Consider the following 105,272-nt stretch of genomic DNA (forward strand, 5'->3'; position numbering starts at 1 on the left):
CCTAACAATATTTCATGTATTTATTGAATTAAATTGGATTTGCTGCTTGTGTATTTTTTTTATTCGTTTCTTGTATGCATTAGATTTATTTTAATCCTCTGCGCTAATAAAAATTTATTTATTTATTTATTGTGTGTTATGTTTTGCATAATCTGATACAGATTTGTTTTTATGGCGCTAGACGAAACTCATAAGATGGATGATATTGTGACATCCAACATTAATAAAACAACGAGATGTGCAGAGGAAAGTGTCTCTTTGAGGGTGAAATTTTCATAGACTCAATGAAAAATTTATTAATAAGGGGGAGTGTGACAACATTGCAAACGCTTTCACTGTTTTTTTAATCTTCTTATGTTAATGTTATTTTATTTTTTTTTATTTTTCTACGTGTATCGGTTTTTTTCTCTGTTATCCAGCTTGTGAGTCAGCAAGATATCGTGAAAAGGTCTTCTAGGGGATTTATTGGTGTTTTCTTTTAATTTAAAAATAAATATTTATTGTCATGCAATTTCTTTTAGTTTTTTTTATTTGTTTGAAAAGTTCTTTCATCTTTAAAAAAATAAAATATGTTTCTTTATTTCTTTGAAATAAATTTTTATGGTCAACATTGCATTTTTTACTGTGAATGCTTAACCACTCACGCTTAAATTTTTTTTTGTGGAAATTAAAATTTCTCATTTGAAATTTTATTTAAAATGAGAAAAAAATATTTTAAAAAATAAATTTTAATATTTTTAATTTTTTTTTGCATTTAAAAAAAAATTAAAAATAAAAATTTAATTCATTTTTTTTTTAAATAAAATAAATGAATAAAAAAATAAATTTAATTAACTAATTTATAATTTTTATAAATAAAAATATATTCACTTTGAACAAAAAAATTAAAATACAAAATCTGCAAAATTTAAATTTATGGTTTATAAAGATCATGAAAATTAAAAAAATAGGTGTCAATGAAAAAATTGACTTAATCAAAAATTTCAATTTTAACAAAAAAAAAAATTAATTTAATTTAATAATGTTTTAATTTAATAAAAATTTAATTTAATTATATTTTTTTTAAATTTATAATTTAGTTAAAATGATTTTTTTATAAATTTCATAAATTTATATTTTTTAATTTAAATATTTAAAATTTTATTTAATTAAATTAAATTAATTAAATGATAAAGTTTTATGATTTTTTAAAAATTGCAATAAACATTTTTTTTTATATAAATTTTTTAATATTAAAATTTTAAAGAACTCACGAACATTCAACATGCGAGACAAATAATTTCCCCAAATGTAACCCCTTACACACAATCTTTTATTCAATCAACTAAAACGAATACTATCGTGATCACCATACTAATTCCGCACACACTCAAAATTAATGTTGAACAAATACTAAATCAATTGTTAAAAAAATCCTATATTTTATTCCCTGCGGACAATTTTTTTTGTTATGAAGTGCGTGCCAGAGTGTTTTCCTTCTCTCGTTATTTTTTGTGAATGTATTTTTTTTCTGTGGTTGTTTAAATATCGATGAAAATCACGCATGATACCCTCTCATCTGATTGCGCGCGTGCATTTTGTGGCCGTCGACGACACATGCAAGACAACGAAACAAAAAAAAATCGTCTACCAGAACAAAGACATTTCTTAAATATCGTGAAAAAAATAAGCAAGCACGCGGAATGAATACCAAATGAGTCAGCGAGTGGATTTCAATCCGGAAAAACTATAAATAGCACATTTATGGACAATTGTGATTTAGCGAGAGAGAGAGACAGACAGAGACAAAGTAATCATCATAATAATCAATTGTGTGATTCTCGGAACTAATGGGGGTACTCGTTATGTGTGATGCAACAATATGCGTGATTGAACCATAAATAATGAGACGTGTGTACAAAACATGGGGACAGCGACACAGATATAATTGAATCGATAATTCTCTTTCAAGAGATGTTTTTAATAAAAAAAAACTCCTTTCTTTAAAAGGAAATCGCACAATAGCAATTTTGATTTTTGTATCATGTGTCATGTTGTTGGTTCACCACCATCACATATGTAGGGGAGTGTCCGTACATCGTTCATCAGAATTTTCAACCCTCACATTTTTTTTTATTTTTGCTTCTTTGTTAAATACTCTTACGCATGTAGATGTGTTTGGGGTAAAAGCAATGAAGTTAACCAGATTTTCTTCTTCAGTAAAAAAAAAAATAAATCAACGAAGATAAAAAAAGAGAGTTTTCATATGAATAAATTAATAGTCTTCACAAAAGGAAACTATTGAATGTGTTTCAAGAGGGTTACAATTTTTTTTGTGTGATTCACTTAAGTTTTTTTATGATTTTACTTGCAACTGTGATATAAAAAATAATGTCTCAATAAATAATGGATTGTGGATTTATTTCCATATTGTAGCTTTATTTGATTTGATTTCCGTCGTTTGAGGGAAAGTCACAGATTTTTACAATAAAGTTAAACTGAGCATCGATTTTTATGTAAATTTTATTTTTTTCTTGGTGCTCTTTAAAATTTTTATTTATTTTTTTTTTGATATTTTAAATTTTATCAGTTCTTATGAAATATTTTTAATTAATTTAATTAAATATTTTTTAGATTTTTATTTAAATATTAATTAATTTTTAATAATTTTTTCTTTATTTTAAAAAAATTATTAAGAAGTTTTTTTGATTGATTTAAGAAAAATTAAAAAAGTTTTCTTATTAATTTAATTTTTAAAAATTTTTGCTATATTTTATTTCAGTTCTCAATTTTGTTAGTTAAAAAAATGTTTAAAAAAATAAGCAATAAATTTTTTTAACAATTATTTTTATGAAATATTTTTGATTAATTTATTTAAATATTTTTTAGATTTTTATTTAAATATTAATTTAATTTTTTTTTTCAATTTAAATATTTTTTTTAATAATTTTTTATTTATTTAAAAATTCTTTTGATTGATTTAAGAAAAATTAAAAAAGTTTACTTATTAATTTAATTTTTAAAAATTTTCGCTATATTTTATTTAAAATTTTATATGTGAAAATTATTTTTTATACGAAAAAAAATTTTTTATTTGGTTCATTAATTTTTATGAATTATTTTTATTGAAACACTTAAATATTTGAAATTTTAATTATTTTTTGTTATATTTTTTTTCAATTTTTCCATTGATTAGTTCAATTTAAATTTTTTGTTGACTTTTTCTTCACTCCTTATTATTTTTTTTTAAACCAAGGAAAAAACTCATTATAAAATCGCTCCTAACCAATAAAATTAATTGATAAATAATTGATTGGACCTCTTTTCTCTTCATATTTTTCTTCCTCTTTTTTTTAATTTACATTTTCCACACAAAGCAAACACATTGATTGAATGTTATGCACATTTTAACGAAGGGGTTTTTCCTTTTGCCAAAAGAACACACAGAAAGAAAAAGATAATAACCTTAGGCAATCACTTGTTCAAACACACTGCAGCTCCTATTATTATGATTTTTGTGTTTTTATTATTTTAAATATGTATTTCTATGGACGTACCGGAACAATTATTGCAAAAACTGCTACATTTACTCAATGGTGATGATGATGATGGTTGTTTCAAGTTTTTCTGTACTCCTTTTTAACTCGTTCTTTCTTTGTTTTATTTTTTTTTAGTTGGCGAGAAAATCAATTTTTGCACTATTTATAATATTCTTGATAAAAATTTTCTGATATTTTTTCTCAAACTTTTTCTTTATTCATTAAACATGAAAATTAGTTGAGCATTCATTAGTCAATAAACGATTGATATTGACTTCTCAATTTTTTTTTCGATTTTTTATTTGATTATTTTTATTTCACTGAGGACAGTTTTTTGCCTTTCTTCTATTTGCTGTCCAATTATTATTTTTGCTTTTTCGTATTTTCTTTTATTTTTTTTTTTATTTTTAAACTTTTGAGCAATGGTAAAAAATTTCCAAGATATTTTTATTATTTTAATAATTTTTTTTCTTATAAAATTCACTTCAAAATGATATTTTTGTAAATATTTTCAACTCCGAGCTCACGGAAAATTCGCTTGCCACGTATATCCTTGACTTGTGCTACCAACGACGGTATACAAAACACTAAATTTTCCTTCTTTGCGAAATTCCTGTGAATCCTGTTTGCTTCCATGCGAACGACGACGACGTCGTACACTACGCGGCGTTCCATTGTAGTAAAAAAAGGGAAAAAAGCAAACATATCCTTAATCCCATTTAGAAACGTCGTCTCGTGCACGTTGACTTTCCACGTACATGGCAGATGATGATGGGAAATACAGTTAAAGGGAAGTATAGCACTTTCCACTGCGAGATTTTGATTTCTCTCGCAGATGCGTGCGCATTCTTTTACACAGCGAATTTGCGTTTCGTAGCGTTTTGGACAATTCTCTCTGTTTTTTTTTTCGTTTCGAAACAACAGCAACACGCGAACGAACGTGACTGTAGTGTTGACATTTTAAAAGCCGGTATAAATATTTACTTGGGTTTTATGTCGGTGTCTGTCTGTCGGTGCTTTTCTCTCACTCTCTCTCGCGGATATTTAAAAGTTGAAAATATTTTTTGCAAGTAGCCGTTACTGGAAGTTGTTTTTTTTTTGTTGCGGAAATTTTTATCCAATTACTGGAATGGATGCTTAGAAAAGTTTCAACAATGAAGCTCATAAATAAGATTATGTTGGATAATGTTTGTCTCTAATGTGATATGTTAGACTAATGTTGGTGCGGTCAGGATTTTTTATCGTCAAAGGAGATGTTTTTGCCCACTTGCAAGATTTTGTAAAAAAAAGTAAATAAATAAATGTAAAAAAAATTAAAAAAATGACTTAAAAATTCATCAAAAATAAATTTCTTAAAAAATTGAAGAGCAAATTCCTTAAAAAATTCTTAAATTTTAAGGAAATTCTAATATTCTTTGAAAATAAATGTTCGAGAAAATTCGAAGATTCTCAAAATCTCACTTGAAATCAAAATTCTCCAAATAGAATATTTTAGAGCAATTTTTCTTAAATTTATATTTATTTATATAAAATTTATATTTCTTAATATTTATTTAAAGAGCAAATTTTCCATTTTTTATTTAAATAAAATGATAAAAATTAAGTATTTTTTTCTTTAACAAAAAAATTAATAAATAATTTTTAGACTAATATTTTTAGATGAAAAAGTTATTAAATTTTTATTTTTTTGTTATTTAATTTTTTATTTTTTTAGAGATTTTTTATTTTTTTGTTTCATTTCCGCAAATTTATTTTAACTTAAATATCTGTCGTTAATACCATTTTTACCATTTGCCAAGACAGATATTTAAGTTAAAATAATCTTGCAGAAATGAAACATAAAACGAAAAAAAAGAAATCTCTAAAAAATAAAAAAAAATTATAGAAAAATAAAAAATTAAATGATAAAAAAAATTAAATAATAAAAAAATTAAAAGTTAATAAAATTTAATAATCATCTAAAAATATTTTTTGTTTTATTTTTTTAAGTGATAAATTTTACAAGATTTTACGAGTGTCTAGTTGACCTTTTGATTTCTAAATTGGATTAGACGAATGTTTAGATGAATTTTTCCGTCAAAACAACTTTTTCTTATTTTTTTTTTGTTCCAATTGGTGAAAATAAAAAATAATTCATTAAAACCGTAATTTAAGCGTAAAAATTTCTAATTATTCTCCAGATGAGCATTTTCTAAAAAATCTTCATCCCTCCGCTCTTCATCCAATACTCCAATTAACAAATGCAAATAAGAACTAATCTCCTGAGAGGAAAAAAATATTTTTGTTATTACAAAATTTTAAGCCCTTTTTGATCAATTCCCGTTTTTATGAGACGCAAAAGAAAAAAATACCACCACATCCTCGTCGTTCTTATTTTTATTCGGGAATCCAATTAACTATTTAATTAAAACAGTAAACAATCATAAATAGGACATTGACTTCGGATAAAAGTGCGTTCCCTTCCTTTTCGCTACGTTCGCCCTCCTACCTTAACCTAATCTTCCTTAGTCTCTATTATTGTTATTTTCTATGGAAAAAGGCACTTATTGACGCAATTGAATGTTTTCATCGCTAAATACTTTCGACGTATGGCGCAGAAAGAACATGAAAGTGAAATCAAAGGGAATGCACAAGTGGTGAATCCGCGCGATTATTCCCCTATCTCTCTTTAGCTTGCACGTGTATCGTGTGTGTGTGTATGTGAAAACATAAAAAGAGTAAAAAGCGACGACGACAACGATAAAAATTGCATTGCATTCAAAAAATTAATTAAATTGTTTTTATCCTGATTACGTTTTATTACCGTAACAGAACGAACGATATATTTTCCATTCATAAGAGGTATTTTGTGCTTTTGTACCGTACAAAGAGACATTAAATACCAAATAAATGGAAATAAAATAACCGCATTCTTTATTCCCGAGTTCCCTCATATTTTACCAAGTACCACGAAATATTTTTTTCGGCGTACGTCGGAGTGCAGAAAAAATTGAAAGTTAAGGTATTTATTACATTTTGCTCCATCTCTTCTAATTTCGGGACAAAAAATACCAAAAACATTCAAAAAGTCTACAAGGGTTGCGACCGACGAACAAAAGACTTCAGAAAATTCCCTTATTATCCATGAATGACAGATTTTTTCAAGGATTTTGTAATAAAATACAGTGAAAAGGTATTCATAGGGAGATTTTTCTTTTGTGTGCAATTTTTCCAACTTTCACTTTTTCTTTGTGAATTTTTTTTTTCTTGCATTTTTACGCATTTGTGGTTACCGATTGTGCGTCGTCGTTATTTAGGAAGAAGAAAAATGTTAACAAGGGGAGAAAAGTTGTCCATTTGATACTGAGACGAAAACTTTTGAGGGTCGAATTGTTCAAAAAAAAAATCTTAAACGTTTTGTTATAGTTTAAGTGGGTTTCAACTGCAGGTGTAATAGTGAAGCTATTTATTGCAAAAAAATTATAAATAAAAATATTTAAAACAAATTCTAAAATTAATTTTTTTTCAATATTCTATTTACTCTTTTATTTTGACATTATTTAAAAATTCATTAAAATAAAAAATTTAAGCCCTGATGAGCCAAATTAAATTGAAACATCGGCTACGGTTTTAAATGACACATTTTTTGACAAAATCCTGTTTTTTGAAATAATTTTTTTATAAATCGATAGGAATTCTCATAAAATGTTAAAATGTTTTTATTTTTTTATAAATGGATTAAAAACTATAAAATTTTGATATTCTAATTTTTTTTTTAAGTTTTTATTTTTTTTTCTAAAACATCAAACTAAAAACCATTTTAAACAAAAAAATTAAATTAAAAGGCATTAAAAATATTTTTGTCGGAAATGATCGGTTTATCTTTTTTTTATTAACCAAAATAAACTGTTGAAAAATAAATTATTATAATAAAGAAATTATTATTGAAATTTATTTATTTTCAAATTTATTTTTTTTTTCAAGAAAAATTTTTTTAAAAAAAAAATAAAATATTTTACGCATCTTAAAATTCTAAAAAAAAATCAATAAAAATAATTTTTTGACGGTTTATTTTAAAAATAAAGTTATTTTTTTTAAATTTTAAAATTAAAAAAAATTCTTAACAAAGGTTCGAAATATTCACGAAAATCATAAAAAAAATAATTCAATTCAATTATTTAACTATTTAACACTATACCGTCATTTAAATATGCAAATTATAGTGAAAAGCGAGACATCTGCCCTCTCATAAAACAAGTGCCAAGTCAAAGTGTTAAGATAGCAATGCAACCGGAAATCAAATCCAATCTATTCACCTCCTCATGACACCACGTCGGAAATCAAATTCAATAAATAATAAACTTCATGCTCGTCTTTCGCCTTAACTAAACTTGAATGAAAGCAATAAACCAAGCGCCCTTAAAACAAAATCCCCATCTTTGATTTACTCGCAAACATTTGTTCCGGTTAAAAATAAAATCATTACTTCACTTGATTGCATTCTGATGATCGTAACTTTGGGGATAAAATGCTGGTCCAGTAATTTCATGGTTTTCTTAATTTACGGATTTTGGATTTAGATTTTTGCTCTCTACCTGGGACGAGTTCTGTTAAATGATTAAGAGAAGGGAGGAAAGAGAGTCGGATAAACAAACATCAACGAGGGAGCGTTGCATTAATTGATTCATCATACAAAACGAATGTTATGATTGATTCACAATAATTTCCGTAATAACTTCGGGGAATATATATCTCCACAAAAGTGATACGGTTTCACGTTACAGAAAAGTAAACAAAATCCCAAAAGGATTGATTTTTCCATCACTTACACTTGAATCTACAAACTCGCATTGCAACGCGACATCATGAAAAATCAACAATTTATTTCCATTTCGTGCGGACAAAACGCATTTTTGGTGAAAAAATTCAACAAATGTTCCAAAAATCAGAGAAAAAGGACGCACGTTATTGACTTTTCGTTACAGCATCGTGTAAAAAAAATGTTAAGATGATTGTGTTTCCCTGTTCAGGAAAAATTGTCACGTACAAAAACTTGACAAGAAAGATGCAAACACCCCCATTTTCACATAATTTACACGCGGAACACAGACAATGCAGCTCACGGATCCACACACGATTCTGCAATATTTTTAATGCAAGCGGAAAAAATGTGTTCCTACGAATAAAATAAATGAATGAAAGGAAAAGTCTGCCAGTTGCAATAAAATATTTCATATAATTTCCTGTTTATCTGGCATTGCGAGTGGAATGGAGCAACGGCATAGTGTTAATATGTGAAGTTACGCCATTGTCTGCGTTTTTCAATACGAAAATAAAAAAAAATCGGAACAGGAACAATAAGAAGTAATAAATTTAATGGAAAAAGGAGAAAAAAGGAGGAATTTTTCGTATTTCCCAATTGTATCGAAAAATTTTCACACACAAAAAAATTTATTAATGAAAATGTTTCTTTTGAAATTGTTCCAATTTTAATTTATTTCTGCAGAAAAGTGTTAAATTCTTATAAAATTATTATTTAAAAAAAATCAGTGACCGAAAAAAATGAAAAAAAATGTGACTCATCATAAAAAAGAAGATTAAAAAAATCAACATCACGTTCCTTATCACTTCTAGTCATCAATGCAAACGAATGCAAGTTTCTGTCAGAACAAAACGGAGATAGACGTTAAATTATTTGAATCAACATTTATTTTTCGCAGATGACTGCCCTGATTCACTGATAAAAAAAAAGTGTGAGTCGAGACAAAAAGTGATGTCCCCCCTTTGTTTGCCAAAAATTGTTGTGTGAAAAATGGGAAATCTATGTACTTATTTTCCCGTAACAAGCGCATCCCCCACATTTTTACATGTAGTACTTGTCACATAATTTATAAACGTTTGAAAAATGACAAAAAGAGAAGACTTTCATAATTTTATTTATTTTTTGTTTAAACAATTTACAAATGTTCAGCGTTCAGCTCAATGACTAAGCAAGAAAATTTTATTGATGATGCTGGGATGGAAGACAAGACAAGACATGCATCGCCCCTTTTTTGCTCCGTTGTTTGCAAATCTAGTTATGCATACAAGGAGACAAGATGCGTAAAAATGATGTTAATTTTCCACGCTTCATTTCCCTGCATCCCCAAAGAAAATGTCTTGCTTTTGCCCCAAATCGACAATCATTTACTATTTTTACGGTATTTATCCCTCTATTTCTTACATGATGTAGTGGCAACGACATCGCAAGACATGTAAGGGGAGGTTTTTATATTAGAGAGAAGAAACATTAAATTTAGCGTCGTGTGTATCAATATTGTTGCATGGAGGACGCAATTAGAGCACAATGATGATGATGATGATTTTTTGGACAAACAAGACAATGGAAGCGATTAAGCATAAAAATTGCTCAGAATGACTCAGATGAAATTTTGGAGTTTCTTAATGAAGGTATGATTTGATGCGTCATTTAATGCAGTTTGTTTGTCAAATATTTTTTTATTTTTTTTTAAAAATTTATTTAAACAATTTATTATTATTTTTTTTTTTAATTTGAAAAATAATTTTTTTCTTATAAAATTTGCCCACAACAATGATTTTCGTTAAAGAAAAAATTTTTTTTTCATAATTTAGAAATTTTTGTAAACTCTTTGTCAAATGAAAATAATTTTTTAAAGCAAATTTTCGTCAAAAAAAATTATTTTTTTTTGAAATTTATTTTTACAATTTTCTTCACTAATAAAAAATTATTGAACAGTTTTATATTTATTTTTTTTTTTTTCAAAATATGAAAAATAATTTCAAAAAATTTGTCAATAATTTCCGTTAAAGAAATTTTTTTTCATAATTTTGAAAAAAAAAAATTAATCTCTTTGTCAAATGCATTGATATGAAAAATTTATTTTTTTTTTTAATTTCAGAAAAGTGGCCTTCATTTGACAAAAAATGTTAAAATTTGGAGCGGTTTGGAGTTTTTCAAAAGTATTGTCAAGGTTTTGAAAAATATTGTAAATAAATAACTACAAGAAAGTACCTTGACAACGCACCTATTACACGCACCAAGCACACGCTGCTTCAGAATCTACAATGATTTCGCAAACCTTGTCGATTTCAATGGACTTCAGAAAAGAATTGAAATTAAGAACGAATTGAAAAGCATTGTTAGACTTAAGTACAAATGAGAAAAGATGAAGTTTTTTTGTGGTCCCAGGCATTTTCTTCCAAATATTTCATTTAATAAAATAATCCTTTATTAGACCAATAAATGAAAAATAAATAAGATAATGGGAAGGAGGGCATTTTTTGACAAATTGAGACAAAATAAATTAATTTCTGTAGAATTCCTGAAATTTTTTTTTTAAAATTGGAAAATTCTGATACCTTTTCATATGATGCTTTTTTACTGATTCGCCATTTAATACTAAAATCTTTTTATTTTATACAAAAGTAACACATTAACTGCAAATCCAGAAAAAAATCGTCTTAAATTTATATCCTGCTAATTTAAAAGAACAAAAGAACTCCACATCCCTCGAAAGAAATCCATTTTGAAACATTTTCCACACCACATTTCGCCTCCCCCAGTACTTTATTTCATAAAACCGAAGACAATTGTCGTCCACCGCACCGTATAATTGCATTTCTTTTGCATTAGACGCTCTCCTAATGATTAGAGAAACCGAGAAAAGAGAGTGGGTGGACAACATGGACAACAAATGAGTTAGGGGACTAATTTAAGAAAATTACATCACATTTTTTTCTTTCTCTTTGTCGTTTTGCACGACATTCACACATGTGTTGTTGTCAGACGGAAGACGGTGACAATGAAAAACACAGAGAAGAAGGCAATATGTTCACTGTCTCGATTTTATTACACTTTATTCAATTAGTGGAAAAGTGCATGTAGTTAGCAAAGTCATTTATGGCGCATGCAGAGTGCTACAGTGTGATAATTCAATATTGATAGGCAACAATTTATTATCAAAATGCTTTTGGGAGTAACGTTGTTAATGACGGTGACTGCCTTCGGTAATGACAATCGTGAGTTATGACGGTTTTTGTCGCAGTTTCTTGTAAAAAAAGAAAATTTAATTAAAAATCGTTAGTTTTAAAGCAAAGTTTGAAGGTGTTTAAAATGAAAAAAAATGTCATTCACCTTTGGAAGAAGTAACCCTTAGGGTGGCTGGGCACAGAAGGGTTCAACAATGCGATTTTTGTCTCAGACGACAGAGAAATATTAATTAAACACAAAATTTATGGACATTTTCTATTCTATTGTTCCGACTTCCTTTTTTGTTTATCATTTTTTTTTTGTTGTATTTTTATTCATGACTCATGATTATTTTTTCTCGTTATTGTACCATTTCACCTCAAACTGTCTCGTTACTGTACATTTGTGTTTTTTTTTCTGGTATACGATAACACGGACTGAACGCATTTTGTGACCACATTCCACACATTTTCCGTTACTTTATTTTCAATTTGAACAGCAAGATGCAAATGTTAACAAAACAAAAAAAACGTAATTTTTTGTCTCGGTACTGAGTTTGATTTTAAATGAATTTGGAAGAAGATACTAAAGCGTATTTTATTTGTAAATAGGACCATTTTTTTATTATAAACTTTTTAAAAAAGAATTAAATTAAATATGTTTAAGCAAAATTAAAAAAAAACAACTTAAAGTCAAGCATATAAGGAAGTCAAAAAATTTTGAATTTTTTAACATTAAAAAATTAAATGTGAAATATTTTTAAGTTTAAAGCAAAATTAATTTAGTTTTGATTTTCAACTAATGTTAGTTCTAAATCTTTTTCTAATGAAAATTTTTAAAAAAATATTTTTTTTTCAAAATTCTTAAATTTTTACAATTTTTCAAAATTCTTAAATTTATTTAAATTCTTAAATTTTCTATTTTTTTTTTCAAAATTTTTACAATTTTTCAAATTCTTAAATTTTTACAATTTTTCGAAATTCTTAGATTCTTTTTAAATTCTTAATTTTTTTTTAAATTTTTCAAAATTCTTATATTTTTAAAAAATGTTCAAAATTATAAAATTTTAATTAGAAAATTTTGTTTAAAAAAAATTGAAAAGTTTAACTTTTAAATTTTAATATTTAATCTTTTGAATAAAATAAAAATTTAAAATATATTTTTATAAATCATAACTTTTGCTTTATAATCACCAAATTTTTATGTTAAAATTATAAAGTTGGAAAAAAATAATTTTTCTCTAATTTAATTATTTGCCTAGTTAAAAAAATAAAAATTATAATATAATTAAATGTTATAAAAAATAAAATCAAAAATAACTAGCTCTTTTTTAAATTTTTAATAATATTTTTAGTCTTATTCCTTAATTTTTAAATATCGACTGACTATAAAATCCACTTTGGAGCCATTTCTCTCAAAACAAACGCACTTGTTATATTTGCATTCAAATGGGAAAATTGTTTATGTCATGAGAATTCGTTTGGCTTTTGTTCATTTTCTCTCTTTTTATCTCTATATTCATGTTCCTGTACTTGCATTACGTTTTCATATCTCGGTACAACAATAATTGTTATCCAACTCGTAGAAATGTAACAAGGTAGAAAATTAATGAAAAATATACAAAACAAAATACACTTTGATAGTCGACAGATTGGAAAAAGGGTTGAGACTGTGTGCATTCCATATGAAAATATTGTGCGAAGCATGTAAACTTTGCCAAAGAAGGAAAATATTGCCTTCGGAAATTTTGTGGTAGATGAAGAAAAATATTAATAAACAGATGTCCCGTGGGACATTTCTCTCTGCTGGTAATTAAAAAAGTCATAATTTAAGAGGAAATTGAACCCAGCTGGTACAACTTTTTTTTCTTGCAATTCAGCAAAAATACTTAGAGAAGGTCTTCTAATGAAGTAATTTCGTAAAAAAAATCAAATTAGTAAAAAAAATAATTATTTCCACCACTGTTAAAAATTTACCTCTCTTTCGCAGATTTTTATTTGTACAATTACTCAACACACTTCACACTCATTCCATGGCCGTACATCAGCGATTGTGTGAATTTGTCTTTAAACACTTCATTATAATGCATTTTTGGTATCTTCCACAATACAAAAAAAAAATAAAATTCGAAAAAAGAGAGTTTTTGATGTGAAACGAGTACTACTCATGCCACGGTTAACCACACGTCTGTTTTATTTGCCATCGAGCTGTGAACATTTAAACAACGTTCGCAAAAAAAAGATTTAAAACTTTTTAAATACACAAAGACATCCAAAGAGGAAATTAAGAGTGTTTGAATAGTGATTTTAAATTTAAATTGCAGACACTTCAGAGAACATTTTGCGTCAGAACAATGAAAGTCGTTGCTCTTCTCGTCATTTTCGTCTTTGTTTGCTTAACCGTTGGAGACTCGTACATCATTAACACGCCAATTTCGGAGCGAAAGAGTAATTTTTATTTTTTTCTTCAATTAAAAGATAATTTTAAAAAAATTTTTAGGTCATCCCGGAATGTGTTACGATGAGGAACTTGACCTTTTCTACGCCAACGGAACAATGAACCAACGTCCCGGATTGTGTGAAATCGCAAGATGCTTGCCGGACCTCAGTATGCAGATCAAAGGTTGCATGGATCCATCTGGACCGATTTTCTGTGAAAAAATTCCCGCAAATTACTTGTTGCCATACCCAAGTTGTTGCGCACGGATCAAGTGTATGTGATGACAAAGTGTCTTCTTAGAAAAAAATATTTTTTTTATCGGATTTACTAGACTTTTAAGTGAATAAACAAGAGTATTATTGTGTTTTTTGTAACTTTTTTCTAATGTTATACAATAAATTATTTGATTATGACGTGATTGTTTGTGAATATTTGTCAACAAACTACGCTTTATGGAGCCATGAGTGACTATTTAATTAGCAATTCGTGACAAAAAAAATGTTTGAGAGTGAAATTTGCGCCAACGCAAGTGACGTTTTTCGAGATATTTCTTCGTTTGTTACAAAATTAACCGGTCTTTAACACCTAAAATGCAATAAAATTCACATTTAGTCGCGACCGAATGAATTTACAAACAATTACTGTTGTAAAATTAACAGTTGTTCACAATTCAATTATCTATTGTCACTTTTACTTTCTTTCGTTTAACGGTGCTTGAAATTATTTTTTAATGCGATTTTATTATAAAAAATTTTTGTAAAAATTTAAAAAAAAATATTTTTTACATATTACGGTTTTTTTGTAACGAATGAAAAAAAAATGTGCAAATTAAGAAATTGGCGTAGGATGCAAAAAATGACACAATCTGATACAAAAATGGGATTTACACACGATTTTGCTAATCGATTCGCATTCCATCGTGTTTATCGAGAAAAAAATGATGAACAATATTCGATGAGTAACGAACTCATTTATGCATTTCAATTTCAAGTGTATACCATTCACTGGGAATTCCAAGTATTTTGCAGGTGATTTTTGCCTCAGTTTTTGCAAAATAAAATAATTTTTTTTTTTTTGAAAAAATTTAAAGAAATAATAATAATAAAATAAAAATAAACAACTTCGAAGAAGTAATACCGGATCATCGTGTAATGGTTTCTTGATTAAACCGCTTCGTAATGTTTTTGTTTACATTTTTTGTTGCCCAGCGGTCGTTGCCAAGAACTTTACTGATTAGAATTTTAAACGATTTTGAATTAATAAACGTGTTTCCGTTATTCTTATCAGCGGAAGATTAATTGCTCAACTTTTGTAAATAAGAGTTCAATGTCAGTTGATGTAAAATCACTCTTGTTTTTCGTGATTTTTGTAAGTTAATGTATTCCAATGGTTCAATGGAAAAATTTATCATGATACGTTTTACATTATTTATTTTTTAATTTATTGTCAACAAAAATCAATGAGTTTTAAATTCAAATTTAAATTGTTTCAGGTTTTTATAAAAATATTTACAATTTAGTTAAAATTTTTTTTATTTAAAAAAAATAATATTTAATGAAAATTTTCTTAAAAAAGTAATTCTTAAACAAAATTTCCAATAAATATTTTTTAAATTACTCTTTGGGAAACTTCCGAAATTTTATTGTTCATTTTTTTCTGAAATTTTATGAAGTTCTTATATAAAATATAAAAAAAATAATTTAGGTATAAGGTAAAAGTTAATTTAAAAATTTATAAAAATTATTTTTTCTCTGTAAAAATTTTTAAATTATTTTTTTTTTAAATTCACACAATAGAAATTTGTATATTTTTTTTTTAATTTAAAAAATTTTTGAAAAATTTTTTATATTAATTCTAAATTAAATTACCAATAAGAGAAACTAAATTAAATTTAAAATTAATTATTTAATTAATAAAAAATTATAATACGCTAAAAAAAATTTTGATATGAAAATAAAAATAGTTTTACATAAGAATATGATGACAAACATTTTTTGAGAAAAATTGACAAAATTGATTTTTTGACGAATAAAAACCTGATAATAAAAAATATTAATTAAGATAAAATTTAGAATAAATAAATAAAAAAAATATAAATATTATTAAATATTAAAAACTAATAAAATATAAAAAAAATATTAATTCCAACCTTTAATTCTTTAATTTTAACTTAAATTTCATATTCTTTAAAAAATTAAAAAAATATATTATTTAAAAATATTTTCTAACCTATTTTAATAATTTTCCTTTGTACATAAAAATTTCAAATATTTTCTCTTCCACACATTTCACATCCTTCTACCTACTTTTTTTCATTTATTTAAATACATCCATCACTCACTCACAATCAGCAACAAATCACGGTCAATAATACCAAATAAACATCTGTCTCAATTTTCATTTCAAAACACATAAAATCTGAATATCTAAATAAAAAACAACAAATATTTTTATAATATAAAGAAATTCCTCAAATGCCACCAGCTAACTCTTCTTTTTTTCAAGTTTTTTGATAAAAATCTGAAAAAAGTTATAAAATTAATTGGTGACAATAAAAAGAAATATTTTTGCCAAAACTTTTTTTTTTTGCACAAACAAACATAAAAAAAATATTTTTTTTCTGCGTCGTCACCAAACATCTGCCAAATAAATTACTTCTAACAGGATCTAAAAATTTTAATCAGTTATCACGTTTATTTTTTGTGTTTCGAGCATTTTGTTTTTAATGTCATTTAAATACAAAATAGAATTTTATTGTGGGCCAACAATCTGATATCACACGGTATCATCAGTGTTTTGTGTTAATGTCTGTGGAGTAGATCTGTAGTAGTATAGTGAAAAAAACAACAATTTTTTTTATGAATTTTAATTTGATTTGATTTTTTATTTTGTCTTGTTTATCTTTTTTTAAAAATATGTATAAATATATTAATAATATTATAATAATAACGATTTGCGTCATTCTTGACTCTAAAAATTATTTATACAAAAATAGTAATACGGCATATATAATATAATATTAAATTATAACAAAATCATTGATTCAATGTACATTTTTTCAATCACTTCTGTATCTGTTACAGATACGTCCGAATTGATATAAATTTTTGTGTTTGTGTCTTACGAGCTAAATTAGGTGCTAAAAGGATGATTTTTGTTTTGTACTAGATAACTAGGCGTTAAAAGCTACATTTTTTAAATAATTTAACATTTTTTGTGTGAGTGTGTGATTGAAGGTGAGCTTAAATACATGGGTGGCTTGCAAATTATGTCATAATAATAATATAGTAGCGTATTAATGATAAAAATGAATCGACAATCACAATAAAATAATAATAAAATAATGATAATAATAATAAACGATGAATGAAGCAGGAATTTATCACAATAATCACATAAGGCATTAACCTCGATAATATTTAGTCTACATTTTGCACGTTGGATGGGCAAATGTGTGTTTATATTGTGTTTTCGTAAATTCCTTCGTCATCGACAATGGGGGCACACTTAACGGTTTCGCAGCAGAAGGGGTATGGTTTGTTGAGGTCACCGGGTACAACTTCGCAACCAGGTCCGGCAGCTACGAGGCCACAACCGTGCAACACCATGGAAAAGTCCTTGAAGCAGAAGATGCGTTCGCATTGACCGGGACGATTGTTTTCCGTGCCAACCTTGTACAGTGCGCCGACTTGTTCGTCATAGCAGGCATTTGGGTTGGAGGGGTGTTGGGATGGTGGGAAAATTGCGGTGTAACCTTGAACTTGAGCCAAACAGCTGACGATGGCGATGATGACAATAACTTGCTTGGATTCCATTGTTGTTGTTGTTGTTGATTTATGGTTTGTTTTGATTTTGAACAAAATGTTTGTTTTGTTAATTAGAATTTTTCACACGTTTTTTTTTCAGAAAGTTCTGACTTTTTTTCACAAGGTGAGATTTTTTCTTCACTTTTTTTTAAGTATTTGTTTGTTTTATAAATTTGCTTTCTTTGTAGCTTTTTATTTTTATTTTCTTGAGAAAATATTTTATTTTTTAAATATTTTTGCAAGGCAACTTGTTTACTCTTCAATAACTGAGCTGAAACTGTTCTTATAAAACTCCGGTTACACGTTATTTATTTATACCTGAGGCTCTTCTTTCTTCGTCGCCATTCTCGCATTCGTCGTGTGTGCATCCATCCGTACGCGACAACGGCAACGACGACGATCACCGATGATCGAGCCGAACATAATTCAGTGATTACGTATGAAACGCCTGAAAAAGCTGATAAATAAAAACGGCCGATGCCTTTGCTGGTTTTTGTTTTGATTTTATTTTTTTCGGATATTTTTTTTACCATCTTCTTCTCATATCATATAAATTTTAATGAGATGTTTGTTTGTAAAAACGGTCAAAAACAGCACAGGGACACCTTTAAAAAAAATTATTATTTTATTTCTCTGTTTTTTTTTAACCAATTTTTCCGTCGTCGTCGTTTTGTATGGATACACACGTACCGCAGTTTGGTGTCAGGTTGTCGCCTGAATTAATGAAATTAATATATTTTGGATGCGAATGTACGTCATCAAGATTCTACATACGTCATCCCACATATTGTGAAGCGCGGGACGAAAAATATGCGATTTAAGAATATTTTTATCGGCTGTGTGTGTGTGTGTGTTGGTCATGGTCGTTCCTACTACCTAGGTAGGTAGATGGCGATAAGAATTGTGTCGCCTGCCGTATATTTTTATATAATTTAGTAGAAAGACGTCAACAATCCGGTGTGTGCTTTTAATATTGAAGAAGAAATTTTTTGAATTTTAATGTTTAGTTTTTTTTATTGTTTATCTGTTTGAAAAGAAAAACGCAAAATAAGAACAAAAATAAATAAATCACCAATTTTATGAGGATATTTAAATGTAGATTTTGTTTTGATGATGCAAATGTTATCAATTTTTTTTTTTTTTTTTGGGAAAAATGTAAACAATTTTTTATGAATGCTAGGTAGTAAATTCCATGCGGTTTAAATAATTTTTTTATTATTTTTTTTTGCATTTATTTAATTTTTAAGGCTTTTCGGGCTATTTTTAGATCATTATTCGTTGAAATTGTGATTTTTGTAAACAAAAACATTAAAATTCTGTTCATTCATGGATTTGCATTCAAAAAGAGGTTTCTTGTTTGTACTGACGTTAAATTCTTCTGTCTACTGGAGCATACAAAGAAATATTTTTCAAAACAAAAATTTTATTTTAAAGAATGTTTTGATGGAATTTTTTAATATTTTGGAATTTTTTTGTATTTTAGTGATTTTTATTAAAAATTTTTACAAAAAAAAAATTATAAAAAAATTAAAAAATTTAAAAAATAATTAATTAGTTAAAATATTAATTAATTATAATTATTATTTAATAATTTATTGTTTAAAATTAAAAATATTAAGGAAAACAATTTCTCGGAAAGAAATCCCAACAAGAGTTGAAGTAGTTGTTAAGCTAGAGCACCTAAAAATTCATTTCATGTTGTAAGTTAATTGTTATCATAAATAAAGTTAAATAATGTCATGTAATTTAAAAACAATTTTTAAAAAATAATTTAAAAAAACCATTTTAAAGTAATAATTTTAAAAAATAAAATAAATTAAAATTTTTTTTAAATTAAAAAAATTAAATTAAATTATTTTAAAGATTTTTTAAAATAATTTTATAATATGTTATTCAATAATATTATTTATTATATTTTTTAATTATTTTATTGTGATAAAATTAATTATTAATTGATCAATAAATTAATTAATAGATCAAATTTTATTACATTAATTATTTATTAAAATTTTATTAAATTATTAAAAATTAGAATTTAACTATATTTTTTACTTTTTCATGATTTTTAAAAATTTCCAGGAAAAAAAAATTAGTAGAAATCATTCGAGAGATCATAGTTTATTTTTAAATTTTATTTACAAAAAAATAATGGGGACTCTTTTTTGATGAATCAAAACAACGTTGTCGTAATGGTGAACTCATTTCGTTCATATTTTTCTCATAATTTTTATTCGAAAAATCGCATAATATTGCAACTATCACCTCTTTGTCACCTAAAAATATGTAAAATTTACGCTAATCTCATTTTTGCACACCCAGCAAAACGCCTTTGATAACTATGCACGACATTTGTCGGCATTTTCCCTGTCATCTAATACAAACATTATCTTTAAGACGATGATAAATGTCAAAACACTCTTTTTCATCTAAGCCGCCTTCGCGAAAATAAACACTTACATCAAAAGAAATTTTTTATTTTTATTATTTTATTAAAAAAAAAAAAAGTAAACAAGCGTGCATTTCTATGAGCCCGATCAGTAGCTATTGTCTTGCGATGATGATGCTTTGCCTTTTGAGCGGCAAATTTTCTTAAAGATTTAGTCACATTTTTTTTTGCTTGTTTGTTGTTTTCTTATCTCTCCGAAAATGATGTTGTTTTTGATGTTTTTTTTTCGGTGGTTTTCGTCGTTATAACGTCATAAAAATATATATGCCACACACATTCGTGCTAAAATTGGCGCCGATCGGATTTATTATTAATTAAATCAGTCGCTGGAATGCAGAAAAAACGATTTGTTTTTGCCGTAAATCGCCATGCAGCAGGCAAAAGAAAATAAAAACAAAAACAAAGTTACGATATATGCAAATTATCACACGAAAAAAAAGAGACACAGAAGATGTTGATGATGATGTTTATTTAAAATTGATAAAAAAAAATTAAAGAAGCACCTGGATGGCGGTCATATGTGTGCTCATTTTTTTTTTTCGCGTATTTTTTATTTTGATGAAAAAAAAGATACAAGCAAAACAAATGTCTTTAATTTTTGGAGCGCAACACGGGAATATAAACGGTGTTTGCGATAAAAAAAAATATTTATAAGCGTGTTATTAAAAGTTTGCAACCAGGATATGCTCTAGACAATTGGGAGACACCGCAGAACGTTAGAAAGAACGAAAAACCAGTCGTTTCCATTTAAAGACTTATTTTTTTGGGTTTGGCATTGTTACGACTTATAAGGAAAACTAGAACCGGAACATTTAAAAAAATTCCACAAAATAATTTTGAAATATTTTTTTCAAAAAAAATTTGATAAAGGAATAAATATAAACGACACACCTCTCGCGCGATATCGCAAAACGTTAAAAAAAACAACTTTGTCATCTTTACTTTCTTCCGTCACCTATCTAAAAATATCTAGAAAAACCTGCTTTATGCGATTTACGTCACACAAACACAAATTCGGCCTCTTATCACAAAAATTAAAAAAAAAATTGTTTTGCCGAGCCACCTGCTCTATTAAAATAATAGTATCATCGAAAAAATATCAACAACTTTAATTTATGCAAAGAATTTTCATAATTCTCACACAAAAATAACATTTCGACGTCAATCGTCCTCATTATCATTCTATCTAGCATGATATCCGCTTAGACAAATATTTTAGGCGCCGATTTTTTTTTGTGTTGTTTTTAAAAAATTGAAAAATTGCCATAAAAATTCAATTTTTGTCGGATTGATCTGGACTCGACCACGTTTTTGATTGAAATGGATCAAAATACAAAAAAAAAACAAGTAGCTCGAAACGTGATGTGAGTCACACACACACAATGAACGAGAAAGAAAACAACCTTAAAAGGCGAGGAATGTCATGAATTTTCCGTCTGCCTACGCTACTCGCGAAATAGTAAATATATTAATTGCTTTATGAATGAAATGGAGGTCATTTACCGGTTGATGATGTTGGTGCGCGGTATGTCAACGCGTCGTCTTGCTCGTCGTCGTGAACATGACCAAATAAGTTGACTGAAAAAAAAAATTCAAACAGAAAAAATACCGGCTAATTTACATGATTTATGACTCAATCAATCTTAAAGACTTTTTTTTATTATATTAAAAATATTTTTTTTTTTATAAAAAAGGTGAGATGTGAAAAAGTTTTATTTTTAGCACAGAAATTGCATGTGGTTTATTTTTAGCTCGTGACAATTATCGGCGTCGTCAAAGCAAAGCATGTAATGTGCGCGAGATAAAAAAAAGAAATCCCGTAATAATAAGCGGCTTATTGAATTTTATTTGTGGTGATTTATTGTTTTATGTGCAAATTTAAATCTTTTTATTGTTATTGCCACAAATTCCTATGAAATCGTAAAAAATATCAAAATCACACAAAATTCCACATTTTTTTTAGTCTAACAACCAATCCCCGAAAAAAAATATTTTTTTTTCGCATTTCAAATAAAAAACAAAGATTGATTTGTCGATTTGTGCAAAAATGTTCTTGTTTCCCGAAATGACTCTCATAATTCATAACCCACTCCCAAACGACGGACGACGACGGCGCCAGATCAATTCTTAATAGATCATCAATAATTTTTTTTTATTTGCGTGTGTTATTTTCTTATTTATTGCCATAATTAATACTTTCGCGTGACAAATCACGTCATTCCCCCCGAAAAAAAAAATGCAATGACATCATGACTTTGCACGAAAGATAAATCTTGCATGCAGTTGACACGTTTTTTCATGAGGTAATTGCTCCGCTTAAATGTTTGTCGCCGTTCAGTGCGAACGAGGTGCAAGAAAAAATACCAAAATACGTAAACAAAAAATCCTCTTATTCTGCATTTCTTTTCTTTTTCTCATTTGTTTATCGCAAAAGAACGCAACTTACGTAAACTTCTTGTTTTTTTTTCTTCTGTGGACGAAGAAGAACCGGAACTTGATCGAAATTATTGTCTGCACATGGCTATTTTTAGAACACATTCTTTCGCACATGTGTTTTTCCACTCATACGTGTAACACCCAAAAAAATGTGCTTTTATGACGTCCATAAAATGCGAGATTTTTTTTAGGCGGTTAACTGGTTCCAACTAAATTTTTTTTTATGGTAGATAATAACAACTGGTTTCAACTGAAATTTGATGTTAATTTTTATGTATGCATCATCATGCAAATTAAGAGCAATAAAAATCTATTTATAGCTGAAAAAAGGAATTTTTTCAGACAAAAACAAAGCAATTTGAGGAGCTTTAATCCGAGTTCCCAGAAATTCGACCTACCTCAATGACTTGACGACGAAAAATTTGCTCTTCTCTCCTCAAGTACTCGTGATTTTTTGCTCTCCGCTCCAAGTCTATAAGTCAACAATTTCAAGTCAAACCACTTATCAATATCATTGAATGTACTCGTAAAAGTCAAATACGAAAAAAAAAGTTAATCTCAGTTAGAGTTTGGTTGTCTTATAGTCATCACACGAGCTTATCTCTTCATTTTTTGTGAAATTAACAAATTTTGTGAACAAAAATGTTTTCTACAAAATTTATGATTTTTGTGGTTTTTGCGGTAATTTCCATGGTTTATGGAGATATTCTTCGCATTCAACCGTCAAAGTCAACAAATCCTGCGTATCCTAATCATTGCTTCGATAAAGCGTCAAATTCTTATTATCAGCCACGAGCGCAGTACTATGATCGCGCGGGAAAATGCCAAAAACTCTTCTGTCATTCCGATTATTCGATGGAAGTTCATGGGTAAGTGATTTTTTATTTTATTAGGGTATGGAAGGGTCTCTAAAGAGTCATATTGTACTTCATACTGTGAAATCGTAAGCTTTCTCAGTAAACGCCGAAGAATGGGTCTTAGCTTTTTACCTGTCATCCCAAGCAGGCGCCCTCTGCCAGAAGGTTACAAAAGGTTTCTAAAAGATCAAAGTAAATTCTAAGCACGATTGGAGTCAGAAAAGTTTTTCATGATTTCGAGTCTGACCTTACGCTTATCAGCCAAATACGCTAACCACTGAACTAAGCTAACCAGTTTTTCATTAAAAAATTTGATTGTTCTCGTATTTCTTTTAGATGTGGTGCAGCAGATGTCGCTGGTTGTAAGAAGCTTCCACATGATTTGAAAAAGGAATATCCAGAGTGCTGTCCTAAGTTTGATTGCAATGGAAAAATTGTGACGCCTGCTTATTCTTAGAAATGTTCTGAAAAGAAATACATTTTGATGCTTTTACTTGAAATTTGAGTAAAATAAAGTTTTGAAAAAACTGCTGACAAAAACAAGGCAATTTTCGTTCGATGTTTATTTGTTTGAAAAGCGTTAATTCGAGTTCCCAATGCTATAATGAGTATAATTTTGTCATATCTTACTCTTCTTAAGTAATCGTGATTTTTGTCATTCAAACGACTTACAGTAGCGATCATAAGTTTTTGTTGCAAAAAACTTTTTTTCATACAAAATCATCCAAATTTGGCTCCAATGCAAAATATTTCAGTTTTTACGGTAATTTTTTCGCATTTACGTTTTTGTTAAGCTACCATACAAATTTCCTTATGCTACAGAAAAGATCCTATTTTAGATGTAGCATAACAAGAACATTTTTATGCAAAATTGAAAAAAAATTTTACCAAATAAAGATAAAATAAAAAAAAAGTTTCATTGGAGCCAACTTTTGATGGTTTTGTATGAAAAAAAAACCTTTTGCAAAAAACTCATGATCGCTACTGTATCAATATAATCAGATTTAACTTTATAAAAGACAATTAAGAAAAAAATTAATATCAGTTGGAGTTTGGTTGTCATTTAGTCATCACACGAGTTTATCTCTTAATTTTTTTGTGAAATACCTAACTAAATTTTGTGAACAAAAATGTTTTCATTAAAATTGACGATTTTTATGATTTTTGCGGCAATTTCCATGGTTTATGGAGCTCTTCTTCAACATCCACCATCAAAGTCAACAAATCCAGAGTATCCTAATCACTGCTACGATAAAGGTTCAAATTCCTATTATCTCCCTAGAGCTGAGGGTTACAATCGTAAAGGATTCTGCCAAAGAGTTGTCTGTAAAGCTGATTATACAATGGAATTTCAATCGTAAGTGATCGTTCTATCATAAACAAATTCTATTGTTTTGTTTTTCTTTTAGATGTGGTGTAGTAGGAACAATTTCTGGTTGTAAGCTCGAATCTGATTTAACAAAGGAATATCCAGAGTGCTGTCCTAAAAATAAATGTAACTTTCAGTAACTGTAACGCCTTCTTATTCTCAATGACTTACTGGAAATAAATACTCTTTGATGCTTTTACTTGAAATTTGAGTAAAATAAAGTAAACAAAAATTTGCAGACATTTTCGATGTTTATATGGGTCAAGAGCGTTAATACAAGTTCCCAAGGACCTGAACAAAATAATATTGCTGTATCTTGTTCTTTTCTTAAGCAATCGTGATTTTTGTCATTAAAACGACTTACAGTAGCGATCATAAGATTTTTTTGCAAAAGGCTTTTTGCATACAAATCCATCAAAATTGAGCTTTAATGAAATAATTGTATTTTTTTAATATTTCAAAACGAATTTTAGATTTTAAATGAACTAATGAATAATTTTTGATTGAAAACACGTTGCCTAAATTTTGGGGTTAGAATCAATGACACAAAAGATGAAACGTCAAAAAACGCAAATCTGATTTTATGTCAGGAAATTTGCGTTTCAATGCGTTTATCAAAAATGTTTGTCTCATTAACCGTTAGTTTTTTAAAGGATCTTCATATTCACATTGCTGTATAATATAATTTCTACTTCTTGATTAATTTATCACGGTGATTCCTTCCAAGGAAGTATATTTCTTACACATCATAGGAAGTAAGTTATCATAACATCCGCGGTAGTTTATGTAATTTTTATTAAATTCATTGATCATTAGTCGACAATTTTCTCTCTCATCATGAAGTTATTTAAGCTAAAAATTTTTCTGCTAAATATTTTTCTCATTTTTGCAGAAAACGATGAAAGTTTTGGTTCAATCTCACTTTTTGATAAATATTGCAATTATTTTATCGTTAAAAATGAAGGAAATTCAATGATGTTCTCCAGAAACAGTCGCAGTGGAAAATCTTTTCTCGATAGCTTTATGTGAGTCATCAACTTTTCAATGACAAAAAATGTCAATATTTTATTTTCAGCAATACTGGTGCGGAATGCGAGAAAAATTTGCAAAACATCTGTACCAATAAGAATGAGACTGCTTTTGATCGATGGATGTTTGAATGTCAAGCAATAATAAAAATTGAAGAAGACTCAAATAATCAGGAATCTGAACAAATTGATACTTTTGATCAAAAACAAGAATCTTCTACTTCTAATACTTTATCAATTTCAACTCCCAATTCTACCAACGATAATTCTTTCAGAGCAAAAATTCTTCAAAATGTTAATGACAAGAGCGACAAAGAAAAAGGTGCCAAAAAATACCTCAATATTTATATCATCGTAGGATGTTTGGCTATCTTTATCGCCTTCGGCATGTGTTTGTGCTACAGGAAAAGGAAACTCACCGAATCAAGAGCAATGTCAATCACTCATGAAAATTTTCAACCAATGAATTTAGAGGAAAAACCAGAAGTAACAGAAGTTGTTGTAGAAGAGCCAACTATTTCAGAATCTATCACAGCCATGACTGAAGCTGAAAAAAGTCCTGAAAATATTGAAACCGAAGTAAAGGTAGAAATTTCAAAAGAAGTTTCATCATCTTCAGATGAATCAAACATCCGAGAATCCGTGGAATTTACATCGGAAGAAAATGACGAAACATCAGAGGAGTTAGATGAACATGAAAAGCAAATGTGTCGAAAAAGTGGAAGAGTCTACTTTGACGAAAGTCAGAATCAAATGAAGCATATTAGTCGCGTTGTTATCGATCCGGATACAGAAATGACTACAAAGGAAGTGACTATACAATATTTATAATACATGAGTCTCTCCTTCTCAATGAAACTACAAAAAAGAGGTCTAAGCAAAAAAAAACTTCGGATGCTGTTTTTGAACTTCAAAATGTTTAAATGATTTATCATATATAAAATATAAATTAATATTTTTGGAAACTATAGAGCAATTTAAAAAATGGATAATCCAATCCATTTACGTGAAACGGCTATACTTAAGTTACATATAAAATTTTAAAAACTTTAAAGGGGACTCTATAAAGGCACAGATTTTAGCAAAGAAAGAGATCACAATGAATAGACTACTTAACACTAATTATAAACTAAATATCACAGCATCGCTTCCAGTCCTTGACATGGCATGACCAAATGGCATTTCTCATTATTTTTTCCATTTCTCAGACAAGAACTTCCTCGAAACAACAAAGTGCGTTAAATGATTTTTATTCTGTGTCATTGCAAAAAATACATATTCATTAAGTATAAAACTCGTTTGGTTCAAAAAAATTCTGATAAAAATAACGGAAATGATTCTCATATCTTCCGTTTGCACTACTTTTACCTAGACAAATCCTTTGACAACCTCATTAGTGATCCAAAATGACTCTGTTGCACATCTGCATATTTTTACTCAGCATTTCAAAGTCTTTAGAAAACACACCTCAACCCGATGAATTTATTCCATTAGAAGATTTTATCGACAAACCCAATTCAGGATCTATTCAGAAGCGTTTTGGTCCATCAGAAAAAGATATATTTTGTCAGAAAGTTAACGATGAATCATTTGATAGATGTTCCACAGGATCTGTGAAAAAATCAGAAGACTTTAGGTAAGACATTTTTCTCATCTTAGATTTTTATCAACTTTATTTTCCATAGTTGCTATGTAAGTGCAAAAAAAATCTGCAAGGATGAGGAAACTATGTTACACAAGCAATGTAGACGATTTATCGACTGTGTTCAAGATTTTTACGATCCATTTGCACCAAAAACTTTTAAATCAACAGATTCTATTCCTGTCATCAAATTTGATGATGAAAATCTGAGTGAAAAAGAAACTAAAACTCAAAATACACAATTTCTCTGGTTAATCATAATTCCATTGGTGTTCGTCTTCTGCATCGGAAAATTCTTATACGAAAAACAGCACAACAATTTTCCAATAATTTTAGACCGAGAAGCTAATATTTGTGCCAGAACAGAAAGATTCTTCGAAGAAGAACGAAAATATCGAGAAATAACCGAAATCCATCAGAGATATGAATGTGAAGTCACTTCAACAAGATATCCAAGCACCTTTGAAGTTGTTGAAACTCCAAAAGCCACGAAAGAAACTACTGTTTAATTAATTTACTAACGACTTTTGCTCCTGCATGCGTTTCTGTTAATACTTTGACACTAAAAAAATGCAACAACGCCATGTGTTCGTCTTCAATTTCTTTGACAATGTGCTTCGAGCGTCGCGTCGCTTGTTATGAATTCAAGGTCTTACATAACATTCTACCGATTTTTTTTTATTTTAAAAAAATAAGACGCAATTCTAGAATAAAAATGGCAACCGATTTCTGCTTTTAAATAAAAGAGTTCTTTACTGTTCCATAACGCGAAGCGGAGTGTATCAAAACAAACACACGGGCAATGTTATGAATGAGCAGCGCAAAACAAAACCGGATAAATAATGTTTAAATATTCACATAAATTCACAACAAATGGGGCGACTTAGTTTTTTTAAAAAAATAATCTCATTGGAAAAAAATTGCGCGTGGTATTTGACCAGTTGTTCGCTCCTACTGAAAATGATATCATTTTTTATCAAACAAACAAAATTCTTTCAAAATTTCTGTTTTATCGAAAATATTTTGAAAGAATTTTTCTCGAAACGAAGTGCGATTGTGCAAAGTTTGGTGTCCCAGAAAAATAGATTTTACGACTTTTTCGTCGATTGTCACGTATTCAAACTCACACCAATTACCGATCATGTAAAAATTAATTTATTTTAAGTGACATTATCATATTTTTGTATGTTTTTATTTTATTTCATGATGAATGTCTTGTAAGTTGAAACCCTTTTCAGTGGTGAGATCATCTTTACAAACATTGGACACGTTGGCAAATTGAAGACGATGAATATTCTAGCATAACAAGATTCACATAAAATAATACTTTCGCGTGTCTTTCAAACTAGAAAACATATTAAAAAATTTCTGCCTACGTGCAGTTTTTTATTTTTGTTTTGGTGCGAAGATTATGCCGACCGGTTGCGACTTCGAACATGGAGGGAGTTATGTATATAGGTTTTTATATAAAACAAAGTACGCGTACGACACAGATGTATGCGGTACGCGCTCAATGTTGGTAAATAATGAAAACAATAATAAAAGAAAAGCGTCGAGTGCGTTGCGGAGTCAGAAACAATTCAGTTCGAGTTTGAACCTAAAGCAATCCAGACGTGTTTTGAAGAGAAAAATCTCTAAAAAATATTTTTAAAAAAACTTATAATATTTTCAAAGTGAAAAAAGAACTTATAAAAAAAATCAATCAAAATGGTATTCGTTGACAAAATTGCAGCTTTCATCGTAGCCAATGCCGCTATAACTTCAGGCATTGTCTACAACTATCGTTTCCCTTCAATTATTCACGAAGGTAATTTAAAATTTAATATTTTTTTAAAAAAGGTTTAAAGTGAAAAAATTGAATTTTTTAATTAAAATTAATTCAAACTTTATTTTAAATTAATTTTTTCATTTTTTGCAGAGGAACATCTCGAGAAAGGTACTTATGGCTGGTACAACTTGGCTGAGGTTGTCCAACCAGCAATCCATCATGACCCCACCGTATCGCACTAAAGAGGCACATTGACTGACGCTGACTTCGGTCGCCAGTCAATTTTAGTTCGATTTAGAGTTTTGGAGTTTGGCCAACTATTTTGACAAGGCACCACGAAGAGGTTGAAATAAATAACAACAAACCTAACATAATATTACTATTACAAGCAGTATAGGATTAAAAATCTTTGATAGTCTTTCATAAGTGATATATAGGATGTATTTGGATTTATTTTAACCAGTAAAAAATGCTTTCTGCACCCTTTTTGGACTCCCGATGAATTTAAAGTCACCTTTAATCATCATCCAGCTAAAAGTCATTGACCCAAAAGGAGGTTAAGGAAACTTCTATAATTATACAATAATATTAAACATGTGTAGACGCTTAGTTTTATTGCGCATCGGCATAGCGCATTCGTAGTTCTATATGAATCGCAATGTAATAACTTTATTTTATTATTAATTAATTGTAAGTTTCAAAGATTTAAAAAAAAATAAAAAACAAAAAAAATATTAAAATGTTATAAAAAATTGAGTTTATTTTTATTACCTTGTCATCTTAATTCTCTATGACTTCATACCGGTTCGCCTCTGTTTAGAAGAGAACACATTGCAAACATATGTATGTTACGAATTAAGACGCAATAAGAAAAACGCATGCAAAATGACACGTACGCACTTTTCCACTTAGATTCATCCAGAAATGCGAAAAACATAGAAAGACCGCATGCTCAGAAAAGAGGGAACTGAACTTGACATACTTTCTTTTTTACGATGTTTTGACGCAGAGTTGTTTTGACGCATCGACCAAAACAATAACAAACCGTTCGATTTTTCGTTTTTTTAAATAAATATTAATGAAATTTTTATAGTTTGACTTCATAAAAATCGAATAAAAATCAGCAGAACATTTTTTTATAATTTTTTTCCGGTTTTCTAGACCGGCGACTTTTTTGATTTCAATCTTGTTAAAAAATAATGAGAAACAACAATCATCATTCTCACAAATTAAATACAATCGAGACCAGTTTTCCTTGAAGTTGAATTTTGCGGGCTTCAGACCATTGTAACTCATGTAAAAACTCACGTAAAGCTTTTTATTACATTATTTTACGACGGAGATCCCCATATTTGCTCTGTACGATGAACTTTGTAATCGCGTACTTATGGTGGCCCTAATAACAATACATTTTTAATAAAACTAATACATGGGGAAACCGACTGCGATTAGTCACGTAGGCACCGCTCAGTGTGATTATTTTTTACATGTCGTCGCAACATGGGCACAGCATATTTCTCAATGATGCACTCATTCATATCTATCACTGTTTACATGCGTGATAGGTTATATAAATAAACTGTCGTTTTGTACTTACGAAATGAAACGACTCATTAAAAAGAAGAAAAGAGTGTAACGCAATGTTTAAATATTAAATTTAGCCTTTTTATTTCACTTGACTTTTTTGAAAATCATCTTTCGGGGCAAAAAACTTTTTGAAAAAAATCAATTGAATTTTGCAGACAAAATTATATTAAAATGAAACCATTTAAATTCTGTCATAAAAGATACCATAAACCGAAAAAATCGTTAAGGCCAAAGAAATAATCAAAAATGTTTTTAATTTCCTCCTCCTAATGTGTTCTCAAAGGGTAGAATGAATATCTTTAAGATTTTTCCATTTATGTTCAAAAATTTGAAAAAGATCAGAATTTTTATTCAAAGAAAATTCAAAAAGTCAATACCTTCTTGCTTTTTTAATTTTTTTTTATGAAAAAAATTATGAAATCAGTGAAAAAAGATGCCCTTTAAACAAAAACCAGCTGAAATTGATACTTAGTAATCAGTTTAACTTCTTAAGGAATCAGATTAACTCCTTTATTCATCAATAAGACTTTTGTCACTTGTTAACGCCGTTAAAAAAAGTCAAATTAAAGCAACCATGGGGTATACCTAATGACTTCAATAAAATAAAATAGAAAAAACGACATTCGGATTCTGACAACAAAGCTGTAAAGACGTGTTTGGAACGTTAAGAAAAATTCAGGTACATCCAAAAGGCTTTCCATTTAAATACTTTTTGCTCATACATACAACTTTAGATCAGAAAATTCACTAAAGAAGTTAATCTGATTTGTGAAATGAAAAACCTATTAAGGGATCAAATTGATCTCTTAAGGAACCAGAAAATAGAAAATTTACTTTTAAAGGGTTAATCTAATCTTTAGTAAATCAAGACCTATCGTTTTATAATTTGTTTATTTTTGTTCAAAAATTTTTTAAAAATATAAAAATCAAACTTAATACGAAATTCATTTTTTTTTCTCATTTTTATAATTTGCCAAATTTTTATGAAAAAAATTTAAACGAATGAAGAAATTTAAATTTTTCTTTTTTTATGATTTGATACTCAATATACTTACATTTGAAGTTTAAGATCAAGATTTTTGATTTTTGTATCGGCCTAAAATACTTCAATACCATATGATGATCTCACGCCGGCTGGATTTACTCGTCAACTTGACTTGATTAAATTTGTTTTGATTAAAATATATTTAATACAAGTGATGAGAATATCAATGTGAACTCTTTCTCCCTGCATAAATGCTCGGTACTCAGTCCATGACACAAATTGCTCAAAATCAGACGTAAACCCGGCAATTGCTTCATTTCGTTTTGTATTATTTTCATATCCGGTTAGAATGGAATACAAAATTCTGATTATTGCCGTTTGCATTTTGTCGTTGCAAAACGGACTTCTGGTGAATGGATACAAAGTACAAGCGGAAAAGCATCCAGGTTTGATATGCATTTCACCTTGAAACTTCGTTCCGCAACTTAACCAACAATTACAGACCATCCAAACGAATGCTGGGACAAAGAGACGAACAGCTTCTATCAAAGTGGGTCGTTAAACCAACGCAAGGGCAAGTGTGAAATGATAAGGTGTTACGCCGATTACTCCATGGATGCAGTTGGGTGAGTGCTTTATGCAAAAATTTTTTTTTTTTGCATTTCAATCAATCTCGTTACACTCACGCAATTACAATCACGTCTTGCCGGCATGAAACGAGGTCTATGAACTTGTTATTTTTATTGCACGTGTCGTTAAAAAATTTAAAATGTAAACAACAACCAAAACAAACGTTACGTCATGCTTTTGCCAAAATAAAATTTCATTCGCAAAATATCGTTTTAGGTGCCATTCGAAACCAGCACAAACTGGTTGTTCGATATCATCAACGGATTTTAGCAAATCCTATCCAGATTGTTGTCCGCGCATAAATTGCCAAGGTGCACCACAAACTGGAAATACTCACCAGACGGCTTCGACACAAGCGACACTTGCTCAACCGGGTGCAACTACCAAAAAACCATCAACAACGATTCACTTACCGGTTGTGACTCAAAAGCCGGCTACCAAAACAAAATAAAAAATTTTTATTGACATTTTATTTTTTTGGCAGTCCATTGAACATTGTTGAATTATCATTTAAATTTATTTATGTCGCAAAAAAAATTGAATAAAAATTCGCAATAAAAACGAAAATTAACATCATTTTTTTTGGCGATAATTTAATGGACATTTGTTTGACAAGTAGCTCATTATCACGAAAAAAAACCACAAAAATATTCAAAATTAGACTCAATGACTGCATTGCACTGCGAGATATGCTTATCAAAGACGTCATTGGGCGACAATGTTATCATCACGGAATTAAAATGTAAACAAAAAATGTTTTTATTTATTTATTTCAAAAAAAAAATTGATTACGACTCATTAAAAATTAGATTATTTTTGAAAATTTTTAGTATATAATTAGTAAAGGTCATCATTTTGGAACAGATTACACGTAGTCACAATTTTATTGAGATTAAAGTAGGTCAAATAAAGAATGAAAGTTTAATCAGAAAAGCACGTGTTGATAATTTTTATCCTTCATAGAAAGGATTTCCGTGTAAAGAAAGTTCTAACGCGTAAATTTATTTTTATATAAAAGTGAGGAAAGTTTTAAAGGACATTCAGTATTAAATAACCGTTCAGTATTAAATAACAATAATTTAAAAAAAATAAATAAATAATAAAATATTAATAAAAAATGAAAAAATTATTTTTGATCGTATTTTTATCAATTTCGACATTTGTTGGATGTAAAATTCAAGAATTCGACAGAAAAGACGTCGAATATGGTAAATATTGCACCGGGAATGATGATCTTTTCATACATTTTGAAGACTGTAACAAAATTATTTGTTCATTGGAGACTTTGATCATCGAGAGGTAAATAAATACTATTGATTTTTAATAATGTCAAGTATAAAAATTTTAAAATTATTTTCAGTTGTGATGATAATTTGGATTACTTGAATTGTCAACAAGATAGTAATGATATTAGTGAAACATATCCAAGTTGTTGTCCAAAGTTCAATTGTACCACAAACTCTCAAATTATCACAGAAACAACAAAAAATCCAAAACCAGAAGATTTTGCTGAACCAACATCGATTCCAGACACCAAAAATTTTGTTGAAATTCGATCAAAAATAATTGAAACTCTTAAAAATTCAACTATTCAAAATCCAAGCTCGAGAGCTCAAACTCTAATCCACAATCGACTCTACCTGATGATTTTTTTGAGTTTTATCTCTTATATATTTCCTACAAATATCTAAAGTCCAGTAATATATAGAGCAAAAAAACAAACAAGTTTCAAGTTCGAGTTGATTTATATTTTTTATAAAAAAAAATTAAAAGAACAAGCTTTGAATTCAAAATTTATAAATAAAAAAATAGATGTCAACGAATTAGAAACTTAAGTTGACTAATAATGAAGTAGTTATATAAGAACAAGTTAAAAGTTGTTTGTTTTTTATGTTAATGTGTTGGAAAGAGGAAAAAAACAAAAACATTGTTCGTTCACGCACCTTCACTTCACCTTGAAAGAAAGATACGACGCAATTCTTTTTTTATTTAACATTTTTTATTCTCTCATGTGGCAAATTGCTACTTTCAAGCTTTTGTTTGTAATGGTTTTTAATGAATTTGACGCATCAATACTAGTTTTTTTTTGCATAAAATTACTTTCAAGTAACACGATAGATTTCAAAAAACCTTTGATTGATTTTTTTTTTTCATTAAAGAATTTTATTTGACGTCTATAAAGAACAAAAACAATTAATGTTTTCACAATTTCAAAAATTCAATTTTATACAATTTATATAAAATGTTGTTCAAATGAAAATTGCGCTAAAATTTTATTTAAAAAACTCCATGTAACGGATATTTTGTAAAATTTTTACAACTTTTATTTGAAGCTGATACCGAAGTGAACCTCTCTTAAAAAAATCAGCATGAATTTGAAATGTTCGTTACATACATTTTGGGGTAACATTTATGCGGTACAGTAAGACTCACAATATTTGGAATTTTTGTCATATTTTATTTTTTTGAAATGTTGAGTTCCAAATTTTACAGTAAGATTTAAAGGCTTTATTAGACCTAAAATTTTAATGAATAATATTCTTTATTGACATCTTTGATTTTTTATATGATTTTTTTTCAGTCTTAATGTATCCCAGGGCCATTTTTTCAAAAAAAAATTTCTTAAAATTTTATAAAATAATATTCTTCAAATTTAAAAAATTTTTTTTTCTTTATTTTTTTTTCAGAAAATTCAGAGGTATTGTTACGTGTTTAACGATCAACTAACGGCGAAAGAAAATTAATCATAGGAATCTGGGTTCAACAGTTTTTTCTCAAAATATCAAATTTAATTTCATTATTCCTCCAACCATCAAGTAGAAACAACGTAAATGAAAAATAGTCCCAATTGCCTTTGAAGGTATAACAATTTCCGATTTCAAATAAAAGCTTTGTTCTGATGAAAGCAAAAGTTTGAAAAAATTTCCAATAAAAATTTCAAGATCCTTATTTTTAATCCCCTATATCAAAAACTGTATTTTGCTAACTTTCAAATACTGCAGTTAATGCTACAAAGTTGCAGAAATCCATGACTCTCTTGATCATCGGCATTGAAGATATCAATTATTCCATTTATCATAAACTCTATTTTTTGTTCATTAAACAATGACGGCTTCAACAATCGCATCTATTATTTTTGAATTTAATTGTTACTTTGTCATTGATGAGCAAATTCAAGATAAAATTTCCGGATGATGCGCGATGTTAAAACAAATAGAAGCCAAAATCGCATCACGATCCATCAAAATTGCCAATAAAAACGTACCTGTCACAATTTTGACACTGAAGCAAAGAGTAACGAAATGGTGCTGAATGAAGTGCGAATAATTTGTGACGACGAAGAAGAAGACGAAAAAGTGAGAAAATGAAGAGATTTGACCCTTACATAAGATATTGAACTCGTGTCGTGTCGTAAAGAGTAGAGAGAAAAACCGTACTTTAGTGTGTCAGTTGTATCATATTTCCCATTATGCCAATAAAAAAAAGTACATTTAACAGACAAACGAGAGTCTTCCTGTGCGATTGAAGTACTTTGGACATGCACACGACACAAAAAGTGATGCGACGTTGGTGCTGCGAGGTAGCCGTTAATTAAGTATGTCATAAATTTGCAAATGTGTGTCTATTTTGCGTCAAATGATTTATTGATGTAAAGTGACCGGCAATCAAACTTCTTCTTCTTCTTCAGTTAATTTCTTCGGTGTTTTACTCCCATTTAAAATTACTTCCGCGGTGCTGTTCGTTTGACTCGTTAATGGCTTGCAACATAAATTCCGAAGAGGCATGACGAACGAGAGACGTGCAACAAAAACATATTTTTGATTGATTGATACAAAGTAATTATTTAATTGACCTCTATGTGACCTTTACGAAAAAAAAACCTTTGCGGCAGTAAAATTTTGCAATGTAAGCAAACACAAAGCATAATTTTCATCGATGTAAAGGTTTAGCTTTACTTTTATGTTTCTCGTAACCTTCATCGCCGGGACAAAATACTTTTGGACAACAATTGGGATATTCCTTGGTTAAGTCTTCGTATTTAAAGCAAGATTCTTGTGTTTCGAAAAATTAGTTAGAAAAAATTATTTAAAAATTTTATTTTTTACCTTTTTGTTTTTCGAAGAAGGTGTCCTTCAGGAGTCGTAGAGTAAACATATTTTATACAATTATTAGCATTGATAAAGCCAAAAAGAAGCAAAATTGCGAAGACTAATTTAAATTTTAATTGTCAAAAATAGACTAAATTGTTTAACAAAAAATATCTTATCAAAATTTACAATTTTTTACTTGAGTAAGACTTGATTATATATATGTTTTAAAAAAAATATTGTAAAACAGAAAAAAATCAAAAATATTATTTTACTAAATTTTGCTCTTTTTTATATAAAAAAATATTTAATTAAATTTTATAAAAATTAATTTTTAGGTTTATTTTCTTCGAAGCCCTCATCGCCGGGACAGAATGACTTTGGACAGCATTCGGGATACTCTTTCGCCTTATCTTGAATTATGTAACATGGCGGTAAGATTTCAAAATTCGCACAACTATAAAAATAAACGAAGATATTCAAAGAAATTTGTCGAAAATTTTAAAGGAATTCTTACAATTGAGTGTCACAAACCATGCCTCCTTCTGTAGTACTATGACATACTTCTTTTTTACACTCATCAGCTTTTACAATAACGCTGAGGAACAATATTACAAAGACAAAAATATATTTTGATGCGATCATTTTGACTTTTCAAAATAGACTGACGAGAGATTCTTTCAGCTTATCAAAAATTATGTTTTTGTATGAAAATTTAATTTGATGATTTTTATTTGTGCCAATTTATTTTTAAGGGTTATATAATATATAAATCCTTCTTCCGGGCATATTGAAATTAATCAGTCTATATATCCAAATATTTACGATTTTGAGTAAAAATATTTCCTTTAAATTAGTTGATTTTGTAAAATTTTAGAAAACTGAATCTTAGTCGCTGGACCGTTTTTAAAGCAAATTAATCTTTTGGCTCAACGTATTCCTCATCTCCAGGACATACAGAATAAGGACAGCCATCTTTGTATTTTTTGTAACATTTTGAGCCAGGTGGATGAGCGAACTCAGCACATCTATGAAAATTCATCCTTTAAATAACTTGAATATGTAAAAAAAAAATTAAGTACTTTACCCCACACTAGAAATAGAACAAGACTGCGAGCCATCTTCGTTTGTAATGCAAGAAGCAAAAATTCCACTAAGGAATAATATTAAAAACAAGCAAATGTATTTTAAAGCGATCATCTTGACTTTTAAAATTGAACTGACTTAGTTTTTAATTCTGTTTTGCTTTTATAGTGGGCTGATGATTGCATTTCCAGACAATTTCAATAAAAAAATAATAAAAAATTCAGGTTTTTTAGGAATCTTATGATAACTATAAAATATTAAAATTATTACTAAAAAATAGTTACTCACTGTTTGAGGGTCAGTAAGTCTGGTATTGTTAGCAATTAATGCTAGATGCACCAAAGTAAAAAGAACGTATGAGCGAGGTGTATGAATGTCAGATTTTATGAAAAATTTATGATGTAATGGTCAATAAAAACTGTTTTAGAAAAAAAATAAATTAAAATTAAAAAAAAAATTTTTTTCAGGAAATTTGTAAATAAATAAATAAATTAATGTGTATTTTCTCCTTCATAGCCGTCGTCTCCAGGACAGAATGATTTGGGACAACATGCAGGATATTCCTTTGTCAAGTCCTCTTTCAAGTAACAAGGCGCACGAACTTTCTTTTGACCACAACTGTCCAAAAAATGTAAGAAAATTTCAAACATTTTTTTCAATATTGGTTTTTAGGACAATCTTACGTCTTTCCACGACAAGTTTCAGTTCCATCTTCATGTTTTTCGCAAATATATTGCACACAGGGATCAGGACAAATTATTCCAGTGAGGAACAAAATAACTAACAAACAAATGAATTTCAATGCGATCATTGTAGCTTTTTAAATAAGACTGACGAGATTTTTTCAACTTATCAATAATTATGTTTTTGAGAATTTAATTTGATAATTTTTTGTTTGTGCCAATTTTTTTATTTAACTTTTGAACTCATAATCCTTCACGGATATTTTGACAGAATAATTCAATATAAAAAAATTTGTTCATTTTTTTTAATGTCAACATGAACAATTTTATTTCTCTTAATAGCATACGCTAAATAATAAATTTCTTTTAATTACGTTAAATATTCAATAATCAAATATTTTAATTTTTTAATCTCTAATAATTTAAATCGATCATTTAATTTTTATTTTTTGTTTAATTTTGATTTAAATTTTTTTTACATTTTTTTAAAAATATTTTCAAAAAAAAATGTTGATTGGTTTAAAAAAATATAAAACAAAAACTAAAGAGTTAGGATGTTCTGTTTAAACCTATATTTAAAAAAAAATAACAAGAAGTTGGTTTATGTACAATTTTGAGCAAATATATCACCTTTGAATTTTAAAACATGTTAAAAATTATAGAAAAATTCTTATACTTTAATTTTTTGGACTGACAAACAAACATCAAATTGACAAAGTAAAATATTTTATTTCATTTTAATCAATTCGTTAAGCAATTATTAAAACTAATCAATGTTTTGGCTCAACGTATTCTTTATCTCCAGGACATACAGAATAACTACAGCACTTAGGATACTCCAAATTTGGATCTCCATCTTTTTTGTAACATTTTGATCCAGGAGGTAATTGGAATTCACCACATCTGGGAATAAAAATTCATTTTTTAAGAAAAACTTTCATATTTAAAAAAAATTAAATACTTTACCCCGAACCAGAACAAGACTCCGAGCCATCCTCATTTTTAACGCAAGTATATGTTCCACAACCAAAAACCCCACTGAGGAATAAAATCAAAAACAAGCAAATGTATTTCAATGCGATCATCTTGACTTTCAAAATTGAACTGACTTAGTTTTTAATTCTGTTTTGCTTTTATAATTTGCTTATCAAAACGCATTTCCAGTGAATTTCAATAAAAAAAAAATAATCAACATTTCAGGTTTTTTTTAGGAATCTTACGATGACTATAAAATTTAAATTTTAATTCAAAATATTAATTTATTTTCAGGCATTTAGACAAAATTAGTTTTAATTAATGTTTATTTCCTCCTTCATAGCCGTCATCTCCGGGACAGAATGCTTTGGGACAACATTCAGGATATTCTTTTGTCAAATCTTCTTTCAAGTAACAAGGCGGTAGAACTGCCATTTGACCACAACTAATGAAAAATTTAAGTTTCTTATATTTTTTTCAATTTTTAATATGTATTGAACTTACGCCTTTCCATGACAAGTTTTAGTTCCATCTTCATGTGTTTCGCAAATATGTTGCACACAGGGATCAGGACAAATTATTCCACTGAGGAACAAAATAACTAACAAACAAATGTATTTCAATGCGATCATCTTGATTTTTCAAAATAAACTAATGATTTGTTTTGACGGCTCTCTCAATTTATAGCAAATACATAGAAATTAATTTCTCTTCTTTGAAATTTGAAGAGAAGTTTCTTATCAAATAATTTTTTAAAATGTAAAACATGACCTTTTTGAAAATGAGATTAAAATATGGAGCAAAATTTAGTTCATTTTTAGAATTAAAATCAAAATAAAAGTTTTATTAAGCTTTTTTTCGATGTTTGGGTTCGACATAATCTGCATCTCCAGGACACACAGCTTGAGGACAGCAATCAGGATATTGCATAGTCGGATCTCCCTCTTTTGTGTAACATTTTGATTCAGCTCGCAAAGTGAACTTTACACAACTAAAAAAAATTATTAAAATTAATAAATTTAATGTAATTTAATTTAATATAAATATTTATTTATTTATTTGTCAAAAAATAATTTTTTTTATAGGGGAAAAGCCATCTAAATACATTTAGAAAAATTATCCCAAATTTTCAAACAATTAAATAATTTTTATATGTTGGTCAGCACCAAAAAGCCGCCGCCATCTGCTCCTTTACTGTTATCCAGTTGGGCTGGCTTCCCGTTTCCCATAACATTTGACTTCCGTTCATTCAATTGGATTCTCCCAAGAGAAAGTAAAAACCCACAGAATGGAAGACATTGAGACGGCATAAAAACCCCTATAACTAAAATTATTCCTATATATTTATTACTTAATACAATTTTTAATAATAAATTTATTAAATTTTTATATTAAATAAATCTTACCCCAAAGTAGAACAATTTTGCGTTCCATCATCTTCATTCACGCAACTGATGACTTTACATGAGTTTTCGGCAACAATTCCATTAAATAATAAAATTAAAATTAAACAAATGTACTTTAATGTGATCATTTTGACTCGCCAAATCAGACTACTTTACATGACAAATAAATTATCAAAATTTTATATCACTATTAGCTGCTTATATCAAAATCCGTGACCTTTATTGAATTGATAGATTAAAATTGTAGAACACTTTTTATTTTTTTTTTTTCGCAGATTTTCTTTGATTTAATATTCATTTGATTTTATTTAAAATTTGTATTTTTTTGTGTCATTTTTATTATTTTTTTATTTAAATTTTTCAATCATTAAAAAAATTATATTTTTAATTTTAATAATTTTTGTTAAAATATTTTTAATATTGACATTCACTTTCAATTGACAAAAATTAATTTTTTAAACGAATTTTTTTTCAAAATTTTTAATATTAAATATTTTTGATGTTTATTTTAAAAATTTTTTTTTTTGTCTTAATTATTTATTTTCAGGACAAACTCCTCTAGGACAACATGCCGGAAAAGCCTTAAAAAGCTGTTCGACAACGTAACATGGAGGAACTGCCAAAACCTCAGTGCATCTAAATAATTTTTTTTTATAAAAATACAAATCAAATAAATTTTTCATCACTCACCGTTCCTTAGAACAATTACAATTCTGGTTGCAAGTTACTTGCGCACATTCACCTTTTACTGGCGAAACACCTTTCGAATAAAAATGATCTTCAAACTTGCATTTGTCTCTTTTGAGTCGCTCAAGTTCCTCCAACAAATCATTAAATTTCGACGAAGCAGCGAAACTCACGCAGAGCAAAACAAAAAACAACAAAACTCTTCTCCGGAACATTTTTACAGTGCAATGAGTCCAAAAAAAAACGAATTCAGATTGTTATGAAATTTCGTCGTTGTTTTGCTCAGTGATAACCAAGTCACTCAATCTCTCGAAAAAAAAAATTAAATTGACATCATTCGTCGAACAAAATGACTCATGATGTCTTGTACTTGAACTAGTAAAAAGTGTGGTAATTTAAATAAAATTATCATGTCTTTTCAGGCAGAACATCTTGGTCACATGCATCTTCCAACATTACGCCGTCACGTTAGTTTGATCGACAAGTTCAGAGCATAAAGATGCACAAAAGTCTCATTTTCATCGGAATTTTTCTCGTCTCACCGATTTTTTGTGATGTCGATTTATCGTCCGATAAATTTACGAATCTCAAGTCTTACGCGAAGATTCCTGCGGTATTTTGGCGCGCTTTGGTTCATGTCCAGCAATTGTGGTTGAACATGAATTCCCGACGTCGCATCAGTAGTGAATCAGGTGCAAATCTCTTGGAGCCCTTTCCCGATAATTTTTCGTTTCCATGTGATACGAAAGAGGGCAGAAGCCAAAAACGTCCCACTTCGGTGCACAAATTGCGTCCCGGTGACATCGACATCATTGGCGCGATTGGAGATTCGTTGACGACAGCTTCGGGGGCACTCAGTTCTCGATTGGGACACATGTTCACGGAAAATCGAGGACTTGCATGGAACATCGGTGGGCAATGGACTTGGAGGAATTCAACGACGCTCCCAAATATCCTCAAAGAATTCAATCCGAACCTCATCGGATATTCCGTGAACGATTCCTTCACTTATAGCCCTGGGAGTGGGTTTCAATACGGCAGAAATTGGCGCTATAACGTTCGATTTGCCGGGAATGGCTCAAGTACTGGTTGAGCGAATGAAGAAGGATCCACGTGTGAATTTCGAAAAGGATTGGAAAATGGTCACGATCGCCATTGGAGCGAACGATATATGCTCGTACGTGTGTTCTTTGGATGATCCGAATACTTTACCAGAGAAGCATGGTAAAAATTTGCTAGAGACTTTGAGATATTTTAAGCAAAATTTACCAAGAGCTTTCATAAATGTCGTTTCAAAGCCAAAAGTGAGCGTTTTATTGGATTATCGAGAAAAGTCACCAAAGTGTGAAATATTACAATTGGGAATGTGTTCATGTTTTTCGGGATTATTCTTCAATGCGACAGCTGAAACCCGAAAATGGTTCAATGAAATTGAAGATAGGTACATAAAAGTTGAACAAGAAGTTGCCAAGTCGAATGAATTTCGTGGACTACAAGATTTTGCAGTGGTTTATCAACCATTTGGTCTTAATACCTCGGTAAATTTTAATTTTCTCTTCAATATTTAACAAATTTTTACCAAAAATTTTAATTTTTTAGCTCAACATCGATGGAAATGGCGATGATCGAGCCCTTTTAGGCTACGATTGCTTTCACATCAGTCAAAAAGGTCACAGTTACAGCGGAATATCACTCTGGAACAACCTTCTTCAAGCTGAACAAGACAAACAAACATCTTGGAATTCGCCACACAAACAATTCATCTGTCCTTCCGTCAAACATCCTTACCTCTACACGTACGAGGTCACACATCACCGATGATACTCAAAGATTACACATTTAGATCATCATCGTTATTGTAATTGTTCATAAACAACGAAAAAAAAATCGATATTGCTCAAAACTGGTTTCGACATGACAATGCAAGAAAAATTACAGTTATTACTTGAGTTTATTCAGTGAACCGATTAAAACTAATTGTTGCATGTTAAAAAATTTGTCTCAATATCTCGTACACATTTCGTAGTGATCACCATTAGTGCAACCTTGACCATTAATGATCCATCCAACAATTATTTCACGTACAATAAATCACTAAAAATTTACTTTTTTTACGTCAAAATCATGTAAATCTGGTCAAGGTCGTACCTTTTCCTCATTCGTTTTTTTTACCTTTTTTTTTAGCGAAATTTCTTCTACGTCATGCGTGTCGTCAGTCGCACGTGTTAAAAAGTAATCAAGTATGAGATCAACGCATCGCAGTCACGCACTTTTTTTCAATGGCAAGTTTAAGTGCTCATTGTGCGTAAAATGATCGTGTAAATAGCTGCAGGTGCGAATTGCTGTTTATTTTTTTTTTTTAGTGAATGGATTTTTTTTTCTTCAACCGAAACAAAATGTTTGTTTTGACTAATTTTTTTTAGTGTTTTGGTAAGTTTATTTTTAAACCGGCGCCGGCTGCGACGATCAAAACATGTTTGACCTAAAAACATATTTATTTTCTGCATATTTTGAGATCACGTTTTATCGGAGACTCATAAAAAATTGCATATCATGGTTAAAAATCAACGTGAATCTGTTACATATAAAGATGAGTTTAATGACATGGGGACAAACAACAGAGATGTTCAACTGAAAATTTTTATAAAATGGTTAAAAGTTAAAAAAGGTAAGTTTTTTTTGTTTTTTAATATTTTTCTTTATTTTATTGTTAAAATTATTTTTTTACAATTTTTTAAACATTCGATTCCTAATCACATACATTTATGTTGCAGTAAAAAATTTGGAACTAGAAAAAAAATAAATTCCGAATTCTCAAAAATATTTTGAAGAATTCATTATATCAGTATTTGTCCTAACTGGTAATTACGATGGCTCATATGACATGTTATAAATAACGAAATCATTGTGACTTCAATTGCAGTTATTCAGATTATTATAACGGAGATATTTTCCGAATTTTCAAAATTAAATTTGAAAAATTCTTTTTTAAATTATCGAAACGTTTGCCTTTATTGATAATGGATCAACTATTGACTTAATTTAAATAAATTAAGTTCCGAACCCTCAAAAAAATTTGAAGAGCTCAAGTTGCTGCATTCTTTATGAATGTCGAGCTTAGAATGAGATTATTTCCAATACGTGCCAGTATTTATATGAATTTAAATGAGACCAGAGTGATTGTTATGAATCACCAACTGGAATTTATGGTCTCTTGTCAGCTCAGAAGATTTGTCATTTCATCTATTTTCTATTTTATAAATGCTAATTTAAAAAAAAACCCAAATTGGCATACATAAAAAAATAAGACTCATATTTAGTTAAATCTTAGTCAAAGTAAATTTTCTATGAACTTCAGAAATTCAGTGTGAACCTCCCTGACATCCCTCTCTTTATTTCAAAATCAATTTCCTCTCCCATCGATCACTGATTCCCATTATCTTTAAACACGAAAACACTCGTAATCTCTTGCACACATTTTCTACACAGAACCCTGACCGCAAACGCAGGTCATCCACATGCTTACAAAAAATATAAATAAAGTAATCAAAGTTCGCATACAACCGAAAATCCACACGTTACACTTCTCGTGTCAGTTTAACACAAGAAAAAAAAAATCCAGAGCATAGAGACATCATCATCAATGACGACGACGACGACGCGACAACAGCAGCAACGACACGAAGTATTGATAACACATCATAATAAACACTATAAAAGAGTTTATTTTTTTGGAGAAAAAATGTGACGACGACAACGAGAGACGGTTAGTAATTGGAAAAATGTCTTCAAAGCAGGAGCTCTTTTGCGCATCACTCGGATTATTTCTTATAATTTTATTCGCACACACGATCGCACATACAAATGCATCGCAAGCGATATTGCAGGCGAGAAATCATCCAACGAACAAAGAATTGTGCGTTTTCGAAGACGAAACCTACAAAATTGGAAAATCTCCCATAAAAGGAGAATGCGGCATAATTGAGTGTTCAGAGAGCTGCTTCTGTTATTTCACTGGGTGAGTAAAAATAATTAAAAATCACAAAAAAAATGTGAAATATTGAAAAATTCTCAGATGTGGAGCAGTTGGTGTGAGGCCTCCGTGCTACACAATTGAGGAAAAGGAAAAACCATATCCAGATTGTTGTCCACAACCAGTATGCCCATCGGAAAATGCACTGCGATAAACACACAAAAATAGTATTAAGGTGTTAAATTAAGCAAAAAAAATGTCATAAAAAATTAGTGGCGCCACGGCGCTTTATAAGCAAAAAATATAAAAGTAAACAAATATATCAAGGAGGAATTTTAAATGTTATTATTTAAATAAAAGAAAAAAATGTTAAAAACACAAAAATAATTTTATAGTGAAGAAAATAAACAAACAAACAAAAACAAAGAAGAAGAAGAGGAACAAAGTCGATAATTATCGTTATATTTTTAGAACAAACCACTGTCGATGACGTATTTTCCGTATGGGGAATTTTTTGGAAGTGCCAAAAGTCAATAAATTTTTTTGAATTTTTAATTTTTTTGTTGCAAAAAGAGCAATTTATTGCATGAAATTTTTCGTATAAATTAGATCTGGTCCAAAATTTGCACATTAGTTCATTAGCGAAATGCGTCTCATCAACAAGAATTTTATTATTTTTGCCATTCTGATCTGGTTGGAAGCGGTTTTGGGTGCTAAAAAGGCATCTGACGTGACAGTGGTGCCAGTTTTTGCAGAAAAAAGTGCCACACGACCGAACGAGTGTCAATCGGGTGACGTATTCTTCAAAATTGGCAAAGAACAGTTAAAAACCGGATGTGGCATTGTTCATTGCAAAGAAGATTGTAAATGTGGCATTTTTGGGTAAGAATTTTTTTTATGTAAATTTTTTTTTTTTGTAACTAAAAAAAAAATTTAGATGTCCAAGAACGAGTCTCAGGAAAGGGTGCGAATATGTAGTGAGCAAAACGAAGAAATTCTATCCGGAATGTTGTCCTAGGCCATCGTGTTAACAAGAGATGATGTCGATGTTAATTAATGTAAATAACATAATTTAAGATTCGAATAAAAATTCGCGATTCTGACGTATTTTTGTTGAATCTCTCATTCTCTAGTCTTCCGTTCGATAGTTTTTGTTTTATGTAACCACTGTAAAAATAGAAAAACGATCGATAAATCTCGAGATTTATTCGATAAACAAATAAAATGACGTGGAGATCCCGAACGATGATGATTCTTTCCTGGAATTTAACTAAGCTGCTGCTGAAATTTTTTTTTTTATTGAAAAGATTATTTTTTTTAACGAGTCTCGTCTCCTGTTCTATCAACGTACAGAAAAATTCGCGATAATCCTCTCAAATATTTATTTATAAACATTTTTAAACGAGTTTTCGATGTCGTTTCTCTTGTGCTTTACTTTCTTTTCGCCATCAATGTGTATCAAAGACGCACGCACACACATACGGATATCAATAAAAGTTCGTCGTTTCCCACAAATTAAAATCAGTCACTCACAAAATGTCGTGCAAGAAGGAACTTTTGGATTTTTGCGGCGTATTTTTATCAGTTATCGCCGTTCTTTGTTTGGTCACGCCACACGTTGATGCGGCAGTTGGCGTTTTCAAAGGTCAAGTTGATCCGTTGCGAAAAGGATGCCAATTTGGCGAGGAATTTTTCATGTTTGGACGATCGCAGGCAAAGGGTTTTTGCGGACAAGTAGCTTGCGATGACAATTGCCAGTGTTTTGTGTATAGGTAAGTTGTTTTTTTGAAACGGAATTTGAGTCGCAGACAAAAATGACATAAAAATATTTAATGTTTTTGCATTTTTAATTAGTTGTGATTTTGGTGAAGCGGAACCACCGTGCTATACAGTGCAAGAAAAGGAAGCTTTTTATCCAGATTGCTGTCCTCGAGGAATTTGCCCGTGGTCAGAATCGTCCGGCGAGAATTTCCTGTGATTTTGATGAATTTGAAAATTATTTTTAAGTTAGTGTTAAAAGTGATATAAATTATTTTAAAAATTTATAAAAATTATATTAAACTTACCAGAAAAAAAAATATATAAAAAAAAACAAAATTTATAGAAATTAAATTTATTTTCTTCTTACAAAAAAAAAAAATCTTCACAAATAATTTACCACTCAACTATATTAATGTTAAAATTAGTAAATCATAATTTTTGTTTAGAAACTATTTAGCTTTCAACTCTCATACTTCTTCTCAGTAATAAATGCTAATTTTCATATTTATCTTAATGTCAAACGTCGCGCCAAACTGTCGTCGTTACAACAAAAATTTGCATAAATTTTAAATTTTTTGATAATTTTTTTTTAATTTTATTAATTGATTATTCTATTAAACCTAATAAAAATGGTAACTTTGAATAACTCATAAAATTGAATCAAAAAAAGTTAGAAACTAAGAGTTATTAGAAGGAAAAAAATTAAATTGACAATAATTGAGCAAATTCGTTAAAAAAAACTCAATTATTAATTTTTTTTAATCGTAATTATATGGCAGATAATTATTTTTTTATTTTTTTTTTGTATTTCATTGCTAAGTTTTAAGTTTTAATGCAATTGAAGGTTTTTCCTTATGCAAAAAAAAATGTCACAATTTTTGCTAAAATCTTTAAGTTGAAGACCTAAAAACGAAATGACCTCATAAATTATTAAAAATTTTATTTTTGCAAAATTATTCTAGCTGTCATATTTTTAAGTGACAAAATTATTTTATTGACTTACGTGATAATTTAAAAAAAAAAATGAGGAAGCGCTGAATTTTTATTGCATAAAAGCCACAAAAATTCGATGATAACTTGACATACTTTTTGATCGCATAACTTTCTGCAATGTGCATTATCTTATTATCACGTAAATAAAATGTTGTTTTATTAGCTGCAATTATATTTCTGTCATTTAACATTTTTTTTAACAACTGAAAAGTAGATAAATAAAAAAATGCCACTAGTACTCGAATTACAACAGCAATTTGTTAATAATAAAAAATAATCGTTCATAAATTTATCGCTTGGACAATCATCAAGTACCTCATTTGTCAAGCAGTTCATAAAATTTAATTGTGACAAAATTTGGCTTTTTTATAGTTTTTGTTGAATAACTGAGGAATTTAACTTAGTTTTAAAATTTTTGAGTGAAAATTTTAGCTGAAAAGAACCCTTTTTGTCTAAATTTAATTCTTAATGAAAAACGCTTAATAACTTATTTAAAAGCAAAAATAAATTAATATAAGGTAGTTTTACGTACTAAAAAAATTATTTCATAGTGAATGTCGAGCAAAAACCTTTTTTTACAGAATTTTCTTAAAAAACTATCCCTGTCACTATGATTTTTAATTATTATTAGAAGAAAGTTGCATCTCGTTAGCTGTTGTCGTAAGTGTAGATATATGGATTCTGCTCGGTTGGACATAAAAATTTGTGCATTGGTGATGCCCAATTTTTTTGCTTGTAAGGATCTCGTTGAAGTAGATTGTTGTACAAAGTGGTGCCGGCATAGCTGATAAAAATTTAAAATAAAATTAAATTTTTTAAAGATTAATTTTAGTGATTTATTTTCTTTAAAAGGAATTTTTAGTGAAATATTAAAAAAAAACTTACGCATTCCCTTTTTGGCTCATATGGAAACAGTCAAAACTAACCAGACTGTAATCGTTGCCTTTTCCTTCAGGATTCAACTGAAAACGAATTTTCATAAAAAAATGAAGAAATTCAAGAAAAATTATAAATTTACCGAAAACTCCGTTGACCATGGCTGATAAACAACAGCAAAATCTTTGTGACCGCGCCAAAATGGCGATCTTGCCACTTCTTCATCCACTGCTGTGAATTCCCGTTCAATCTTGGTCCATCGTTTGCGTGCTTCAGCGGTTGCTTTGTACGTATTGCCTTGCCAACACGAGCACTCGATGAAATGAAGCGTGCGACATTCATTGGGTTTGTCTTTCGGCATCACCACTGTCTCGACTTTTGGCTTTGAGACGATATTAACGAAGGTTCTGCACGTGCGTGAAACGAAAAAAATGAAGAATTTGTCACAAAAGTGTTAAAAAATGACGAGAAATGTGCAAACAAACCTTGGCATGTTGTCTTTTAAATATTTGACGGCTTTAAATAAATTCCGTCGATGCTTACTGGGAAGACTTTCGGGATTTTTCATGGCACAAATGAATGTACAAATGTCGTTACCACCTGAAAAATAAAATTTTAAGGAGTTTTTTTAGATTGATTTAATTTTTTATTTTTTTTTTAATTTGAATTTATTTTTAATTTTTTGAATATTTAATTTTAAAATTATCTAATTTTTTTTAATTAATTTAAATTAATTAGTTTAGTTTATTTTAAATTTTTAAATTATTTTAATTTTGAGTTTTATTATTTTTTTTTTGTTTTTTAAATTTTTATTTAACATTTTTTTATTTATTTTTTTAATCATTTTAATGTTCAAGTTTATTGTATTTTTTAATTTTATATAATTTTATTTAATTTATTTATTTTTAAATTTTCTTTAATTTTCTAATTATTTTAACTTAAAATTTTATTATTTATTATTTTTTTATTTATTTATTTATTTTTTATATTTAATTTTAAAATTATTTATTTCTTTTATTAATTTTTTATAATTTTTTTTTATTTTTGAATTTTTTATTTAAATTTAAATATTTGTTTATTTTTAGGCAAATAAAATGGAAATTTTGAAAAAAAAACTTACCAATGGAAATCGTCACCATTTTCCAATCTTTCTTAAAATTAACGCGAGGATCGTTTCTGATGCGTTTGACTAAAGTTTTCGCCATGTACGGCAAATCGAAGGAAACTGCACCGATTTCTGCCACATTAAACTGCGTTTCAGAGTGAATTCCGAACGCATCTCCCGTGGAATATCCCACCAACTTCGGATTGTAAACTTTCAAAATATTTGGCAACGTCGTGGAATTTCTCCAATCCCATTGACCTCCAATGCACCACGACAACCCCCGATTTTCCATCGTAAGATCCAAAAATTTCGTGGATGTGGCACCATTCGCAGCTGTCAGAGAATCACCCATGGCTGCAATTACTTTAATATCACCTAAAATGAAAAAAGAAAAAAATTAACGGTTAATGGAGAAGATTGCGTAACTCTTGACATTGCAAAACAAAATTGCACTTAATATTTGATAAAATAATAACAGGAATTAAAAATAACGCACAATTAACAGTGAAATAATATCGAAAGTGATTAAATTGCGTGAAAAACTACATTTCCAAGGAGAACGACATGTGCAGTTATGGCACGTAGTTGTGTGGCAATTATCATAAATGCATTAAAATAAAATAAAATCGAAAGTTTGAGCAACTTAGAAACACTTTTAATTGATACAACGTATGTATTTCCTACAAATGTAAGCGACGCGACGTTAGATAATAGTTGAACGCGTCCTCGGAACTGGTTCAAATCGACTTTCAATGGAAAATTTTACGCGACAAACCGACGTTCATTTGTTGGCGCACCGCAAAAAACTGGAAGAAATTTAATTTTTTCACTGAAAATTTTAAATTTAGCAAAAAATAATTGAAAATTTTTAAGAAAATATTTTTCAGAGCAAATTTTGAAAAATCACATGAAATTTAATATAAAATGACACAATTCTGACTCAAAAACCAGTGACGCGCAGACCTGGTTGAATTCTAAGCTCAAAACAAAGTTCTGTTCATTAAATGTAAATGATGCTTGTTTCATAAGAAGGGAGTCAAGTTCAGTTCTGCTGTAAATTTTTGCAAAGTAGGAAGTGTTTGCGATTTTCTTACGTCAAAAATGAACTTGAACAAGATTTTCTTGGTTTTCGCGTTTCAAGTAATGAGCGTTTTGGGAAATATTTGGTCTGGATATGACCCACGAGAGATTTTCAAGGCCAGTGATAAAGTTTTAAAGGCATTTGAAGCGACTTTTAATACCAAAGACGAGAAAAAATGTTTGAAAGATTTTAAATTTTTCACTAAGGAGCTTCATTTAGGTCGAGAATGGACTGAAAAAAGTATTTTTAATCGATTTTTAATGAAATTTGTTTTTAAAAAAGTCATTAATGATCAATTTTCCTTTTAGTGATAAACTCTTATGGACGCCTCCCTCAAGGAATTTATTCAGGAAACAAAATCGACTATGGTTATTTCGATCAATGCCTCAAAATCGACACAAAAATCGATATTAAACCTCAATATTGTCTCCTTCCTGTTAAAAGTCTTCATCAAAATCAATCCATGGACTTCCAGATAGGAATTTGCGTTCCAGATTCCTGTTCGACGACACAAGTTCAGCAAATAATGAAGTCATTACTTAATGAAATCGGCTTCACAAGTGACAAAAAGATGGATGAATGTGTCGATACAACTCCCGAACGCTTTGGAATGCTAGAAAAATGCACAATTTTAGTCGTTTTCGGGATTATTTTGATAATTTTCATCAGTACTGTCTATGAATTGGTTCAAAATTATCGAAAAGGTAAAAATATTTTAACAATTTTCATACCAAGAAATTATTTTTAAAATATTTCTAGCTAAAACAAGTGCTTTGATGACTTCATTCTCACTTCAACGTAATTTAACGTATTTATTAGAGCCGAAACAGGATCCCAACATGATTGAATGCATCAACGGCATTCGCGTTTTTACCGATGGCTGGATAATCGTCTTTCATTTGTACTTTTTCATGCGAAATTACATGCGTTCCGTGCATAATCCAGAAGATCTTGATGTGGTAAGAAATTTTTTGAGCCTCAAAAATTAACGAAAATTGATTTTTTTACGTTTTTTAGTGGAAAAATTCCATTTGGAATATTCTGACGTTACAATCTCATTTGGCAGTTGACACCTGTTTTCTTATCGGAGGCCTTTGCTTGTCCTACAATTTTATGATTGCTCGAGAACGGAGGTAAAAATTCTTAAAAAAATACTTTTTTACATTTTTTTCATGTTTCATTCCAGAAATAAATTTAATTTGTTCAAATTTTACTTGCATCGTTATATTCGCTTGACTCCGGCTTATGCTGCGACAATGGTTTTGCTGATGTTTGTGTATAACGTGAGACCTGGACCAGTATTTGAGCCAAAAAATTACATGGGATTGGATTCTTGTCGTCGTTATTGGTGGGCAGCCCTGATTTACTCACAAATTTACACAAATTGTGACGAACCGGTAACGAAATTTCATGTTTTTCAATTAAAATCTTTAATTTTTGTGGTTTTTAGTGCATGCCGGTGACTTGGTACTTGAATGTCGACATGCATTTGCACATCATTTCGCCAATTTTGTTGTTTGCTTTGTGGAAATTCGGTTACAAATGCATGCCAGTAATAGTTTCCTTGATACTTTATTCAATTTATCAACTTTATACGATAGCCATGACGCATCAGATCCACATCGCGGAGATGTTTGAGCTTACTTCGAATGTCGCGATGAAATTTTATTGTCCAACGCATGTCCGTTATGCCACATGGCTCATGGGAGTGACTTTGGGCTTCATTTTGTACAAGAAAAGGAACACTCCGAGCACTTTATCGACTGTAAGTGTTTAAAAAATTTTTTAAAAATTAAATTTTAAATATTTTTGCAGTTCAAAAACGTTTACATCTGGATCAACGTAATAATTTTGACAATTTACACCGTTCTTGGTGCCCATATTTGGCGCGAATGGCAAACAGACGTTCAAATTTCCGCTTATTTAGCTGCCCCGCATCGCGTTGTGTGGACTCTTTGTATGGCGTGGATCGTTTATGCCTGCATTCGAGGTCGCGGGGGTTTTATCAACTGGTTTTTCTCGCTGCCATACTGGAAACCGATCGCAAAATTGAATTATTGCAATTATTTGATACATCAACCGTTTATTGTCTTGATGGCGAGACTTTTGCGTGTCGAATTGCACTTTGACGGATGGATTTTCTTGATCATGGCGTTAGGAGTTTACTTTTTTTCGCTGGTTATGTCGATTCCGTGGACTCTCATGTTCGAAATTCCATTTTTGAATGTGGAAAAAGCGATTTGGGGAATTATTGAAGAACGCAAAACGAAGGAAAAGGCAAAGAAAATCGAATAAAATGGACAAGAAAATGATTTTTTTTTATTCTAAAACTCGTTTTTTAACTTGAACCATGTGACCGTTGTCCAGTTTCAGCGTGATACTGAACTTCAAAACCAGATCTTTCATCGTCATTTTTGTCGTAAACTGATATTGAGTCAAGATTTTTATCAAAGCAATTTTGACACTCATCATTGCATAATTCAAGCCAATGCAATTTCTCGCACCTCCACTGAACGGCTGAAAGGCGTACGGATGTCGTTTCGCTACATTTTCCGGCAAAAAGTTATCCGGATAAAAGTCGAAGGTGTGTTCGCCCCAAAATTGTGGCCAATGATGCAATTTGTGGAAATTTATTAAAATTGTTTCGCCTTTTTCGATTTTTCCGAGTCCCTGGATTTCGCATGGCGCGAGAGCTTCTCGTTCCGTAATTGGTACTGCTGGAAAATGACGAAGGGTTTCTTTGACAATCATGTCGAGGTAAGGCATGTTTTTGATAGTTTCGTAGTCGACGAGAGTTCCGGGCTTGTAGTTGGCTAAAATTTCTTTGAGAAGTTTTTCTTCGTATTCGGGATGCATCGCGAGCATGAGAATTCCGTAAGCGACTGTTAAGCCTGAGGTTTCGTATCCCTTAAAAAATTCAAAAAAAAATTGATTTAAAAAAAAATTAATTGTAAATTTTTAACCGGTTCAAAAACGTTTTCTAATTTTCAAAGAATTTTTACTTTTTTTTTTGCCTTATTCAATTGAAAAAAAAAAAATTTTTTTAAATTTTTTATTCAAAAAAAAAAAAAATAAAATAAAATAAATAAATAAATAAAAAATAAAAAATAAATATTTTTTTCAAATAAATTATCAGAAAAATTAAATTTTTTTCTAAATTTTTTCAAAAATAATATATAACTTTTATTTTATTTATTTTTTTTTTCAAAAAATTATAATTTTTAATATTTTTTTCAAATAAATTATAGTTTTTAACAATTTTTTCAAATTTTAAAATGAATTCTAAATTTTTAAAGATTTAATTCAAAAAAAATTTGAAAATGCCGAAATCTTTCAACTAAAAAAAAACCGGTTTTATTATATTCGGTTTTCCTTAGATTGATTGAATTGAAGAAAAAATAAATTTTTTTCCAAAAATTATAATTTTTTTTAAATTTTTAATGATTTTTTTAAATTTAAAAAAATATGAAAATTTGAACTTTTTTAACGAAAATTTAACCTTTTTTATGAAAATTTCTCTCAAAAAAAATTATTTTTTATTTTAAGAAAATTATTTTATAGAAAAATTAATTTTTTTTTTACAAACCGCCATAAACATCGACCCCAAATTCTCAATCAACTCCTCTCCTTCCAATTTTTTGCCTTCAAACTCGAAATTCAGCACTTCGTCGATAAATGTAGGCTTTTCCGTGTCATTCTCTCCATATTTCATAGCTTTCAATTTTTCATCCACAATTGGTTGGATGACTTTCCTCAACATATACCGGCTCAATTTGTGAATTTTGTACATATAAGAGAGCCGAAACGTGATCCAAGGCATATAAAATGGATTAATCATCCGCGCAGAAATGGCGTCTTCCAATTCCTCGAAAACATCGCCATTAATACTTGGATCTGGATTTTTGCATCCAAATAAGTTCTCTAAAACCTGATCGATGCTCATTTTTATCGTAAGTTCGTTAAAATCAAACACTTGTTCATCGACATGTTCTTCCAATTTTTTACACAAAATATCCACGTGCTTGTTAAAAGTTGGAATCATATCCAAAACTGATCGTTGACTGAAGCAGTGAGACGTAAATTTGCGATATGGCTTCCAAAATTTATCTAAAAAAAATAATTTTTTCTTACAACGAAAGTTTTTCTGTTCAAAATGGAAATTTTCTTACATTTAGCTGCCAACATGCCACTTTTGAGTTCAAACAAGTCAAAAATATAAGAACGTTCAAGCCAAATTTTGGTGGGAAAAATTTGCGCCAAATGATTCGGATCAGTGACAAACAACAAAAGTTTCCCGCCAAAAACTAATTTGACAGTTGGCGCCACCATCAGTTGATCGAAACATTCGACAATTTCGGTCAATTTGTTTGGTCGTACGGAATAAATGCTCCCGATGATGGGAAGTTGAGGAGGTCCGGGTACCAAACGAAATCGATCATTAAGCCTTTGGCGCCGATACTCGATCCACACGAGCAATGGCGTGATCAGGATGAAAAAAGTCGTTAAAAGTGCGAAATACATGTGACTCGAGCGACGCGGAAACACGGAAAGAAACTCGATGATTGGCTCGCATCCCTCTTTTATAGAAAAATAGGTGTTCATACAAAGGCGTGCTCGTGCGTAATCGAATGTTCCTGCATCACACACCACTTCACCCATATGGTAAGAGAATTAAATTAACTTATAAATATTCACAGTGAACTGGTTTTTTGGATTTCACACATTAGAAGTTGTTACACAACGAAAGAAAACTGCTGAGAATGGAAATTTTCTGTGCTTACTGGTTTATCCGAGAGACTCTTTTGTACGACTCTGAGCACTTTTGTCCTTGTATTTTATTAATGACAACAAAAAATGTTGTGAATGCTCGTGACTACAGTTTTAAAGCCACTTAAGCGTCTTAGATCCTTGAAAAACTCATCAACGGACAGACTAAAAGTCATTTTTCCATCAAAGTCGAGACGCAATAAATAATTTGTTGCAAATGAAATGAATAACTAAGTGAATTCTCAAATTAATTGTGGTTTTTTATATTTTTTGCGTTTGTATTGGTTCTTGTGAAAAAGTATAAATACTGGAATATGATCATATTTCAAAGTTTTCTTTGACTGATCTCGCTTCGGAGCAGAGCCTTTCTCTAAAATGTGGTTAATTCTCGTTTTTGTAGTAATTTTTCTAATTTGTCTCTATTTGGAGACGCAAAGAATTTCGTTAAATAATCGCTTTAAAAATATCTCTGGGCCGAAACAAATTCCAGTTTTTGGGTCGCCTTATTCCATTCGAGTTAATGAAACGAGTGAATTTAAAGAAGTTTTTGAAGAATTATTTATCGATAAGGTCGTGAAATTAATTTTTGGCGGGAAATTATTGTTGTTGGTTTCCGATCCAGTTGTGCTGTCGCAAGTGCTGCCATCTAAAGCATTTTTGGATAGACCTTATCCATTTGATTATTTTGAGTTTCCCACAGCGATGCTGAGTGCCAAATGTGAGTTTTTAATATTTTTCGTTTATTAAAAATTATTTATTTTAATTAATAAAAATTATTAAAAATTTAATTTAATTAAATAAATAAATTATTTTTAAAAAATTATATTTAATTAATAAAATTATTTTTTTTTTAATTTGTAATTTTTTTAATTTAATTTTTTTATTTTTTAAATAATAAATTCTGATTTTGAAAATTCGATGATTAAAATATTAAGCTTTATTTCGAAAGGAAATTTTTGTCATATTTTTGCACTTTTTGACTAAATTTGATATAAATTTGAAAATAATTTAATTAATTAATAATTTAAATTTAAATAATTAATAAATAAGGTAAATAATAATTTTTAAAATAATTAATTTTCATTTAATTATAATTATATAAATTTGAAAAAAAAATTATAAATATTTTTAAAGCCGCTTCAAATGTAAATTAACAATTTTAAAAGTCGAAATCTAATGTGGCAAAATAAAAAAAAAGTTTAAAGTTTCATAAAAAATTACCGTTTTTTTTGGCATATTTTCATAATTTTTTTTTCTAATTTTCAATTTTTACTAATTTTTATTTTGAAAATCATATTTTATCATAAATTTTCTTCCCTTAAAAAATTTTTCATAAAATTACTGAATTTTTTTTACAATTTTTTTTGACATTTTTTTCTGGATTTTTTTTCATTAAATTTTAATACCTACCATAAATATTTCGTAAATCTATTTTTAATAGTAAAATATTATTTATCGCTCAAAAATTGTTAAAATTTTGTCATTTTAAATTAAAAAAAATATTTCATAACTTTTTGTTTTATTTGGAGCATTTTATTTTCAAAATTTTTGGACTTTATTTTCGATTTATTTATTTTTTTTTTGAGCGGCCTTAATTACATTAATTCATGAATTTACTTATATGATTATATGATTTTAAAAAATAAATATGTTAAAAAATATTGAAATTTTTAATGGACAAATTGAATAAAAATTCAAAATTTTTTTTTAAACATTTGAATTACAATTTTTTAAGCATTGATAAAAAAAACTTTATCAATTATTTAAAAAAAAATTTCTTTCAGATCCCCTCTGGAGACCTTTAAGAAAGCAAACAAATGTCTGCTTCAACCTACGAGCGATCAGTTCAATGTATCCCGTCCTCAATAAATACGCAAATCGTCTTCTAACTGACCTTGAGCCACATATCGACGGACCGACATTCGATATCAATCAGCTAACTTTACGCATGGGCGGTGCCCAGGTAATGGAAAACCTCATGGGAATCAGTGGCGAGGAATTTGTGATCGATCCATTTGCTTTTGACAAGATGGAAGACATCATCATGGGTCGCATGTTCAACCCCTTGTATCAGCTGTGGCCCATTTATCGTCTTTCGGATTGGTATAAATCGAAAAAAATCGCAAACGAAACAATTCACAAGTTTTTCGGGAAAATAATCGACGTCAAAGGAACCCCCGCCGAAACAAGTAACGGAGCAAAAATTTTCATCGACGAAATGTTGCGATTCGAAAATAACGGCAAAAAATTGTATGGCAAAGATTTATCAGAAACCGTTGGATTAATGTATTTAGCGGCTTTTGAAACATCAGCATTGACGGTATCTTATGCGTGCCTCATGATGGCTCTTCATCCAGAATACGATGCGAAATTAGCTCAAGAAATCCAGGAAAATTATCACGAAAATGAAGAAATTGACAGTGAAATGTTGAAAAAGTTCCCGTATTTGGACATGGTGGTGAAAGAAACTCTTCGACATTTCCCCTCAGTGCCGTTAACAGCGCGGCAATGCATGGAAGATTGTCAAGTTGATCCCTTGGGTGTCATTCCGAAAGGTACTATTTTGGTTTTCAACTTTTGGAAATTGCATCGCTGGCCCGAATTCTGGGGACCTGATGCGAAAAAATTCAATCCTGATAATTTTTTGCCGGAAAATGTCGCTGCACGTCATCCATACGCCCACTTGCCCTTCAGCAGCGGTCCGCGAAATTGCGTGGGCATGAATTACGCATTAGCTAGCATCAAAGTGGGTCTCATTAAGGTCTTAGCTAAATACAGATTTACGTCAAAACTGAAGCTAGAAGAATTTCAATTCAAAGCTAGTATCACGTTGAAGCTCGTTGGAGGACATCAAGTACAAGTGCATCGCAGATAAAAAAAATTATGATTTCTGCGAAAAGGATCGATTTTAAGAATAAATTATTTTATAACGCGTGATATAAATTTTCTTTCTAGCATAACGTAATAGCTTTCCATGGTCACGAAGCCGGTTGTTTTACATTTTCTACATGAATTGCCTGCTAATTGAGTTTTTATGACTCTATTAACAGCAATTACAGATTCTGTAATACAATATTGCATCATAGTAACATGCCACGTTTATTACATTTTCGCCATTAGAATCCATTAATTATCTCTCCGTACGGAAATAGTTCGACTCAGAAGGAAGACGAAACCAGTTGGTCTAATTATCATTACAAATTGTGATCATATCACAGTGAAAAATTGACGTCTCTCGAGGAATCGGGAGAGGCGGGATGTAAAAAATTAAATTTTTGGCGCACATTTTCCCAGTGGGAAAAAATTACTTTTTTTTAAAGGCCCTCGCACTTTTACATGGAAATTTTAATTTTTTTTGAGAACATTTCCCGGGCGAAAAGGATAAATCTCACAACTGACATTTTTGACAAAATTGAGTTAAGAATGGGAAAGTATGCTTAAAGACGAGTATTTTAAGATACACTGAGAGATTTTCAAAAATTTTGAAAAAATATCAGTTTTATTTCAATAGAAAGAATAGACGAAAAGGATAAATCGCACAAATGCATACAAATTGGTAATAAGTCAAATTTTAAAATGTCTCCAAATCGTTTTTTGTTTATGTTTTTGTGTTGTTTATGCCTTATTATTGCATAAAAAGTCCATTTGAACCAAAAAATTTGCAAAAATCTTGAAATTGGAAAACTTAAAAAATCTCATTTTTATATGAAATTTTGTGCATTTGTGCGATTTATCCTTTTTCTCAATAAAAAATTTCCCAAAACTACCCCTTAGAGATTAGATAAGAAATTTTTCTGCACAAAAATTGTTTTTAGTGGCCAATTATTTACTTTTGTGCGCTTGAAAATGAAGAAATAGTTTATAAATAAATTTTTACAGCTCAAAAACCGAGTCAAAAACCGTAAAAAACTTTAAATCGATTTTTCTCAGTTTGTTAAAAATGTTAGTTGTGCGATTTATCCTTTTCGCCCGGGATTTTTTTTAATTTTTTTTTTTTATTTTCCTATGTAAAGTAAAAGACCTCAGGGCCTTAAAAAAAAGTTAATTTTGTCCCACTGGATTTTATGGTAAAAAAGATCTAATTCAGAGGACCAAAAATCTCAATTGTTTTTTTCAAAAAAAAATTCATCTATCCTTCGATTTTTTTATGAAATTTTCAAATAATTTTGGGACTTCTTCAATTTTTTGAAGGATCAGGTCAAACATTTTTTTTTTAGTTCAAAATTTTGATCTTGATCTTCAAAAAAATTTAAAAAGCCCAAAATTTGTTTGAAAATCGAAGGTAGAAATTTTTGCATTTTTTTTTTGAATAGGATTGTTTGTCGTCTCAAGTAGATCATTTTTCACCATAAAACGTATACTCGCTGATATACATTTGGCTTCAAAAACACCAAAAATTTGATTTTTCAAGTCTTAAGCCGAGAAATGTAGAGCAAGACGTTCATTTTTTATTTACATATGGAAATGCACCCACCACGAGTCGCAATGATATAACTGGTTTTTTTCTCTATCGAAATGCAGACAAATACGTTTTAATTTGTTGCAACCAGGGTTGTAAATATTTTTAAGTTAAAAGTCAAAACTAATTAAAATTTAATAAAACTAATCACACTTTGACTTATGACCCTGCTTACTTATTAAAAAAATTTTTTTTTTCATGACTCAAGTCTCAATTATGAATTATCAGGGTTTATAATTAATTTTAATTTAGTTTTAGTTTAATTAAAAAAAAAATCTTGGCTAATTAAGAAAACTTTAGTCATTCAAGTAAAAGTAAAAAATTTTTTCCACCCTGGTTACAATAATACAAATTTTCATACATTTTCCGTAAACGTAAATGCTGAGAACGTTTGAAATGTAAGTTCAATTCAAGGTCGCCAAGGTCCTCAGAGAAAAAATAAATAAAACTCGTTATTCGTTTCTCGGTTCTTTCGCTCTCAGTTTGTCGTCGGAGAAAGATCACAATGTTGCTAATCTTAATTGCTTGTGTTGTTCTACTGACACTCGTTTATCTCGAAGTACAACGCGTCAGATTAAATAATCGCTTCAAGCATGTAGCGGGACCGAGGTAAATTATAATTTATTGCTAGAAAAATCTGTCAAACGTCACTTTTGTTGTTGTATTTTTCCAGTCAGTTGCCGATCATTGGAAGTGTTTATTCCATTCGACCCAACAATTTGACGGATTTTAAGGCAGTTTTTGATGATTTGGCGGTTGATCCGGTGGCGAAATTTATTTTCGGCGGAAGTTTGTTACTTTTGGTGACAGATCCAGTCGTTTTGTCGCAAATTTTGCCATCGAAATCGTTTTTGGAGAGACCGTATTTTTTTGATTTTTTTGAATATCCAACGGCGATGCTTAGTGCGAAATGTGAGTATGATTTTTTTATGCCAAAAAAATTTTTTTTTGAACTTAATTTATAAAAATTAAGCTTAAGTTTGAGTAAAAAATGCAAAATATTAAAAAAAAGGTTATTTACACAAAATTGACTGAAAAATCTATTGAATTTTGATTTTTTGACCATTTTTAAAAAATTCTTTATTTTTTTAATGTATGAAAATGCAAATATATTTTAAACTTTATTTAAAATTTTTTAAAGTTTTTTTTTTTACAAAATTTTAATTTTTATCAAATAAAATTATTTAATAAATTTTAATAAATTTAATAAATTTTTTCTTCAGTGATTTTTTTAAAATTTTTTTTAGAAAACAAAATTTAAATTTTTTTTTAATAAAAAAAAATATTTTTTTTCAGTCAAACTTTGGAAACCGATGCGAAAACAAACAAATTTAGCATTTAATCAACGCCAAATTAACAGTATGTTCCCCGTTTTCAACAAACATGTCAATATTCTACTACAAAGGATCGCTGCCAAAGTAGATGGTCCCACGTTCGACATAAATCAACTAACTTTACGAATGGGAAGTGCTCAAGTGATGGAAAATCTCATGGGTTACGCAGACATTCAAGAAGAAATCGATACTGACTTGTTTGAATTGTACGAGGATCAAGTGACGGAACGAATGGTGAATCCTTTGTACCAACCATGGGTTGTTTATCGCACTTCTTACATGTACCAGATACAAGATAAAGGCAGAAAGGCTTTACATGAGTTCTTCGGACGTGTTGTTGACCGTAAAATGAACGAAATAAAAAAGATTGGAAAGGAACCCGATGGAAAATTATTCCTTGATGAGATGTTTAGATTCGAACATGAAGGGAAAAAATTAAGTTACATCGAGTTGGTTGAAAATATTGGCTTGATGTTCTTAGCGGCGTACGAAACATCAGCAATTACAATTTCTTATGCTTGTTTAATGCTTGCGATGCATCCCGAAATCGATGAGAAATTATTCGCAGAGATTCAGGAAAATTATAAAATTGGAGAGGATATTGACTTTGATATGTTGAAGAATTTTCCGTATTTAGACATGGTGGTTAAAGAAACGCTTAGACATTTTCCAGCTGTGGCGATGAGTGCCCGACAAGGCATGGAGGATTGTAATATCGGTAAGAAATGATTTTTTTTAAATAATTTTTTAGGCATCAAAAATTAATTTTTATTAAATTTTTAAAAATCATTTTAATTTAATTTAAAAAAAATCATTTTAAAAAATTAATTAAAAATTAAATTTAAAAAATAATTAATTTAAAAAATTTAATTAATTAATTTGAAATTAATTAATTAATAAATTAAATTTAAAAAAAATAATTAATTAAAAATTATATTTAAAAAAAATTAATCAAATTTTTAAAAATTATTTAATTAAAGTGTTTATTTGAAATTAAATAAATTTAATTTTTTTTAAATAAAATTATTTATTTCAATTTAATTTTTTTTTATAAAATTTATTAATATTTTTTTTCATATAATTTTTTTTTTTAATAGAACCTCTCGGCGTTCTACCAAAAGGCACAATAATTGTCCTAAACTTCTGGAAATTGCATCGATGGCCCCAATTTTGGGGTCCTAACGTGGAAAAATTTTATCCCGATCACTTTTTACCTGAAAACGCAGCTCAACGTCATCCTTACGCTTATTTGCCGTTCAGTGGCGGACCCAGAAATTGCGTCGGGATGAATTATGCCTTACAAACTATCAAAGTAGCTCTCATCAAAATTCTAGCAGAATATCGTTTTACCACGAAACTCAAAATGGAAGATCTTAATTTCAAAATTAGCGTCACATTGAAATTAGCAAACAGACACATGGTTCAAGTACACCGAAGATAACTCATAAATTTAGTTTTAAGAAAAAATGTAAATAAAAATTAATTTTAAAATTCTTACCTGGTCTCAAGCGATTCACGTTATTCGGCACAACTTTACTCCTGCCGATGGAAACGTTGCACGGAAACGGTGCATTTGGTGGAAATTTCTCCTGCAAAAATTTTCCTTCGGTGCGGTAGCCCGTTTTTCCGGCTAGATTGAACCAGAACACGCGAAACCCGTGGAAAAACATGCGAAAAAATTTGTTGTCAAACATTGTGATGCGATCCGTTAAATCCACTTCTCGTGCCTCGTTAATTGTGATGAGGTAACTTATGAGAAAACTTAAGACGAACACTATTTTTATGCAGTTTAACTTCATTTTCACTTTTTTTGTTGTGGTAATTGTTTAAACTTTCATTTATTACAGAAGAAGGGTCGGATTTTTTTTTCTGTTGCAATCGATGACGCTGAAGTTGTGTATCGATAGTCCATTAACAGGTGTTTCGTTTTTTTTTTAACAAAAATTCATAATATTGTTGTCTGCCACATTTTTTCTCTTATTTTATGAGGCGGTCGTTGTTGTGATGTTATGATGATGCTGTAATAGATGTCGTTGTCATTTTTTTTTTTTTTTGCAAACAAACACTTGTTGTCTCGTCTTTTTTTCTGTGTTACAAGATATTCATGTACTGATAAATTGTAATTGGTTATGAATGAAAATGTAATTCATTAAAGCGAGAAAGAAAGAAAGACAGACAGACGAGACAACAGAGAGAAGAAAGGAAGCAATAACGAATTATGTGATGGGAAAAATTATTTTGAATGTCCGAAAATCATTGCATTTTTAATTTTATTCAATTTAAAATTTTTATTAATTAAATTATTTTTTTAAATTTTTTTTTTTTATAAATTATTAATTTTCAAATAATTTTAGACATTAATTAAATAAAATTATTTTAATTTTTTTTAACGAAAATTTTATTTCAGTAAGCAAAATCTTGTAACAATTTTTATTTGATTACTATTTAGTTTACTTTAATTTAAATTAATTATTTTTTTTTAATTTTTTATTCCCAATTTTTCATTTAAAAAATTTTTTTTTCATCAAAAATTAAATTTGTAAGGAATTATTAATTTAATTTATAAATATTAAAAATTAATTTCCAAATTTTATTTGAGTTATTTTTCAAATTTTTAAATATATTTTTAATAATTAAAATTTTTTCAAAAATGATTTTAAAATTTAAATAAATTAATTTGATTGTTTTTCTACTTTCTTTCTTTGAAAAATTAATTTAAAAAAAAATCAGTTTTTATGATTATTTTTAATTAACGTCTACATATGAAAAATAATTAATGTTCAAAAATTTTCTTTAAAGTATTTTTTTTTTTTTAAATTTTTTTCTTAATTTTAGCAAAAAATAATTTGAGCAAAATAAAAAAAATTTAAAAATTTAACTAAAAATTACCGTTTTTGGGTGTATTTTCATAATTTTTCAAGAAAATTTCCATAAAATTTTTGAAAAATTTTCAACTTATTGTAATTTTTGTTTTGAAAATCATATTTTATCATAAATTTTCTTTAAAAATATTTTTCATAAAATTATTAATTTTTTTTTTTCAAAATTTTTTGACAGTTATTTTTTATTATTTTTTTTCTTAAAATTTTAATATGAAATCTATTTTAAATAAGCAAATTTCAAAGTGAAAAGTAAAAAAAAACATCAAAAATATTATTTAACGCTCAAAAATTGATAAAATTTTGATAAAATTTTCATTTGAAGCGGCCTAATCGAAATATTGAATTTTTATTTAAAAAAATAATTCAATGAAGTTAGAAAAAATCATATTTTTACTCAATTTTCGGACATTCTAAATAACTCTTCCCATCTTGTCAGTATGTTAATAGGTTGCATTTTGCAAGACAACATAAAAACTGATCTTATTCATTCATGATCGTCAATATTTATACATATTATTACTTCATTTCATTCATAAGTCGTTTGTGGTTTTTGTCGAGCACGCACTACTGAAGCAATAATAATATACTCAATAACATCCACATAATAGCTCTTACAATGACTTAATAATAATTTAATAATTCCGGTCGTGCAGTTTCATTTTAATTTTTTTTTTTCATTAAGTTAATGAAGAAGAAGAATAATAAGAAGCATTCACTTTCTTCGCACATACACAGACACTTGGGTGTAGCACGTCTTTTATTAACATAAATTATGTACCCGAAAAAAAAATTATTACGTACTCGAAATTACTTAACAAACAATTGAGTTAAACGTTTAAATTATTTTTTTAGTGATAATGTAAATATTTGTTGAAATTCAAAAAAAAAAATGTTTGGATACAAATAAAATTATACACATGTATCATGATGAAATTAATGATGATGACAATAATTATTCACACCCAAATTGAAAGGTTGGTGGCCCTTATGATGTACCGGGCGGGCGGCAACTTATGTGATAAACATTTCTCCAATTAATTTTTTTTTATTATTATTTTTTTTTCAAATGGACCGCAGTTACGATTTAATCTCATCATCGATGAATGATGATTCAAACATTAAAAAATTGTTTGAAAATTGTTATCTTTCAACATAATTAACTTATTTACATAATTGTCGGTGTGGAATGGTGAGACGATGCTCGTGACAAATAACTTTTAATACTTATTTATTAAAATTAAACTGTGCGTATTTTTTTTAGTAAACGCATTTGTGTCACGCACAAAAGTTATATGATTCCGGTTAATAATTTTCTCCGTTACTTTTCTCTATTAAACTACACGAAATTAATATTCATCATTAAATGGGGAGCCAAATGAAATCAATACACTTTGTTTGTGTCATTCGTTGTGTTTTTTCAAAGTGAAAAGAAATTGCATGTAAATATGTTAATAATATACATTGCGGTGTGTTGTATGAATGAATGGTGTAACATCACGTAGTGTTATATTATTATTATTATTTTAAATTGATAATAATAATAATATAATATGCATCTGTAATTTAATACAATATCAATATTTTTTTGTTTATTTGCTCACTTTGTATACAAAACTTAATGAATTAATGATATTATATCACTAAATATTGAAAATTTATGAAAAATAACATTAAAAATCATTGAGATTGAATATTTTTCTTTGCAAACTAGTTCAAGTTTTTTTTTATACATACATGATGCATAAATTTAATAATAAATAAAATAATTTTTCTTACATTTATTTTTTTATCGATTAATTGAACTTCCTTGATTTTATTTGATTTTTCAAAAAAAACGTGTATAAATTTTAATTTAATATTTTTTTTAATCTTTTAATTTTTTTAATTTAAATTTATTAAAGAAAAAAATATTTAAGCTGACACAAAAATAAATCCAAAAAATAATTTAAAATTAAATAAAAAGAAAAGCAACAAAGTAATCTTTTCATGTTTTAACACAATACATTTAAAATAATGATGACAAAAAATTATAATTAACTAAGTAACTTCTTTTATCTTTTTTAACACATCTGTACATTAAACTTGTTTTAATCTTTTTGTTTATTTATTTTCAAAAGCGTCTATTACAGTTAAAATTGCTTTTAATTTACCACAATTACGCGCCTACGACAAAGTGGGACGGTGCATCGCTTTTTTTATTTTTATTATTTTCAAATATTTTTATTTTTTTTTTGTTTGTGACTGAATACAGCAGGTGATTGCCTCTTATTGCATTTTTTGAACATAACTCACAATTAATAATATGCGGATATTATTTTAAGTATTTTTCCACACAACCACTCGAGACATACCAAGAGTTATATTTTAATTTGTAAAAACACGAGAAATATGATAAATGAACTTTAAATGTTTACTTTTTTTTTGTAATGCATGAGTTAGTTGTCGTCGTTGTTCAATTTGCAGTCAACATGAGTACTTCTGATTCGTTTATTTTTCTTTTGCATTTTGCAAAGAAAGCAATCACGTTTTTTTTTGAATTCATTATAAAAAAGGAAACTGGGCATTTTCTATGGTTGTCGCGACTAATTATTGTTACACAATGTAATTAACGCATTTTATTACTGCCAGGCTGCCAGGGAAATGTGTCAAAGAAACTTGTGTGTGTGAGAAATGATCAGTAGATCACCGCAGGGCTTTATTTTTAATAACGAAAACTATTTTATTTTAAAACAATACAAATTTTTACCACTATCTAAGTGAAAATACAAATAATCAACATTATTAAAAATTTATGTATGTATGTTGCACGGGTATGCGGGTGAAAACAAATAATAATAATAATAAATAAATATATCAATTTACCATTTTTAGACATTTGGTACAAGATGCATGAAAGAGGTAAGCAAACAGAGTCTGCGTTAATAAATAAATATTTAGTTTACATTATTTTATATTTATTGTTATTATATTTTGTTATGATAAGGCAGGGATCGAAAAAATATTTATTAAAAATCATGTTTAAGAGAATGTAATTAAAATTAATTATGTTTTATAATTAAAATTAAAAAATTTAATAAAATTAAATACATATTAAAATAAAAATATCAGTAACAAAAAAATTAAAATTGATCATTAACATTAAATATTTTTTCAAAAAAATAATTATGGAAAAATGACTTAAAATTTTTAAAATATTTTTTTTTAGAAAATTAATTTTAGAAAAATTATTTAATTTTTTTTTTCCTCTTAAGCTTTTACTAAAAACAAGGATAATAACTTCAAATTTTTAAAATTTTTCGAAAATCTTAAATTACTTTGAAAAATTAGACAAACATTTTTACATATTTTTTGTTAAATTTTTATCATTTTAGCAGAGTTTAGATTTAAATATTTTAAATTTTAATAATTTTAGTACAAACTAAAAAAATACAAGAGTTTTTAAAATTTTATAAAACTTGTAAAAAAATATTAAATATATTTTTCAAAATTTTGAAAATATGTTAAAAATAAATGTTTAAGTAAAATGAAATTGGACTCCAAAAATCATTTTTTTTCATAAAATAGATTTTCTAACATTTTATTCAGCTGAATTCATCAATCGACTATTTGAAACAAATTATTTTTTGATTCATTAATTCAACAAAATTAATAAAATAATAAATGAATTAAAAAATAAAAATAAATTTAAAAAAAATAAAATTTAAAATAAATAAATAAATTTTTTAATTTATTAATTAAATAAAATTTAAATTTAATTTAATTTATTTTTTTTAAATTTAATTAATTTTATTAAAATTAAAAAATGTAATAATTCAAGTTGAAAAAATAATAATTTTAATATTTTTTTCATCCCTGATAAAAAACAATTTATTTACTATTTATTTATTTTACTTTTTCGCAATGTTTGCAACAAAATCGCGATGAAGAGAAAAACGTTAATAAAAATTATTGTTTTACAATGTTTTTTGTTATGAATCTATTATTATATTAATACTATTATAATTCAATTATCTCTTTTCGGTCGTGTGAGCATGTTATTGCTAATAAATTAGGGCGGTCTAATGCAAAGCATGTATGTAAATTATGTCAGTTACTCGGTCAAGTTGCGTTCCAGAAGGCGTGAATAATCGTGATTCTTCATAAAACCGAAGAATTTCAACGAAAAAAAAAACAATAATTATCAGCTAGACGTAATAATAACAAATTTTTTGCATAAACTATCAATTACACTGTCTGCTGCAGTTTTTTCTCACATCATATACAATATTCTACGTTATTGTGATATTTTGTAACTAATTTCTTGCAAAAAAAAATTTAATCTACTTCATATCATTAAAAAATAGCATACGGACATTTGTTGTGCATTTTATATAAAATGATATTGTTGACAAGAAATAAAAATTTAATATTTATTAGTCATTTGGAAAGTTGTGCATGTCCATTAATCTGGTTAGTTTCTGTGTGTGTCTACGGATAAAACACGCATCTCACATACGGAAATAACAAAATTTTTAGTCTGGTTATAGTTTTGTAATCGATATACCAACTTGTGTCATATTTTTTTGTTATTTTTTTTTAAATCTCTCACGCTGACTAAAATTGCACGTCTGCGTTAATAAAGTTCATCTTGAATGAAATTGATGATAATAATGAGCGCCGTTCATCGTTAATAAGCCTCACAACGTGAAACACACAAAAAATAGAGGAAAAACCGGCTCAACTATTTATGGACTGTTATAAATGGAAAACTTTAGCAACAAGTGCTTGTACCGTCGCATGAGTTATAAAAGAGCGAAAAAACTGGATTGAACAATTTTTCTTTCCTCTACACACTACTGATCCACTGATGGACTGACTGACTGTCTGCCGTTCAAAACTGCCTTGTTCACACACAGCAACAGCAGCAAAAAAAAAAGTGAAAGAAGAAGTTAAATATCACAAAAAATGGAAACATTCATTTTCCACGTTGTAATTTATTTACAAGTGCAGTTACGCGATTTATTGGCATTGCTGGCGATGACGTGAAGAAAAGTAGCAGCGCGGCGAAAAAAAACTGTATGCAACATAAAAATTCTTCTCGGGTTACTGTCAGGGTCTTTGTGAATGGAATGCACAAAAGAAAGGCAGTAAATTGTGATGCAAGAGCGCGCTTGTGTGGCACGTGGACGATATTTGCATGATTTGCAAGATAAAATTTAACAGTCATTCATGAAATGAATTTTATCTGAGTGACTGATCTTGTCGCGTATCGTCAAAATTGTGATGATTGATTTAATGCTGTTAAAAAAATTCGAAAAAAACAAAAAAAAATATTTTTAAAAAATTCTGGAGAGTCATGAAAATAAAAAAAAAATAATAGATATTTTAATTTTTTAAATTTTTAATTTTTTTTTTTTTAATTAAAAAAAAAATAATAAATTTTTTAAATTCTATAATTTTTTAAAAATTTGAAAAGTGTTTTATGAAAAAAAATCATGCAAATTTAACAACGAGTTACACAAAATTGAAAAATATTAATTTTTAACGGTAATTAAAAAAAAATAAGAAAATTTTTTCTTTGTTTTATCGAGATACTCTAAAAAATATAAAATTTAAAGATATCAAAGAGATATCAAAAAGGTGAACTTTAAATTTTATAAAAATAATTGTAAATAAGAAATTTATTTAAAAATGCATTTTACTCAATTTTTCTCATAAAGTTGTAACTTTGATTCAACTGCAATTTTTTTTTGAAATGAACTAAAAAAATTATTTTAAAAAATTTTAGATATTTTTAAACATTTTATTAAAAAAAAATAATTTTTATTTATTTTTTATTTTAATTAAATAATTTCCAATCTTTTCGTTAAATTAAATTATTTCAAAATTTAAATAGAAAGAATTTGTAGAACTGAAGAAATTTTTATTCTAAATTTCTTTAAGTCGATATTTTGAGATTTTTTTTTTGATATTTTGTGTTTTTGTTAAACTTTTAGAAAAATTATATCATGAAAAATTATTCATAAATAAAAATTTATCACAAAAGATTGAAAAACTATTATATTGAAAAAAAAAAAATGAAAATAAAAAAAAAATTGTTGACCAAAATTTATAATTTTTCATAAAGCATCAGTAAAAAAAGTACGGGACATATTTTGAATAAAATTATTTTTTTTTTATTAAATATTTCAATTGTTTAATTCATCTGATGAGCGATAAGATTCGGATAAGATTAAATATCTTCTTATCTTATCAGCTTTTTCATTCAAAAACAATGATTTTTTTTTAAATTTAAATCAATTGATAAAAACCCGCAAATGATAAAATTCTGTTATAAATAATCAAGATTTGTTTCAAAGCGCATTTAGTTTATTTTAAATTTTGATCGCGACACAAATAAACCCATTATGAAACTTTTGATTTTTGCTTTGTTGGCATTTTCTCACTGTTTCGCTCTGAAAGAAGCTCCCGCTGGATATCATTGGATTCCAACGATCGACGGAAAATTTTATTTAGTTCATGAAAATGAAATTAATCAAATTGAAACGGAGCCTTTGAAGTACGATCCTTACAAAGACGTTGGCTTCCGTTTATATACGAACAAAAATGGACGCGAACCAGAATTAATTGAAATTGACAACGCAGATTCCTTGAAGTCATCATCGTTCGATAGTTCTTTGGAAAGCCGTCTTTTTGTTCATGGTTGGGGTGATGACGGCATCGATGGAGGCGCCATGCATCTTGTAAAAGACGCGTATTTAGACAATGGCGATGTCAACTTTTTCGCTGTCGATTGGTCCAAAGGCTATACCGTGAACTACATCGCGGCAAGAAATCGCGCAAACGGAACGGGAATTGTCATGGGAAAATTCATCGAGTTTTTGGTGCGTGAAGGAGGTGCGAGTTTGGACAGTTTTCGCATTATTGGATTCAGTTTGGGCGGACAAATCGTTGGATATACCGGAAAATACTTGAAAGGACAGTTAACAGCGATTTACGGAGTTGATCCTGCTGGTCCGTTATTCTTCCAGAACTCAACAGATCGTTTGACACCCGAAGACGCGAAATACGTGGAAGTCATTCACACTTGTGGCGGTCGATTGGGAACGGATTTCCCCTTGGGACATGTGGATTTTTATCCAAACAACGGTCGATCACAGCCTGGCTGCTTGAAAATTGATGTTACAGGAACTTGTTCCCATTCACGGTCTTTATATTACTTTGCGGAGTCGATGTATGCCGAAAATGACGGATTTATTGGAGTTCATTGCAATTCACGAGCTGAAATCACGGATGAGGGATGTTCTCATGTCGATGAAAGACGAAGAATGCTCGGAGGAAACCCACCAAAAATTGTTCCAGTCACCGAACGACAAGTTTACTGGCTGCGAACAAACAAAAAATCGCCATTCTCGATGGGCGAAAAGGGAACCGAGTAACATTGTTGCACCAAATAAACGAATTTTAATCAAATGTTTGCATAAAACTCGCATTATAATCAATTATTTAACACTTGAGCTACTCACAACTACTGCAGCATAATTATCCCATTAATATTACAAATAAAATATAAACTCAAATCATCGGAAAAAAAGGTATTATGATGATGCTCATCATCATTAAAATCATTATGATTAAAAAAACAAACTCTCGGAATTGCATTTAAAATATAATTTATCAACACACATGTCCGATGGCCAAATGGATGCAACAATGTGCATTTTTTGTATATGGCAGTGCAAGAGGAAACAGACAACTCTATTTAACACTGAAGTGAACACAGCCAGCTTTTACCTGAGTGCATTCATATCATTTCATTATAATAATTATTTTGTGCATTGCTTCAATTTAAACATGAAATTTTTCATTCAAAAGTTTCATTATTTTTCGTGTTTTCACGGTTTTCTACGTTGCAGTGATGCAAAAATCAGATAAATCTTGACAAATAATTATAATTAATTTTTTAATGAAATTTGTCACTAAAGTTGCAAGTGAAATATGTTTTCTTGTCTTAATATTTTAAAAATTTAATATTTTTTACAAATATTTAAAAAAAAAAATTTGAAAAATATTAAAATTTAAAAAAATATTAAAAAAAAAAAATAAAAAAAAATGAATTATTTTTTAAAAAATAATTTTTTATAATAAATTTATTTACTTTTTTATAAAATAATCCAAAAATATATTTTTAAGAGATTATTTTTTGCAATAAATTTATTTTTTATTTATTTTTTAAAAATATTTTTTTATTTATAAAATTATTTTATTTATAAAAAAATCCATAAATATTTTTTTTTAATATTTTTTTAATGATTTTATTTGTTTATTTTATTTATTTATTATTTAATTTAATTTATTTATTTTTTTAAGTCTAGACAACTAAACAAATAAATATCGAAGAACAACGACCTCCAAAAAAATTTTTTTCCTGAATATTTTTTTTTTAAATTAACACCTAAAATTCATTCATTTATTTTTTTATTTTTTTTTTAAATAATATTATTTTTATCACTTCAAATTTTTTAATTTATATGTATAACGCGTGTTTAAATTGCTGCTTGCATATATGTTACTGTTACATGATTCCTATGGAATTTTCATTGATTATGCAAATTTTTATGTATGGTTATCATTAAAACTTTTTTGTTATGCATTTAAATGTCTCACTGACACATATTTTATTTTAATTTAAATTCACCTGGAAATAAATATTTTTGTGACGTTGAAGATTGACTTGAAAATTATTTTAACATCTTATTTGCTCGCACTTGAATTTTTTTACATTTATTTTTTTTTTGTTTGAATATTTTTAGATGGTAATTTTTTTATTGATTTATTTGAACACTTCTTCAATGTAACTTTATTTTAAATATTAATATTTGCAAAAATATTTTTATTATTTGTAAATATTTATTTCTTACAATTTTTTGTAATTTTATTAATATTTATTTAAAATTATTTATTTTATAATTTTTTCTATTTTTTTTATTTGCTTGTTTAAATCCACTGCGCGCTTCAAGATTTAAGTCGATTCGCTCACGTTAAACTCTCGCGAACAACTAAACTCTACTAAATAAGTTTTGTTGAAGCCCATCAACTTACAAAAAAAAATTGTATGAATGTAACGTACGCTACGGCAACTTCTTGTAACGCGCGCGAGAAAAACAAGAAAATAACAGTACGCGATCTATGTTGCTTGCATGCGGTATGAATCAAGTATTCGGGCAGACATGCAGCAGACAAAACTGTTATACAGCCGATTTTTGTTGAATGAAATGCCATGCCACCGAAGAAATGAAAAGAGAGTCGCTTTAATAAAATCATTGCTACGATCAAGGTGACTAACGCACAACGCTGCGATGGTGTTAACTACAAATTGTTATACAAAAATTTTTTTTCATAGTCTTTTTCATCAAAGATTCCGTGAGATTATCAGATAAAGTGATTAATAATTAATTATTAGTGACTTTTGTTTGTTCATCAACTAGGGTTTCATACATTAACAAGAGCATTTTAATCATTCGACGCTTTGATAATCTTATCGGTTATCGACTGTTTGATAATAAAAATCAATGAAAATTTCCCAATCAAGTCAGTTCAAAGCATTCTATCGTAAAATGAAGTCAATTTTAGCTTTAGTAGCTCTTATTTTCGCGTTTCAATGTTACGCAACCCCCATCGATAATAATCGTGTCATTAATGGACATGATGCGGAACCTCATTCTGCTCCTTTTATCGTTTCAATGCAACTTGCAAGTCGCGATGGACTCACGAAGAAAACTCGTCATCGTTGCGGCGGAAGCATTTTAAACGAAAATTGGGTCTTGACTGCTGCCCATTGTGTCGTCAATGTTCCGGAAAACTCGTGGTTGGAACTTTTTGCGGGCAGACACGATTTGCGCTTGACTGAGGAAGAGGAAAATGGTCAAAGTCGCAAGTTGGAGAAGATTATCGTGCATGAGAGATATGTTACGCGTGATGATGAGCCTTATGACATTGCTCTTGTGAAGGTCGTGAAACCATTTGAATTCACGGAAAATATTAAAACGATTCGTTTGCCGGGTGCCAATGAAACGCAAGAAGGTGACTCGAAACTTTTTGGCTGGGGAAGCATTTCGACGAATTTGACGTCGATTCTTCCGCCTATTTTGCAGGTAAATTATATGAAATAAGTTCAAAACTACAATTTTTTGAGACAAAATTTGAACAAAATTTGACTTAAGCTTAAGTCATTTAAAATTTGCTTAAGTCAAATTTAAAAAAAAAACTTTATTAAGATTTTATTTCAAATTTTTTTTCAAAATATTAAATTTTAGGCCCCTTTTTGGATGAAAAACTAAAAAAATTGACTTTGGTATTACTTAATTAATTAAGTTGTTTTTTAAGTTCAACTTAAGCTTAAGTCAAAATATTCTTTTAATTGAATTTATGTTTAAGTCAAAAAGTTTTCAAGCCTAAAGCTGAGAAATATTGACTAAACTTAAGCTCAAAAGGCTTTTAGAACTTAAAATTAAACTTAAGTTTAAGTGAAAAAATTTTTATTCTTAAGTAAACGAATAAACCAGAATAAGCCTTAAGTCAATAAATTTTTTGATTCCAACCAAATTTAAAAAAAAAATTTCAAAAATTTTCTAAAATCTTATCCCTTTCCCGGTTTTGTCCATAGAGGGGACATTTTAAAATTTGGAAAAACTAATTTTTCAATCTTTAAAGAATTTTTACTTTAAGATTAAGCTTTTCAAAAGAATGAAATTTGGCCCCGGAAAGGGATAGAAACTTAAGCTTAAGCTTAAGCTTCAACTTAAATAAGTCATTTATTTTTTTTTATTTTCGAATAATTTTAAAAAGTTATAATTTTTATTGAAAAATTTTTACTAAAATTGTAAATTAAGTCAATTGACTTAAGCTTAAGTCAAAACTATTTATTAAGTTTTTGAGCCCTGATTAATTAAAAAAATCTTATCTTTCATCCTTATCAGACATCCGACTTGCCACTTATTCCATACGACGTTTGTGAAGCAGTCATGAATGGCTTAGGCTTATCGCCGATGCATCCAACATTCATTTGTACCGGTCCTTTGCTCGGAAATGGAGGCGCCTGCTCTGGCGACAGCGGTGGTCCCTTAGTTCAATACAAAGCCGATGGCGAACCAGACTTGATCGGAGTTGCTGCTTGGGTCCCATTGTTGCCATGCGGATCTCCCAATGCTCCAACAGCCTTCACCAAAGTTTCCTTCTTCATCGATTGGATCAACGAAAATATGCGAGAATAAGAGTTGAGTCATGATTTCCGTGTACGTCAATTATTTCAAATGTTCATAAAAACAAGACATCCGACAACAATAATTTTTGTTTTAATTTAAAAAAAATAGTTCAGTTAACATTTTTATGCAAATCAACTCAACAGACTAAATCCGCATTATTTTTTTAAATCTGTGTCAAAGTCATCGTGGTTTCATTTTTAGGCGTCAAATTCGTTTTGCAGAATTGAATTCTACCCACTTGCAAAACTTTCTTTCGTGCAGTTCCTGATTGTTGTTCATTAATCCCAAACATTTATTGTTTTCAGATTTATGAGTTACATTTTTGGAATTTCTCATAAAAAAAAAGAAATCTCTTGAACAAAATTAATTCTGCTTTAAAAGACGAATGACGTCAATGTAAATATTTGACAATTTTTTCGAGAAATTCAATTACTCATCTTGTTACTTTATAAAAGTAAAAGTTTTATTTTTTTTTAAGATGAAACCAATTTTTTTTAGTTTTGTTTCTCATTCGATAATGAATTATGCGAAAAATAACAAAGAAGATGACAAGGTGTTGACGTGAAAGTGTAAATATATAAATTTAACAAATACAAAAAAAAAACATATTGTAAAGAAACAATTAAAAGGCAATGAATCAACGGGAACATTTGTTTTGCAAATTAATTCGCATGGGTTCGTCTCTATAGAAAAAAAAAATAAGATTTTACGTAAATATGTTAATGCCGAGACATGCAAAGGTTTTATTCAACAAAGCGAATGAAGGTAATTGAATTAAATCTCGGTAGTTCTTACGTTAGAGTCTAATTGAGACTTAAAAATTCTTAAAACAAAGTTCTTTGAACTTTTTGCTCAAAAAAATTTAAGTTCTGATGAAATCTTGTTTTTTTGCAATTAATTCGCATTTCTTGTTAAGTCTTGAACACTTGAAGTAAATATTTCACAGAAGCTATTTTATTTTATTTTAAAATATTTACTCAGCTTGATAAAATTATTGTTAAAAATATAAAAAAAAACTCGATGATTCACAGAAAATATTTTACTTAAACATCTTTAAAAATTTCAGTTGAATGATTTCATATTAAAATTTGAACTTAGGCCATTAAATTTAATTAATTCACTTTATGTCGCATGTGGATTTTTATGAAGGAGGGGGGGAGAAAAAAAAATAATAATTTTTTTACCACTTTTTTGACGTTTTTGAACGTTAATCGTTGATTGAAGACATTAAAATAATTTTTACTTTTATTATTTTAAGTTTTTAAGTCAAAACTTTAATAAAATTTCACAAAAAAAAAAATTTAAGAAAAAATAAAAAAATTTGGTCACGTGACTCAAAAATTTTTTCATCAAATTTTCGATAGATAATGCGTTTTTAAAGCAAGTTAAGTTCATATTTAATATAATTTTAATATTTACTGGACATTATTATCGTTTTTTAATCAAAAAGTACCAAAAAATGTCAAAAATTTTCCTTTTTTTTATTATTTTTATTTTTCCCCCTGAATTTTTTCGGCAAAATCGGAGGGAGGGCGACATAAAGTGTATATAATTATATAAATGGCCTTAAAGTAATATATAAAAAAAATCATATAAAAATTTTGTAACGCTTTAACTTGCATTTTGCTTCAAAAATCTCTTCAAAATTTTTCGTAAAAATTGGGCAAAAAAATTTTTTTCGTAAAAAAATTCTTCTTTTCCAATATGTAAAATTTTTCTATTAATAGAAAACTTTTTAAAAAAATTAATACTTTAGGTAATTTGAAAAAAAAAACTATTGCTGAAGAAAAATAAATATTTACTGATTCTTTAGATTCAATGAAGTCAAAGTTGCATTAAAAAGTTACATGCAATGCCCACTTATTCCATTTAAGTCGTTGAAGCATAAGTTCGCTTAGACACGCGCATTGATGCAACCGCGCACTTTTCACCTCTGTCACAACGACTCGCGAGATTAAATAACACCAAGCTACTGTTTTTATAAGCGTTTAATCGGCAATTTGATACTAGCGAAAACCCATTGAGGTTTCTTAATGTGCGAATCACACATTTTATTACTGGTTTTATGAAGCTTTAAATCCAATAAAATTCAAATAAAATGCAATTGAATAGCAAACAAATGACAATAATGATGAAGAAATTAGTAGTTATAGTGATAGGCAATAAAGATAATGCGAGAAATGCAATTTTTATAACTTCATCACAGCACGAGCAGATCACTTGCTGATCCGGAGTATGATTGATCTTGCACAACTGTAAAAACGTGCACGTCCTTGGACATTCTTGCTAGCATAATTTGAGTTCGTTGCATTGCAAGCCGGTTTTTCTTGATTGTAATCGTACAACGTTCTAATCTTTCGTAACGGTAACGGCTTTGACGCAACTTTAAAATGTTCACATGTTAAAATCTCAATTTCTAGAAGAGTTTCGTCTCAATATCATCAAAGCTTTCAAAGCCGCATGCAAATTTTTATGTCTATTGTAATATTTTTTTATTTATTATGTTTGACGACATTGACCTTTATCGCCAAATCGATTTATTTATTTTTAACCAAAAGGGCCTTGAGCAAGTTCATTCACAAAAACTCAAACAACAATTAAGTTGTATTCATGCCAATGAGTTTTTGTTGTTGTTGTTGCTTCCTCAATGCGTGCATTTGCATTTTAAAAAAATCCGTTACATTGTAAAGAAAATCAATCACACGGTGTCTGTCAACCCACATCCCATGGCGATATCCGATTTCGATCGTGAAGTGTAAAATTTGCATAAACATAAAAACATTCATTAGAAACCTGCTCCAATTTTTTTCGTCATATGGAAGCTTTTTTTAAAATCAGTTTGTTGACATGATCTTGTTGTGCGTATTTTAGTTTTTACCGTTTGATTTTTTTTGCGTTCGGCGCTGGAGGTTAGAAAAAAATGTGTGTGCGCAAATAATGGCTCAAGGCGTAATAAACATTAGTCATTCATAATCGACGCATAATTATATAAGATAAATTTAACATTGATTTATTCATAAATAGTATAATTCAGCATAATTTGAACAGTGCGTTTTGAATAAAAAAAATATCTGATCTTTATTTATAAGTTGCTGAGAAAAATATCAATTACTGAATTAGTTTTAACAAAAGCAATACTTATTTTTAGTATTGTAAAAGGTAAAAGGTAAATGTTCAATAAAAGGTTTGAAAATATTAGATTTTTCAAACATTTCAATAATGATTTTTTTGAAGTCATACTTAAAAAATTTTCTTAAATTTTTTAAAATTAAAAAAAATAAGTTAATTTTTGTAAAATTTTTAAACCAAAAATCCAAAAATGTCATATGAAAATTAAGTTTAATGAAAAAATTAAAATATTACTGATATTTAATTTACGCTTAACTTTAAAATTCATTTCATTTATTTCGACAAATCAAGTAACATCAGCCATTGGCTTTGATTTTCATCTTAATGGCTATTTCTTAATTCTAACAATACATATTTCTTAAAATTTACAGCAGATATTTCATTCGTGTACAAGCCACTAAAACGATAAAAGGACAAAGCACATCTATAAAAATCTCTAATATAGCAAACTCATTTTCGCAAAGCCTCAGCTTAAAGAAGAAATCGTGTCTCAAGTTTCTTGTCGGTTGATGGCGTATCATTTTGGCTCGGAGCCCAGGACACTTAATGTTCTCGGTTAACAAGTTAAAAGCGAACATTACTTCAGCCAGTGTCCTACGATCTCCCAAAGAGGGCAAGTTTATGAGAGCCAACCTTGCATTGTAGTTGGACAAGCAGTATGAAGACCATCCTAGTCCCCGAAGAGCACAGATATTGTTTTTGAACTGAGTCGATCTTTTGTGCCTCTCGTTTTTTAAAAAGCCTTATATTACACCTAGTCTTATAAGCTTTCAGTTTCAGTTGAATTCAGTTTCAGTTGAAAGGTAGAACGAAGCTTACGGGTCCACTAATTTTAAAAAATAATTTAAAATGATTAAAATTTTCTTCCAACACACTGTACTTCCCGTTATTCCTAATCACTGCGCAATAAAAATGTTCAAACACAGCCCTAAATAGCTAACATTTCAATAAATAAATAAATTTAAAATATGCGGTTCATCTCCAACATACCGCATAAATTTGACATAATCATTAATTGAATGTGTATAATTTACGACTTAAACTGCGAAAAATCATAAACTTTAACTAAAACACATGTATCTCTTGACACTCAGGTAGATGCGGAGAAAGAAAGAAAGAAAAAAAAGTGAATTGTTCAGATTGATGAATTTTAGTGACACCTGTTCGCATGTAAATTTTTTAAATACTTTTTAATCATCGGAATGTCGTGCTACCTAAATGAAGGGCTAATGTGATAAATCGCACAAATGCACTTTTTGGGCAAATTGAGTTAAAAATGAGAAAATGTGCAGAAAGACGAGTTCTTTCAGATACATTGAGAAAATTTCAAAAAATGTTCGAAAATGACTGTTTTATCGCAATGTGCCAGATCGCATAAATGCATGCAATTTAAAATAATGTGATAAATCACATAAATGCATACATGAAATTGGGATAGAGCAGGTCAGATGCTTAGGGGGAAGTGGGGCCAAATCATAACTGGGGCTACTTCATAAATTGCTTTTTCGCCTATTTACAAAGGGCGAATCAAAAAATGTTGTTCTACGAAAGGTGCAGTTTTTCACGTACTTTAAATACACAGAAGACACTTTTTTGATATATTCTGTCATTTCGGAGAAAATCGAGAAAAATTGTTTTTCGGACCTCAAAGTAAATTTTTATGAAGTGATAAAACTAGTTAAAACTTCAATAAAAAATATGAATAAATTTAAAATGTCATTTTAGATAGTTAGTACAAAGTGTCTTTCAGAAATTCACCAAAAAAAATTTTGAAAAATATTCAAGCATCTTGAGATACACAGAGCTTTGTATCAATTTACGTTTTGGGGCTACTTCATAACATACATATCACAGTATAGCGATGTTCATAAATCCAAAAATTTTTTTTTATGATTTTATTAGTTTTTTTGAGAAATACTATTTTCAATAAAAAAAATTTGCGAAAAGTAGACTTAGATGCCAAAAAAAGGGCTAAAATCCATTTTCACTCATAAACGTATGACTGATACGTCTTTGCTATAAAATGAGCTAATGGAAAATGATGTGAAGAAAAAATTATCACGAAAAAGTCTGCTGAGAATCGTAGATCAATAATACATTTAAAAAAAACTGACTTCCATATGAATAACAGTTATTTAGGATTGTGTCATAGGGACTTATGAATGCACCCCACGGTTGGGGCACATTCATAAATATGACTTTTTTTACTAAAACGATCATAACTTTCTTAATAATGGATATAATTGAGTTTTCTAAGCGCCAAATTAAAGTTAACTAAATTCTCTAACACATCCATGAAAAAAATCCCGAGAACTTTTCATTTTTCTGTATGCGCCACGCATTTGAATTTTGAGTTATGATTTGGCCCCATCTCACCCTGTATTTTTCCGTTAAAATGTAATCACTGCGCAATAAAAATGTTCGAAACGAACAGCCCTAAATAGCTAACATTTCAATAAATAAATAAATTTAAAATATTTGAAGTTATATGCCAACATACCGCATAAATTTTGACATAATCATTAATTGAATGTTTATAATTTACGACTTAAACTGCGAAAAATCATAAACTTTCGCACTAAATGCATTATGTATCTCTTGACACTCAGGTATAATGCGGAGAAAGAAAAAAATAAAACACAGCAAAAAAAGTGAATTGTTCAGATTGATGAATTTTAGTGACACCTGTTCGCATGTAAATTTTTTAAATACTTTTTAATCATCGGAATGTCGAGCTACCTAAATGATGATCGCCCAAGTTGAACTTTCCTTAAAACAAAAAACGCAGGTAAACTGAGCGACAATTCCGGCAATAAATGATAAATTTATCACAAATTCACACGTTCAATGGGTTCTTCAATTGTCCATAAAAAACTGTGCACAATAAAGTTTAATTTGAATTTCTAATGAGCTTCGTAGCCAGTGCTATATTTCATTAATTACCAACGGCATTCACCTAAATTTACTTTAATTTTGATTGTTTTGTAATTTGTAGTATTTTTTGTTGTTCGTGCACGTCTTTTGTTAAAGTTCTTTTTTTTCGGCTCGGATTTAAAAGTCAAATGTTGGCCAACAGTGACTGACACAAATGAAATTCAGCTCGTCGGTGTAATTAGTAGTCACGATGAATTTCCTGACAATTTTGACAATACTTCTTTGTCTAGTGCGTCCACATTGGCAGCAGCAGCAGCAGTGTGACTACTACCAGGATGTCGATGTAACGAGAGATTACGAAATTTTCTCACCGGGTTATGACAAGATGTATCCGCGTAATATGACGTGTTCGTGGATCGCGAGAGCACCTGCCGGCTACAATTTACATTTGGATTGTTTCAGTGTGAATATTCCCGCGTCGCCAAATTGTCTCGGTGATCGCATTGAAATTTCGCAACGAGGCCGTCCTGATATGCTTGATGCCCGGAGGATTTGTGGAAAAGGAGAATTTAATCATCTTACTTCGAGTAATGTACTAGCGATGAAATTCACGTCGATGGAAAAAAGTGTCGGAGGAAATTTCTTCTGTTCCATGCAAGCCATGAGTGATTTTTGCCAATGTGGTCGAAAGCCGTTTGGAAGAATTGTTGGAGGAATGCCAACACAAGTCAATGAATTTCCATGGATGGCAGGATTAATTGATCTCTCAATGGCACGTGAAGTTTTTTGTGGAGCTACGTTAATTAACACAAAGTATTTACTTACAGCAGGTCATTGTGTTGTTCGCCATCGTATTCGAGATCTCGTAGTACTTGTAGGTGATGATGATGTCTCCACAGGCCAAGATACGCCTTATTCTCGTCTTTATCGTGTTCAACAAATTATTTTGCATCCAGGATACAAAGCGGGTAAGGAAAATGACATTGCAATCCTCAAAACGACCGAAGAAGTCCAGCTAAACGAAGGAGTTGGTATCGTTTGTCTTCCTTTCAAATACGAAGAGCAATCCAAAAATTTCGCTGGTGACAAAGTAACAGCTACTGGATGGGGAACTCTCGAATTTAGTGGCAAAAAATCCGATAAACTCATGAAAGTAGATCTCGATGTTATCACAAACGAGGAATGTAATGCGCGATCGATGAATGTTTCCAAAAATGATCTTTGTACATTCACACTTGGCAAAGATACTTGCCAATTCGATTCTGGCGGCCCCGTAACTTATGAAGATCCGGAGAATGTGCGACATTATCTTGTTGGTATCGTAAGTCGTGGTTCAGCGTGTGCAACAAAGGCGCCTAGTATAAATGTTCGCATCACAGACTATCTTGGATGGATTGTCGACGCTACAAGAGAAGTGACGTATTGTAACAAATAATAAAGCATCACAAAACTCCTCTTCATTGAGAGAATTAGCAGAACTCAACCAATTATTGAATCGACAATTCAATAAGAGATTTATTTTTTTTAACCAAGTTTTTGAAAATCGAACGATAAATAAATCAAAAAAGTAATTTTTCTAAAATACAGTGAAAATTCTATCATAGGGCACCCAAAATTCAAGGGCATATCAATATTCAGAAATTCATTCATTTTTCAGAGAAAATTTGTAAAAAATTATGGATTTATAAATATTTTTGATCATTAAGCTAAATGTTTACTGTTTTGGTCAAAAATTATTCAAAAATTTGGAAATTTATTGAGAAAATTCAAAATGAAGAATTTCTTTGAATTTTTTTAAATTTTCAACTTTTTGAAATTTTTTCTTCCTTAATTATCATATTTTAGACAATTTGAAACTTTTTTCCATTGAAAATAGTTAAAATAAACCCAAAATTTGAGATTTTGATTGAAATTCCATAGAATATCGATGTGCCCTATTAGAGAATATGCCCTAACTCAGAATTGCCCTATGATAGAATTTTCACTGTAATTATTAGCTCAACTTTGTTGATGCTTTGGCACAAATTTAAGCAAATGTATTCATTTATTTCAATGTAATTTATCAATTAATGAATATTGCAGCTAAAATTAAAATTTTTCCATTGAATTTCTAGATATAAAAGCTATTTTTTCCTTTAATGAACTTTAAAAGTCAAATGACAGCTGAACTGACACAACTTGCAGTTATGAAAAGTAGCTTGATATTTTTATTAATAATTCTATGTGTGGTACGTCTAACCTGGCAGCAAGATGCTATTTCTAATGGAAATTGTCAGTGCGGTCAAAAACGAGTAGGAAGAATTGTTGGAGGAATGTCAACGTCCCCAAATGAATTTCCATGGATGGCAGGAGTGGTTCATGCCGAATCAAAATATTTGTACTGTGGAGCTTCTTTGATTAACCAGAAATATTTACTAACAGCTGGTCATTGTGTCATTCCTTACTGTACTGAGGATTTGGCAGTGGTAGTAGGAGATGATGATCTTAGTACTGATAAAGAGACTCCCTACACTCGGGCTTATCGCGTTCAACAAAAGATTTTACATCCGAATTTCAAATATGCCAAAATTGGTGAAATACTTAACGACATTGCAATTCTCAAAACAACTGAAGAAATTCAATTCAATGAAGGTGTTAGTGTCGTTTGTCTCCCTTTCAAATATGCGGAGGAATCCAAAACTTTTGCTGGTGACAAAGTAACTGCAACTGGATGGGGAACAGGTGAATTTAGCGGTGTACTATTCGATAAACTCCAAAAAGTAGATCTTAATGTCATTTCTAACGACCAATGTGCAACGCGTGTAACGAATGTTTCTAAAAATGATCTTTGCACATTCGCATATGGAAAAGATACCTGTCAATATGATAATGGCGGTCCATTGACTTATGAAGATGCAAATAATATGCAAAATTATCTTGTTGGCATCATAAGTCGTGGTGATGGATGCGGAGGAATTTCTCCTGGTGTAAATGTTCGTGTCACGGAATATCTTGGATGGATTACTGAAGCAACACCAGATGCGACTTATTGCAACATTTAAAATTATTTAACAAACATATTCTAAAATAAATTTTGTTTTAAAGTTGAGTGAGTACAAAAAAAAAACAATAATCCTGATTATTTGAAGTAACATAAAGTTTTAAATTTTAAGTACGAGAAAATTTAAGCGTTCATGAGAAGAACACGATCAAAAGAGCAAAAAAAACCGTAAAAAAACAAAATTCTTTGTTTTAAAGCCAAACAAATATAGACACAAAAACACTTGTTCAACGTCAATGATAACAACCAAAATATTTAAAATTTAACGTCAATTAGCAATAATACATGGACGGATAGGAATCGTATTTTATCAGTAAAGGAATTTGAAATATGATGAAAAAAGATGTTGGCTCGATATAAAGCTCGCTTCATCTCTTTGAATCTTTAGTCGAAAGATAATCGTGAACATAGTAACTTGGTTACCAAAAATATTCTAATTATAAAGTGTGACTTTAATTGTCGCTTAATTGACTTTATTTTAAAAAGTAAGGATTTTTAAATTAATTTTATATTTTTAAAACGATACTTTAAAGATCAACTAATTTAAATTTTTACATTGAATTTTTTAGGTTTTTAAACTATTTTAAGCTGATACAGCTGAGCTTATTGTAGTCATTATGAATTTCTTGATATTTCTATCAATACTACTTTGTTTAGTAGCATCTACACAGAGTTGTAACGTCGAAGTAAATATTAACAAAGGACTAGAGTATGCTATATGGAGTCCATGGCATCCTTTGTTTTATAAAGGCGATCACAGCTGTTCGTGGACCCTTCATCCACCTTCCGGGCACAACTTGGAATTGGAGTGTGATATTGATTTTACTGAATCAGCAAACTGCATCGGTGATCGTCTTACAATTTCTCAACCTCTTAAACTTGTTCCAGCTGTTGTGATACCACAAAATTATTGTGGAGTAAAGAAATTTAAATATACTTCAAATTTGAATAATGATGTCGTGGTGACTATGCCGCCGACGGAAGTACCATCAAGGTTTAAGTGTAAAGTAAAAGCTGTAGTTTGTCTTAATGTTGTAAATTTTGTTTGCTTATAAAATTTCCTTTTTCTCTAAAAGCGTCTAAACAGTAGCACAAAAATTGTTTAATTAATGAAATTTTTTTCTAAGCCTTATCTAATGCTTAGTTTTTTTTGTTCATCATTTTTATTATAATTTTTTTTTCCAAATTGAAGTTTTTTGAAAAGAAATAAATGAATAAAATTTAAAAAATACTATCATTTTTTATTTTTTGTGTATAACATCATCGTTTGTTAAAAAAAAAAGCATAAACCTTTTAATTAAAAATGTTCCAATAATGTTCTATTTTCTATCAAGAACTTTAATTATTATTAGAAAGGTGTTGTACTTTCTGCATCCAAAGATGTCAATTACCATGATGCTTTTTTTATACGTTTCTGTTGAATTCAAAGGTTTTTTTTAAAATTTGAAATCCATTTTGCTTTGCAATTTTCACAACAAATAGATTTAATGTCATGAAGCATGAAATGAACATATTTGAAAAAAATTCTAGAATGATGATTGGAACATTAACAACAACTTATCCATCTGAAACGAGTCTTATATATTGGTCAAAGTACACGAAAACTTAAATAAAGACGGAAAGAGAAAAAAATGCAAATAATAGCACACGAAAACATCTGTTCGACTTAAAAAAATAATAACAAAAATATTAAAAATCGTCAACAAACAACAATACATCGACACTTAAGAACCTTACTTTACAAGTGAAAGAATTTTTATTAATAAAAAAAGATTTTGGCCCGTTATAAAGCTTGCTTTTTCTCTGTGCGTTTTCAGTCGTAAGATAACCTGATCATAGTAACTTAATTACTGAAAATATTTCAAATATACATTAAAAAGTGTAAGTCAATACTTCAATAAATTTTTACAAGTAAGTAATTTTAAATCCATTTTAAATTTTGTATAAGTCAAAATATTTTTATTCAAAGATCATCATCGTTTAGTGAAAATTTATGCAGTGCATAAATCATGAATTTCCTGAAATTTCTACCAATACTACTTTGTTTAGTTTGTCCAATTTGGCCATATAGTTGTGATTTCACCAAAAATATTGAAGCAGGAAAAACGTTCTTTATATACAGTCCAAGATACCCTTCATTTTATCGAAGCGCAAAAAGTTGTTCGTGGACCTTTAAACCACCTTCCGGACACAACTTGAAGTTGCTGTGCGAAATTGATTTTGCTAAATCGCCAAATTGCGACGACGATCGAATATCTGTTTCTCAAAAACTAAACCCTTTATCTGTTACAATAAAAACTGAAACTTTTTGTGGTAATAAAATATTTGAATACACTTCAGCTTTAAACAACGTTCTCGTCGTAACTTCGACGTCACCGGAAAAAGGAAGGTATAGATGTGCTGCAATACCAATAGTTTGTAATACAAATATTTTAAATCTAGCTTGCTTATAAAATTCTCCAAAACAGTAAAGCAAAAATATGTTTACCGATGAATTTTTTTCTAAGCCTTATAACTAAGGCCTAGTTTTTTTTTCGTTCATCATTTCAATAAATATTTTAGATTTTCTTAAAAATTCGAGATAAAAAGATAATGAATTTTCCTCTTTTACTTTTAAAAGAAGCAAATAAATAAATAAAAATAAAAAAAATTCAATAATTTTTTTGCGTTTGAATTTACAAGTTACACATCCATTTGGTGCAAAAAAAGAACATTAAGATACATTTTAATTTAGTTTGATATTTTTTCCAAGCCTTAGGTCAATGTTAGTTTTTATTTTTGAACAATTATTTATTTTCTATAAATTTTTCGAACAATAATTTAATTATGGCAATAAATAGTATTGATCAATATTATTGTTCTATGGCTTGATTTTTTCAATAAGTTTGTTATTTTCTTTGAAGAATTTACATATTATTAGAAGGCCCTTGTGCTTCTAGCATATACTAGAAAATATTTTGGAATCAATGCAATTTTCAGAACGAATGAAATGAATTGTAACTCATTTACAGCCACATATTTAGTTTTTTGGATGATGATGGAAAGCCTGGAATGCAACGAATCGTATATTGTTCAAAATACACTGCAAAAAATTGTTGTCTCGCAAAATGTCTCGCGACCAAAAGTATCTGCGAGACACTTTGCAAGACACCATGAAAAATTTTAAAATTTTTAAAATTTATGGAGAAAAAATTTTTTTTCGATACTTTTCGCTAACTTTTTGATTGAAAATGGATAAGCATATGAATTAAGCGACTAATGTAAGCTTTTATTCCTGTAAAATTTGACCAAATTTGTGAGAATTTTCGAGAAAAATATTCATAAATTTGAACTTTTTTCTTATTTTGACTAACGTAACAGAAATAAAATAAATAAATTTGAAATTTTTGAAAGATTCTAAAATTTTCAGGACAAATTCATTAAAAAGAAGAATATTTTCGTTAAAAAAAAAACAAATCATCTCAAAAAACGTAGTCTTTTAACCAATATTTCATGTTGCAAAGCACGCAAAAAAACAAAATTTCAGAAAAAGTCCAAGTTAATAAATTGCTATAATTGTCTACACTTCAATTCTGAAATTTTTACCAAAACTTTAATTAAATTTTTAATCAAATTCAATCAAATTTTTACTTTAATTAAATGTTTATTCCTGAGAGTTAAGAAATTTTCTTAAAACTATAAATTTAACTTCTAAGAACCCGTGATTTGTCTGTAAATTTCATTTTTATGCCCTTTTTTGTTTTTTAATGTTAAAATATTTTCATTTTAATAACACTTTGCGTCAAAAAGAAAAAAATATTTCAAAAATTTTAGCAAATTTTGCAGGTATAAAAGCTTATATTAGGTGCCGTATTTATCAGCTAACCATTTGAATTCATAAAACTAACAAAAAACATCGAAAAAAAATTTTTCCTTCAAAAATTTTCGAAATTTTAAAATTTTTCATGGTGTCTCGCAAAGTGTCTCGCGAAGTGTCTCGCAAAGTGTCTCGCGTGTGTCTCGCGCGTGTCTCGCGGACTTTTTTGCTTGCGAGACACCAATTATTTATAGTGTATACGTTATTTAAAATTCAAACCAAAAAATTAAGCGAGAGATCAAAAAACTTAATGCAAATATAAAAACACGAAAACATCTGTTCGACGTCAATAGTAACAACAAAAATATTAAAAATCGTCAACAAACAACAGTAGGTACATCGACACTTAAGAACCTTACACTTTATCAGTGAAGAAATTCTTATATGATAAGAACTTTTTTTTCGTTATAAAGCTCGCATTATTTCTCTGCATCTTCAGTCGAAAAATAATCGTGATCATAGTAACTTGATTACCAAAAATATTATGAATATTAATCAATCATTTGTCGTTTTATTTAATTCAAACCTTATATTCTGCTGTAAAATTTGAAACGTGAGTAGTTTTAAATCCATTTTATATTTTTATGAAGTCAATGTTTTTCTTTTACTTCATAATTTAATATCTTTATCTTTACTAACGTACATTTTGGCAATAAAACAAAAGGAGTTAAAAGAGTTTTTTTTTCCATTATTTAGCTTAAAAAGTCAAATTATAGCAGTAACTGACACAACTGAAAAGTTTAATATGGTCATCATGAACCTCATCATATATTTATCAATACTTCTTTGTTTGGTTTGTCCAATTAGGCCGCAGAGTTGTATCGACTTTCAGGATGTTTCAGAGGGTACAACATACTATATAGATAGTTCGATTTCACCTTACTGGTACAACGGAGCAAGGAGCTGTTCGTGGACCTTCAATCCACCTTCTGGAAAAAACTTGGAGTTGAATTGTTATTTTGAAATTCCCGAATCGACAAATTGCGAAAATGATCGAATTACAGTTTCCCAAATTGCTGTTTCAATTATACCACTTGTTCCAATATTTTCTAAAAACTATTGTGGAGAAGGTTATATTAATTACAATTCCACCACAAATAACCAGCTCGTGGTGACTTTGAGTTCCCCGGCAACAAGCACAGGAGGAGGGTTCATTTGTTCAATTAAAGCGATTTGTAATAGGAACTTTTTAGGTTTGATTTGCTTATAACTTGCTTATATGTTTCGTAAAACAAGAAATATTTTTAATTATGAAGTTTTTTTCTAAGCCTCAAAGTTTTTTTGTTCTTAATTTTAATATTTTTTGATATTTTCGTAAAAATTATCTATCTTTAAATATTTTTAAATTTCTATAAATATATATAAAAATTATTTATCTATAGCAGAACTTGTAAGTATTTTGATGGGTACTTTTGTTATTACATTTCTGTTTAATTTGTTGAATTTCTTTTAAAAATTGAAACATATTGTTGAACGCATAACTTTATCAAAATCAATAGTCTATGTGATTAGATATGAAATGAAATGTTATAGCTAAATATTTTGCAAACTGTTCATGATTGGGAATCTTAAATTGATATTTGCAACGAAATATATTGTCCAAAATACACGAAATTTCAAATTAAGACGGAAAAGACACGGACAGCAAATAATAAAGAGTAAATAAAATTATATGAAAACATCTGTTCGACGTCAATAATAAGAATAAAATATTAAACATCGTTAATAAACAACAATACTTGGACGAACCATACCTTATCAATAAAGGAATTCTTATATGATAAAAAGAGATTCGTGCCCGCTATAAAGGTCGTTTTTTCTCCTTGAATCTGCAGTCGAAAGACAATCGTGATCATAGTAACTTGGTTACCAAAAATATTCTTAATATAAACAAACAAGTGTAAACTCAACTGCCGTTTTCTGTCTTAAGCCTCGTATACTGCTGTTAATTTTTAAACTTAATAATTTTGAAAAGTAAGTTCTTTAAAATTTATTTTACATTTCTATAAAGTCAATGTATCTTTTTTTATTTTATTTGTAAAGATCAACATAATTACTAATGTAAAATTTTGTATTTTATTTTTAGACATAAAAATTATTTTTTCATTTTTAAACTTTAAAATTCAAAGTAAACTACAAACGACGTAATTTGTAGTCATCATGAATTTTCTCATATTTTTACCAATATTACTTTGTTCGGTTTGTCCAATTTGGTCACAGTATTGTGACGAAATCATAAATATTGAAAATAGCAACCCGATCAATATTGTGACTCCGGATTTTCCTAATTCTCATAATGACTGTTCGTGGACCCTCAAACCACCTACCGGGCACAACTTGAAGTTGAAGTGTATCATTGATCTTGCTGGAACGCCACCTTGCCCCAATGATAAAGTTAAAGTTTCTCAACAACTAGCAACTTTGGAGTTATTTTCTAGAACGTATTGTGGAAATATTAATTTTGAATACACTTCAGTTTTTAATAACGATGTCGTAGTAAATTTGACGGCACCTCAAAGTGGAGGAAATGTTTTTTGTAACGTTCAACCTGTAGTTTGTAATGTACTTCTTTTAGGTCTTTGCTTATAAAATTTTCCCTATTTTATAAGATGTATCCAATAAAGCATAAAAATGTTATTTTCTAGGCCTTATTTTAGGCTTTGTTTTTTTTTTGTTCATCAATTAATAATGAAAGAGATAATTTTTTCTGATTATTTTAAATTAAACACCTTTTTAATTACTCATATTTAATTTAATTTAATTTAAAATAATCTTTTAAAAAAAATAATATATAAAAGATCTCTCGAGCTTCAAATCAAAAGTTTTTTTGGATAATTAAATTAATAAAAATTATGTTTAAAAAATCTATAATATTTCTTTTTATTGCGTATAACATCATCGTTTTATATAAATTTTGCTTATGGCATCCGAGATACTAAGAAAATTACATTTCTATTACATTTTTTATTAAGAATTTTGATATCATAAGGAGGGCGTTGCATCCATAGATGTCACGTAGTGTGATGCTTCTGTTGGTACATTTCTGTTGAACTTGAAGAATTTATTTTAAAACTGAAACCTATCGTCTAGGATTAATATCAGTAACGAATTATATTGTCCAAAATACACAAAATTTCAAATTAAGACGTAAAAGACAAGCGAGAGGGCAAATAATAAAATTATATGAAAACATCTGTTCGACGTCAATAATAACAACAAAAAAATTAAAAATCTTTAACAAACAACAATACATGGACACTTAAAGACTTTACTTTATCAGTGAAGGAATTCTTATATGATAAAAAGAGATTTTGACTCGTTATAAAGCTCGCTTTTTCTGTTAACGTCTTTAGTCGAAAAATAATTGTAATCCCAATAACGAGGTTTTCGAAAGTATCGGAAATAAAAATTAATTTCGTTAATTAATTTTATTTTTCAAATTTAATTAAAAAGAAACAATTTTAAAAAGTAAAGTTTTAAAATTTTTATAGATTCAATTTACAAAAATCTTCAAATATTTTTTTTCTTTATTTTTTTAGCTTTAATCAGCGATTCGACATCATGAACTTCTTGATATTTATATCAACACTCCTTTGTTTGGTTCATCTGATTCGGTCACAGGATTGTAGCTACTATCAATATATTATTCCGGGTGAAACTTATCACATATACAATCGAGAGTATCCCTACTATTATAGTGGTGAAAACATGTGTATGTGGACCGCTACGTCACCTGAAACATCTTATTTGGTTTTGAATTGCACTAATGTGGCTATTCCCTTCTCGCCGAATTGTGTCAATGATCGAATCACAATTTCGCAACAAATTGGTTCTAATTCTCGAATGTATTGTGGATCAAGGGAATTCATTTATAACTCAACAAGTAACGAGATACTAGTGAGATTTACTTCAACTGCAACGACTGTAGGGGGCAGGTTCATATGTGAATTGAAGGCCATTGATAGAGAAGATGAATCTTCGTTGGTAGCAGAACTTATTGAATTTTTGTTGAATACTATTAAAAAGATATTCAATAGAAATTAAAATAAAATTTTCATCAATAAAGTTTTTTTTTAATGAGAAAAAAAAATTGAACCACTTGTTTTTTTTTTTTTGTAAATCTCGAAATGCATTTTTATCTCTAATTAATAAATAATACGTAAAACTTCCTATTTAAAGAATTGGTTTGGGTTCAACTGGAATTTTTTAAAATATTATACACTCGAAATTTGCCCCAGTTGACATTTTGAAATGTTTTCCTAATGCATATTCAAGGTTTTGGACCCAAAGCGCATTTAAAAGCTTTGACCCAATGCACATTCATAATTTTAGCCCAATGCATAATTAAAAATTTTTACCCAAAACACATTTTAAAATTTCACCCCAGTTGACATTTTGAAATTTTTAACCCAATTCACATCAATATTTTGTCCCATTGCATATTTTTATAGATCCTTTATATTTAGTCAATGAGGGGTATGTCACTCATTTCGTACACGTCTCACGGCTTTCCCTTAAGAGATAGAAGGTTCATTTGTTCTACAGGTCATGCTTATTTTGCTCAACTTAGGTCCCATTTGTGGAATCGAGGCATGATCCCAATGCAAAAAAAAATTTCCCCATATAAGAGTTCGAAATTATAACGAAAAATAAACGGAAAATTCAAATTTAAACCGAATCCCAGTGCAAATTTCAAAAATCTAATGATGCAGAAATGTTTGTCTCGTCGAGACGCACAACATTGCCATACATCATTTTTGTCCTGGGGTTCTCTAAAATGGACCTCCCATACAAATGACACCTCTTAACCCAAGGCGGTCACTACAATGAATTTTCTGTAGGTCATTTTTTAGTTTTTAGAGATTTTATAATTAAATAAATGTTAAAAACTACTTCTGTACAACACTAAAAAGTAATAAATAAAAAAAAAAATATATTAAAAAAAAATATATTAAAAAAATATATTAAAAAAATATATTAAAAAAATATATTAAAAAATATTTTAAAAAAATATATTAAAAAAATGTTATACAAGAAGTTTTCAACTTCAAAAATAGATCATTTATATTTGTCAAGTTAAAAGAATAGTAAAAAAGGAAATAAAAAATAGCAAAAAAAAGCGAACTAAAAAGGAATAAACAAGAGCCTTGTGGTAACAAAGTCAAAAAAATTGCCAAGTAAATAAAGTTACAAAATTTTTGACAACAAAAACTTGAATATAAAGGATTTATTTCAGAATAATTATTAATACTGACGTAGACTGAAATAAATCCTTTATATTTAAGTTTTTGTTCTCAAAAATTTTGTAACTTTATTTACTTGGCAATTTTTCCGACTTTGTTACCACAAGGCTCTTGTTTATTCCTTTTTAGTTCGCTTTTTTTTGCTATTTTTTATTTCCTTTTTTACTATTTTTTTAACTTGACGAATATAAATGATCTATTTTTGAAGTTGAAAACTTCTTGTATAACATTTTTTTAATATATTTTTTTTGGTATCTAACCCTGGTGAAATCGTAGAATTTGTTATACAGCAACCTCCTTATTCGTTAAATAGTAACTTTATGAGTTTCGTTATCTGGGAAGTATTTGGTATAAATAATTTTCTTAAAAATTCCGAAAAACCGTAATATATTTTAAGAATACCTATACTATACATAAATTAATGATTAACATACATATCAAAATATTATTTGGTTAACCTTTCAAAAGGGTGCAAATGTAAATTCAATGCATTAATAAAGTACTTACCATTTTTATCAGTTAATTTTTTTTTAGAAAAACTAAATATTTGCATAGCATTATTTTTTTCACTTACAAAATTCTCCTTTAATTAGCTTTAAAAGTCGTTTAAAAGCCAAGTATCGTGCAACAGTAACTGACACAAATTAAATTCAGTTCAACGGTACAATTTGTAGTCATCATGAATTTCCTGACATTTTTAACAATTTTACTTTGTTTGGTACATTCTATTTGGCCGCAACATTGTAACTACAACCAACAAATTGAAGAAGGACAAACTTACTACATTTACAATCCAAATTATCCCAATTCCTATGAAGGTGCAAACAACTGTTCGTGGATCGTCAATCCACCTTCCGGACAAAACTTGCTTTTGAATTGCAACATAGATATTCCAGCATCGCAAAATTGTGTCGATGATCGAATTCAAATTTCACAAAGAAGTGGTTCTGATATGTTCGATTATCGTACTTATTGTGGCCGAGGACAATTTAACTACACTTCAAATGAAAGTAACGAGGTCGTATTGAATTTTATGTCGCCTGCATCGACCCGAGGAGGAAGATTTTTGTGTGAAGTTGAAGCAACATGTTAAATTTCTTCTTATTGACGCAACACGAAAAATGACGTATTGACAAAAATTAAAAAAAAAAACCAAAAATAAAGAAATTACCGCTAAATTGACATTCACTTGCTGCAACCTTGTCCAAAAAGTAGAAATTCCCGTTGTTGAAACAAATTTTCACCGCTGAAAAAAAAAATATTGAATACAAAGAAATATGGCCATGATTCATGCCGAAACTGTCAAAAGGTGCAATACTCGTTAACCCTTCTAAAATTTTTTGTCATGCAAAGCAAGTGAACGAACTCAAGGTGTATTTTTTTTTGGAGCACCGACTTTTTCTCAAGCAATTAGTGTGACGAAAAATATTTAAATCTCAATTCAGCGCAAGAAACAGAACGAATTCGTGAAATGTCACAATAATCGTCGACACGCAAGTCCTTCAAAACGCGTGATTTGGAAAATAATTAGACTAAAAAATCTTCTTCTTCTTAAATATTTTAAATGAAGGTCTCGCTAGTTGCAAGAAAATATATTTTTGCTTTCGCACTCTTTAAAGTCGGTCATATTAGAGTTAAGCAGACTGATTTGTTTCACTCCATTAACTCTGGTGCATTTGAGACTTTGTGATAAAAATCACTAATAAAAAGTACAAAACCTAATTTACGACAGTAATTATGTGGCGTCGTCGTCGTTGTTCGCTTTTGCACAACTGTTGTCAGTCTCTACTTATCGCATTAAATCGTTAAAGCTCTTTTTGCTTGCGTTTTATCGCATGTTTTCCTCATTTTACTTTTGTTATTATTTTTGTTTTGTTGTCATGATGGAAAAATGACATAAATATTTACGCAGTGAGGTAGTTACCGGCAAATAATTGTGTCAACAAACGAAAATAACCCTAATTAATATGGTGTCATGATGTGACAAATAATGATGATGATGATCAACTTAATTGGAAGATTCCAAGTTGCTTTGAAAAAATCAATTTTTACCATGAAAATGAGGAGTTTTTTGCTGAATGACGCCTTTAATTAATTTATTAAAGAATTTTAAAATGTCCAAATTTCGATAAAATTTATTTAAATAAATTTTTTCTTTATTAATATAAAATAAAAATAAAAAAATATTTTTTTAGTTTTTATAAAATATATTTACCAATTTTTTTTTTAAATTAATTAAAATAAATTTTTATGAAATTTAATTATTTAAAAAAAATTGATACGAGATAAACTGAAATTAAATTAATTTAATGATTAATATTTTTTTTAATAAATAAATAATTAATTAATTTTTAAATTAAATTAATTTATTTATTTAATTGAATTAATAAAATTAATAATTTAATTATATTTTGAAACTCTTCGTTCAAATTAAAAGTATTAATAGTCAATTTGGTGTTTTCTATTCATTTTCTAAAATTTATTTAAAATTAAAAAAAATTCGATTTTTTTATTAATAAAGATATTTTTTTTTTATTTTTCATGAAAACCAAATTAAAAATTTTTAATTAATTAACGGTAGGATTTTCTAATTTAATTTATTTATTGAAATATTTTTTTATTAAAATATATATTTTTATTTTTCATCAAATTATTATTTAATTAATTAACGGATTTTCTTTAAATTGCAAATTTACACAAAAACTAAAAAATTAAAAAAAAAATACGCTTTCACATCTCTCCGCATTGACAATGACTCCGCACATAATTCATTTCAATGTTTATTAAATTATTACATGAGTCGTGCAAAAATGTACGATAAGATTAAAATATTTTGTGTTTCATCACACATATAATCCACAATAACGCTAATAACATAACAATAACGAAAATTATTACATATTTATGCGACAATGTGACATGACAAGTGATATTAATACCTACTGAATTTAAAAAAAAATGTTGCCGGTACTTTCATTGTTTATTAATGAAAAAAAATTTTTTTTTTTTTTGAAATTCGATCTCCTGCAAGTGAGTATTTTATTTTTATTTTTCAAGTAAAAATCAAGCACGTGTTTGCAAAAATCGGATATTAATAATGTTAAAACACTATATTAAGGTCAATTTACCAGCAATTTTTGGACATAAATAATGAGATGTCGTCAAATCAGAGAAAGGAGTTCCTGAGAAATTAATTTTTTTTTAATTCAACAATTTTTTATATACGTTTTTAAACAAATAATGCACGGTTTTTACCTTTCATTTCTCCAATATTTCGTAATTTTTACCGTTCTTTCTTTTTTTCATTCAGTTTTATCTCTCTATCATTGTGTTGTGTCTGCATCCAAACATAAAAAGCATAAAATGCAAAAAAAAAAATGGAAAGGAACCGATTTCAATTTGTAATGATCATGATTTAACGATGCTTACAAAAAAGGCGACAAGAAAGGTGAACTGGTTCGAAATTTTTGGCGGTGAAAAGGATAAAAAAAATGAATTTCAAAGTCAATGTCTAAAATGTGAGACACCGAAAAAAAATTAACGGTAAATATTTTTTAACATAAAAAATTGTAATTAATGAGTTTCCTTAATTTTTTGATACAAAGTTGTAAAAGCACAAAACTCGCATCAATTATTGCGCGATTAGCCTGTTTTAAAGCAACTTGCTTCTAGTAACCAACTAACCTGTTTTTTTTTTTGCCTGTCTTAGACACATTTTTCATGTGGCTCTTTTATAACAACAACAACAACAAAAAGCGATCGCCACACATATTTAATAAAAATACTACCATTATATAATTCGACGAATGTTATTATTATTAGTTTTTATATTATAGTATTATTATTACGCGGACCTCTCTCTATTTTTCTCTCTCTTGCTCTCGCACATTTCTTTCTTTTCTGTTGTCTAAAAGATTTTTGCTGAATGAAAATTATGCCAAAAACTGCACAGAAAAAACTACTTTTTCTCTCGAGTTTGAACGAGACGCGAGACAGTGCGGCGAACAGCAGGTTACGTTGCGAGAAATTGGTTATCGATGAAAAGGTATCGAATAAATTTTTTGTGTATGTTTTTTGTTCAGTGAAAGAATTAGATGTTTAGTATATGAAACATATAAATTTCAATCTTTTTCCCATATCTCCGAGTTTTGTGAAAAATTAATTAAATTTGGATAAAATTTGATAAAAAAATCTAAAATTTATGAAAAAAATAAAATTATATATGAAAATAATTTAAATTAATTTTTTTATATTTTTAATTTAATTTTGGATAGGTAAAATCTTTTTATTAAAAGAAATTGAAAATTTTAGATTTTTTTTATACAAAAATTTTATAGAATTAAAAATTAAAAAATGACTAGAACTTTATTTGAATAATTTTTTCGACTAAAAATTTAAAAAAAAAAATAACGAATAAAGCCTAAATTTTATTTTTTTTTTAATTTTTGATAACAAAAAACTCAATATTTTGAGAAGGTCACTTAAGTTTAGGTTTCCTAAATAAAAAAATAATTTTTGGTTTTTCAACAAAATTTTGGGAAAAATGATTAGGTTTTTTTAAAACTGTTGGAATTTGAAACAAAATTTTATTTTGTTGAAAAAGTTTGTTTTTTTTTAATTAACTGTTGGAAATTCCAACAGCAAAAATTTTGTTGAAACGATTGAAATTGTTGAAAAGGCAATTTTTTTTGAATTTTGGCTGGCACTTTTGAATCATTTATGACAATATTGGGTTGAATCCAGAAAAAATATAATTTTTAATTTTTAGGTTTTCATTTTTTAACAAAATTTTAGGAAAAATAATAGGTATTATTTTAAAATCTTAAAAAATGTAAATAAAGTTTTTTTTCTTAACTTTAAGCTTAAACTAAATTAATTTTTATTTTTAAAAAATTTCTGATTGCGAAACAATAATTTTTTACAATATGCGAGTGAAATGTGAAACAATTGGCCTGTTATCATGGTCTTTGATGTAGTTTTTTGCCCAGGGCCGGACTTCAATATATAAACTTTTGTCAAAAATTTTTATCAAAAATAAAAAAAATATTTTTTCTATAAAATTCAATAAAAAATATTTTATAAGAATCAAAAAAAAAAATCAATAAATTTTTTCCTCACTTTCCATCACTTTACCCAACATTAGCATAAATAAATAAAGAAATTATTGTTTTTCTGTAATAAAATATTTTACACAGCACTATCGGGCACTAAGTGAACAAACGAGCAAGCTGCATTTCTCTTGTTTTCTCATTTTGCTTTTTTTCTCTGCATACTCGAAAACATATGACACACAATCCAAATGCACGAAATAACATTAAAATGGCATTGTAACGATATCCATTTATATATTTTTATTTATAAGATAATCTATTTGTCTGCAAATTTTCATTATAATGATATTTTTATATGGATTTTAGACAAAAAAAAAAAGAAAAGAAATACTTCAGCAGCAGCAGCAGACGTATAAAGACAAGTCATTTGTTGCGATATGCAAATGAGCCAGAAAATACCTTTCAATCTAACTTGAAAAGCTGAAAACGAAACATTATGCAAATACTCGATTGACATGCCTCAGATGTAACGTTGCTACTGTTCAAATCAAATTGATTACTTGATTGCCTTACTTGCCACGATTGATTTTGAAAATGATGCGATTTCATGCATTATTTTGTTCATATTTGTTAAGAAATTTTTTTTATTGTTTTTATTAGTTTATTATTTTTTTATGTTTACATCTGAAAAAACAACAGAAGCATGAAATCTTGCAAAAAAGCAATAAAAATGTTCAAAATGCAAATAAAACGAGAAAAACAATGAAATTTAACAAGATAAATAAATAAAACCAAAGATTTTTTCTCTTAATGAATTTAATTGATGCAGAACTATGTTGCAGATTAGTAAAGTACTCGAACAATTCATGATGAAATTCAGCAAATGTTGCGTGTCGCTTTGAACTGAATCTAAGTTTAACCTACAAAAAAAATCATTTGAAGCCCTTGTTTGTGCAAATAATTAAAAAATAAATTAAATGCACGCAAAACTCGACGATGGATAAGATGATGTGATAAGAGGTAATTCCCTCGACGACGACGAAAGGTAACGATCGCCAGAGAAATTTATCTTTATTTTTATTTCTTTGTCGTTACAAGCTTGGGTGGAGCTGGTGCCTTTCATTCATTAAAAGCTGCACAATAATTGGCATTTTTGTCGTTTAACTCCATTTAATGCGATAAATTTTAAAGCAGGCGAAGAAAAATATTAATTTTAAGTCTCATTATTTACTTTGTAATGGGTCCGCATTAAAATACCACAACATGCATGGAATTCTAAAGCAAAAAGTGGATGGCATGCCAGTCGTAAAAAAATCATTTTAATGATGGGTTATGAAAAAAAAAAGTAATTTGCATGAAATTTTGGCTAATTTTTTGGTAATTATGATTCAATACGGTGCGCCGTGTAATGAAAGGTGTTAACTAAAAACGCATTTGTGTTTATAGAAAGACATGTTGATGAGGTTGTTGTCTTTTTTTCGAGCTATTATGAAGTCGCGTAAAATTATTTTCATATTTATTAAATAATTAGCGGTACCCGTAAACTTCGTTTCACCCGTCAAAAAAAAATTTTTTTTATATTTTAAAATTTAAAAAAATAATTAAAATTGATTTAATTAAATTAATTAAAATTAAATTAAATTAATTAATTTAAATTTAAATTTAAAAAAAAAATATTCGAATAAAATAAAATAAAAAAAAATCGTTTAATTAAATTAATTTAAATAAAATTAAATTTTTAATTTAAAAATTTAAAAAAAAAAATTAATAAAATAAATAAATTAAAAAAAAAATAAATAAAAATAAAAATAAAATAAAATAAAATAAAATAAAATAAAATAAAATAAAATAAAATAAAATAAAATAAAATAAAATAAAATAAAATAAAATAAAATAAAATAAAATAAAATAAAATAAAATAAAATAAAATAAAATAAAATAAAATAAAATAAAATAAAATAAAATAAAATAAAATAAAATAAAATAAAATAAAATAAAATAAAATAAAATAAAATAAAATAAAATAAAAAATAAAATAAAATAAAATAAAATAAAATAAAATAAAATAAAATTAAATAAAATAAAATAAAATAAAATAACATAAAATAAAATAAAATAAAATAAAAATAAAAAAAATAAAATAAAATAAAATAAAAATAAAAATAAAATAAAATAAAATAAAATAAAATAAAAAAATAAATAAAAAAAAATAAATAAAATAAAATAAAAAAAATAAATAAAAATTTAAAAAATTAGATTAAATAATTTTCTTAGTTTTCCACAAAGTTTTCCTAATTTTTTGAATTTTTATGTTCTAAAACCTTCTTTCAGCTAAACCAGACACTTTAAAGAAAAATTCAAGAAGATTCATAAAGCAGATTTTGAGCCATTCCGTTACAAAATAATTCTTCTTCCAACTAAATATATTAATTTTTCCTGTTCGCAGTTCATCCGCTATGCAAAAATGCACGAAAAGCCAAATAAAATACGAAAACATCCTTCTGCCGTCGAACTTTTTGTACTTTAACCCCTTTAATAGCTTGATTGTTGTTTAACTGATGGTACTTTTGCACGAAGGTGAATGTGTGACGCCAAGATGAGAAGCAAAAGAAGACGCGACGCATGCAAAAGTTTCTTTGCAACGAAAAAAAAATGTTTGCAACAGTCGTGATGTTTGCCTTAAAGCATATATAATTGTATTAAATAATCACAAATATAAAATGGACAGACCTGTTGTGTTTTTTTTCAAACAATAGACAAAAACGACGAAAAAGAATATGCGCTGCTGTTGCTATCTTCGTAATGACTGCATTTGAATATATTTTAAATTTTTTCGCGATCGTAACTCATTTTTTTTTTGCTGATGTTAAATTTCGATTTGTGGTGTCTTCGTCGTCGCACAATATGTGTCACTAAAAAGTCATCGAAATCGTGAAAAGAATAATTTTGAAATCAAAAGAAAGAATCGCAAAGTGATTATTGGCTGACATGGGTGTCAGTTTTTTTGTTTCTTCTCTTTGCGAAAAGGAAAGTCACGCCATTGTTGGCAGAAAAAAAGGTGGAAAGGTGTCGTAACGATAAATAAATGCTGAGAGACAGCTAAGAAATCACGACGTTATGAGGACGATAAGAATCTTCGTTTTCTTTGAATTTCGTTTCTTGAATGATTTATAAATGCAGCCAAAACGTGCACACGTGCAGCCATACAATTCGCATAAAATTCCGTATTGATTGGATGATATAATTTTATAGTTATTTTGTGTGACAAGCCGACTCATTACTTCAATGGAGCCGAAGATTTCTCTAGTCAAGTCTATAAAAAATTATTGCGCGATGATTTTTACCCAAAAATAATGCAAATTACGCTTTCTTTACATTTTTTTTACTGGAACGACATCCACGCAGTGTCATGCCAATGCCGCGATATCTTGCAATCACAGTCAGTGGCGGATTTACAAAGTTTCCTGGATTTCCAAAAGAATTTATTATTGAATAAAATAAAGTTGAAAAAAAAATAAATTAAAATTATTATCAAAAAAAAATTAAATTTCATTATTTAAAAAAAAAAATAAAAAAATATTTAAAAAAATTATTTAAAAAATTCTTGGTTTAAAAAATTTATGAATTAGGTATTTCAAGAAAAATAATTTCTTTTAATTTTTTTCTTAATTTATTTTTTATTTTTTTAAACTTTATTATTTATTATTAAATTAACTTTTAAATAAATATTTTAAAACAAATTTAAAAATATAAAATTAAAAAAAAAAACGAATCTTTTGAAGAGAGGGCCTAAATGCTAAATCCGCCACTGGAATTACACTCAATTACATGATCGACATTCGATGCACTATAAATTATTCTCCAGTTATTTATGATGAATAATTTGCAAGTTGCTTCACAAAAATATGGATTTTCTTCCACGGGATGTTTGTGTAATGACGTGTAATTATCATCTCGTTTTAAACTTTATTTTAATATTTTTTTATGAATTAAAATGAGAAAGGAATGTTTGATTGAAGTTATGTAAAAAAAACTCCTTGTGAACTTGCTTTCCATCAATTTTTATCATTGAAGACGATTTTCCTTATTTTTAGCGGTAGTTGTAAATTTTTATGCGTACAAGGGTATTTACATGAATAATAATTCATAATCGATTGGTGTAAAAATTAACCAAAATATGCATCAAAAAGATGTAAATGATAAGGAAAAAATGCAAATTAATTTTTTTTCTTCGATATTTTGTTAATAATTTCATGTTATCATTGATTTTTGACCAGATATTGATGGATTATAACCGACACACGCTTCTGAATGGAGGTGACCAGACAAACCGTTACTAATAAATTTGAATTATTTATAGACGATCATTAAAAATGCAAAGAGAGTTATATTAAGTTTTTGAGAGAGAAACTTAAACGTTCGCAAAAATCGGCTGTACAAACAACGTCTCATAGAAAACGAAAGTGATTTAAAGATCGTTGAACTCGTGGATATGAGTTTTGTTAAATTTGAAGCCCGATAATATGCAATCTGTATGATATTTTTAAAGTTAAAGCAAGTTTCGAAGTAAAGAGAAAAAAATTGTTTTTTTATATAAAATTAAAATTTTTAATGAATTTCACATATTTTAGATTATTTTTATTTTTTTTTAAATTATAAGTAAATTACCGTAATGTAGATAATTCTTATGGAAAAAAATCCGTTACAAATTCAAAAAATGCTAATAATTAATGGAACATCAATTTTGAAGTTAATAGAACAATATTTTTTCATTAATTTTTGGATTTTTTTAGCAAATTTTTAGATAAATTTATAATTATTTTTCAAAAAATCAAAAAATAAATTAATAAATATTCATTAAAATAATTTTTTCTTAAAGTTTTTGTTAAAAATATTGAAAAATTTCGAAATTTCGTTAAAAATTCAAAAGTTTTACGTAAAAATGTTAATAGAACGAATTTTAAAACCTATTTTCGTTAATAGAACAGATTATTTTTTTCCATAAGAATTATCTACATTACGGTAATTAAATTTTATTCAATATAATTATATTAAAATTTTTTATTGAATATAATAATTTTTTTTCTAAAAAATAAGCAAGAATAAATAAGAAAAATTCAAAATGTAGAATTCGATTTGATATAAAAATATGGCTCAATTAATTTTTTTGGTTCACTCAAATGATAAAACATTAAGGGATAAAAAAAATAGCAAAATAAACAAAAATAAAACGTTTCTGTTGAAGAAATAAATTTGTAAAAGAATATAATTAAAATTATACAAAAATAAACATATTTCTTCACAAGAAACGTTCTATTTAATTATTTTTGTTTATTTTACTGCATAAAGTGTTTAAAAAATATTCATATTTTTGGTATATTGGTGAATTTTCCTTTAAATTGAGCATTTTAGAACATAAACTGAAGAACAGATTTTTTTATTACCTGAAATACATTTTGAAATTTCAGGGATGTAAAGGATAAATCGAACATGGCTATAAAAATTTTGATCATATGTAAGATTTATTCTTTTAGGCCTTCAATTTTACCAAGTTATTTTGAATATTTTGAAATTTTATTTCGCTCTTACATATCTCTTCAATCCTTCAACGTGAAAGAAAAGCATTCATACATACGTTCCCCTCTACAAACGTACAACAAATGCTTTACATTCATCTCAGAAGAGAAAAGATTTTTTTATTTGGGTTTTAGTTTATGGTCGGGATAAGCGCGAACGCAAATCCCGGCTACCAAAAATTACGCACACCAGTTATCCACATTAGGGATAATGGCGAGAGTCAGCTAATCCGAAGTGCAATGGAAAAGCCTCATCCCGAGAGAGCTACCTTCATGATCATAGCAAACTCTTGTGCCAGGTAAGTATGCTTTTTCGTCGCCACAACGAACCTTATGAACATCTCGAGTCGTCGCGTGTTGACGAAATATTCGACATTTTTCCACACACTCCGATATACGTTTAAAAATAGTCACGTACAAAAATATCGATTTGTTTGTATTGTGTACGAGTGTATGTCATATAGCCAAATGGAACCCCTCAAATTCCATTTGAGAACCCTACAAATTATAATCACTACACTGCATATATTCGTGAGTATCTGTTTTGTGCCAAAAACGATTGAAAACGTTTTGTATCTGAAAATGATGCTTAGTCAATTTATACGAAAAATAGAACATTTAATG

At 28.3% G+C, this 105,272-nt stretch overlaps 10 protein-coding genes, 3 long non-coding RNA genes and 1 other non-coding gene across 14 annotated transcripts; 9 read left to right on the top strand and 5 right to left on the bottom strand.

The window, feature by feature from the left end:
• Nucleotides 1-17,384: 17,384 nt before the first annotated feature.
• LOC134837376 (U-scoloptoxin(16)-Ssd1a-like) lies at nt 17,385-17,741 on the bottom strand. The gene has a single exon (XM_063852747.1). It carries the CDS (start codon nt 17,739-17,741, stop codon nt 17,385-17,387), a length of 357 nt encoding a protein of 118 aa, XP_063708817.1.
• Nucleotides 17,742-32,082: 14,341 nt separating this feature from the next.
• On the top strand, nt 32,083-33,056 carry LOC134830515 (uncharacterized). The gene is made up of 3 exons (XM_063844028.1): nt 32,083-32,296; nt 32,353-32,476; nt 32,697-33,056. Exons 1-3 carry the CDS (start codon nt 32,200-32,202, stop codon nt 32,929-32,931), a joined length of 456 nt encoding a protein of 151 aa, XP_063700098.1. The 5' UTR covers nt 32,083-32,199; the 3' UTR covers nt 32,932-33,056.
• A 3,846-nt stretch (nt 33,057-36,902) lies between these two features.
• On the top strand, nt 36,903-41,455 carry LOC134830526 (uncharacterized). Its single transcript, XR_010161972.1, has 3 exons — nt 36,903-37,002; nt 38,171-38,285; nt 41,266-41,455. It is a non-coding gene; the product is annotated as an uncharacterized LOC134830526 (long non-coding RNA).
• LOC134838190 (uncharacterized) lies at nt 39,020-40,856 on the bottom strand. Its single transcript, XR_010162345.1, has 4 exons — nt 40,719-40,856; nt 39,817-40,303; nt 39,304-39,757; nt 39,020-39,240 (listed from the first exon to the last, which is right to left on the bottom strand). It is a non-coding gene; the product is annotated as an uncharacterized LOC134838190 (long non-coding RNA).
• Nucleotides 41,456-41,904: 449 nt separating the features above from the next.
• On the top strand, nt 41,905-43,226 carry LOC134837378 (phospholipase B1, membrane-associated-like). Its single transcript, XM_063852748.1, has 3 exons — nt 41,905-42,316; nt 42,420-42,943; nt 43,005-43,226. Exons 1-3 carry the CDS (start codon nt 41,905-41,907, stop codon nt 43,224-43,226), a joined length of 1,158 nt encoding a protein of 385 aa, XP_063708818.1.
• Nucleotides 43,227-45,046: 1,820 nt separating this feature from the next.
• Nucleotides 45,047-46,467, top strand: LOC134838092 (uncharacterized). The gene is made up of 3 exons (XR_010162343.1): nt 45,047-45,423; nt 45,481-46,260; nt 46,316-46,467. It is a non-coding gene; the product is annotated as an uncharacterized LOC134838092 (long non-coding RNA).
• A 2,313-nt stretch (nt 46,468-48,780) lies between these two features.
• On the bottom strand, nt 48,781-63,553 carry LOC134837379 (phospholipase B1, membrane-associated-like). The gene is made up of 6 exons (XM_063852749.1): nt 63,253-63,553; nt 50,129-50,488; nt 49,494-49,608; nt 49,151-49,415; nt 49,018-49,094; nt 48,781-48,916 (listed from the first exon to the last, which is right to left on the bottom strand). The coding sequence occupies exons 1-6, from the start codon at nt 63,551-63,553 to the stop codon at nt 48,781-48,783; spliced, it is 1,254 nt and encodes a 417-aa protein (XP_063708819.1).
• On the top strand, nt 51,188-53,515 carry LOC134838090 (nose resistant to fluoxetine protein 6-like). The gene is made up of 7 exons (XM_063853547.1): nt 51,188-51,434; nt 51,503-51,898; nt 51,954-52,153; nt 52,212-52,327; nt 52,381-52,591; nt 52,645-52,959; nt 53,010-53,515. The coding sequence occupies exons 1-7, from the start codon at nt 51,215-51,217 to the stop codon at nt 53,487-53,489; spliced, it is 1,938 nt and encodes a 645-aa protein (XP_063709617.1). The 5' UTR covers nt 51,188-51,214; the 3' UTR covers nt 53,490-53,515.
• LOC134838091 (cytochrome P450 4V2-like) lies at nt 53,499-55,750 on the bottom strand. Its single transcript, XM_063853549.1, has 3 exons — nt 55,364-55,750; nt 54,781-55,301; nt 53,499-54,101 (listed from the first exon to the last, which is right to left on the bottom strand). The coding sequence occupies exons 1-3, from the start codon at nt 55,713-55,715 to the stop codon at nt 53,514-53,516; spliced, it is 1,461 nt and encodes a 486-aa protein (XP_063709619.1). The 5' UTR covers nt 55,716-55,750; the 3' UTR covers nt 53,499-53,513.
• On the top strand, nt 56,311-58,936 carry LOC134836763 (probable cytochrome P450 313a4). The gene is made up of 2 exons (XM_063851978.1): nt 56,311-56,679; nt 57,746-58,936. Exons 1-2 carry the CDS (start codon nt 56,337-56,339, stop codon nt 58,834-58,836), a joined length of 1,434 nt encoding a protein of 477 aa, XP_063708048.1. The 5' UTR covers nt 56,311-56,336; the 3' UTR covers nt 58,837-58,936.
• On the top strand, nt 60,915-63,202 carry LOC134838295 (probable cytochrome P450 313a1). Its single transcript, XM_063853795.1, has 4 exons — nt 60,915-61,029; nt 61,094-61,332; nt 61,717-62,472; nt 62,852-63,202. The coding sequence occupies exons 1-4, from the start codon at nt 60,926-60,928 to the stop codon at nt 63,193-63,195; spliced, it is 1,443 nt and encodes a 480-aa protein (XP_063709865.1). The 5' UTR covers nt 60,915-60,925; the 3' UTR covers nt 63,196-63,202.
• A 7,459-nt stretch (nt 63,554-71,012) lies between the features above and the next one.
• Nucleotides 71,013-72,054, top strand: LOC134837380 (pancreatic lipase-related protein 2-like). Its single transcript, XM_063852750.1, has one exon. The coding sequence runs from the start codon at nt 71,023-71,025 to the stop codon at nt 72,052-72,054; it is 1,032 nt and encodes a 343-aa protein (XP_063708820.1). The 5' UTR covers nt 71,013-71,022.
• Nucleotides 72,055-74,228: 2,174 nt separating this feature from the next.
• Nucleotides 74,229-75,961, top strand: LOC134836943 (lectizyme-like). Its single transcript, XM_063852231.1, has 2 exons — nt 74,229-74,769; nt 75,595-75,961. Exons 1-2 carry the CDS (start codon nt 74,233-74,235, stop codon nt 75,886-75,888), a joined length of 831 nt encoding a protein of 276 aa, XP_063708301.1. The 5' UTR covers nt 74,229-74,232; the 3' UTR covers nt 75,889-75,961.
• A 28,829-nt stretch (nt 75,962-104,790) lies between these two features.
• Nucleotides 104,791-104,955, bottom strand: LOC134828255 (U1 spliceosomal RNA). Its single transcript, XR_010161885.1, has one exon. It is a non-coding gene; the product is annotated as a U1 spliceosomal RNA (small nuclear RNA).
• Nucleotides 104,956-105,272: the final 317 nt, after the last annotated feature.

The sequence above is a fragment of the Culicoides brevitarsis genome, chromosome 1, assembly GCF_036172545.1.
Source record: "Culicoides brevitarsis isolate CSIRO-B50_1 chromosome 1, AGI_CSIRO_Cbre_v1, whole genome shotgun sequence".
NCBI lineage: Eukaryota > Metazoa > Arthropoda > Insecta > Diptera > Ceratopogonidae > Culicoides > Culicoides brevitarsis.

Coding starts and splice junctions, on each gene's coding strand:
- LOC134838295 (XM_063853795.1), top strand. CDS start 60,926: ATGTTGCTAATCTTAATTGCTTGTGTTGTTCTACTGACACTCGTTTAT. Junction 61,030..61,093: donor AAGCATGTAGCGGGACCGAG/GTAAATTATAAT, acceptor GTATTTTTCCAG/TCAGTTGCCGATCATTGGAA. Junction 61,333..61,716: donor GGCGATGCTTAGTGCGAAAT/GTGAGTATGATT, acceptor ATTTTTTTTCAG/TCAAACTTTGGAAACCGATG.
- LOC134830515 (XM_063844028.1), top strand. CDS start 32,200: ATGGAATACAAAATTCTGATTATTGCCGTTTGCATTTTGTCGTTGCAA. Junction 32,297..32,352: donor ACAAGCGGAAAAGCATCCAG/GTTTGATATGCA, acceptor CAACAATTACAG/ACCATCCAAACGAATGCTGG. Junction 32,477..32,696: donor TACTCCATGGATGCAGTTGG/GTGAGTGCTTTA, acceptor ATATCGTTTTAG/GTGCCATTCGAAACCAGCAC.
- LOC134836763 (XM_063851978.1), top strand. CDS start 56,337: ATGTGGTTAATTCTCGTTTTTGTAGTAATTTTTCTAATTTGTCTCTAT. Junction 56,680..57,745: donor AGCGATGCTGAGTGCCAAAT/GTGAGTTTTTAA, acceptor AATTTCTTTCAG/ATCCCCTCTGGAGACCTTTA.
- LOC134838091 (XM_063853549.1), bottom strand. CDS start 55,715: ATGTATTTCGCACTTTTAACGACTTTTTTCATCCTGATCACGCCATTG. Junction 55,302..55,363: donor TGGCATGTTGGCAGCTAAAT/GTAAGAAAATTT, acceptor TATTTTTTTTAG/ATAAATTTTGGAAGCCATAT. Junction 54,102..54,780: donor TGGGGTCGATGTTTATGGCG/GTTTGTAAAAAA, acceptor GAATTTTTTAAG/GGATACGAAACCTCAGGCTT.
- LOC134838090 (XM_063853547.1), top strand. CDS start 51,215: ATGAACTTGAACAAGATTTTCTTGGTTTTCGCGTTTCAAGTAATGAGC. Junction 52,328..52,380: donor ATGATTGCTCGAGAACGGAG/GTAAAAATTCTT, acceptor GTTTCATTCCAG/AAATAAATTTAATTTGTTCA. Junction 52,592..52,644: donor ACACAAATTGTGACGAACCG/GTAACGAAATTT, acceptor TGTGGTTTTTAG/TGCATGCCGGTGACTTGGTA.
- LOC134837379 (XM_063852749.1), bottom strand. CDS start 63,553: ATGAAGTTAAACTGCATAAAAATAGTGTTCGTCTTAAGTTTTCTCATA. Junction 49,416..49,493: donor TTAAAAGACAACATGCCAAG/GTTTGTTTGCAC, acceptor ACGCACGTGCAG/AACCTTCGTTAATATCGTCT. Junction 49,095..49,150: donor CATGGTCAACGGAGTTTTCG/GTAAATTTATAA, acceptor ATTCGTTTTCAG/TTGAATCCTGAAGGAAAAGG.
- LOC134836943 (XM_063852231.1), top strand. CDS start 74,233: ATGAAGTCAATTTTAGCTTTAGTAGCTCTTATTTTCGCGTTTCAATGT. Junction 74,770..75,594: donor TTCTTCCGCCTATTTTGCAG/GTAAATTATATG, acceptor CATCCTTATCAG/ACATCCGACTTGCCACTTAT.
- LOC134837378 (XM_063852748.1), top strand. CDS start 41,905: ATGCACAAAAGTCTCATTTTCATCGGAATTTTTCTCGTCTCACCGATT. Junction 42,317..42,419: donor AGGACTTGCATGGAACATCG/GTGGGCAATGGA, acceptor CTTCACTTATAG/CCCTGGGAGTGGGTTTCAAT. Junction 42,944..43,004: donor CATTTGGTCTTAATACCTCG/GTAAATTTTAAT, acceptor TTAATTTTTTAG/CTCAACATCGATGGAAATGG.
- LOC134837380 (XM_063852750.1), top strand. CDS start 71,023: ATGAAACTTTTGATTTTTGCTTTGTTGGCATTTTCTCACTGTTTCGCT.
- LOC134837376 (XM_063852747.1), bottom strand. CDS start 17,741: ATGGAATCCAAGCAAGTTATTGTCATCATCGCCATCGTCAGCTGTTTG.